The sequence below is a fragment of the Hippocampus zosterae genome, chromosome 1, assembly GCF_025434085.1.
Source record: "Hippocampus zosterae strain Florida chromosome 1, ASM2543408v3, whole genome shotgun sequence".
Lineage (NCBI taxonomy): Eukaryota > Metazoa > Chordata > Actinopteri > Syngnathiformes > Syngnathidae > Hippocampus > Hippocampus zosterae.
The window spans coordinates 2,149,334-2,271,229 of NC_067451.1; the positions used below are offsets into that span (position 1 = coordinate 2,149,334).

Below are 121,896 nucleotides of genomic sequence, written 5' to 3' on the forward strand. Positions count from 1 at the left end.
TTCAGCCAACAAAGAGCAGGTCTCCAATTGGAACAACTACAACCCATCTGATGTCATTGTCCCCAAAAAAAGTCAAGAAATAGCTTCTACCCGCTGCAATCCATCCTCGGCACGCTCCCACGCGATCCCAGCATGCACCCCGCCTACCCAGACAGTCCATCAGTAAGTCAATTACGCCAGCCAGAGTCGGCGTGGGCGGACATGAAGCCCGGCGACGTGACCCGCCGCTGCACCTCGTTAGGGAGGTTAACTGGCACGTGGCGGTGGCCGACGACTTGCGTGGGATGGCAGAGTGGAAGGGCGGGGCCGCCGGGTGAGTGACAGCAGCGTGGGAGTCGGGCGCCAGGTCACCCGGAGGTCTTCCCAGAGTGCGTAGGCGCGCAAGATCCATGTGGGAGGCCAGGCTTCCATTTTGCTTGGACTGAAACCGATACGGGGCCTTGTTTTAATGTATCCGATAGTTGTAGAGACTGCCGATACCATTAATGCAAAATACATCAATCGAACATGGAGTAATTCCTCCTATGCAGTAGTTGGGGTTGTGCTGCGGCAGTTTGACACACCGGAGTATCATCATCTGCTTCAGAAAGAAAGAGTATTAAAGGTACGTGGACGAGTGAATACTTGTACCGGTGTCAATCTGAAAAGAAAGGGTATCGAACATCCCAAGAAGATACATACATTCATTCATTCATTCATTCATTCATCTTCCTAACCGCTTGATCCTCACTAGGGTCGCGGGGGGTGCTGGAGCCTATCCCAGCTGTCTCCGGGCAGTTGGCGGGGGACACCCTGAATCGGTTGTCAGCCAATCGCAGGGCACACATAGACGAACAACCATCCACGCTCACACTCACACCTAGGGACAATTTAGAGCGTTCAATCAGCCTGCCACGCATGTTTTTGGAATGTGGGAGGAAACCGGAGCACCCGGAGAAAACCCACGCAGGCCCGGGGAGAACATGCAAACTCCACACAGGGAGGCCGGAGCTGGAATCGAACCCGGTACCTCCGCACTGTGAAGCCGACGTGCTAACCACTGGACTACCAGGCCGCCATTAATACTATTATTTATTCATTCATTCATTCATTCATTCATCTTCCGTACCGCTTGATCCTCACTAGGGTCGCGGGGGTGCTGGAGCCTATCCCAGCTGTCTCCGGGCAGTTGGCGGGGGACACCCTGAATCGGTTGCCAGCCAATCGCAGGGCACACAGAAACGGACAACCATTCGCACTCACACTCACACCTAGGGACAATTTAGAGTGTTCAATCAGCCTGCCATGCATATTTTTGGAATGTGGGAGGAAACCGGAGCACCCAGAGAAAACCCACGCAGGCCCGGGGAGAACATGCAAACTCCACACAGGGAGGCCGGAGCTGGAATCGAACCCGGTACCTCTGCACTGTGAAGCCGACGTGCTAACCACTGGACTACCGGGCCGCCTTGAAGATACATTTAAAAATCATTTAAAACCGACACTGTAACAATACAGCGCCACCCTGACAACGCCGCGTAACCCGTGGCGACACCTTCCGTGTTCTGAACTTGCGCCCTTAATCGAGTTCACGAGGCGGCGGGCGGTTGCGCGGCGACGGCTCCAATTAGCGCGGCGCGTCGGAACATTCCCGGCTGCAAAGAGCGCTGGCGGCTAACCTCGGTGCGGGACGTCAAAGTGCCCTTGAGCACAGCGGTTAAGCTAATATTCCGACCGTGGGAGGTAGCGCTCACAGTGGGCGGTGACATCATCCCGGCGGCCGCGTGTGCATGTGTGTGACTGATAAGCCAATTAGTTTTTCAACGTAAATGGTGAAAAGATTGATCTATTGACCGCCGGATGATTGACATGAGCCCACCTGCTCATGTTTACATGACAGGAGCTGAGCGGATAATAAAGAACAGGAAGTTATATTTCATCATCTCGCAGACCAGATGGACCATACAGGCTTAAAATATCTCATTTAGACACCCCCCCCCCACCCCCCTCCCACCGAACCAGCCGACGTCCTAAATAGACTGAGCCAGACTGGACTGGACTTGTCCCTGCTTTTTATGATTGACGGCTTGGCCTAAATGAGCTGCGCCACAGTTTGGTGCATTAGTGTTCGTGCGCCAGACACTGCGCGTCTTTGTGTGTTGGCGGTATGGTGGGGGGGGGGGGGGGGGGGTGGCGGAAGGGGGCCACCAAAGTCATTTATTGATCTACGGTGCCCCTCCAGGCCACTAATCAAATGAGGCCGACGCTAAGGGGACATAAGAGGCAGTTGGAAGTTCTTCAACGCACGCACGCACGCATAGCGGGACAATCTGTTGTCCGAGCGCATGTGCGTGTGCGTCTGGGCCATCCATCAGCCCTCACTGACTTGATGGCCCAACTTCATCATGCCCAGCCTCACAGATGGACCCTTCCTCTCCCCCCCCCTACCCCCGAAGCCCAGAAGGAGAGGCCCTCTGTGGGACAGGCCGACCCAAAAGGATGGGTGTGATGATCGATCCTTGAAATATACACTCAACTTGGCCTCTGCTTTGTACATCTTTGACCGCATCCGATTACGATGTAGGTCTCCCTAATGAAGTCCATCCATCCATCCACTTTCTGGACCGCTCAATCCTCACTAGGGTCGCGGGGGGTGCTGGAGCCTATCCCAGCCGTCTTCGGGCAGCAGGCGGGGGACACCCTGGAACAGTTGCCAGCCAATCGCAGGGCACACAGAGACGAACAGCCATCCATGCTCACATTCACACCTAGGGACAATTTAGAGCGTCCAATCAGCCTGCCACGCATGTTTTTGGAATGTGGGAGGAAACCGGAGCACCCGGAGGAAACCCACGCAGGCCCGGGGAGAACATGCAAACTCCACACAGGGAGGCCGGAGCTGGAATCGAACCCGGTACCTCTGCACTGTGAAGCCCACGTGCTAACCACTGGACTACCGGGCCGCCCTCCCTAATGAAGTGACCCTGAAATAGTTTGTGGGACCTTACGATCAATGATGTCAGCAAGGCATCACTCCAAATTGTGAACATTTTTCCAGTAGCGACTTGGCTAGCGTGTTACTTTTTCCAGTCAAGCAGTCAGCTCAAAGAGGCAACCGTGGGAGCCCTCAACTTCACATTCAAGCCTGAAGCTTATGTGACGGCGTGTGTGCCGTGCTGCGTTTTCAGCGCCTTGACGATTCACGCGTCCACGCCACACCACGGAGAGAGACCAGCTGGAAATGCAGTCGTGACAGTTACTATTGAGTTGGTGTCGGTTAAAAACAACAGCGCACTCTGTGCTGTCAATAAAGTTATATAGCTTCAATAACACTATGTCACATTTAAAAATATATATATATACAGCGAGGCGGCCCAGTGGTTAGCACGTGGGCTTCACAGTGCAGAGGTACCGGGTTCGATTCCAGCTTCGGCCTCCCTGTGTGGAGTTTGCATGTTCTCCGTGGGTTTTCTGCGTGGGTTTTCTCCGGGTGCTCCGGTTTCCTCCCACATTCCAAAAACATGCGTGGCAGGCTGATTGAACACTCTAAATTGTCCCTAGGTGTGAGTGTGAGTGCGAATGGTTGTTCGTCTCTGTGTGCCCTGCGATTGGCTGGCAACCGATTCAGGGTGTCCCCCGCCTACTGCCCAAAGACAGCTGGGATAGGCTCCGGCACCCCCCGCGACCCTAGTGAGGATCAAGCGGCTCGGAAGATGAATGAATGAATGAATGAATATAGATACAGCGCAGTTATGTTAAGTGAAAAGTTTTTTTTTTTCAGTAATTGTACCTACGAAAATATTTTTAATCAAATCAAACTTGATTCTAAAATCTCATTGTTGCACTTCCACTAAAGCAGCAAAAGCGGGTGCCATTTTTATGTTAAGTAGAGTTGTTGGTATTTTTTTAATGTAACTATCAAAGTTACTTACAATCTAATGCAGTCGTTTGTAAAATGGAGTAATTAGTCAAGTAACCTTCTCAAAGCAAATGTGGCAACATTGATGTCAGGATGAACTAAAACGAGCAGGGGTGGGCAGCAAATCAAAGACGACGATATTGTACAAACCGAAAAAAAAATGCATGCGACCGGCGGGGCGAGCAACAAACCATCCAAGGATCAAATTCGCCTGCTACGGCAGTTGCCGCCGCCTCCTCCCAATTCCTGAAACTCTTGGGTGAAGAATACTGACTTCCAATGCTTTTCAGAAAAGATGGCAAATTGCAAGCGTTTGCCCGTGCCCCCTCTAAAAAAGTTGGTGGGGGGGGGGGGGGGGGGAATAAAGCGCTACCCGCCTGTCCAACAATGACGCACAATTACCGCTCCCACGCTTTAATCAATGATTATACAGCCACAGCGAATAGACTGCTGATTCCATATGTCCGCTGAAGAATAGGCAATCACGGGCTAATCAGAACTTGATGGAAGCCACACAGTCGAGGGCAGCCGTAATCACATTATATATTATTGATCAGCTCAAGTGAGCACTGAAAGCTTTGATAGCTCCACTGGGAGCCAGCGCGCACTCACAATGGGCAAGGTCACAGACCACCGCTGACACAAAAATGAAAACGCCATCGCCCAAGGCCTTTCCACGTGCGCGCGCGTGTGTGCGTGTAGTAGCCAGGGAGTATCTGCGCCGTGAGAGATATTGACGTCTTAACATTCATTCATTCATTCATTCATTCATCTTCCGAGCCGCTCGATCCCCACTAGGGCCGCGGGGGGTGCTGGAGCCTATCCCAGCTGTCTTCGGGCAGTAGGCGGGGGACACCCTGAATCGGTTGCCAGCCAATCGCAGGGCACACAGAAACGAACAACCATTCGCACTCACACTCACACCTAGGGACCATTTTGAGTGTTCAATCAGCCTGCCACGCATGTTTTTGGAATGTGGGAGGAAACCGGAGCACCCGGAGAAAACCCACGCAGGCCCGGGGAGAACATGCAAACTCCAAACAGGGAGGCCGGAGCTGGAATCGAACCCGGTGCCTCTGCACTGTGAAGCCGAAGCGCTAACCACTGGACTACCGGGCCGCCCACGTCTTAACATAATAATAAAAAATAATAATAATAATAAACATTACCACCCCAATCATTATAATTATCTCCAGCCCAGAGGCGCAAACTGAATTATTCACGAGAGCTTAATTAAATTGGTCGACGCCGTCTTTCGATGGGTGTGCGCGTATAACGCTGCCCGTTGTCTTTTGAACGGCACTCCATATTTCATACATCTGCGCTAACAAGAATGAGCTTGGAAAGAACAACTCTCTGAGAAAAAGAGTCAGACGCACAACGGTCACATTTGGGCGGCGGCGGCGATTACAGTTTCGACCTCAGGCTGGGGCGGGGCCACATCGTGTTTGTATATGCTTGCTGTCTATATACATACTGCATGTGTGTGTGTGTGTGTGTGTGTGTGTGTGTGTGTGTGTGTGTGTGTGTGTGTATCTGAGGCCACGACTGTTCAAACATTTTGACAGTTGCTTTGGCCCATATTGGAGTGAAAAGAGAATGGAAATAAGGGTCGCGGTAACGCTTGGAGTGATGATGTTAGAAAGCAGCCGAACAGCAGGCCGTTGACCCGTTTAGAGACAGTAAAACAAAAAGTTCTGCAAAGAGTAAACCACACAAACTAGTGAAAGTCCATCCATCCATTTTCTGATCCGCTTTATCCTCACAAGGGTCGCGGGGGGGGGGGGGGGGGGGGGGGGTGCTGGAACCTATCTCAGCCGTCTTCAGGCAGTAGGCTGGGGACACCGTGAACCGGTTGCCAGCCAATCGCAGGGCACACGGAGACGAACAACCATCCACGCTCACACTCACACACACAATTTAGAGCAGCAATGTCCAAAGTCCGGCCCGCGGGCCAAATCCGGCCCGCGGTCGAATTTCATCCGGCCCTCGGCCCCTGTCATAAAATCAGTGCCGTCTGGCCCGCAGGTTGGGCGCAATGGAACACGTGTTGCATTGACTGAGGTCCCGTAGACTGGTCAGTGATGTTTCATAGAGTACCGCTTCCCTCTAGTGGCTAAATGAGTAATAGCATTTAGACACTAGGGGGCATCACTCACGAGTTAACAAGACATCACTCCGTGTTTATATTGATTCCGATTCAGGGTGTCCCCCGCCTACTGCCCGAAGACAGCTGGGATAGGCTCCAGCACCCCCCGCGACCCTAGTGAGGATCAAGCGGCTCGGAAGATGAATGAATGAATGAATGTGATATACCTGTTTCAAATGAACCAAAAGAAATTCTTAAGATTGTTGAAATTAAAATAAAAATGGAAATGTGAAACAGACTGGCTTACTAAAATTTGTTGAACAATATTGTTGTTCAATGTAAAGAATGTCAGCCAAGGTCGGCCCCCCGACATTTTACCACATAAAATCTGGCCCCCTTGGCAAAAAGTTTGGACACCCCTGTTTTAGAGTGTTAAATCAGTCTGCCATGCATGTGTTTGGAATGTGGGAGGAAACCGCAGTACCCGGAGAAAACCCACACAGGCACTCAGAACACGCAAACTCCACACAGGAAGGCCGGAGCTGGAATTGAACCTGGTACCTCTGCACTGTGAGGTTGATGCGCTAAACACTCTGGGCCGCCACGAGTGAAAGTTACCGGGGGGAGGGCACAGAAATTTTATTATGCGCTAAGTATGAAATATGTACTTCAAAAATGTATTTCTTGTCATATTAAGGAAAAATATGACATCATGATATATGGTATATATTTTCCAGGATATCCAATTGTATTTATTGGGCTATAAAGTTCTGCCCATATTGCACAGCTTTATGGTGCATGGTCACCATGGGAACTGTGACTCGCTTCTCCTTATGTCCAAATCAAACAGATGCGGTCCCTGTGAAAAGAACAGTTGGGCTTTCTGCTTCTCTTTTGCTACCTCACTCTCCTACCTTCTCTACATGATACGCATGCACTCAAGACCCCTACAACGAGGCTCTCTAAAGCGGACACGCCAGCACGAGGCTCTGTCCACACGCCGTCTGCCAAGGCTCAGGTTTTTTGGCTGTTTTTTTTTTAACCCCGTCTCACCAAACGTCTGCCTTTTTTCTCCATGACATGCGCACACTGACGGCCAACAACGAGGCACTCTAGAATAGCGCGACAATGCACTTTTGGGATGTAAGCACAGCTCGCTTGCCATCTATGTCGCAATTGAGTCAGAGAAGAGTTGAAGGTTCCGAGTGAAGGAGAAGAGACTCACGCAGCACTTTTTAGCGGTATTAACAATTCAACCTGATTAAAGCGACCACGTAGTACAGGAATCGTGATAGAACAACAATGATTCATAAAGCACCTGTAAGTGCCCGAGTGCTGTAAAATATTGATCCCCAACAGTGATACAAATGCTTCAACAGTTGACGCTACCATAATCAACACAGTCATACTGCCACACAGGGACGTGCAAAATTGGCAACCATTTCCGAGGTGTCACGATGGAAGTTTGAGTGAGAGAATTGATCACAAGAAGGACGAAGCTTTTGGAATGTCTTCTGGCTTTCGTCTGCATACTTTGATCGTGTCTACCTGAGGGAATGAGGGAAGATGTGGTGACCAGGATGTGGAGGGTCCAAGAGAATGTCTTTGTTGTATTTATCGACTGTTAGTGAGAATGTAAACATTGGAGACGTCCTTTCCGCTCTTTTCAGGGGTGTTTTATGCACAAGAGGACACAAAGAGACGTACAGTACGCTTAAACCAGGACTGCGACGCCAAGGTGCTGCCAAGCGCCCTGGAGCCGGGCGCCAACTGGCACGGCCCTTGAAACGGAAACGCTCTCCCCACCACATCCATCAAATGTACCCGAACGCTTGCGGAGACATGAAAGCGCACATGCGCGAACTGCACGCATACACAGCAGCGGCCCGCAATTAGGGGTGCGCTCATAGCTGGAGGCCAAGAGGAAATGAGACGTGTTGTAGAAGGATTATGGCTGCAGGAAATATAACGTGCAATGTACTTAGGGTGTGGTAACTACGCCGCGTACCGAGAGACTACCATCCACTTCACTCCCGTCTGTCCCTAATTGCGCTGTCCAAGTCACGGCTAATCAACTTCAGATTCCGACAAATGAATGGAAACGTGTTTCTAATGGAAAATAAGCGGTTGCGCACAATTGCAAAGGCTTGACGGGGGGGTTAGTTTCAAAAACTGCAGGACGTGACACGCTGTGCCAGCTCAACGTATTTCCGGGCGCTATTTTAATTTCAGGCCTTTGTTGAGCACATCAACTCCCATCAGACATCTCTGCAGAAGGCTACTTAAGAATCCGAGCGCAGAAATATGCTAATGGTAATAACAACTCATCTGTCAGACAAAACTGCTTTGTATGTACTTACACGCAGCAGCCGAAGTCTTTTAAGACACAATAAAAGCCCGCGTGCGACGCGGCCACTTTATCAGCGCAACCTGCACAATCTAATGACAACCAACACTAGCGCTTGTATCACAAAAATAAAAAGTCATTGTTTATGCTTGAAAATTTGTAATGAGGTTATTTTATTTCAAATGGCAAACACAATAATACCCAAAAAAATAAAATAAAACGTTACCGCCTAAAAGACTAGCTTCCGCTAAAGGCTGTTTTTTGGGCTGTAAAGGAGAAATAATCTGGACTACATCTTAATTGTATTCAAGTTTGGACTTTGTTTCCCGGGCTCTCATTCATTTGTTGCTTTTTCAAAACTACCTCGAGTAGTTAATTTATTCCGGATTTGGCTCTGGCACAATCAGATGCCGTCAAGCAGCGTGGCCCGAGTGTGGAATGACAGGAATATGGAAATGTATACCCGCCTCGTCGGAGACGGTAGCATCCTTTATGTCCGCGCGTTACAAAACATCATATTTGCATAAAGATGATGAGGCAATTAAACGGCTTTGTTGTCGTTTCTTCCTTTTTTTTTTGTAAACAGCCTTCCCTCCTCAAAGCAGCTCCTTGTCAAACATTTTCTGCGGTGATAGGGCAGGGATTATTAAAGCACGTATTAATCTGCGAGAAATATAGCCGGACGGTAAAACAGAACGGAACAGAGTGTGCAGAGAGTAAAACTTTACGGCAGATTTTACAGCTGTATTTCACACAGCCGTGGTCAGAGAGGAAGTGCCGCCATATTGGCAGTCAACACCACGACGCGAAGAAACAGTGGGGAGAGTAGACAGGAATCGTACTCAAGTAAAAGCAAACAAAAACAAGGAAGAGCAACTGGCGGCCATGTATTTTTATTTTTTATCTTTTACATACAAACAGAGAAAAAAAATGAACTGAAAAAACATTTAATATCTGGGTTCCATGAAAAATGGGGAAAATGGGGAGGGGGGGTGCTAAAAAAGAAAATATTACCCCCCCCCAAAAAAAACATACTGTAAAAGAAAATAAATCTGCGAATATGCATGGACGAAACAGCAAATATGCAAGAGTCACTTGCATTTTTCAGTTGTAATATCACTGATTAGCTCTAGATGGCAGACAGGTGCGGTTACTCCAAGGCTTATATGGCCCTATATGGGAAAACATGAAACGGCCGGGTAATTTTTTGCATTTGGAACGGGATGCAGGACAAACACAATACAAAAAAAGTGACATAAAATACAAAAATAAAAACAGCGAGTGCAATGATGAATATTTGATATCATGCTGGTGTAAAGTGAAAAGCTATCAACAGCTTTGAAATCAGATTCCTCCGGATTCCTTGAGGAGATTGCTGCGCCTTTCTGGTCTTATCATCATCATCATCATCATCCCATTTCCAACCACGCCTCCAAATTTGAAAACCACTCCAAAGTCCGAATCACCAGATGCACACTTTTGACACTCACAAATTCCACTGGAAGCGAACGGCGCTCCCCTGCCACCCCGCGGTGCCCCTGATGTCTTTGTTCGCCCTCCTGCCCCTCATCTGTTCCACATTCAGGACAGTAGGCCGACCGCTTCCATGACTATTGGCTTTATTTACCGTAGCGAGGCCTGAGAGGACGCCGGGTTGAAAAGGAGGCAAGAAGCAATGGAAAGACAAGCCCGGGGGCTGAAAGGCCTCCATGTTCTTCGCTGTCTTTTGTGTGTGTGTGTGTGTGTGTGTGTGCAAGTTATAACCCCCCCACCTCCAAAATGAAGCACATCTGTGCCAGGTCCCGACTCAAAATGCACCGTGAAGACTCATTCTTCTTCTCTTCTTCTATTCTAACTTTTGGTGCAGTGCCCCCCCACCCTCCTGACCCACCATCCTCTGCGGTCCCCGTACCCTCCCCTGTGGCAGATGGGCCTTGTGTATGACAGCAGGGTCATTGGGTCACATCCACATGGGGTCAGGCTCTGCTTTTGTGCGGCAATGAGAGAATGAGTGGGTGCGTGCGTGTAATTTGAACTTTAACAACCATGTGTCTGTGTGTGTGTGTGTGTGTTCTTGTACTCACTACATTGTGAGGACCGGTGTGAGTTTTTAACCAACGGAGTGAGGACATTTTGACGAAGTGAGGACATTTTGGCCGGGTGTGTGTGTGTGTGTGTGTGTGTGTGCGCGCATAAAGGTACGTTTACTCCATAGGTCACTGCATCATTGTCAATGTGCATCTGTGTGTGTGTGTGTGTACAGATATATGAGGACAAGCCCACCTACCGGCAAATTAAGGTGCAAGGCTCGTCTTCCCGTGTTGAGCCTACGCGCACATCAGAACACGCGTGACTGTCTGTGTGGAGCAGTCATGCATGTTTGTCGGCATATGTGTCTGAGTGTGCGTGCGAATGTGTGTGTGAGTATGTGTGTGCGTGTGTGTTCGTAAGACGCAAGCCCGGGGGCCATGCTCATCAGCAGCGACTGCAAATTTGCATAATGAGATTCCCTCTACCGTGGCTGCGCAGAGGACAAAATAAAACGAGGCCTATAAATTCTCACGCACGCACAGGTCGAAATTTCCGCCGCGATTCCCGCGTCGCCGGAGTAAAAGGTGGCAATCCGTGGCTTTTGCTCTCCACGTGTGTCCGGAGCGTGGCTCAACGACGGTGCTCTCTATTGCGGCTTTTTTGTTACCTGTGTGACACCTGCCCACTGTGACATCACACTTCTTTCCAGGGAAGTATTCGCGTCACCTGCTGGCGCCGCCAGTAAACAAACCATCCTATGTCTTATAATTGACCAAGGCAGAGAATTTGTGAAAAAATTGGAAATGGTGCGCGCGCGTGCATGCGTGCGCAGCACGGTGCTATCAGTGGATCTGATAGGCGAGATGATGAAGGCGAGCGGAGGCACCTTCATATGTGCAGCAAGACAGGAAATAACCCATCACCGTCTCATCCTTTCTCGGCTTCACTGTAATGCAATGTGCCGTATGCACTGGAACCAGGAGTGGGGGAGTGGGGGGGGGGGGTCACAAATTCGTGTGTGTGTGTGTGTGTGTGTACTTTGAGGGCAGACAGATTTGTGTACAATGTTGCCGAAAACTAAAGAGAGAAGGCTCACTCGCGCGTGCGCGTGTTAAGCTAACAGTCGCGTCCGCGCGCGTTTCCTGCGAGTGGTGTGAGTGCGCATAATGTGTGATCTCCAGTCCGCCCTCTGTGTGCGAGTGCGTGCTAGTGCACTTGTTTTGTGGCGCGCGTGTTCGAGCATTAACGATGTGCTCGCATCGCAGGGGGCATATGTACAGTGCGCGCGGTCATGCGGTCGTGACTTTGCATAATGGTCGCCATGGTCTCTTTTGAGGCACTTCACGGACTAAGCGCGATGACCAAACACTTTGCACAACTCGCATATTGCTGGAGAAACAAGACTAGTGCACACGGTGCGCGTGTGTGTGTGTGTGTGTGTTAAGTGGTGGTTCAACTGCCATGCAGGCCCTCAGCCGGGCATTTTTGTAACGGATCGCACTCTCAAAAGTGGTTCCCTCGTTACTTTGCTAATACATTGCAAATTTTCATTTGTGACCATAACTTCAGGTATTGCAGTTTTACCTTGCAATTTGGGCATTTTATTTATTGCTAATTTTTTTTTCAATTCAAAGTCGGACCAGTCAAAAAAAAAGTTTTGTTTTGTTTTGGGGTTTTTCAAAATTAAAGGCCGGAAAAACAAGACAGTTTGTCAATGATAATCAACAGCTCGGTATTTATTTCTTCAGTTTTTCAGAAATTGTAAGTCCATTTTACAAGGGGAGTTTTTGAATTTTACTTGAATAATATAAGCAGTTCATTAAATACATATAAATAAATAAGTCACATTTAAAAGAAAAAATAAACGAACACCATGCAAGTAAAATCTTCTCCCCCCCAAAAAAATCTCCTTTCTGAACGTAAAAAACGCCCCCCACCCACCCCAAGTAATTATTGCTCCATTTATTTTTTCTATGTAAAATTTACTCTGAATATTTTACTCGCAATTTTTACTCTACTTAGTATGGGGCAAAATATAGTCTTTTGAGAGGAGAATGTACTGTGTACACAAACGCGCACGGGTTCACATGCGCGCAAACACCTTCGTGCAAACACAAGCACACAGGCAAACACAAATCCCAGAATATGCACGCATACACACACAAAAACAACCTAATGAGGACTGCGTGAATGTAAAGCCGAAGTAATGTCACTGGTCCAGTGTGTAAGGGCACGGGGCCTCTTTTTCTATGCTGAACACACGCACACACATACACACAAATCAACCTAATGAGGACTGTGTGAATGTAAAGCCGAAGTGATGTCACTAGTACAGTGAGTAAGGACACGGGGCCTCTCTTTGTATGCCGACCACACATGGACGCGCGCACGCAGACACACACACACACACACACACACTCACACACACACACACACACATATACTGGGTCTTGTGTTCGGTTTACTTTGGTATTTTGGAGCCAGACAAAACAAATAGCCTCCTGCGTGCCTTTTGCATCCCCTTTTTGCTCCTCTTCCCTTCCTCCTCCTCATCCTCATCTTCCTCATCTTATCCCATTCCTGCTCGCTTTTTTTTTTTAAACGTGTGCCCTTTCTCGGCCCAGTTCGCACACTAACACGGCTCAGTGGCTCTCTGAACACGCACGGTTCTCCATTCTCATTGTTGCGCCCTGACAGCTTTTGTACTCGTCGTCCCTCCTCCATCCCTCCTTTCTCCCTTCGTGGCCGCCATCTCCCAAATTCACTAACTTGCCCCCCCCGCCCCCCCGCATCCCCTACTCCTCACACACACACACACACACACACACACACACACACATTCCACAAGGTCAAAGGGTGCAGCTGCCTCAATAAAGGAATGGAAAGGGGGTTGGAGGGAGCCGGGTGGGGGTGGGGGGGGGGGCATAGGGGGACTCATTCACTTTCTGCCGAGGCGTCACTTTTAGGGGGCGCTCACAGTGAAGACTTTCGGGGTGTGGGGGGGACTACCGGCTGGTGTTTTGCTTTCTTTTCACACTCAGTTTAACGTGTTTGATGACAAACAATGTCAACACAAGCGATTGGCCGCAAAACATTCGGCCGAGAAGATCGTCTGTGACGCCCGTCATTTTCAGGACAGAGCATTTCACATGAATGCTACTCGGTGTAACATTTTTTTTTTTTAAGTTCTCTTATTGAACTGGCACATGCTTCAAATGGGGTGTGTATGTGTGTGTCTATCAATTGTTATGCATATTAATAAATTGCTTTCTTTATCACAGCGACACACCAGCAGCTTTGTTCGGCCAGCTCCGTCATGCACTGGTGAAGAAGCCTTGCCTTGCAAACGGCACAAACTGAGAGCATTTTCAATAAACTGTCCACGCTGGAGAAACCATTTTCAATATTAATTCCATTCTGATTCAATGCCCGTATTTTACAAGCACAAGAAATAAATGAAACTGTTTTAAAATAAACCATATCAGATTGATAAAATATGAATATAAAATCAAATATATAATATATAGGTACTTGAAGGAGGAATGAATAGGAAACTGGGATTAAGAAGAAATGACTGCAACTTTCAAAAGTACGGCAAAAATACGAGCCGTTCTTTGGCGAGGATAAAGAATATATGATTGCCGTTATTTTTTCATGGTCTGTCTGCATCGTGGATGCGGCTTGCGACCACATGCTGAGCGACATCGTGATTAGTTAAAAACATAATGTTAATGAATAAACGCTCAAGAATAATTAATATACAGTACATTTTCACCAAAAAATGGGTGTGAAATATGGAGGATGGGGACAGGAGGGGGGGGGGGGGATCCCACAGCAAAACATCAATCCATTTATTTTCTAGTCCGTTTATCCTTACAAGGGTCTTGGGCGTGCTAGAGCCTATTCCAGCTGTACACCCGGAACTGGTCGCCAGCCAATCGCATGGCACACAAGGGTCAATATAGTTCCATTAATTTGCCATGTATATTTTTGGAATGTGGGGGGAAAGCCGAAGTACCCGGAAAAAAACAACAGCAGGCATAGGGAGAACACGCAAGCTCCAGGGATGCTAACCACTCGCTCACCGTGCCATCATGTAACAAAACAGAAAAACCCAAAATATAAAAATAATATTGGGGGGGGGGGTAAAAAAAAGTAAAATAAAAATGAAAAATGCAAATTTGCAGGTGCCGAACTGCAAATATGCATTGACTATTGTTTTTAAATGTATCATAAACCTTCACCACTAGGGGGCACTTAAAGTAAACTGGGTGTTAGACTGTCCTATCCTACAACATAAGTTGGCTTTTTTTTTTTCTTTTTTAATTTTGCAGATTTGGAATGATATGCAGGGAAAACTACCATCCTTTATTAGAGGTTTTTGGGTCCTTCCACTTAACGTTGGTTTGCTGTTCAGCAGTTTTGTGCCGACCTTGAACAGTAATTTTTTATGCAAGACAGCCCTTTGAACTGAAAAATAAAATGGTAGGTGTTTTTATTTTGTCATTTGTTTCAAACCCGTTGTTGTGGGCTTAGGTTTCGTTGCTCACCGCTCGTCCACCTGTTTGAAATGTTCACACACTGTCCGGTGCCGGCTGGAGATCATTTCTTTGCGAGAGATTGGAAAAGTGTGAAAGATTACACGACTTGCTCACTGTCAGGCTGAAGGAGCAGACCAGTTGAATATTATTCAAATGTCTGCACCGCCGTGACCCGGCTGGTCTAATCGCAAGGCTGCCGCAGCCCAAGCGCTGTGAAATCCTTCTTGATGGTTTGAAAAGTGGTAAAAGCTCACCTGTCTGCGAGCATCGCAAAGGGTGTGGCGCTGCCGCAGATCACACTCGCACTCCTGGGAGCGAAAATTCAATCCGATGCCTTTTGAGCGAGATGCGCTTTGAACTGGTCGTTTCAAGGGAAAGGAAGCCTCTCATGAAACAGTTTGATGGTACAATTGTGCACCCGCCGTCCAACTTTGAAATTCACATGGGAGAGAGGGAAAAAAAAAAAAACACTTCCCGTGCAAGCTCTCATCTTGTTGCGCAATGCTCACGCGTTCAGGGCCTTCAATATATATGACCTGTGTTAAACGGTGAAAAACAATCCTATTGTTGTCCTCTAGTTTAGCTTAAAAACATTGGAAGCACTTTTTTTTTAATCACACGCGCTCAGGTTGTCCCCGCCCCCTCCAACCCTCCGTGTTTGGGGGGGGGGGGGGGGCCGTCGAGGCACATTAGGAATCAGCAAGAGCATCTGATGATGCGATCTGCTCCGCTATGCACTATTAGCAACCGCACGGCCCTGAGAATGCATAAATGAGAATGAGAAGACGGCACCGCTCATCCATGAAGCCTCGGCATCGGCGGCAATCATAATGGCAAACGGCGCGCTTCGACTGCTCTGTCAAAAACGGGCGGCCCGGCGCTTGTAGCGCTCCCTTGGAAAGTGACATTTCGTCATCTTTAAAACCCCATTCCCTTGACCTCAAGGTTAAGATAAATAAATAAACACATCACTGGGTAGGCGCTCGCCCAACCTCAGAGGAGCGTCGAGGAACTCGGCGGCCGTGACGCTTGACGAAGACGCACGGAAGCGCGTACACGTCGCGATCACGATGGAGTGGCATTAATAGTCATGCGCGTGTGCAGCAAGCAGAACAGATTAGCAGCAGTAGTGATGAGCGTGTAATGATAAGGCGACCGCAGCGGTCTAAACAAGACCTGCTTAAAAGGCCCGACGCAAAGAAGCAAGCGAGGACTCATTATGGCTTAACAGCCATTACATTAGCGGGAGTTTCTCTTTGAGGGGAATATTGCAGCGACGGAATCGCTGCGGCAACATCCTGGCCGTTCAAGGATTGTTATTAGCATTGATTTGGTGCTATAGAGCATTAAAGCTAATGGGGGGATGGGGGGGGGCTTTTGTTTTTCTTCCATGCCTGATTGCGTCAAGTGTCTCGACGTTATAAGCAGCGTTAACTTGAAAACGTAACTTGACTTCAAAAGTAGCTTGGTTACTGATGACCGGATCATAAAAGTAACTAAGTCTAAGTAACTTTGAAGTCAAGATGGCACCCGAGTAGGCAGCCGTCAGCAAGTGCTCTCATGAGCCTTGCTTTTTGTTGTTGTTCTTGTGTTTCTTTTGTCACTTTGTGTTTGTTGTTACGTCGTGTGGACTTGATGTGGACCTTTTTCAGCATTTTTTGGCCACGACATTCATCAAGGAGTCTCCTGTGCTTGGTGGTTGCGCCTTCTCGGCAGCATGGGTATACCAGCACTGTTTTTGACTGGAGGAATGTCGGCGCCATTTGACTGTCGTTGCTGGACAGTCCCGGGGCGCTTGTGTCTTGCGCCTGTAATGGGCAGCATTTTTCACAGCCCCGCTTTGTTCAGCGGAGAGATCGGTGCTGTTGAACGGTCTGCGGCTGGATGGATGGAGGTCTTGAGGAGCCGACGATGAGAAGAAAGGAGCGTTGGCGCGGAGTGCCGATGCGGATTTGGAGCTGGGAGTCGCGGCTTGGAGTTTGAAGCGGATTATGTGGGACAGGAGAAGTGAACTAATCTATTTCGTCAATGGACGCTACAGCTTCGTGTTTGCTTTCAAAACTTTGCTTGTAGCAGACGTGTGCACATTTTTCAGCATGATGTCTCTGATCCACTGGTGAAAGGACACTTTGATCCTCTCCTCTTTCATCTATAACTGCTTCAGACAACAAAGTGTATGCAGAAAAGTGGTGAAGATTGCACGACTGTCTCTGTCCTATGTGTTGTCTTGTGTTATTTTTGTTATTTTGTGACTTCAAAATGGCGCCGCGAGAGTGGCTGCCTTTCCAGCAGCTCCTATTTTTTTGTTGTTCTACTTCTTCCTTCCATAACTTTGCTGCTGTGAATCTGGAATTTCTCCATTGCGAGACTAATAAAGGTTTTCTTAAGTAAGATTCTAAGTTACTTTTGTTCATTTCAACAGATGCCGACAACCACGCTGAACACGAGATTGACAAACACTTCATTGGAAGTAACGGTGACATTTTAGAAAAATAACGTTTCTTTTGTCATGAAACGGAAAGTAAAAGCAAACTTTTGGGTTTGACAACATTGTTTTGACTTGTCTTTATGGATTGTTACTTGACATAGAAACGAATTGTGATCTTGCAAAGTGACTGTGGAATTGATTACTTCGGTGAAGCATGACACAAGTTGTTACTGCAAATAAATGGGGAGAATAGAGAAACGTGTTTCTTTCTAATGGGCATCATTGGAGAGCGGGCCACAAACGGCCCCTGGCCCGCTGTTTGGACACCGGTGTATATCGACAACACAATACTGTGTTCTTTGCACTGAACGGATGAGAGACGGCTCAAACAAAAGTGCCTACCTTTGTGTGGATTCGTGGCATCACTCGGGTGAGGGTGACAGGTGAGCGCGATGAGGCCCAGTGAGCTGTGAAAAACAAAGATAGCGCATTAGAAAACGTCAAACAGCAGAGGAGTTGTTTAACCAAGCAGATAAATAGAACAACACTTATTGACTGCATATTCAAGTGTAGAACCTCGAATGATTGACGAAAGATCTGAAAAAGGTGTCACTTTTTAATAAAGTTGCTGACTGTTTGGTGTTTTGGTGAAAAAGAAAAACAGCAGCGTTTTGAGTCAGAGTTGAACTTTTTGTACGTGAACCAAACAGCCCTGTTTTACTTTCTTACCCAATTTGGGAGTGAATTACGAACGAATTTTGAATCGTTGATGGTTCTGCTTAGTTGGTTAACTCACACAGTGTACACTCACAAATGGCTACACACTGCCATTCTAACTACTTATTAGCGATGCGACATATCGGCACCAAGAAAACTGTACCTCGCTATACCTTGACAAACCAATGTGTCGTTATTTCTCAAGTCTTTGCAGCTCCAGTATCTTCAGACCATCTTTCAAATTCGCACTTTGCCAAACATTCTGGAATGGAACGTGTCAATCGATAATTACCACTGCAGCTTGTTGCACAAACGGACACCTACCTCGTTTGATTTGGCTGAAGCTGAGCGTGCCCAAAACAAACAACTTCGGGTCCAGTTCGAACGTCGTACGGCTGAAATAAAATTGCTTCTGTGAGGAAAAATAAACAAGGCATGATGATTTCAAAGTCGAATTTTGGAGCCCATGTCAGACTATCCAGCTGGGTGCTGCCGAGTCAATCGGCCAATCAGGAGCAAAAATCGCGGTCATGTGGTTTGGAGCGGTGCGTTCGGGTTTGTCGGATTGAGAAAAAAAAAAAATTCTAATTACGTTCCAAAAATACAATAAGAGGGTTAGAATTTATCTATATATCTACTGTATTTAAAAAAAAAATCCTACTTACATTTAGGAGGAAATTATCCCAAATCGTGATAGTGTGGATGGACCGCAACCCTCGGCTCGGGGGCCGCATTCGGCTCTTTAGCGCCACTCTAGTGGCTCCCTGGAACTTTATTTAAAAAAAATTGAAAATGGGGAAAGATGGGGGGGGGGGGGTTATTTTTTGTTTTGTTTTAAATATGGTTTCTGGGGCGGCCCAGTAGTCCAGTGGTTAGCACGTCGACTTCACAGTGCAGAGGTTCAATTCCAGCTTCCCTGTGTGGAGTTTGCATGTTCTCCCCAGGCGTGCGTGGGTTTTCTCCGGGTGCTCCGGTTTCCTCCCACGTTCCACTACTATACTAAATTGTTGCGCATGGTTGCTCGTCTCTGTGTGCCCTGCGATTGGCTGGCAACCGGTTTTAAAACGATACACGTGAACTACGATAGTGAACACGCCTCCACGTCAGGTCTCAACGAAGGTAGGTAGGCATGCGTTGGTAAGTGCGTGCAGTGGTTGATCGCGGTAGGATGGTTGGGTTACAGGATGCAGTGCAGGGAGAAAAAAAAACATTTAATCCTGAAGGCTCATTGCGCATCTGGAGCCAATTTAGTCATTTTGATAATAAGCTAATATAGCTCACATAGATGCATACAGTATGTGTTTCCTTTGCTATAGGCCTTTATTTATTTATATTTTGCGGCTCCAGACGGTTTTTGTTTTTGTTTTTTTTGTTGGTCCCATCTTTCAACATTTTGGCTTGCCGACCCCTGTGATGGTGTGAGTCATGTCACAACACACTCCACAAAAATGGCTCGCATGCTTGGATGAAAATGTTCTACCACAAGAATGCTCAACCAAAGTTATGTTTTTTTTGTGGGTTTTTTTTGTTGATTTTGCTTTCAAATAAAACGGCCGCCATCCACCGCACATTTTCCCCCTGTGACCTTTTCCTGCCTCTGGCAGCCTTTGTCTTCTTTGAGGTCGTCAAACTTAGTGCTGAAATCATGGCTGGTCTCTTTGCGCAAAAAAGTTCCCGCAGTTGTCGTCATTCAAATGATGTGACGTGGGATGCCGACACCTGGTTGCCATAGTAACTGGGCATCAGATGTTCACATCCGTTTCCTTGCTTGTAAGTGCCAAAGTGGGACTGATCCTAGGGCTTGTGCATCCGTACACAACAGGGGATGTTTGTGGAGCTGGGAGTCAGCGATTGTGTGTGGGTGCGTGTGTGTGTGTGTGTGTGTTATGAGACAGAGTGAGAGAGAGAGAGAGGACCAGTAATCAACTCTCACACCCACACACACACACACCATCGATCAAAGTGGTCACACTCAAGCCCACCCTGGTGGCATAGGATACATTGAAAGGGACGCCACCTGTTACCACAGCAACGGATAGAAGGGAGTAAAGGAGCGGAAAGGGCGAGACAGAGAATGAAATCAGGTCTGTCAATAGGTTGCCAGGCAACCTTAACGAAGGCAGGTTTGATAAGTTGTTGATAACACTTGTGGGAGAGTTAGCGTGTGTGTGTGTGTGTGTGCAGTGCTATGAAGCAAGGCACTAAAAGGAACCATGCCGTGAGTAGTCTAAAGTAGCGACAAGAGGAGAAAACGACTTCGAAAAGGCCTGTCCAGTGGGCCTCTGATACACATGCCCACGCACGAAATAAAAAGACCCTCAGACAAAAAAAAGAACCTCACATCACAAGCAAAAGTGGTGCTGAAACATTTGTTTGTTTGTTTTTTATTCAACTGATTTTTTTTCCTTCTCCAAAGCAGGAATGTACTCATCTTTTCCTCTCTTCAGAGGTGAGTTGGGGGGGGGGGAGCGGGTTCACTGTGGGGGTCGCTGTGATGAGGAAACAATGCGGGGGCGAGGAGGAGATGACACACACACACACGCACGCACACACACCTCACATGGAGGCGTCCCAAATACAACACGTCACATTTGAGGGGCCGCGGGATACAAACACACACTCTTTTGCTAGCCGATGGTGATGCCCCCCCCCCGCCCCCCAAGCCTTGCAGGCAACACTCTGTTTCACCAGGGAGGTCAAACACAAACGGTGACATGTTTAAATCCACGTTAAAACATGAAAAAAAAAACATGGCAGTCCGAGGAGGATGCTCGAGGGGCCGCAAAAAGTGTCGGGGGGGGGGGGGGGGGCAGTGAGAGTCTTTGTTATTTTGTGTGTAGCCCCCCGCCCCCACTCCTCACCCACACCCCAACCCTCCCCCCGTTGAAGTTGCAACCATTTTTATTTTTTTTTGTACATAACAAGTCACGTTGCACAAGTTGCCAATGCGGCCTCGGAGGGCGTGTGCACTACTCTCTTTGCGGGTTCGGATCGACAAAAAAGACGGAACAGTGTACATAAAAACAACAAAACACAACTTTGTCGTCGTACAAAAGAGTCAAACACACCCCCCCCCCTCCTACCCCCATCCCACCCAAGTTTTCTTTCCCCCACTACTCAGTGTGTCATTTTTTGCAACTCAATTTCAAACCGTCAAATATAGGCCAGAAGCAACCGCGGCGACAAAAATCTCCACCAATGGTCGAATGTGACAATTAAAGCACACCTTAATACATTGTGTAGATGATGTTAGGTACTGATACAAAATACAGTTAAGGAAGGATCACACAAAAAAAAACGCTGACGCCTGTGTGTGCGCGTATATGTGTGTGTGTGTGTGAGACCAGGAACCAGTTTACACAAAAGCCACAAAATGTTTGCGCAACACAAAACAATTTTACTAAAAGCATGTGTGCACCCAACGGGCGCCTCCGAATGCAGAGTTGTGTGTCCGACGTCCGTGTGCGATCCCCCGTTTACATAAAAGCCACAAACATGTCCCAGCAACACAAAACGGACTTTACTGCTAAGTAGGTGAACAAATAGCGCCTCAATTGGCCATCATGTGTCTCGTGGTACTTGCGCCGCGCGACGTACGCACACACGCATTAAAAACGAATTGTCGGGGATGTGTGTGTGTGTTTCAATGCAATCAGTGTTGCAGTCATTAACAGGCGTGTGTGTGTGTGTGTGTGTGTGTGTGTGTCGGTCTGTGTGTACAAATAATGTAACACAACAAGACGGGAACGTTTGAAATGTACCACCTGTGATGTGATTGTGTGTGTGCGCGCGCGTGTGTGTGTGTGTGTGTTGAATGAGTTCAACTCCGGAATACGTTTTAGTGCCGAGGCTGTCGCTCTTCATCACGTCCATCTGGATCCTTCATCGTCCATTTTTTCTTTCGTGTGCAATTTCCTCTCAGTCCTTCCTTTTGCATTGCTTTGTCTTTTTTTTTTTTTTTTTTTGCCCGCAAGCCCCTCCTTGCCACATTAAAAAAAAAAAAACATTTGGAATTAAAAAAAAAAAAAAGCGATCAGAGAAGGCTCTACCTCAACACTTCCACAAACGAGGTCTAAACTTCAACACTACTGCATCAAACAAGAAGCTATAAAAATATACAAACACCTTAAAGGGGGGGGGGGGGGGGGTTAGGGTGGTGGGGTGGGGGCAGACTGGCCGAAAAAAAAAAAACAAAACAGTGGGATTAAATGAATATAAAAGGTCGATTGTACTACTGTAAATGTGAAAAGTAGAAAAAGGGCTAGCAACACAGGTGCGGCTTTAGCTGGTAAAATCGAAGAAAATCATAGAAAATAAAAGCAAATACATCTATTAACTGGATATTTTTTTTTATATATCATCTATAAGTGTTGATAGCCATAGAAAAATCTCACTTTATTGGATTTTTTTTTTTTTTTTGTGATATCTGCTCACTATTTTGTGTTTTGGTATTTTGAAGACAGGTCTAAAGAACACAGTCACAGCCATTACACTCACACACACACACACACACACGCACACACACACACATTTTATTAAAATATACAAGAGTCTGAGTGTCAGGGCGGGCCCGACTGCTCAGAGACATCCTCGGGCCCTCGGGTCAGGTCATGTGACCTGCACTCTTTTCTGATTGGCTGAGTCCAAGAGGCCGCCGCTCTTTTGCTCTGAGAATTCCAAAGGTGTCGGCGGTGTCACCGAGCGGGCCGTCTGATTAGCTGATGGCGCTCTGGGGAGGGTGGTTGGGGGTGGGGGTTAGGGGGGGGGGCAGGCTGCTAAGGTTCTAGGCAGGTATGGTGACTGGGAGTTTCCTCAGCACTCCGTGGGCTTTTAGCAATTTATGTATTTATTTTCTCAAATATAGTCCTTTGATTCTCCTCAGGTCCAAAAGCCACATTCACGCACTTCCAGGTGCATTCTGGGAATTTCCTCTAGGAGTGCTCCCGTGGGCCGGCGAACCCTCGCGGACACACGTTAAGTGTGGTGCTGGGGTTTGGTTATGGTTGGATGGTGGCGGGTAAGAAGGTGAGAGGAGGGTGAGGGGGGGGGGGGGCGTTGGGCCTTGCTCAGGTGGGGCGCGGAGTGATTCTGGGGGGTCTCGGGCCGGAGAGTTCAGTTCTCATACTTTGTAGTAGATGTTGGCCGGGCTCTGCGGTGGCATTTCCTGCACAATGTAGACGGGGTGTCCGTAGTCGCCGCTCACCTTCTCGTAATGCGGGCAGTAGGCGGAGTCCGACGTCCTCAAAGGGATGATGATGTCGCTGGGCTCGGAGCCGTTGTTGTTGGAGCTGCCCATGCCCCCGGCGCCGACGCCTCGCTTGGGGCTGGTGAGCGACGACAGCGACAACGGCGGGTGGTGGGTGTCCGAGTGCTTGGCGTGCCGCCGCCTGTAGCACACCACGCAGATGACGGCGGTGACCAGCAGCAGGAAAGCCGAGCCCCCGGCCGCGCCCGCGATCAGGGCGATGTTGGACGGCTGCAGCGGACCGTTCTCCCCGCCGCCTTCGGCGCCCCCAAAGGTGTTGGGTCCTCTCGAGTGGGTCGAGTTCCCTGCGAGAAAGTAAACATTACATTCGGTTGCAAGCGCGAATGGGCTTTTGTCACGGGGAACCAAAATTAAGCGTTTTGCGACTGCGCCGCTTTCTCAACACGCGGCCCAACATCGCTGTTGACTTAGCATTAGCCATGTGACCGCAACCATTCCGCGATGGGCCTCCACCGCACGTGCGCACAGTAAGACGTCCATTCCGCATCCGTCAAGCTGCCTGTCGCTCGCGCCGAAGCAACCATCAACCTCAGGAAGCGGCAGGTGCGCGCGTGTCGTCGCACTTTAAGCGGCAGGCCGTCGCAGGTGCGAGCGCCGAGCCGGTTAAGGTCGCAACTGCGCGCCGCCGCCTCGTGATTAGCCCAACGATATTCCTGGCACGCCGTCGCCTTTTTTTTTTTTTTCCCCCTCCCCACATCCTTTCCGAGTCTTGGCTTTATTGGAGCAGTAATGACCTAGCTTACCGTGCGCCCCGTTGTGCTGCACCGGGGGCGAGCAAAGCGCTAATGCTTGCTTCAGTCGGCTTTCGTCCTCTCGCCATTAACTGACATCCCTCATTTTCCATCTCCATTATGACTGTCACCTTTCGCTGGCTCTCTGCATTATAAACCCTCTTCCGTCACCTCTACACCCATTTTCTTTTGCGCTCTCTCTCTCTCTCTCTCTTTCTACTCATATCACATCTCACAAAAAAAAAAGACAGTGAGCTCTTTGTGCATGGATCACAGATGGGACCGACTGCCTTTTTCAAAGGGTTCAGATATTTAAGGTCAAGGTGGGAACATAATCATAAATAAGCCTGGAAAATTTATCAAATCAAAAGGACATCACAGTGCAGTGAAAGACATTTTTCTAATTGCCAAGGCTTCAATATGGCGGGAAAAAAAATGCTTCATTTTGGTTGGTTTATATATATATATATATATATATAAATAGGCGGCCCGGTAGTCGAGTGGTTCGCACGTCGGCTTCACAGTACAGAGGTACCGGGTTCGATTCCAGCTTCGGCCTCCCTGTGTGGAGTTTGCATGTTCTCCCCGGGCCTGCGTGGGTTTTCTCCGGGTGCTCCGGTTTCGTCCCACATTCCAAAAACATGCGTGGCAGGCTGATTGAACACTCTAAATTGTCCCTAGGTGTGAGTGTGAGAGCGAATGGTTGTTCGTTTCTGTGTGCCCTGCGATTGGCTGGCAACCGATTCAGGGTGTCCCCCGCCTACTGCCCGAAGACAGCTGGGATAGGCTCCAGCACCCCCCGCGACCCTAGTGAGGATCAAGCGGCTCGGAAAATGAATGAATGAATGAATGAATGAATGAATGAATGTATATAAATATATATATCCATCCTTCCAACCATTCGCACTCACACTCACACCTAGGGACAATTTAGAGTGTTCAATCAGCCTGCCACGCATGTTTTTGGAATGTGGGAGGAAACCAGAGCACCCGGAGAAAATCCACGCAGGCCCGGGGAGAACATGCAAACTCCACACAGGGAGGCCGGAGCTAGAATCAAACCCGGTACCTCTGCACTGTGAAGCCGACGTGCTAACCACTGGACTACCGGGCCGCCCTATATATATATATATATTGTATGAGTTGTTATTGAATTTTGTAAAGTTGTTTTGGATCAACCATTGGAGTGGACCGATCTACAACAATTGACCTGTCAATTTCGGATGTATCAACAATTATTGATAACTCATGGCCAATCAACTCCCCATGACGAATCGACAGAAACTCTGAACAAATCGGCAGGAACTATTGAGGAATCAGTGATGACTTTTGATGACTTCACCACGACGATTGGCAAATCAAAAATTGTTGCTGAACGCGAATGCTGAAAAGACTGCAAGTTAAAGTGTTTGGGTAAGTTGACAACGCTGATCGAAGTCAACAAATGGCATTTGGAGCATTTTGACTGATCTTTGAAGGCTCACAGAAGATAGTTTTATGTGAACATAGAAACCACCAAATGAAAGATTAGACTCTATTCTTTCATCTAAAAAAAAATTATTATTTTTTTTACCTTATTCGATTATTTTGTAATCAGCAGAACATGGGTTGGTTTCCCCCAAAACGCCCATTTTATACCCCCCCAATAAAGGACAAAATAATCTGTTTGTGATTTTTTTTTTATGTGACTTATATGCTCATAAGTGTGGATGGCATTTCTCATTAGGATGCCCAATGATGGCATTTCCCGTCAACGGCGCTCGGAGACTGAATTTATGGGCCATTTGTATTTATTTTAGCAGAAGTATCTATATATATATTGCACGTCGTCCCGCACGCGGTCTGTCCTTCCGTCTGTCCCTTTTCAGAACGTACCTAATTCACCGCGCCGCCACTGCGCCGCTCAGGCAGTGGCTCACTACGATCGCGCGGACATCTTAGCGAAAAAATGTTGTCTACCCACAAGCATTGCAATGAAATTGTTAGTTATTTAGTAGAGCTAAACATCTCTTTATTTTCGCGATAAGCAATGAAGATGAACAAAAAGTTGAACCAAGCAACAACACTTTTGTGGGCCAAAGGCCCACCTTACCAGCCTTCCGCAGGAACTAGCTAGTGACCTATAAGATTAAAACATGTATGTATATATTGTTTATTGTCCTATAGATTGATTTTTTTTTGATTTGTTTCTTAAAAAAAGAACACATTGGATTGAAATCGCAAAATTGAGGACCAAAGAGAAAAAAAACGAATTTATTTTAAGCATGGCCAAACATCCAGCATACATGATAAAATATTGCATTTGCTTCCACTGGCGCAAAATAAGGAGCTCTAATCCGAGACAATAATTCAGAGTTACTTCAAAGTGCGCCGTGTGCGGATGTCCCAGATCGGGTGTCCCCCGAATGCGCACGAAAGGCCATAAAATGTGATCCGAAGGCTCCTCCTCATTGTCTATTGCCCCGCTCCTCTTAGCTTTTCACTTCTTCTGGTCTCACTCCACCTCTTTTGCCTCACACTTCTGTCTGCTCCATCACCCCCCTGATGCCACCCCCCCCCTGCCCCCCTTCCGCCAAGCACGCTCTCGCCCATCCGGGCTGCAGCATCTAATGATAGTAATAACTCTCTCAAATGTTGCCTCTGGTCTCGCCCTGGCTCCTCGGCGCCCCTCCGTTCTTCCTCCCTCTTCCCGTCTCTCTGGCTATCTGTCTTTTTTTTTGTCCTTTGCCCAATGTAGCTATTAGCCATCCACTGCTCGCCCGCGGCACTTCGCTCCGAGGGGACGAGACTAGCGAAGGAGGGTTGGGGGCGAGGAAGGATGGAGAGAAAATATATGGAATTAAATAGAGAGATCCGCAGATGTCAACGCTGCACATCCTCCATCTGTCCCCCACCCCGCTTAAGCACCAACCACCCCTCTCCCGCCCCGCCTCCGCCCGCTGCTTATTGTTGTCTCTCCACACTTCTGCAAGCCTTTTCTGTTTCCCTGCATCCATCTTGTGGATCATCTCCATTTGGTTTGCCGTTTACCTGAGTTCCGGTTGGTGGAGCGTCCCGCTGGCTCCTTCTTGGGAGGCAGCCCGTATGGACCTGTGAGAAGGAGGCGGGGCGGTTGTTGATCAGTATTACGACACCGGACGCTCGATATGACCAAACGAGTAGTTTAATTTGCATAATTGCGTTTCTGTCCTCCGTGGGTGATTTGTTTGGCTTTCTCTTTCTTGATTGGCAGCACAGTGATGTCAAGTGAGAATGAAAGGATTCCAGGGGACAGGATAAGAAGATCGTCATCATGAGTTTTCGCAATAAGGCCGGAACGGCTCGTAATCTGCGCTGGCTAAATCGGCCCATCTGCCTTTGAGTCTGTCACTGTCATGGTGATTAAACGCATACACCATCGAGTGCACTGAGCATGCCTTAAATGAAACAAGAAGAAAACAAAATCGTGAAATCAGGAATACTGCACTTTAGTTAAACAACATTATGTGCCGTCAAGAAATGTACACGGGCTAGCTGAAAAAAAAAACCCCGCTTACAATTAATGTACTGTATTAACAGAAGTGCATCTGTACTGTGAAGCTTCTCAATATACAGGAAACTGTATTGTAACTATCTATCTATCTCTCTCTCTCTATATATTCATTCATTCATTCATCTTCCGTACCGCTTGATCCTCACTAGGGTCGCGGGGGGTGCTGGAGCCTATCCCAGCCGTCTCCGGGCAGTAGGCGGGAGACACCCTGAACCGGTTGCCAGCCAATCGCAGGGCACACAGAGACTAACAACCATTCGCACTCACACTCACACGTAGTGACAATTTAGAGTGTTCAATCAGCCTGCCACGCATGTTTTTGGAATGTGGGAGGAAACCGGAGCACCCGGAGAAAACCCACGCAGGCACTCAGAACACGCAAACTCCACACAGGAAGGCCGGAGCTGGAATCGAACCCGGTACCTCTGCACTGTGAAGCCGACGTGCTCACCACTGGACTACCAGGCCGCCCCTACTATATATATAAAAAATATATATGTATATATATACACACACACACACACACACACACACACACACACACACACACACAGCACACACAAGCGGCTCGATAGCTCAGTTGGTAAGGCATCGGTTTGGCATACGGGAGTCGGTGGTTCGAATTTGGGGCAAAAAAAATGAGCACATAACACCATCCAGTGTGGGTCCTTGGGCAAGATCCTTCACGCTAATGCCTACCTCATACAATGATGAGAGGCAATAAAACGAATGACATGCCGGCTCAGACGTCGCCCGGCCAAACAAGGTCTGCGTCAGGTGCTGGGGAACCAGAGCACCTTGATGAAAAATGGGCTACTGGAACAAAGCGGAGATGGGCGAGAGGCGATAACATGGCTCTGTTGGAATGCTACTACTCAAGCAACCCTAGTAAGACGGGTTACATGCAGAGAATGTGAGCTAAATGGTTACTTCGAAACCCACAGTCACGGTTGATCATGGCGAGAATGAAAGCCGGGCAACCTAGAAACCGATTACTGGTGACCCTGAGAGAGGAGCACAGCAACCTCCCTGAACAGAACCCAATGACCATAACAGTGGCAGACATACAGGAAAGAGTCTCAGATATGAAGAACTGGACAGCACCAGGCCCGGACATGGTCCCCTGGCCTCCCCCCCCCCCCCCCGCCCCCTCCCACCCTCTGCATATAGTGAGAGTTTACCGGACATATAGTGACAAGTACACAGCCCGACAAACACCAGCTGAGAGGTGGAGGCGTGTGCCGGGATCAATAGTGAGGGCGATTGGGAGCAGGCGAGATAGATGTCCGATGAAATAAGTCAATGTGTGGACGCGAGCGTCGAGAGACGACAAACAACACGGTCGTGACCTTTTAGCAACGCATTTGATTGGATGGAAAAAATAAGCAGAGAGCGGAGGGAGGACTTGGGCGAAGAATTGAAACACCAACGACAAGAGGGAACGAAGAAGGGGGAATGAAGAAGGTGAAGGGCGACCAGTTTACAACCCACAGATGAAATATAATGTCAGCATAATGACATTCATCCATGTGAAAAAAACTGAGTAGCGGTTCTTGATATCTCACAATGATTCTCCACAGTTTTTTTTTTTTTCAAGAAATAAGCATTTACATTTCTCCACCATATCAAGAAAATTACAATTTCCAATCGCTGGTCAACTATTTGGGCTGGCATGGCACCTGTGTGGCGGTTGTGTGGATTCTTTTCACAAATTATTTTTTTTTCTCTGCTTTTGGGACAGAAACCAGTGGGTTTTTTTTTTTTTTTTTGGACAAACCAACACATGTTCGACTGCTGAATACTAAAAAAAATGCAAGCAAATTTTTTACACATACTTGTGACATTGTGATTCTATCGCAATCTTACAAAGGTCATGGAAAGGCCAAATCATTTGAATTGTTTTGGTGACAAGCTCAGCAGAATATATTACTCATTTATATGAATTATTGTAAAAACATCTTACGTTTATAAAAACTTACCGATGATCGGAAATATGTCCTCTGTTTTCACTATAGGGGGTCATTTTAAATGTATTTCTTTTGATGAGTAGTAGTAGTTGACTTCTTGTGCGCAATAATTGCTTTTTTCATCTTTCCCTCAACTAAATACATTCATTCATTCATCATCCGAGCCGCTTGATCCTCACTAGGGTCGCGGGGGGTGCTGGAGCCTATCCCAGCCGACTTCGGGCAGTAGGCGGGGGACACCCTGAATCGGTTGCCAGCCAATCACAGGGCACACAGAGACGAACAACCATCCACGCTCACACTCACACCTAGGGACGATTTAGAGTGTTCAATCAGCCTGCCATGCATGTTTTTGGGAATGTGGGAGGAAACCGGAGTACCCGGAGGAAACCCACGCAGGCCCGGGGAGAACATGCAAACTCCACACAGGGAGGCCGGAGCTGGAAGCGAACCCGGTACCTCTGCACTGTGAAGCCGACGTGCTAACCACTGGACTACCGGGCCGCCACCAACTAAATACAGTACTCCATATATATATATTTTTAAAACTACCTAAAACTAATACTTAAACGAACAATGAATGGACTAAAATGTAGCATTAAAAAAAAAACCTCACTGAATTTGAAAAAGAAAATTCAAATTTAACGACTGAAAATTCCCAACCTAATTTTTTCGAACCCCGCTTGGCATGTGAAAGCATCACCATTGAGCCGGCAACGCGTTTCTGTCGACTCTGCTGATGCGACGGCCGATAGCGGCGACACAATACAAGCTCACGTCTATTATGTGCGGGAACGTGCGGCTCAGTGTTTGAAAGCCACTTCCCCCCCCCCCCCCCCCCCCCCCCTTCCAAAGCGAAAGCAGTGGCCAAAATTCATGTCGATATTCACATTTATAACATGTGGAGTGCGAGTGGTTTAAAGCGAGCACAAGTGGGCCTCATTAGAGCTGACTCGTTGCGACACTTTTCCGCCGTTCTCGCCATTTAACAAGCTCTAATATGCTCGCTGAGAGGAGCCACCCACAACAAAGCCGGTGTGTGCTGTACCTACATGCGGGAAAGGCACACGTAGATGAAAATCATCCCTTCATTTTTCGGGTGATCATAGCATTTCAGACTCACTCTGCCCCACTTTCAGGACCACCTTCATGCCCTGCGTGGCACAAACGCCTCCCCTCATGCTGTCCAGACCTTGGCGGGTCCCATCTGATGTAGCTGCAGGGACACAAAGACAAAATGGCATCGTTAGCGACATATACACACACACACATACATAGTATAAAATCCACAGGCACTCAAACGGAACAATGTTCTCTACCGTTTCAAACAATAAATTCGACTCGTATCGTCAAGCATTCCGGGGGAGCCGACAAGTGACATTTGCGGAAGCGGCAATTTAAAAGGCAGACTCGAAACTTTGAAATGTCAAACTAGAAAGCCGACGAGCACTTTAATAAGTCCTCATTTTAAGCTGCTCGCTGCCATCCATTAAGAACCCCGCCGGCGTCGCTTGGACTCGACCACTTTCACTCCGGTTCAGGCCGCACAAGCCGCGCTGGATTAATACGGGGTGTGCGGCTGGCAATTTCGCTTTAAATTGAGATTTAGAACGTGTAATTGGCGGCCATTAAAAAAAAAAAAAAAAAAAACAGGACAGAAATGTCTTGCGAGTGATGAAAAGGCGAGCCGCGGTCGTGATTTTGCTCGTTTTATTTCAGCTCAATCGAATCAGCTATTTCGGGGTTAACGACTTGAGCAATCACCTGATTGTGTAGAACTTAAAAGTCCGTGTGCACACACAATGGAGGTGTGTTGTCAACACCCCCGAAAAATTTGAATGATCAAATAAATAAATAAATAAATAAAGAGAAATCACCCTGCATACAAATGAGGCAATCATTTAAAATGAAGCCGTTCTTTCTCTCCATAATTGAACACTGCAATGAGGCGCTCAAGAGTTAAACACCTGTCCACATCAGAGCGCTTACAATGGACTTTAAAAAAAGAAAAATAAAATGAAAAATACATCTCCTCGCTCATCTGACCTTCTAGACATGACACACGTGCACTCATGGCTGACAATGTGGCACTCTAATGTGGCCATGACATTGCAAAGCCCCGGTCCACATCATACCTGTCACAACGGACTAGAAAAAAAAAAAAGAGTAATCATCCCAAGTTATATCTCATCAGACTTTCTGTGCATGCCGCACGTGCACTCACGGCTGACAACGAGGCACTATAACGTGGTCATGCTAATTCGAAGCTCTCGTCAAACCACGCGCTAGCTATCAAGCCAGACTCCCCTTGACCCCATGATCTCACTTGCCTTCTCTCAGCGACATCCGTAGTCTTACGGCTGACAACGAGGCACTCTAAAAGGCTGTACCAGCAGGTTACCGCATGTCAAAATAAAGCAAACAAAGATCTTTTCGGAAATGACCGATGCTACAATCTATTTAGACACAAATCCACTCGATCGAGTCTTTAAAAGTATTGAATCTTTCATTCATTCATTCATTCATTCATTCATTCATTCATCTTCCGAGCCGCTTGATCCTCACTAGGGTCGCGGGGGGTGCTGGAGCCTATCCCAGCTGTCTCCGGGCAGTAGGCGGGGATACACCCTGAATCGGTTGCCAGCCAATCACAGGGCACACAGAGACGAACAACCACCCACGCTCACACTCACACCTAGGGACAATTTTTAGAGTGTTCAATCAGCCTGCCACGCATGTTTTTGGAATGTGGGAGGAAACCGGAGCACCCGGAGAAAACCCACGCAGGCCCGGGGAGAACATGCAAACTCCACACAGGGAGGCCGGAGCTGGAATTGAACCCGGTACCTCTGCACTGTGAAGCCGACGTGCTAACCACTGGACTACCGGGCCGCCCAGTATTGAATCTAAACTGGTCAAATTCTTTAAAAGCAAGGAGAAAAAAAAATACACGGCTAAAATGTCCTCTAGCCAATTATTCCAATTACACTAAACACGCGTGACACATCCACCATCCATCAAACCGATTTCACACTTGCGCTGAAGCGCGCCTGTTTTCGAACGGACATTCACGAGGCAGATGCACACCTCAACCTCAATCAACCATTCCCAAGTCCACACAGCAGCCAATCAAAAAGCTCTTCCTCCTCCAAGCCGCCGGCCAACCCCCCTGAACGTCTTTCAAAAACGTCATTTCCCCCCCCCTCCCCTCACGAGAGCCATCAGCACGTTTGGAGGAAGAAAAGCGGGTGAGAGAAAAGGAGGTGTGAAGGACATGCAACTTTCCTTGTCACACCTCCTTTCTCTCTCTGCGCATAATGCGGAGTGTGAACGCACACTTCGGAAATGAAGCGAGACGAGGTCAACGCAGAAAAGCATTCTTTCGCAAATAAGGCGACGAGAATGCAATGCCAGTTCCAAATCGATTCGAGGGATAAGGCGCAGTGATGCCGTCCCAACATGTGACAGTGACAACAACATTGGATTTGAACAGAATTGGAGAACGATTAAAATAACTACAAAGGTCCTTAAAAATCCCAAACGGTGATGACCTTGCTCGCGTGCCAACGATTAGACTGAGCCCAGGTGATACTGACAAAATCCTTGGAAGTGAATTGCTGAGCGAGGTGGACTAAATGGAGCCGTCCACTCACCCTCAGCCACTTTGGAGATGAATGTCCTCTGACACACGGAGAGAAGGCAGGAAGGCGGGCGGGCGGGCGGGCACGAGGGAGGCCGCGCGGGGGCCGGCGGGCCGCGAGACGCGATTGGCCGTGACAAGGTGTTGCTGATATGATGGCGGCGAGAGGTCATGTGATGATGTCAAGGCTGGCTAAGCGGCCCACCGAGCATTTGCATCATTAAGAGTCCTGTCATAGTCGATTCATCTCTTGAGCATGTTTTCCCTGAACTTGGACAACTAAAAACGAGGCATTCATTTTTTTTTTTGTGTTTGTTTTGACACATGTATTGAAGTAATTACATAAGATAAGATAAGATAAGAAAACCTTTATTAGTCTCACAATGGAGAAATTCCCAATTCAGAGCAGCAAAGTTATGAAAGGAAGAAGGAGAACAACAAAATATAGGAGCTGCTGGAAAGGCAGCCACTCACGCGGCGCCATTTTGAAGTCAAAATAACAAAGATAACACAAGACAACACATAGGACACAGACAGTCGTTCAATCTTCACCAATTTTCTGCATACACTTTGTTGTCTGAAGCAGTTCTAGATGAAAGAGGAGAGGATCAAAGTGTCCTTTCACCAGTGGATCAGAGACATCATGCTGAAAAATGTGCACACGTCTGCTACAAGCAAAGTTTTGAAAGCAAACACGAAGCTGTAGCATCCATTGACGAAAAGAGATTAGTTCACTTCTCCTGTCCCACATAATCCGCTTCAAACTCCAAGCCGCGACTCCCAGCTCCAAATCCGCATCGGCACTCCGCGCCAACGCTCCTTTCTTCTCATCGTCGGCTCCTCAAGACCTCCATCCATCCAGCCGCAGACCGTTCAACAGCACCGATCTCTCCGCTGAACAAAGCGGGGCTGTGAAAAATGCTGCCCATTACAGGCGCAAATAAACAGTTCATTGATTTCTTGTCATTGGAATGAATGAAATTGTAGGCGGAGTTATTCCCTGGCGACGGGGAGATGAGTGACAAACGCAGCTCGGGGTTGCCTGTTGGAGAATATTGGTTCCACTTAAATATCCGCCGTTTCCACACGGGCCCATCGGACTGACGGACGACTAGAACTTACGGGGAGCGCAGCGGAGCAGAGCTTTTTTGGAATGGTAGTGGCTTGTTTGTAACGTATGGCAGGTTTTCCTTGATGATGTTAACTTGGTCAGTCCGGGCTTGATTTGATGCGTTTGACTAAATTTGGAAGCGTTTCAGACGCAGATGTCCAGTAGTCTCTCTGTGGTAGCGAAAAGAGCCGCGAGGAGCGGTTTTGGTTTCCTTTTCTACTTACTGTGTGCAGGCCAATAAGTGACATTTGCCTTCCCCGCCGCCAAGTGGCAGGAAAGCTCGATTGTAACTGAGTAACTCCTGGACAATTGCAACAGCTCCAATTGATGACAGACACTGCCCCGCGGGCCACAGACTCAAAGCAGGAATTGTGTTGTGCAGCCCGATAGTTGGTGCGCAGCCATTTTGTTCAGAATCACTGATTTTTCCGGGAGGAGGGGAGATATTAGGTCTCAACTTATGGCCACCCCTATTCGTGTTTAGGAGTTCACCCTGCTCACCCCAGTGAAAAATGTCTGGCTATGCCATTGAATGGAAGTGCTGCTAATCTAAAAAAAAGTTTTAAAAAAAGGTGCATATTGACCGAGTTAAACAGAAATAAATACAGTTAAACATCTTTTCTCACACTTTGCTTAAATTTCACCTTATCTCAGCTCCTCCCAGAGGATAAAGAATATATGACTGAAAGGACCGTTATGTGTTAGCATTAGCATTAAACCAGCGGACGAAAGACTACATTTTGCAGTTGTTTTAAGATAAGATAAGATAAGAAAACCCTTTATTAGTCTCACAATGGAGAAATTCCCAATTCACAGCAGCAAAGTTATGAAAGTAAGAAGTAGAACAACAAAATATAGGAGCTGCTGGAAAGGCAGCCACTCTCGCGGCGCCATTTAATTACACAATGTGAAAATAATCAAATTTCATATTTACTTTGAACGTAAACTTCAACTGCGAGTGGCATGAAGAAGCTTAAAGCTCCTTTTGTTGAACAATTGCTCATCTTATTGTGAAGGATTTAAAACACTGTCACGTTTTATATAGTTAATAGTTATAGTTAATGGCCCGGCCCACAATGTGGTCCAAAAATTTGTGGCCATACTTCCAACACCATCTTGAGTTGCTTTTGGCGATCAGTGACAAGTAATGAACTCAAAAGAGGAAAAGATATGGCCGGCCCTGGCTGTGATTTGGTACGAGATTAAACGGGAAAGCGGGGAAGGAAGAAGGCAGACGGGCATGGTTGGGTGGGGGTGAGTAATTGAGACGATGATGAGCAGTGATGGGAGATGGGGTGCGACGCGCCAGAGGATCGACGAGAGAGGAAAGATGTCTCTCTGAGTACAAAACCAAAATCAGTGGAAATCAGGCTTCATCACACCGGGACATCAGGAGAGGAGACAAAAAGATGACGACATTACGACTTCATACATGCCATTAAGACACAGGCACACAGCAACAGACTCTGCACATACATACACATTGACAGCACTTGTGCAAATTGGGGACAGAGACTCTCCACACTTTGCTTTTTAACCACATGCATACATACATGCATACATACATATATATATACATTATATATATATATATATATATATATATATATATATATATATATATATATAGGGCGGCCCGGTAGTCCAGTGGTTAGCACGTCGGCTTCACAGTGCAGAGGTACAGGGTTCGATTCCAGCTCCGGCCTCCCTGTGTGGAGTTTGCATGTTCTCCCCGGGCCTGCGTGGGTTTTCTCCGGGTGCTCCGGTTTCCTCCCACATTCCAAAAACATGCATGGCAGGCTGATTGGACGCTGTAAACTGTCCCTGGGTGTGAGTGTGAGCGTGGATGGTTGTTCGTCTCTGTGTGCCCTGCGATTGGCTGGCAACTGATCCAGGGTGTCCCCCGCCTACTGCCCGAAGACAGCTGGGATAGGCTCCAGCACCCCCCGCGACCATGGTGAGGATCAAGCGGCTCGGAAGATGAATGAATGAAATATACACACACACACACACACACACACACACACACACACACACACACACACACACACACACTCACGTAAACACATATGGCTAAAAAGCAAAGTGTGGAGAGTCTCCGTTTCCAAATTGCACGAGTGCTGTCAATTTATTTCTATTTATTACCTATTATTGATTCAGTTGAGACAATTGAGAACAGATTCTCGATTGTCCTCAATTTGCCTGTCCAAAACTCCAGCCAATTATGCTTATTATGCGATATAATTATTGTCCAGTGCATGTTGCCCCCAATTGCGTCTGCCCTCCTGTTCCCACCCATCGTGCTCGTCTGTCTGCCTCCAATTATCCGTTTTTGTTTTTTCTGCAGGCTCGGGTCTGTTGGGTCCGCTTTGCCTCCCGCGGTGCCGCCCTCCCGGTTCTGCTGCAAAGTTTTGCGAGTTCACGGCGTGCTCGAGTGCGTGTCTGTTCAGAGAGCTGCCGTCTGTGCAGCTTCGCCTTCCGCAAAACCAACTCAACTTCTCAAGTGGATGATGTGCGTGCCCGCGTGCATTCAGCCGAGTAGAATTTACAGTTGCCTTCCTGTTTTAATTTGTTTTGCTCTCTCTCCAGAGTGCCATGTGTGTCACATCCATGATGAAGAGCATACGACCCCTCTCTTTTCCTCTCACGCTTTCTCACCCATGAACCGCCCACACCCACACTTTGCAAAAAAAAAACAGTGTCGAATCCTTTTCATAAATCTGCTGACGCTTTCAAACCAGACTGTGAACATTAATGAAGCCATCATAAGCTATTAGTTTGCGGGGAAACGGAATTCGGGCTGAAACAGACCAGGCACTATTTGGTCTCCACATGGCGGAGAAGAAAAAAAAAAAAAGTATTATATTCTCTTGCATTCCATCTCGGATACACGGCGTACCGTTTTTTGATGTGCAGGGTGAAGTTTCCTCATGTTTTCCTGCAAGGGGTGGGACAGTCCTAAACATGAAATTTGTGTGCACATCTCTACTCATGCCCACTTCGAACCTCAGAAGTTATTTTTATATAACTGTGATTAAGATTCAGTGGGAATCGTCCTCGTGAATGCATGAAATCCAAGTGTAAGATTTCTGACGGGACTTCATGGTCACAGGTTCAAACCCATATGACACGTCACATGCCAACCAAAAACACTCACAGTCACGCAATCCTCCCTAATTTCACACATATACCCTCAACGCGGCAAAAAAAAAAAAGTGAGCGCTAACGCGAGGAGTGCACGGACGGGGCGTGCTGGGATGCGAACGGTGAGTTCAGAGGCGCTACGTCAAACCCACCGCTGAAGCCCCCCCCCCCCCCCCCCGCGCTGCAGGATTCGGTCACGCTGTTGTTTGTCTTGAACAAAATCCGTGTCACAATACGTGTTACGGCCCAGCTTGAGCTCCGTGTGCGAGTGTGTGTGTTAATGTTCCACAGAGGCTGATGTTTCATGTGTGAGCGCAAAAGGTCACAGATGTTTTTAAAATATCTTCCTGAGACCGCATTGTGAAAAATCTCCGGTTCCCGAATCCAGACACAAAATCACTCACACACCCGATGAAAGCTGCTTAAGTCGGGGCTGTCCGACGACAGCGCTACATCATATTGCACTTTATAAAACCGTGTCGTAATAACACAACGAAACAGAATGTAAAGAATTACACAGTCGGAGCCACGAAATAAAATCACTGTGAGTCTTCCTAGGGCGCACGTCTTAGTCACCAGAGAGTTGTGTCCTGTCAGGGAGTTTGTGGAAACACATGTGGACAGATAACATGAACAATAGGCACAGGCATATATTCTTTATCTTCTGCTCTCTCTCTCTCTCTCTCTCTCTCTAATATGCACATGTGGACAGATAAAATTAACAATAGGCACAGGCATATATTCTTTATCTTCTGCTCTCTCTCTCTTTCTCTCTCTCTAATATGGCAGCCCAATGGACCAGTGATTAGTGTGTCAGCCTCACATTGCAGAGGTGCAGGGTTCGATTCTGGCTCCGGGCTTCCTGTGTGGAGTTCACATGTGCTCCCCATGCCTGCGTGGGTTTTCTACGGGTATACCGGTTTCCTCCCACGGTCCGAAAAAATGCACGGCAGGCTGATTGAACACTCTGAATTGTGTGGGTGTGTGAGCGTGGATGGTTGTTTGTCTATGTGTGCCTTGCTATTGGATGGCATCCGGCTCAGGGTGTCCACCGCCTAGCACCCGAAGACAGCTGGGATAGGTTCCAGCATGCCCCGTGACCCGTGGGAGGATAAAGGGGGTCATAAAATGGATGGGGCGAGAGAAAGAGAGAGGGAGAGAGAGATGCACGGTGAGGAGGCCTTGAGTTTGTTCCCTTAATTGCACATGAAAAAAAAAACCAAACAAACCAAAACAAAACGAATAAAACAAAGAATCCAAGTGAGTGGCTGGCTGCATGACGTAACATCACCAAAGTGGCGGCCATGTAGGACAGTCACAAGCAATGTTCTGCACAACTGGGTCAGCCCTCCCAACCCAGGGCAGCGAGGGCATTCTTGAGTGTGTGTGTGTGTGTGTGTGTGTGTGTGTGTGTGTGTGTGTGCGCACCCACCCTGCAATCTACCTTGAGAGTAAAGCAACATGCATTTTAAATGTTTACTTGGGTGACCTCCTACCAAGCGAATGCTGAGTGACGATTGCCCAACCTGGTGGGCTGCTCGTGCGGCAAGTTCATCGCCGTGTTTGTATGTTGTGCATTCCAGAGTACACACACACACACACACACACACACGCACACACACGACCATCCTCCATTCCTTCATCGACTGAAGGCCTGTAAGAAATGGGTCAAGCTCTTCTTCCTCAACATCTCCCGCTTATGTGCGTTTCCTTTTTTTTTTTTCTCTTATTCCCAAGATGCCCCAAGAATCCAGTCGTTCTTACGCGGCAGGATTTAAAACCATCATAATCTACACTCGGCACACTCTGAGGAGTGTGTGTCTTTGTGGACAGACATAATCAAACAAAGACGTGCTGGAAATGTACACAAGATACACTGGCACGTCTTGCTCGGTGTGCGTATGCAAATTTGTGTTTGGAGCGGGGGTTATCAAGTTGTCCGTCAGCAGAAAATGCAACCGAAAGAAGAAAATTGAAGTTATATCCTCGCGGTTCCAAAGTGAATCTGCACTTCTGCACCGAAGCATGACAGAAATCCACAATTCTGGGTTACTCAAATGTATCCACTGGCATCTAACAATTTTTACTTGTTATTTTCTTAAAAAATATATATATATATATTGAGGAGTAAATAAGAATACCGGCACCTAACACAGTACCGGTATAAGCATTTCATCAACATTGACAGTGACATAATGCCGACGGATATAACGGAGGATCCGGTGATTTAAAAAAAAAATAAAACGTCTTTCAGATTCCGAAATATCTTCCGTACCGCTTGATCCTCACTAGGGTCGCGGGGGGTGCTGGAGCCCATCCCAGCCGTCTCTGGGCAGTAGGCGGGGGACACCCTGAATCGGTTGCCAGCCAATCACAGGGCACACAGAAACGAACAACTAGCCACGCCCACACTCACACCTAGGGACAATTTAGAGCGTCCAATCAGCCTGCCACGCATGTTTTTGGAATGTGGGAGGAAACCGGAGCACCCGGAGAAAACCCACGCGGGCCCGGGGAGAACATGCAAACTCCACACAGGGAGGCCGGAGCTGGAATCGAACCCGGTACCTCTGCACTGTGAAGCCGACGTGCTAACCACTGGACTACCGGGCCGCCCTGATTCCGAAATAGTTTATCTTCCATACCGCTTGATCCTCACGAGGGTCGCGGGGGGTGCTGGAGCCCATCCCAGCCGTCTCTGGGCAGTAAGCGGGGGACACCCTGAATCGGTTGCCAGCCAATTGCAGGGCACACAGAAACGAACAACTAGCCACGCCCACACTCACACCTAGGGACAATTTAGAGCGTCCAATCAGCCTGCCACGCATGTTTTTGGAATGTGGGAGGAAAGCGGAGCACCCGGAGAAAACCCACGCAGGCCCGGGGAGAACATGCAAACTCCACACAGGCAGGCCGTAGCTGGAATCGAACCCGGTACCTCTGCACTGTGAAGCCGACGCGCTAACCACTGGACTACCGGGCCGCCCTGATTCCGAAATAGTATTTTATAATATAATGGAGTAATGTAAGTTGTTTCTTCTTTCTGTTGGGAGCCACTGCTGTAGAGTCCAGGCTATATTTGCCCCGTCTATAACTGCGAGTCCTGCTCCCTGGTTATATTTTCGGCATTAATAGACATTTGGTTTTTGTCATCGTCAGCCACCTCTCTCATAAACACAAACATCCCCTCGTGATGTGCTGCGATGTCACTTAAGCGCAGCGAGGGGGAAAACGGGAGACAGTGACACCAAACTACAGGGCTACACCCCCCCCCCTCGTCCCCCCTGTCACTTGTCAGACTGTCATCACCGCATACACACACACGCGCGCTCTGACTCCTCCACTGTGACATTGTCTGTCATTGCTAGCTTACAGCATTGGCGTCAGGCCCACAGAAACGCTCAAGCCGGCGCGGGATGAGGGACCTTTGAGCGAAAAACCCCGCTGATCCGATTTTGCATTTATTTGGCGGGGGAGAAAAAAAACATTCCCAAGCTGTCAGAGTCGACGTGGTAGTCGATGAAGCTCAATAAACAACCCGGATATTCGGAGCAGGATGGCGCAAGAGGGTGAAAATGTATCCAGGTGAAGGACGAAAGTCTGCTTGTTGGGAAGTGGGTCACGTGTCCGAAGGGAGGAACGATCTGTGACATGCATCTGGAGGGAAAAAAGGAAAGCAAGTGGGAAGGGAGTGGGACGGAGGGGGGGGTTGGCGGGCTTCTAAATTAAGACGACGGGATGCAAAAAGGGATTGAGTGTGGAAATGTGACGGAACAAGCGAAATGTCCCACGCTGGCCACTTCATTAGGTACGCTATCTGATGCGATCCAATCACGACGGTCACATTTTGAAACGCGGCAGAATGTGTACTGCTGCGAATATGTTTATAATCGAGGATTCCATCTATTTTGATCAGAGACGGCATTTGTGTGGCGCAACGTATGCGTATGTGACGGTTCCAAAAATCTCTTGATGAACCGAACCCTTCATTCGTAAATGTGTTACACATTGTATGATTATTTTTAGATTCTAAAAACCTGATGTGCCAGAGAAAAAAAAATATATAGAATTTTTTAACCTGCATCTTTGATTGTCTTTGTATTTAAAAAAAAAACGGTTGACCTGCGTTATTAGACTTTGAATACAAATATAATTTTCATTATCAAGCACAACAATGTACACATAAGTGCAAGTATTATTTGTGTAACTCTGTGTTGCCATCCTCATGTTCCACTATAGTCTCAGCGACTTTTGAGTGTGTAAAAGGCAGGGCCTGGTCTGGTAAGTGACGTGGGTGTCATCAAATGAGAGTGAGGAATCGACTGCTTTGAATGTTTGATTTTTTTTTGTTGCTGTTTGTTCAATAAAGTGATATTGTGTATATTTTTGATCGCTTGCATTACAATCCATTCTAACCAGCAAAAGTCGGCTAGATTAAATTAGCTAACGATACATGACCATATCGGAAAAATACGGCTGAGATTTTGGTAAGCCTTAAGTCTAAGTCACACATATGCTGTTGTATCCGCAAATTAATATGGGGGCGTGGCTTAATCAAGAGCATTGACTCAAGCTCCGGTTGCTCATTTATTACAGTTTGTTTCAGTGCTAGCGCCTCTTCCGTGCGAGAAGTGTCATTTTGCATACGTGAGTTTTCATCCATCCATTTTCTGATCCGCTTCATCCTCACCATGGTCGTGGAGGGTGCTGGAGCCTATCCCAGCCGTCTTCGGGCAGTAGGCGGGGGACACCCTGAACCGGTTGCCAGCCAATCGCAGGGCACACAGAGACGAACAACCATCCACGCTCACACTCACACATAGGGACAATTTGGAGTGTTCAATCAGCATGCCATGCATGTTTTTGGAACGTGGGAGAAAACCGGAGCACCCGGAGAAAACCCACGCAGGCCCGGGGAGAACATGCAAACTCCACACAGGGAGGCCGGAGCTGGAATCGAACCCGGTACCTCTGCACTGTGAAGCCCACGTGCTAACCACTGGACTACCGGGCCACCCTGTGAGTTTTCATACCACTTGATAAAAAGCAGAAGGTGCATTTTCATTTTTTCTTTCCCCGGTGGTACAGGGTACAATTCAGATGTTCCAGCTTCCCCCCCACCCAAAAAAAAAAACTTTCAACACCCTGGCTGTAAAACTCACAACCCCCTGCTAAAGCAAAAACGACTTGAGCCACGCTGGACCTCCCCAAAGCAACATCTGCTGTTTACCTTGCGCGTTCCTGCGTTATCCTTTCCTAAAACAGTCCAAATTCGTCCCGAAGTGGAGCAAATTCGCCGCTGCTGCTCATGATCAACAACGTCGCCGATACGGAGCACTTTGGCCGTTGTCCATACTGCTCGCCCTCATTCACACTCACATTCGCACCTATGGACAATTAACAGTATTCAATCTGCGGATTTTGGGAATATGGGAGGATCACACACACATACACACACTACAACCGTGACTGTTACTACTCCGTGTGTGCGCACTTGTGTCCTTGTCGTTGCACATGCGGTACAATTCAGAGATGTTTTGCTAATCTCCAACAGTCCAGTCCGCTTTCGCTCGCAGGCTACCCTCCTCCTCCCACTCTCCCCGCCTGCCGTTATTATTGTTTCCAAGAGGAGGAAAGCACGTGCGCGCGCACACACACACGCACACACACACACAGACACACACATACATGAGAGGCAGCCAGCCGAAATAATGCATCTTGACATGTGTGCCTGCATACCGCTGCAGGGAGAGATTGGAGGGAAGGAAAGTGGAAAGAAGGAGGGCGAAAAATGAAGGGCAGGATGATGGACAGCGGAAGGCATAGTGCAATTATATTATATCTGTGTGTGCGTGTGTGCGCATGTGTGTGTGTGTGTGTGTGTGTGTGTGTAGCAGTAAAAGAATGGGAGTGATGACAGTTGTGTTTGTTTAGCTTCTCTGCGATTAAAGCGGGCCGCTCTAAACCGTGTGTTCAAGCTATATGGCAATCTGTCTGCTTTCCTACCCTCGATGGGTGTGTTGGTGCGCGCGTGCACCTTTCACAAGTATACGCGTGTTTGCTCGGCTAATGCATCAGTCTGCCAGAGTGTGCCGACGCGTCTCCAGGTTTGTCGACTCACTTGACAATCAGCCGCACGCCGGCAAACATTCATTCATTCATTCATTCATTTTCTGAACCGCTTGATCCTCACTAGGGTCGCGGGGGGTGCTGGAGCCTATCCCAGCTGTCTTTGGGCTTTCGGTTGCCAGCCAATCGCAGGGCACACAGAAACGAACAACCATTCGCACTCACACTCACACCTAGGGACAATTTAGAGTGTTCAATCAGCCTGCCATGCATGTTTTTGGAATGTGGGAGGAAACCGGAGCACCCGGAGAAAACCCACGCAGGCCCGGGGAGAACATGCAAACTCCACACAGGGAGGCCGGAGCTGGAATCGAACCCGGTACCTCTGCACTGCGAAGCCGACGTGCTAACCACTGGACTACCGGGCCGCCCTGATTCCGAAATAGTTCATCTTCCGTACCGCTTAATCCTCACGAGGGTCGCGGGGGGTGCTGGAGCCCATCCCAGCTGTCTCCGGGCAGTAAGCGGGGGACACCCTGAATCGGTTGCCAGCCAATCACAGGGCACACAGAAACGAACAACTAGCCACGCCCACACTCACACCTAGGGACAATTTAGAGCGTCCAATCAGCCTGCCACGCATGTTTTTGGAATGTGGGAGGAAACGGGAGCACCCGGAGAAAACCCACGCAGGCCCGGGGAGAACATGCAAACTCCACACAGGCAGGCCGGAGCTGGAATCGAACCCGGTACCTCTGCACTGTGAAGCCGACGCGCTAACCACTGGACTACCGGACCGCCCTGATTCCGAAATAGTAATTTATAATATAATGAAGTAATGTAAGTTGTTGTTTCTTTCTGTTGGGAGCCACTGCTGTAGAGTCCAGGCTATATTTGCCCCGTCTATAACTGCGAGTCTTGCTCCCTGGTTATTTTTTCGGCATTAATAGACATTTGGTTTTTGTCATCGTCAGCCACCTCTCTCATAAACACAAACATCCCCTCGTGATGTGCTGCGATGTCACTTAAGCGCAGCGAGGGGGAAAACGGGAGACAGTGACACCAAACTACAGGGCTTCACCCCCCCAACCCCCCACCCCGTCACTTGTCAGACTGTCATCACCGCATACACACACACGCGCGCTCTGACTCCTCCACTGTGACATTGTCTGTCATTGCTAGCTTACAGCATTGGCGTCAGGCCCACAGAAACGCTCAAGCCGGCGCGGGATGAGGGACCTTTGAGCGAAAAACCCCGCTGATCCGATTTTGCATTTATTTGGCGGGGGAGAAAAAAAACATTCCCAAGCTGTCAGAGTCGACGTGGTAGTCGATGAAGCTCAATAAACAACCCCATATTCGGAGCAGGATGGCGCAAGAGGGTGAAAATGTATCCAGGTGAAGGACGAAAGTCTGCTTGTTGGGAAGTGGGTCACGTGTCCGAAGGGAGGAACGATCTGTGACATGCATCTGGAGGGAAAAAAGGAAAGCAAGTGGGAAGGGAGTGGGATGGAGGGGGGGGGGGTTGGCGGGCTTCTAAATTAAGACGACGGGATGCAAAAAGGGATTGAGTGTGGAAATGTGACGGAACAAGCGAAATGTCCCACGCTGGCCACTTCATTAAGTACGCTATCTGATGCGATCCAATCACGACGGTCACATTTTGAAATATTAACGCGGCAGAATGTGTACTGCTGCGAATATGTTTATAATCGAGGATTCCATCTATTTTGATCAGAGACGGCATTTGTGTGGCGCAACGTATGCGTATGTGACGGTTCCAAAAATCTCTTGATGAACCGAACCCTTCATTCGTAAATGTGTTACACATTGTATGATTATTTTTAGATTCTAAAAACCTGATGTGCCAGAGAAAAAAATATATATAGAATTTTTTAACCTGCATCTTTGATTGTCTTTATATTTAAAAAAAAACAAAAAACGGTTGACCTGCGTTATTAGACTTTGAATACAAATATAATTTTCATTATCAAGCACAACAATGCACACAATAAGTGCAAATATTAGTCGCAGCGACTTTTGAGTGTGTAAAGGGCAGGGCCTGGTCTGGTAAGTGACGTGGGTGTCATCAAATGAGAGTGAGGAATCGACTGCTTTGAATGTTTGATTTTTTTTTGTTGCTGTTTGTTCAATAAAGTGATATTGTGTATATTTTTGATCGCTTGCATTACAATCCATTCTAACCAGCAAAAGTCGGCTAGATTAAATTAGCTAACGATACATGACCATATCGGAAAAATACGGCTGAGATTTTGGTAAGCCTTAAGTCTAAGTCACACATATGCTGTTGTATCCGCAAATTAATATGGGGGCGTGGCTTAATCAAGAGCATTGACTCAAGCTCCGGTTGCTCATTTATTACAGTTTGTTTCAGTGCTAGCGCCTCTTCCGTGCGAGAAGTGTCATTTTGCATACGTGAGTTTTCATCCATCCATTTTCTGATCCGCTTTATCCTCACCATGATCGTGGAGGGTGCTGGAGCCTATCCCAGCCGTCTTCGGGCAGTAGCCGGGGGACACCCTGAACCGGTTGCCAGCCAATAGCAGGGCACACAGAGACGAAAACAACCATCCGTGCTCTCACTCACACGTAGGGACAATTTGGAGTGTTCAATGAGCCTGCCATGCATGTTTTTGGAATGTGGGAGGAAACCGGAGCACCCGGAGAAAACCCACGCAGGCCCGGGGAGAACATGCAAACCCCACACAGGGAGGCCGGAGCTGGAATCGAACCCGGTACCTCTGCACTGTGAAGTCGACGTGCTAACCACTGGACTACCGGGCCACCCTGTGAGTTTTCATACCACTTGATAAAAAGCAGAAGGTGCATTTTCATTTTTTCTTTCCCCGGTGGTACAGGGTACAATTCAGATGTTCCAGCTTTCCCCCCCCCCCACCCAAAAAAAAAACTTTCAACACCCTGGCTGTAAAACTCACAACCCCCTGCTAAAGCAAAGATGACTTGAGCCACGCTGGACCTCCCCAAAGCAACATCTGCTGTTTACCTTGCGCGTTCCTGCACTGACATGAAAGGTTATCCTTTCCTAAAACAGTCCAAATTCATCCCGAAGTGGAGCAAATTCGCCGCTGCTGCTCATGATTAACAACGTCGCCGATACGGAGCACTTTGGCCGTTTTCCATACTGCTCGCCCTCATTCACACTCACATTCGCACCCATGGACAATTAACAGTATTCAATCTGCGGATTTTGGGAATATGGGAGGATCACACACACATACACACACTACAACCGTGACTGTTACTACTCCGTGTGTGCGCACTTGTGTCCTTGTCGTTGCACATGCGGTACAATTCAGAGATGTTTTGCTAATCTCCAACAGTCCAGTCCGCTTTCGCTCGCAGGCTACCCTCCTCCTCCCACTCTCCCCGCCTGCCGTTATTATTGTTTCCAAGAGGAGGAAAGCACGCACACACACACACACACACACATACATGAGAGGCAGCCAGCCGAAATAATGCATCTTGACATGTGTGCCTGCATACCGCTGCAGGGAGAGATTGGAGGGAAGGAAAGTGGAAAGAAGGAGGGCGAAAAATGAAGGGCAGGATGATGGACAGCGGAAGGCATAGTGCAATTATATTCTATCTGTGTGTGCGTGTGTGTGTGTGTGTAGCAGTAAAAGAATGGGAGTGATGACAGTTGTGTTTGTTTAGCTTCTCTGCGATTAAAGCGGGCCGCTCTAAACCGTGTGTTCAAGCTATATGGCAATCTGTCTGCTTTCCTACTCTCAATGGGTGTGTTGGTGCGCGCGTGTACCTTTCGCAAGTATACGCGTGTTTGCTCGGCTAATGCATCAGTCTGCCAGAGTGTGCCGACGCGTCTCCGGGTTTGTCGACTCACTTGACAATCAGCCGCACGCCGGCAAACATTCATTCATTCATTCATTCATTCATTTTCCGAACCGCTTGATCCTCACTAGGGTCGCGGGGGGTGCTGAAGCCTATCCCAGCTGTCTTCGGGCAGTAGGCGGGGGACACCCTGAATCGGTTGCCAGCCAATCGCAGGGCACACAGAAACGAACAACCATTCGCACTAACACTCACACCTAAGGACAATTTAGAGTGTTCAATCAGCCTGCCACGCATGTTTTTGGAACGTGGGAGGAAGCCGGAGCACCCGGAGAAAACCCACGCAGGCCCGGGGAGAACATGCAAACTCCACACAGGGAGGTCGGAGCTGGAATCGAACCCGGTACCTCTGCACTGTGAAGCCCACGTGCTAACCATTGGACTACCGGGCCGCCCCGCCGGCAAACAGTGAGCGGTTATTCAAAATGAAAAGGAAAAAAAAAAAAAAAAAAAACGATTCATTACCCCTCAAAGTTGACTTCTACTGTCAAACTACTTAACGCTAACGCTAAATAGCATCGACGTTGCTGCGCTATCACCCTTTCAACCCTTGAACACTGAAGCAGCACATTCATTCATTCATTCATCTTCCTAACCGCTTGATCCTCACTAGGGTCGTGGGGGGTGCTGGAGCCTATCCCAGCTGTGTCCGGGCAGTAGGCGGGGGACACCCTGAATCGGTTTCCAGCCAATCGCAGGGCACACAGAGACGAACAACCATCCGCACTCACACTCACACCTAGGGACAATTTAGAGCGTTCAATCAGCCTGCCACGCATGTTTTTGGAATGTGGGAGGAAACCGGAGCACCCGGAGAAAACCCACGCAGGCCCGGGGAGAACATGCAAACTCCACACAGGGAGGCCGGAGCTGGAATCGAACCCGGTACCTCTGCACTGTGAAGCCGACGTGCTAACCACTGGACTACCGGGCCGCCTGAAGCAGCACATGTAAATCGATAATTTTAGAGTGGCTACTCACAGTCATATTTTCTTTATCCTCTGCCCAGATGGAGTGATATTAGTGCAGCACCGACGAGCTGAGAAATGCCGAGGGATCTCAATGCACAGGCGGCGATAAACAGCATTTAAAACATTTCAGGAGGCCCAGTTGGGGGACCACTGCACTCTCAAAATCGATGTCAGGAAGCGACTCGGGGTCCTTTGCGAACAAGTCTGACAATTACTGACAGCGAAAATGCGATTTCATCACTTGACCACCTGAGTGAGGCCTCACACAAGGTCAAGTGAGAAACAGCAGACGCGCTCCCGCAGGATCAAACGCCTTGAAAGTTGTTGCCGGCCGCTCTTTTGCAAGCCACGTTTGTGCAGGCTGCCGAGACATGACAGATGGGAGATATCTGCCTTTGACCGGCTGACAAATGCCAGCTCGTTTTTTTTAATGTGCTTGGTCATTTCAAATGAATAAAAAAAAAAAAAGCAGGCGCATTGTATATCCCTGAATAAACAACACGGTAATTGGTCTCCAGGTGGTTTGATTTCATCAAAACGTCTTGAATTCCTCCATCAACTCGTGAGAGGAGCTGCGTGAGCGCTGATCTGCACTTCATCACATGCTTCCTAATTGCGCTCCAAAAATAACAAAGCCTCGCTTGGCCGAGCAGCGAGACGCGCTAGTACACGTGTATCAATCATTGAAGGATAACAAACCGCACTGTTTGGCTTTTTCTTAGATGGTAAAGTGGAATTAAAAACAGGGCTTCAATCTTTATTAAAGCTTCAAATCATCCCCAAATGGACGTGACCGAATGGAAGAGCGACGCTCCGAGCGAGGCGGAACCACGACTGGAGGGAATAAATAAAGGTTGAAGCAATAAAACAGAGCAGCCGTTCTCCATTGTAAATTTAAAAAAAATTAAATAAATAAAGGCGGCCCGGTAGTCCAGAGTGGTTAGCACTTCACAGTGCAGAGGTACCGGGTTCGATTCCAGCTCCGACCTCCGGCAGGCTGATTGAACACTCTAAATTGTCCCTAGGTGTGAGTGTGAGTGCGAATGGTTGTTCGTCTCTGTGTGCCCTGTGATTGGCTGGCAACCGATTCAGGGTGTCCCCCGCCTACTGCCCGAAGACGGCTGGGATAGGCTCCAGCACCCCGCGCGACCCTAGTGAGGATCAAGCGGCTCTGAAGATGAATGAATGAATGAATAAATAAATAAACCGAAAGATGCCACTGGTTACATACAACACTGGTTACTTCTCCGCCACCCCCTCCGCAGCGCCTCCCAGAAAACAGCGGGGGGCGCTGCAGATGAATTAGCGCACTGTTTTCACTCATTAGGCCGCACCCAACGCTTCACTTTTATTTACGCCCTTTTCTTTGGGCCCGACTTCTCTGGCGGCGGACAAAGAATCCGCTCATAATGAGTGTGTGTGTGATTCCATACGTGCATGTGTGTGTGTGTGTGTGTGTGTGAAGGATTATGGCAGCTCCAATGCAGCGAATAGGGGCCGGACTGGGTCCCGGCCCCTACTGAATTAATTACTCTAATTAGCTTGTTAATTGCATATATTAAGCCGCTGGTGAGCTTCCATTTTAGGGTCCAGATTGGCCTATGAACACACACACACACACACACACACACATATATACAGAAAACGCTGTGGGTGGCAGACCTGCTCGCTAGCTCTCCCTCCCTTCAATCCACTTGAGGTACAAGTGGAGAAACGAGACCCCCTCCACGATGGGGCTATTCAATTATCCAGCCGCAACTTCATCAATGTATAATAAGTGCATCGAACAAGAGCAGATGCGCGGTAATGCGGACGATAAGCCTGCCTAAAGTGGAGCCGATGGGGGATTCGCTTGGCATCGAGTGAGAATATTTGAACGCTGGTTGAGAGAGCAGGCCCCCCCAGCGCCCCCCACCCTTGAGGCCTCCAATTTGGATCATAACACAGTAGATACACCTCCTGTATTTTGCCATGAATAATCACGTCATAAAAACAACAAACAATCAGTGCGGACTAGAACGCTAATGAGATATTGCGGCCGGCTCCGGACCCGAGGGGTCGTGACCTTGGCGGCGCGGCTGTTTGGGGCGAAACGTAGCCAACATTCGAGACAACAAGGAAGATTAGTGGAGGACGAGTCAACAGCTAATGAAGCTCTCTTCCATACAAACGCACACAAACACAAACACAAACACACACACACACACACACTGTGATAATGACGTCCTTTGTGCAGTTTGGAAGCAATTAGGACGCTTAAACGGTGACTCAAAAGGATTTGCAGCCGATTGTTTGTCCTTGTGTCTTTGAACGGTGGACCGTGTCCCGCGCCATCGAGTCTCGTGCTTCGTCTCCGTCTTTGTTACGCGTGCTTTTCTCATCAAACTATTTCGGGACGGCCGTTTGCTGCCATGGCCCGAACAACAAGAAGCGTGCATTGCCGCAGCCGAGTAATTGCCGTGGAACGCAAGCACCGGCTCGACGTCGCAAGAGACGCTACTGACGCGACAGCCGCTAGGTGGCTAAGCTACATGTTGTTAGCCTGGTAGCAAAACTGGCCAAGTGCTCTTTAACTCTATGTTACACACATCAATAAAAAAAATACAGGTATGCTAGCGAAAAAAAAATATTTTTTTTTTGCTGTTTTCGAAAAAAATAAATAAAAATGTGCTATTTGGTTAACGATGTAGAAAAAAAAAACACCTTACGAATATGTCGCACTTGCCGAGTTGTTGTAGCATATAAAATGCTGTTTTATCGCCTGATGACATATTACATGAATTCATTTCCACTATTTCATCTTGGGGGCGGCCCGGTAGTCCAGTAGTTAGCACGTCGGCTTCACAGTGCAGAGGTACCGGGTTCGATTCCAGCTCCGGCCTCCCTGTGTGGAGTTTGCATGTTCTCCCCGGGCCTGCGTGGGTTTTCTCCGGGTGCTCCGGTTTCCTCCCACATTTTCAAAAACATGCGTGGCAGGCTGATTGAACACTCTAAATTGTCCCGACGCGTGTGAGTGTGAGTGTGAATGGTTGTTCGTCTATGTGTGCCCTGCGATTGGCTGGCAACCGATTCAGGGTGTCCCCCGCCTACTGCCCGGAGACGGCTGGGATGGGCTCCAGCACCCCCCGCGACCCTGGTGAGGATCAAGCGGTACGGAAGATGAATGAATATTTCATCTTGATAGAATCCGAGCATTAAATGTACTCTAAAAAAGTACTCCATTAATAAAGTTGAGTTTCGTTGAGTTGAGTAAATCGCAGATTTTTTTTTTTTAAACGCATTTCACTGTTCATCACATTGGCGAGGAACAAAAACAGTCGATTGTCATTGTCGGGCGGCATGTCTGACACACCCAATTCCAATCAAGATGGCACACGTTGTGTGAACCGTAAATCGAATCGGAACACAATGACTTGAAAATCATCTTGAACTTGGAATTCTATGGCTGCAACATGTTCCAAAAGTTGAGGAGTGCTCATCAAGCACCTGTTTGGAACCTCCCACCGTTGAACAGGCTAATGGGGAACGGGTGTGTGGAGGGTGTTGCAGCCATACATTTCGAAGTTCATGATTATTTGGTAAAAACAATCGTGTTGATCAGTTTGAACTTGACATATCTCGTCGGAATTGTGGAATTGGGCTTTGTAAATTTTTCGCACTGCCATTCCGTCATTTTTACGCCTCATTGAGTGATTAAAATTGCCAGAAATAGCTTGAAAGCAAATCTGTTAACGCTCTTGAATCGTTTGAGAGGTGTCGTAAAACTCTTGTCTCTTCAATCACTCTGTGGGAGCCGTGCCGGATTCTTTTACCTCAAGGTTGACTGTCATTTTTCTTAAAGACAATAATGAGTGTAAGTAGTTGGGTCATCTACGTTTTGGAACGTATTTACAGCATTTTTCCATAAAGGAGGTTGGAGGAGTGGGAGCGCGGCCGATCTCGTTTCGGTTATCCTGGCCAAGAAATCAAGCGCTATATCAGTGAACTAATACCGTCAACGGATGGCAGAGGTCCGCTGGCGAGGTGCGCTTGTTTAAATACCCCTTTGCCTCCCAACTGCACCGGCACGTTTGACTGCTTTAGCAGAAGGCTGCTTTGCGCACAATCGCGCTATTGTCCGTTTTAGCGGTGAGGAACGTTTTGGGTGAGAGAGCAAGACGGAGAGAGCAACATAGTGTGCGAAGGTTAAATGAATCATACAATGTTAACCCGGCCCTATCCAATTAAGAAGGGATTCTTTAGTGTATCTGTGTGTGTGTGTGTGTGTGTGTGCGCGCGCGCGACCTTTAGCGGGAGAGACGTATTCACACTCCCGCACGCAATCCCCCCCACCTAATACGCACACACAAACACCCAATCTCGCAGCAGACAGTAGCTGGGCTCTGATTGCTGACCTAAATCAGCTCGGCGATCTGTCACTTTCTTTTACTTCCACTCACCCCACATCTTTTTCCTTTATTTCCACAGTTTTTCTCACCCCTTCCTCTTCTCCGACTCCTCCGTCTCCTCTTTTTCTTGTCCAAATAATCCTTCTCCCCCCCCCCCCCCCCCCCCCCGTGTCACTTTTACTTTAACTCACCCCGGGCTGAGCTGCGTTCTCCCAATAAAACGCCTCATTTGTTGGCGCGCGATATTACCATGGCTGTCGACGCAAGCACACTCACCGGCCGCAGCATTGAGTACACCTGCGGAAACTGGAATCAGTCAAGCGCTTGGTTCTGTGATCTAAATCAAGCGGTATGTATATAGTGGCCATTTTTTTTTTCAATTCCGTTCCTCAGTTTGGTCCCTTATTGCAGGCTGCTGCCTTCACACATGAGGATCGAGCATGTTGCCTCAAGAACTGGAAGTGCTCGTTGGAGCGCGAAGAAACGCATTGCATGCTGGGAGCGCCTGGGAAGAACTCCCGATAGCAGAGTTTGGAGGGAGGGGAGGGGTGGGGGGCACTCAATGAAAAAAAAAAAAAGTCAAATAAATTATAGTGAGATTCACTAAAAGGTCCAGGATGGAATGTTCTGCTCTGGCGGGGTAATATTTGTCATTGGCGATGAAGAAACCTCTCCTTGAAATTTCAATAAACATTTTTCCAGACCAGTGAGTCATGTATGGAACGGAGCCATTGGAAGAGAGTGGGATTCATTCTCATGACGAATGACTTTTCAAGCCCAAGAGAGATTGCAAACGTGCTTTTAAGTGAAAAGGACTTTCGGAAAGACACCTGGGGCGAGGCTACTGAAATCAATGAGCTTCCATTTTGGAGCCGAATAGCTTCAAGAGGGTCAACTTCCACCTGAGCTATGAAAAGCTGAACCTGTTTTACATTTGCAACGGATTCTGATGAACTCTTTGAGCACTGTTGGTATGAAATGTCATCAACGGGAAGTGTCAGCGGCGTTAATGGTCGTTAACTATGTTTTATTTTTATTGCCGGGGGAAAAAATCTTGGCCGGCTCCGATTCGATAGTAAAGTTGAGAAAGTAACATTAGTAATCTAAACATTAACTATTGCCCGCAGATAGTAGCATTGGGTATCTTTTGGATGAAATCACCATGTATCAAAGGAACACGGAAATGGCAGAGCTATGGAATTTTGACCGTTACAAGCAGCTTGTGATTGCTCAAAGGAATTAAATCTACAATGAACCGTGTCCCAGAAAAGAAGGCGGAGATTGTTTAAATTTGGATGGAGAAGCGAGGATGTAATTTACATACATACATATATATATATATATACACAAATGCACACACACAACTAAATACTACTACTACTACTACTGCTAATACTAAATAGCATGCAAAAGATTTGCAAATGTAAAATTGTTACACTGCTAATTATTTGTGAATACAATATTTTCCCGTCAAATGCATATTTTTCTTGTAGTTGGTATGTTGTAGAAGAAAAGGATGTTTGAGGCAAAAATTAATTGCATCAATGTAACTGTTGCACACAATTTTTTTTTAAATTTCATTTGAAGTCACACGTTTGACACTGTATTTATGAAAATGTAGATGGATTCACCCCATAAAAGTAAACTAAAAACAGTTTTTCCACACATTTTTTTGCTTCCATTCAATGGACATTGCGCTGCTCTTTCTGAGGAGTGTGCTTTGACCACCCGGGGGCAGTAAAATACAGATCCATATGGACATGGAGCCAGCCTAAAGTTCTCAGTAAACAGCAGCAAAATATGTCATTCTTTTTAGAGGATAAAGAATGCATGACTAACGTGAATATTGTCATGTTCTAATTGCCCACATGTGTTAATTGAGTTTATTTTTTAACAAATTTGTTGCTGAAAGGGCATAGCACGAAGACAACGATGCTATTCATTAGCCGGTCTCAAGGCACCATCTACTTTCCGTGATGTTTTTGTTTGCCGGCGATGGCGAGTCAGGCCGTGTAATTCCAAACGTGTGGATTCAAACCAAAACGTCCTGAAAAGACACAAACAAACTCATAAAAACGCTTCGTTCGTCAAGATTTCACTTCCACGTCGAGGGCAGTTTGTCCTTCCACATTTCTCCTCGCACTCAAGTGTCTACAAATCAAAAGGTTTTCGGCCCGATGAAATATTCAGCAGGTGGAGATTTGTCAGGACCGAGCGACCGCGCACACCCGAGCGTTCTTCGCAGCAAACAGTGAGCGCCGAGCGCAGTTGGTGGCCGCAGCTCATTTAGTGCGCAGTGCAGATTTCCTCCCACCGCATTCATCTGCTCTTTTTGTCTCCGGAGCCGCACTCCCTACCCGTGCACCTCTTCATCTACCGCTCACCTTCACCCTCCTCGTCCCTCCCGACCAGACCGGCGGCTGCCGCTTGTGTCATTTATTTCAGTTTAACCCTGATAAATAAAACACAGCGCGCGCCCCTGCATTATTGAACACTCTGACAACGCTGTCTGCGCGCACCGCAACCTCCAACAATTAGACCCCCCCCTCCCACCACTTACCCCCACTATACACACACGCGCCGCCTGAGCTCACAACCCATCACGTAAAAACACACAGATGCAAACATACAGTTTTCAGAGTCCACTAACTCTTCTATTATTCATTTTAAGGATTTACGTGGATTGGCGTGTGACAGCGACAACCAGGCTCTCCGCAAAGCCCCGGGGGTCCTGCCGCATCAACAGCTCGGCTGGGAGGGGGAATGGGGGGAGAATGGGGGGCTTCCACTTGCTCGTACATGCGCACTCACGGTACACGTCAATAAAAACCCGTGCCTGCACACACACACACACACACACACACACACACGAAGGCATACTCTCACACATACACACTCTCACACACACCATCTGTCTCAGCATGCAACTACAACGCAGTCCCGGACTGGGTGACCTGCTCAACTCCAACAAGTCACCAAACTTTTCGGAGGGGAGTGAAGGAGATCGCGCGCACACACAGACGCACACAAACGCACGCGGGGTCAAATGTAAGTTGACTGTGAGGCGGCCATCATTCACTGCTAGGTGTGTGTTTGCATACGCATGAGCGTGTGACATTTGAATCCATTTGAAGAAGTGATCCATTTTTTCTGGATGGCTTTTTGAACACGAGCCTACAAACGCAGCGCAACTGCTAAATAACTAGAGCCGCGGCGATCGAGTGTTTCTTTATTGCACCGATTGTTGGAGTACTTGGGCAGAAAATAGATTTTGCTACAGCATATTAAACACACACACACACGCACGCATGCGAGGCGCGGGGTAGTGTCATTTTTGTGGCCATCTTCTCATTCAACTGTCGTATTTAAAAGGCCGGTGAGTGACGTGGGCGTCAGATTATTGGTGCTACGTGCAAACGTTCCACAAAGCGTGTGTGACACGTAGCATTTACACGATGAGGGCACCCGCTTACATAAACTCTGACCCCTTGTTATGAATGAAAACATCCATCAGTGAGTATGACTAATCAATTTTGCCGCTCTTTCTCTCCCCTCCCCGGGGGGGTGCAGGAAGAAAAGAATCAGGTTTAATGGGATTGGAGTAATCTGATTACAAAAGCAGTGGCATCTGTAATACATTAGTGACCTTCCAAAACAAAGTCATTAGATGAGAACGCTTCCGCCGCCACAACCACCGATAGATTTGTAAATGAAGCCATTAGTACTTGTCAGCCGCGGACACGCAATAGCATACTCGGGAGTTTAAAGGAGTTCACCCCAACATGCTGTTCATTTTTCATGCGGCAATTTCGAAAGATCCCGACAGTCATTGTCTCTTTCAAATTATGGGCCATACGTCTTTTTCAAAGTGTAATTAATCCTGAATCTGTTTTTCAGTTCCAAAGGGAACGTGTGTCTGATTTGCTATTGAGCAATCGCTTGATTAAAAATCAAATCTCCAGCCAGTTTCGAGTCAACCTTTGACCTTTGTACGGCTTCTGTCCCTTCCGTTGAGTCCGTCTGATCATTCTTAAGAGATTTTACGTCATCGCGTGAAGATTCCCCCGTGACCTTTCAAATGCCAACAGGTGCGCGTTTTCTGCGGCAATCCGAGCAAATTTGGCGGGATCAAACTCCGCTTGTGCCGCTGCGGCAGCCGTCCGTCCCCTCAAGATTTCAAGACTGCGTGATTTTTAGAAAGCGAGTGAGAATTGTTCGATGAGAGACATTGAAGTAAGCCGACTATCCATCCATCCATTCTCTTTTGCTGATCCAGGGTCAGGTTGTGGGGGCAGAAAATTTAGCAGGCAAGCCCATACTTCCCTCCCCCCAGCCACTTCACCTCCCGCGGGATCCCAAGGCCGCGAGACGCAGCCTCTCCAGTGTGTCCTCACCCGTCCCTCGGGCCTCCCGCCGGTGAGGCATGCCTGGAACACCTCACCGGGGAGGCTGTCCAGGAGGCATCCTAATCAAATGCCCAAGCCACTTCATCTGGCTCACTTCAACGTTTAGGAGCAGCGGCTTGACACCGAGTTTCTCACGCTTTCTCAAAGGGAGAGCCTGGACACTCTGCGGAGCTAATTTATTTTAGCAGCTTGTGGCTAGGATCTCGTTATTTCGGTCACGTCTCGTAGCTTGTGACCAGAGGTGAGGGTAGGAACCTAAGATCCGCGGTAAATCCAGAGATTTTTGCCTTTCGGCTCAGCTACTTTTCACCACGACAGACCGATACAAGTTCGCAGTCGGACAGCGTTTTCACCTTTTCCGGAGGCGGGTTAGTAACCCCCCCCTGCCCCCACCCCCCAAGACCTGGAGGTTGGACTCGTTGATGAGCGTCTGGTAGCCGGGCCTCGGCACCCATGGGGCCTGGCCTGAAAAGACAACGTGGGTCCCCCTTCCCATGGGTTCGACACCTCTGGGAGGAGGGTGAGGAGCCTTTTGAGATGGGCAGCGGTCAAAGGCGACCTTGGCCGTCCGATCCCCGGCTACGGAAGCTAGCTAGCTCTTGGGACATGGAATGTCACGTCTCTCTAAAGCAGTGGTTCTTAACCCGTGTTGGATCGAAACCCCAGGGGTTCGGTGAATCAGTCTCAGGGGTTCGACGGAGCCTCTGCCATGGAGGGTAAAACACGCCACCCACTGCTCTAAAGTAAGCCTGTTTTTAAAAAAAAAATTGCTGTACTACTTAGTCAGCATAATCCTTTTTTTTTTGCATCACTCATGACTCCAAGGCCTCTGAAAAATAACTTGAGAAGACTATTCCATGATAGGCGGTGACATTCAAGACACAAGGATTCCTCAAACCCGGAAAATGAAGCCACGCTAGCTGTCAGGATTCACTAATGGCCATCTTGAAAGAAGTGGCTACGGCCCCTAAAAGGGCCATTACATGGGCCGCTTATTAACGATGTGCCAGCTTCATTAAACCAGACACCGTAAGCGCCGTTCTCGGTTAAGAACCATCCCAATTAAAGCTTGCATATCGTTATCAATAAGTTATCAACGCCAGATGCTCTGTGCGTTGAGCTACTCCACTTGTTCCCTCCTTTTCACACCTAAACGCACGTATATGTCAGTGTGTGTGTATGTGTGTGTGTGTGTGTGTGTTTGTGTGAGTGTGTGAGTGACCTCCAGCCTCCATTGATTAGGCAGGAGCTGTCAATCGATGCGTCTGTGTCGGTGATGAAGCTGTCAGATCTGGACTGACCCGCTCAGGGAAAGACCAAATCAAGCTCGAGTTAGGAAAAATTGATTTTCAAATCACACACCTGCTGGATGGGCCAAATTAAGTCTCCGATTCCCCCCCCCCCCACAAAAATCCGATTTCATTTTTCATCGTTCCCCTCGGCTGATGGAAACAAACAAAAGGAAATGACATTATTCAAAGCAAGGCCTGTTTTCGTTTTCCGTCCCCCTTGTGGGATTTGCTTCATTTCTCCTGATACCAAACAAGCTTTGAAACTATTTTTTTTTCTTCCACCAGCGTCAACTTCCACAGACATAAATTGAAATAAATTAAACTCACTTGTTGCCTGTTTGAAAAATAGCCGCTAAATATAGCCACCCAATCGCCGAGTCGGCAAGGCTAACTCTGATTTTGTAAACCGGCCTTGTCTCGATTCACAGCCATGTTGTTAGTGTAAGTCAAAAAAAGAAAAAAAAAAATCATCCAAAAATGAAAAACGGGCCGACTTTTGTCTGCATTGCCGAACCCAATAAGATATTATTTTAGTTTAATTCTTCGGTTTTCAGAATTTTACCCTGCCAAATATTTAACATGCGTAACACCGGCCTCAAGAAAACCGCAACGGTGGAGCGGAGCCCTAACGGTTACATACGACCACTCTATTAAATTCCTTTCCTCCTCTCATTTTTTTTTTTGTCGCCACAGATGAGAGGAAGTGAACAGACATAGCGTGTGCGCACCTGAGCGCATCTCGCCTGCGAGGTGCGTGGGAGCAGAGATCCAAACAACTCCCTCTCACTCCCGAGGTGTTTTTTTGCATTGTGTCTGAAAATGAAAGAGTAAAACAAAGCCCCCCTTCGGCTTCTGCAACGTTTCATCGCAAACGACCGCACCGGGGCCACGACTTGCCTTGATGACCTCATCGCCGGGTCCCCCCACCCCGAACGCCGAAGGCCGCAAACGATCTGCACCGAATCGACAAAAAGCAAATCGCGCTTTTGTCTTTTGTGGTGACTGCGGAGTCAGACGATAACAATAAACGGCGCCGATACAATGCGCACCAAGTGACTTGAGAGGAGTCAGTCATACTCGATGTCGCCACTTTTGGGAATTGAAACTTTCATTTTTGTATTACCGACCGGGGTAATGTGGAATTGTTTTTTAATTTCCTTTTGATTCTTGTTCTTTTTTTTTTTTTTAATTCAGTTCATTTTTAGTACATTTTGGAGCAGGTTGGTTACTTTCATTCATTCATTCATTACTAGGGTCGCGGGGGGTGCTGGAGCCTATCTCAGCTGTCTCCGGGCAGTAGGCGAGGGACACCCTGAACCGATTGCCAGCCAATCGCAGGGCGAACAACCATCCACGCTCACACTCACACCTAGGGACAATTCAGAGTGTTCAATCAGCCTGCCATGCATATTTTTGGAATGTGGGAGGAAACCGGAGCACCCGGAGAAAACCCACGCAGGCCCGGGGAGAACATGCAAACTCCACACAGGGAGGCCGGAGCTGGAATCGAACCCGGTACCTCTGCACTGTGAAGCCGACGTGCTAACCCACTGGACTACCGGGCCGTCCAGGTTGGTTACTTTTTGAGTTTTAATTAATTTTACTTTATAGTATTATTTTTAGATTTTTTTTTAATGTATGAAGTATTTGTGGTGGGAATATAAAAAAAATTATATATTAAAAAAAAATAAAGTATTGTGTAATTAAGTAAATGACAAACCACAAACGCCGAGTTGAGCTTCCTTCTTCTGTACAGACGAATCGCAATAGCGAAACAAATGCATTTAAAACAAACCCCGAAAGCTCATGTATGATCTTGGCAAAGACCAAAACAAAGGCCGTTTTTCACTATATTTTAGTTTTGTAAATGCAAGATGTAGTTTCAGCTAGCTTTCATTTTTTAAGGCATTTTCGTGTTTTTTTTTCATTTCACAAACCAAAACGTTTTTTCAATTTTTGTTTTTGTTATTTTGCTCGTTTTCGTTAACCACAACAACCTTGTTATTGACACAACTTGTCGCGGGCCCGCCGCGCTCTGCATGACATGGCCGAACACGAAAGGGATGGACCATTGCAAAAAAGTCGCTAACTCACCCATGCATATCTAGCGACTTGCGGCAAAAGTATTGCGCTAAATTACATTTGTTGAACCGCAAAAACATGGTGCAATTGTCAATGAAGAAGCAAGTTCTCTCAAAAAGAGGAAGAGGGCGATAACACAAGGCGGAAGATGTTGCGTTGATTTGGTTTTTTTTTTGTCCCCTCAATATCGTGATTGTGAATTAATATGAGTTTAGTCCTCCTCCCATGTATTTCCCAAGTAATTCATCTCTGTTACCCGGTTACCAGACAGTTTATTTCGCTACTTTATCACTTCAACCTTTCGTGAAAGATTGATGCGTAAACATGTGGGCTGCAGTTCTTTAACCGCCAGTCTGATCTCGACAAAAATAAATAAGCTGGACATATACGACCAAAATAAAGCCAACCAAATGCGAGGGTTAAGACTCGCTCCCACCCTTGCCCAACAACACGCCCTGGCAATCTCAACGACCATCAGCATGATAAACAAACACAGTCGGGCTCAATCAGAAACCAAGCGTGCAAGCATAACATCGGGTCACGCACGCACACACGCACACACGCACGCACGCGCTTACCGATGATGTAGTAGTCGTGCATGCTCTTGAACTCGTGGCCCCACAGGTTGGGCGAGAACTCCTGGAACTTGATGGTGAAGCGGCGCTCCCGCACGGGCTCGTCGCACGTCAGCACGATGTTGGGCGGCCCTGTCACCTCGCAGCGGTCCGCCTGCTCCCGCGACGACACCAGGTACAGTTTGTAGAACTCGTACTCCGGCGTGGAACGGGCCGTGTCCAGTGGAGGGCAGATCAGGTCCAGCCGGTCCCCGATCTGAGGGTAGAGGACGTAGCCCTTATCGTCTCGGAACCTGTAGAGGATGAGAAGCGAGTCACGTCAAGGTTTTTTGCACCTTTGCTTTACTGAAAAGAAGATAACAAAGAGGCTTCATTGACGACAGGAAATCAAAATCTTTTGACGACGACACGGTGCAACCGCGGGACTCTCACAGCTTGAGCTAATCTGAAGTGGGAGTTTTTGAGACAAATTCCATGATATGCACTCAGAACGTGTTTGGAAAGTTATTTGTTCAATATGTAACATGCATTTGTATTTGTTGGACTCCCGAGATAGAAAGATAGATAGCTAGATAGCCAGATAGCCGCATAGCTAATCTAACCATCTAGCTAGCTACCTAAATAGCTAGCTAGATGGTTGGACTGAATTGGAATTGGAAAACCCCCCAAAAAATCGATGTCTAGCTATCTATATACATTGTATCTCCATGTCTATCTATCCATCTAGCTAGCTAGCTAAATAGCTAGCTAGCTACCTAAATAGCTAGCTAGATGGACAGATCTATCCATCTAGCTAGCTAGCTAAATAGCTAGCTAGCTACCTAAATAGCTAGCTAGATGGACAGATAGACATGGAGATAAATAGCTAGCTAGCTACCTAAATAGCTAGCTAGATGGATAGATAGACATGGAGATACAATGTATATAGATAGCTAGACATAGATTTTTTTTTGGGGGGGGGGGGGGGGTTCCAATTCCAATTCAGTCCAAACAAAATCCTGAGCCACATTTGAGCTTCCTTTTACTCCGCATCTTGGCTTTTCTTTTTTTCTACCCTCAGCCATCAACAATGGAGCCATTCATGTGGCCACACTTTGAAACGTGGTGTGGTGGGAAAGGTTGGGGGGGGGGGGCAGAGGTGACACTGATGGAGTTTTAGGGAGAGTTAGAAAGGAGGAGGGGCTTGCTTTTCTTCTCCGGGCAGAAAGATCATTTTTTTCACCTAAGCATCGACCTCAAGAACCCTGACTCCGTGAATGGCTCCTTGCACCCCCATCCCATTGCCTCCTGCTTTCCAGATGCCCCCCCTCCCAACCCCACCTATCCACTTGACACTTTTGAGAAGCAAGGTGGACTTGTGTGTCCTCTTTTCTGCATATCATCATGACGGACAGCTTAAACATTTTCAAAATTCCACAGCGGCAATGCGAGCCCATTGTGAATCCCAAGTTGGGCACACAGGTGCCAACAGCTGTGTGTGTCTGTTTGAGGAGAATGTGTGGTGTGTGTGTGTGTGTGGGGGGGGGGGGGCAGGTGGGCCAGAAGAGATGAGAATCCACAAGGCACAATCACAGGGCCCCTATACATTTGAAATGTTTAAATTCTATACTTTTTCCAGGTCCTAATCAGCAGACAGAAGACGCTTTGTAGGTAATATGGCACCTAAATAGTGTCTAAGATCAAATTCCAAACTTTCCACACTTGCATAGGAACCATACAGTGACCTCAAATGCCACGTCAAGTTTCCTCATCCTTGAACGCATCACAGCCGTGCAGGAGGTGGAGCCAACAAAGTAGGATTCTATTAGAGAACAATAAATGACCAGAGTGTTCTTTTCTTGTGGCCTGGTTAGATTTATGGCGTCCCATCCGCATAAAGCTGTCCACTCTAATCTCATGGTGTAATTTCAGACACGTACACAGGCGCACACTTTTAATGTACACACAATGTCAGATGCACAGCAGGGGAGCCGGTGGGGATTGGGGCCAGGGAGGCCATGGGGGAGCTCAGGAAAGCGATCGAATGCTGAAGAAATGAGTAATAACATATAATATGTTCATTTGAAAATAGGAATTTAAATAAATGAGAGAAAATATGGAAAATAAGGCTTTTTTTGTACATTACATTAACAAACAAAACATGAAATAATCATTCACGCTTGTAATTTTTATGGGGGGGGGGGTGTCAAATGTGTAACCGTGAAGCTCATTCGCGAGCGAACCAGCTCACACATCATTTTTAAAGACTGACACAAGCAAACATCCTTAAATTAACTTTCTGACATGTTTCCCCTTCTCTTGGGATAATTATAACAATAATAAAAATGCCCGTGTTAAGGATGAAGAGGGGAAATGTAAAAAAAGAAGGAAAAAAGGGGGGGCAACTTTGAGGAATATTATTCCAGGCCAGAGACCTGGCTTGAATCAGTGGCCGTAGTGGAGAAACGACACGAAGCAAGAAGCAGCTGCTAGCGTTTTCCGATGTTTTGCTGCGGCAATCAGAGAAGTGTAATGGGGAACAGATGCTGCGGAATATGTAATACATAGAAACTCGCGTTCGATTCCTCCCTCTTTGACACGGCAGCCGCTATTCCTTCGCAAATGTTTGTTTTAACCTGACTGCACGATATGCAGCAAGTAGCATTCCATTCAAGCTAGTGTGGCCCACTCCATATACATACCTGTAGTCAAACGAGGACTCACCGATACCAAGTACCGATACCGCTTGTATTTACGCTACAGAAAATTTCAATTAACACCAGAACGACGGGTAAATAAGTTATGATTCATGTTCTTCCATTGTTTTGTCTTCATTTCATTTGATGCGTCTTGGCTTTGTGGGTATTTATTCATTCATTCATTCATCTTCCTAACCGCTTGATCCTCACGAGGGTCGCGGGGGGTGCTGGAGCCTATCCCAGCTGTCTCCGGGCAGTAGGCGGGGATACACCCTGAATCGGTTGCCAGCCAATCGCAGGGCACACAGAGACGAACAACCATCCACGCTCACACTCACACCTAGGGACAATATAGAGTGTTCAATCAGCCTGCCATGCATGTTTTTGGAATGTGGGAGGAAACGGGAGCACCCGGAGAAAACCCACGCAGGCCCGGGGAGAACATGCAAACTCCACACAGGGAGTACCTCTGCACTGTGAAGCCGACGTGCTAACCACTGGACTACCGGGCCGCCCCCCGTGCCGGGAGTAAGAATGGGGCGTCGGGGAGGGCTCCCCGGGCCCCCCGGGGGGGGGGGGGGATATTTTTTCATTTGTTATTATTATTTTTTTGTCTGGGGGGGGGGATATTTTTTCATTTATTATTATTATTTTTTTGTCCAATAAGATTGCATATTATCTTTCCCAGTGCATTCAGAATATCGAGTGCTGGTGTCAACCACACACACACACACACACACACACACACTCCGATTTTAGTTTCACCACTTCACCTTCACCTTCATGAAGGCTCTGAGTGACGAATGAGTTTTTAGCCCTTGGTTGTGATTCAAGGAAATGATTAACAAAGCAGGGAGGATTAAAAATTCATTTGCACGTGTCAAGAAAAATAGAAATTTATGTTGCTAGGTCAATGAAGACCAATGCTGGATGGTTCGTTGAAATTGATTTTTTTGGGTGGGTCACCGGGAGCAGGTGCAGTTAGCTTACGTAGAAGTAGCGAGTGGGCGAGATGCGCCGCATTTGCCTCTCTGGTGAGTGTGATGCAATTCGTTTCAAGTTTTAATCCATGGAAAATCCTCCGTTTAAATAATTCATGATGTTAATGTCCTTCTATTCGGAATGCTCCGCCCGCTGTCCATTAGCACGCAGGTCGGACAGACGGCTTTAAATATCCATAATGGTTATTAGAGTCTTCATTAAAGAAGCATGTACCACGGAGGGGGAAAAAATAGAGCGCAAGTGCTCTTTGAGTGTGATGGACCAACGTTTTGGAGCAGCAACGAGAGACTTGTCATAGAAATTGATGAGAGTTGAGGGCGAGGCTTGGCCCAGATCCACCAGAACGTTTTGCCTTGTAAAATGAGCATGTTTATGAACATCGTCACATTTACACAAGTGACAGAAAGATCAGAGGGGGCGAAAAAAAAAAATCATTCGCGGTGTGTTTGTGGTTTTTGCATTTTGGTTTGTGGATATGACAGTCATGACATTGTTGAATATTTTAGTTTTGTAATTTGCACTGTAGTATCTGTGACTTTGAATGTGTGTGGCTCCAAACCAGCGGTGTCAAACTCATTTTTGTCGCGGGCCGGGCCACATTGTAGTTACGGTTTCCCTTGAAGGGCCGTTATTAATCTTGGGAAACCATATTAATGTTTAATCATTCATTCATTCATTCATTCATTCATTCATCTTCCGAACCGCTTGATCCTCACTAGGGTCGCGGGGTGTGCTGGAGCCTATCCCAGCAGTCTCCGGGCAGTAGGTGGGGGACACCCTGAATCGGTTGCCAGCCAATCGCAGGGCACACAGAGACGAACAACCATTCACACTCACACTCACACTCACACCTAGGGACAATTTAGAGCGTTCAATCAGCCTGCCATGCATATTTTTGGAATGTGGGAGGAAACCGGAGCACCCGGAGAAAACCCACGCAGGCCCGGGGAGGACATGCAAATTCCACACAGGGAGGCCGGAGCTGGAATCGAACCCGGTACCTCCGCACTGTGAAGCCGACGTGCTAACCACTGGACTACCGGTGTTTAATCACCTAGTTTTAAAATCAGAAGTCAAAAATATTGACTGTCATTGTGGATTACGTATGACAATTTTAAAATTTGGTTCAGACTTTAGCAAGCATCATAGAACTTGAATTGCTTGATTTGCTTTCGCGGTCCACATAAAATGATGTGACTGGCCAGATCTGGCCCCCGGGCCATGACTTTGACAGCTGTGCTCACAACCTGGTGAGTGACGTGGGTGTCACAGCATAGAGTTGGCGGGGTACGCTACTCTGCCTTGGTATTCAGCGATATGGACGTGCGTGAGGCAAAATGCACTTTGGTGTTTACTTGTGAAAAGAAAAAAAAAATCTTCTATCCAGCATCAAGTGCGAAAAGTCACATGTCAAGAGGAGCGCTAGCAACACCAGGGCAGCGGCGCGGACAAGCGGAGAGGCGCGAGAGGTTGACGCAAAGTCAGCCAGCGCCGCAAAGGCCACAGGAATGTCGGTGGTGAGCGCGAGCAATGACAGCGCCGTTAACAGCTTCCATGTGGCGGGCAGGCGGACGAGCCAGCGAATGAGAGGAGACAGAGCGACATAGCTAAATAAATTACACATTTTCTCGTTTTTGTTGTTTCGCAGGTTGAGGTGTGAGAAATATTTTTTAAAAACTTGAAAAAATTAGTGTTCTACTTGACATGTTTTTCATTAAAAAAAAGTCTGTTTGTTCAGAAACCGGTGTTTTTGGTGAAACCGACTCATGTCCTACGGCTGTTTCCGAAAGAACAGAAAAAGCTTGACTCCATTTTTTTTCCTTGAAATTTGTCAAACGTTGCCTCAAAAATCAAATTGACTCGGGTTTCTAAAATATTGATATTTTTGATAACGCATTGATTGGCAAGTCGTATGCTTTGGCAGTTTATGAAATGCACTTGGATAGTGACTAAAATTAGTGTTTGTGCTTTTACATCATTTGTTTTTACATTTGTTTATGGCTCATTATTGCCAAATTTTGCTGAATTTTTGTTTGGTTTTCAAAACTGCGCATATGACATCCCATCAAAATTTAAATAACACTGCATGGACATGCTTAAAAAACATAGTCTCATTTAGCATGAAGAGAATATGACTTACGAGTTATTGGCATTTTTTTTTAAACTAAAATATGGAATCTCTTAAAAACTAGAGTCAATCTGGAAAAAAAAAGATTCAGTGACCCAAATCTGTTAAAACTTTCTTGTCACCAAAATGTGACAATTCCCCTCAATATCGCTATTGCAATTTAAGATGTGATTTTTTTTTCAAGGTCCTCTTTCAATTTTTTTTAATACAATACAATACAATACATGCTTTTAAAGAACACAGAAAAGCAAAAAACTAATCTGTTATAAAAGATCAGCTTTATTATAGGCTAAAAATTTCACAACTTGTAGCCTCTTGCACATTCATTCATTCATTCATCTTCCAAGCCGCTTGATCCTCACTAGGGTCGCGGGGGGTGCTGGAGCCTATCCCAGCCGTCTTCGGGCAGTAGGCGGGGGACACCCTGAACTGGTTGCCAGCCAATCGCAGGGCACACAGAAACGAACAACCATTCGCACTCACACTCACACCTAGGGACAATTTAGAGTGTTCAATCAGCCTGCCACGCATGTTTTTGGAATGTGGGAGGAAACCGGAGCACCCGGAGAAAACCCGCGCAGGCCCGGGGAGAACATGCAAACTCCACACAGGGAGGCCGGAGCTGGAATCGAACCCGGTACCTCTGCACTGTGAAGCCGACGTGCTAACCACTGGACTACCGGGCCGCCCCTTCCCCTCAATATCACTATTGCAATTTAAGATGTGATTTTTTTTCAAGTTCCTCTTCCAATTTTTTTTTAAAGAACACAGACAAGAAAAAAAACTAATCTGTAAAAAAAAGATCAGCTTTATTATAGGCTAAAATAATCGCAACTTACAGCCTCTTGCACAATATTTGAAAAATCACCATCGACCACGTTGCGAAGTGCATTGGAATTGGATTAATTGTTCAACCCGAGCTCTCGTCAAGGAAACATGCAACCTAACAGGACAGGTTGAAAATATATATAAAAATAGTGAGATGGCGCCCAGGGACTTTGAAGGTAACTGTGCCCTTGTCATCACACACACACACACACACACACACACACATTTCTCTGACTGGAGGCGGTTGGGAACGCCGCAGCGTCTGTGTCACATCCAGTAAAAATCACAGCACAGTTGCAGGTTGGAGCCATGCAGGATGCCATGGCATTTGCAAAGAGCATGCACACACACACACACACACACACACACACACACACACACGCACACACACACACACACACACACACATATACACACGTTGTTGTGTAGCTGGGGCCCACCAAAACGCACCCTCACGCCCTTCAGCTCCCATGTCGCGGTGCACATGCTGATGGGGGGGCACCCCACGACAGAAACACAATGCAGCAGCAGATGAGTGCATCACATTAAGATGAAGCGGCATCAAGCGAACTACGCAAAGTATGGAGGAGGACGTCTTATGTTTCGTTTTTTTTTTTTTTTTTTTTTTTGGCAGCCATATTCAGGTCAGGAGGAACTTTTTCCTCCCGTCTGCTTTTGTCGTTGCCATTATCATCCTCATTTGCATTCTTCCCCTCCCTGACTTCATTTTTGCCTGTGTGTGTTTTCATGTTCCTGCTGTCGCATCTGCAGCTCAGAACAGTTTTTTTTTTTTTTTTTTTTTTTGTGTGGTTCACAGCTTCTTCACAACTGTCGGCGTTGCAGGCGCTCCGCGCTCGGCACCTCTTCAACACCCCGCACCGCCCCCGACCAACTTTTAAATTCAAGCTTGGAGTGAGGGGGGAGGGGGGGGGGAGACAAGAACAAATCAACGGGGGTGACGAGCAGACTGCTAACATGATGATGGGAGTCGACGTGAAAACTGGAATTGACGGCAAAATGTCAAGATGGGTTATAATAGTGTAATAATAGCTAATTTGTATTTTGTTTTGATTTATTTTTGTTTTTTTAAATTCGTTTTCTAGACTGGGTGTGTTCATTGTCATTAGTTGTTTTTGTTTTTGTTTTAGTATTAATCTTTAATAGTTCAGTATTTGTTGAGTGTTATTTTTTTAAAAAGCTCACAAATGTTTGTGTAATCAAGTCAACTAACCTTGCCGCTAACGTCATCTTAGCTTGTCAAGTCTCAACTAGATTTTGACTTTGTGTTACTGAGCAAGGTTAAGATAGTTTGGGATTATTCAGTCGAGTTAGTTTTTCATTTGTTTTGATTTTTGCTTTTTAAATACAGTTAGTTTCCAGAGCAGTTTTTTTTTCTTTTGTTTTTATTTGTATTTTTTAAATGATTCCTTTTCTTTTTTTGTTGTTGTTTTAGCATTAGCTTTAGTTTTGTTAAAATTTGGATTCTTTGTCAAGTGCCAGATGGAAAAAAAGGTCATGATTGTGGAATAAAGTTGAAAAAAAAAATTATTCAGGCAGATATTCGTTTTTGATTTTTTTTGTGTTACATTTTAATAAAACAGATTTTTTAAATTGTTCTTACAGTACAGTATATTTAAGCACATTCCAGTAACATTGTTCAGTTGTCTTTAACTTTTAAGTACGACATGTTTGAAACGGTTTAAAATATTTAATGAGGTACAACTTCGATGTACAGCACATTTTGATCAAATCATTATTTCAGTGCAGTGAATCCAATAGAGTCAAGTTTTAATTTTTGAACGTGAACATAATTTCTCAGGTTGCTATTTTCAACCCCGGACTACATTTTTTTTTTGTCTATTCGACTGAAGGATGAAAAGTGCCTTTTTTTTCTTATGTTTCAATTTATTTCTGCAAATGGAAAGAATGAAAGACAGTTAACATCTGCAAATGCTTCCTCAGCTATCTAAAATGCGGTGCGGCGCTGCCATAAATTGTCTTTTTTTTTTCCTTTTCCTGCTCCAAACGCTCACATTGGCCACATGTCTGGAGGTGAACTGCACGCGAGTCACCTGGAAGAGTAGCTGCGTCACGTCCCCATAGCGTTCACACAACTGACAACCAAGGAACAGTTTCACTTTACCCACATCTGCTTTTTTTTGTCTTGTTGTGTTTGCCCCTCCCCCACGCCCCCTTCCCGTGGATGATTTATACAAGTCTGGATTGGTCCCATTAAGGGGCTCTAGTAGAGGTGTGTGTTGATGGAGTACTGCAGGTCCTGACATGTGTGCATACGTGAGTGTGTGTGTGTATGTGTGTGTATATATTCACATCCTTAAAAGCCCCACTGAGGTTTTCCCAGTTGAAGTGTGTAGTTTAGGAAGAGAAACGCGCGCACACACACACACACACACACACACACACACACACACGCGCACACACACACACTTAAATGGATGGCGGCAGCTGGCGTGTGAAGAGTCTTTGAGCTTCAGCTCGTTCAGGTCGACCACCCCACTAATTTAATTAGGTCACCCTGTGCTCACCAGTGTAGGGGAGTGCACACACACACACACACACACACACACACACACACACACACGCACACACACACATACACATACACATACAGGAACCGTCCAATAGTCTGTGAGGTGAGATGTTAATTCTGCCAGTATGTATGTGTGTGTGTGTGTGTGTGTGTGTGTATGCCCCTCAGAGGCCACAGGGTGCAAAGAGTTTGAAACTTTAGCTAAGGACGCCTCAACTCAGAGGCTCAGTCGGGGCCAGAATGTCGGGGGAGTGCTGTAATCCATCGGAGGTCCCACGGGACCACCAAATATGCACCAGGCGACTCGTGGGTGGGATGTGGACTTGAACCGAAGTGGGTCGAGTAAACTCGCAAACGAGCACTTTGGACTTGAAAGGTCGTAGCAATAAGAGCAGTTCCCTGACTACGGTTTGTATAAAGTGTAAGGAAGTGGTGTGGCATTCAAACGTGCCTTTAAAGGGGCGGGGCCAAAGTGAGGGACATCATGGTCATTTTTTTGTTCCAAGAAGGCAATATTAATCAATTACAATGTATTATTGAAATAAAAAACTTTGACACTCAAGGCCACTTCATTAGGTCCACCAAACAAGCGCCAACCCCTTGGTGTTTGCATCCTAGCAGGGGGGCACAGCGCTAAATCCGCCATCCCACTTTCTCATGCTAGTCGGCATCTTGAAGCCATTTGGGCCTCAAAGCCTCGGCTGCCTTTACCCCCCCGATTTCAACCCCCCCCCCCCCCACTAACTCCCAAGCGCCTCTTCCCGTCCTGGGTTTGAAGGAAGTTTTAAGCGCTCAGGATGACAGCGGTGTAGCGGCAGTACCTGTTTAGCACATGCCGGACACACAGAGTGGAACTGTTTATCTACAGTAGTACAGATGACGCATCAGGGTATAGGCTCAACTTCATCTGCTTGGTCAAAACTAACTAACCCAACCTTGGTGTAAAAATGACCCAATCTGCTCAAAAATCCACATTGCAGTTGTGAATGTGCATTTGTCATAATCTGAGTTGTGTTCATGCGCTTCTCACCCATCTTTTTATGTGCGGACTCGATTCAGTCGTGCTGTTTGTCATTTAGAGAGAAAATATAAAAGCGAGCGAGTCATGAAAAAAAAAAATACCATCCACTCCTGTTGAGATATTGCGGCGTGCTATCGGTGTCGGATTGTGCGTCTGTGTGTGCGTGTGTGTGTGTGTGTGTGTGTGTGTGTGCGTGTGTGTGTCCGCGCAAAGGGCATTGTGTGGGAGTGTGCTCCAGCCACTTCTCACCCACTTTAGCTCCTCAAGAGCGATGTGAAAAAGTCACCCGTGCTAGTGAGTGATGGGGGCTCTGTCTAATTCCTGGAGCGCTCCCATGGAGGAGGCATCTTTCGGCCAATCCTAAACAATCCCTCCATCCCCCCCAGCGCACACCCACCCACCTGCAAGCCCCGTCTCTCTCTCACCCGCCACCCTTCATCCGCACCTCCCCTCCTGTGCGCCTTCATCCCCTCATCCTCAACGCCTCCCCCACAAAACCTCTCTGCCTCTGTTTGAAGCTGGCTGTTTGTCTCCAGGGCTGGATGATTGACAGCTGAGAGAGAGCCAGGCAGCTCTCTGGTGACAGATAAGGACTTTGGCTCTATTACTCATTGGTTACCCCCCCTTCCCCACCACCACCAACACACACACATACACACACACACACACACACACACCGGCGCGTATGTACACATACCATGAGTCCCGTACTGCGCCCCAGTTCGACAGGGAGTATACAAACCCTATTTGCATTAGGAAGGGCCGTGTAAAATAAATAAAGAATCGGATGAATCGAGGAATAAATAGACGGGCGGCTCGGCTGGGGAGGCGCGCGCAGATGCATGCGTGTTCATTCTCAACCTCTGGGCTGCCGAGCGGGGGAATGTTGCGAAAAGAAAGCCTCAGTTGAGCTTGCACATAAACACGCAGTCAAATATACATGAAAAAGATTCAGAGAGCCCAAATCATTACGGAGATGAAATATGAAAAAGGGCGTCGAAATAAACTCTTCGTCCTGCTTTTGTTTGCCGGGCTGTCCCACGAGGTTGTGTTGCCGTCCCGCTAACGTCTCCAGAGTAGGTTTTTTTTTTTTTTTTTTTTTTTACGTGGCAGGACGGCGTGCCGATCCGTTTTCAATTTGCCGATTGACAGCGGAGAGCGACAACGGGTGCCAGTGACGTAACATTGCGGAGGAGAGAAAAAGGACAGTGAGAATTGCCGCCGGGTTGCAGAATAATGGATGTATAAAATAAATTTTATTAAATTAAATTATTCATTCATTCATTCATTCATTCATTCATCTTCCTAACCGCTTGATCCTCACTAGGGTCGCGGGGGGTGCCGGAGCCCATCCCAGCCGTCTCCGGGCAGTAGGCGGGGCTCCACCCTGAATCGGTTGCCAGCCAATCGCAGGGCACACAGAGACGAACAACCATTCGTACTCACACTCACACCTAGGGACAATTTAGAGTGTTCAATCAGCCTGCTACGCATGTTTTTTTGGGGGGATGTGGGAGGAAACCGGAGCACCCGGAGAAAACCCACGCAGTCCCGGGGAGAACATGCAAACTCCACACAGGGAGGCCGGAGCTGGAATCGAACCCGGTACCTCTGCACTGTGAAGCCGACGTGCTAACCACTGGACTACCGGGCCGCCTAAATTAAATTATTAAATTAAAAATAGTATAAGACTGTCACACACATAATACCCGTCATATATAAAATTCAATTTAGCACTATGACAACACACTTCAAATAAAATCCTTTTTTTTCCTCACACAGCTGATCAAAATTGCTACACCATGTCGCCAACTACTGCCTCGTCGTTACTCGAAGTCTGTCGAAGTTGTTTAGTTTTTTGGCCTTAAATATCGGGGGCTGGTATCGGCAAGCCCCACGAGATACTTTAAAACAAAGGTGTCAAAGACAAGGCCCGGGGGCCAGATCCGGCCCGCCACATCGCTTTATGTGGTCCGCGAAAGCAAATGATGATCACTGCTAAAACCTGTACCGAAATCTTCAATTGTCACGTGTAATAAATAATGTTTGTTAGCCTTGTTCCATTTATCTCAAGAATAATTGAGCAACAACAAATAAATGGTTGACTCGAGGTATTTCAAAACTAGTCATCCATCCATTTGTTGTGTACAAGTAAGAATACCCCGAGAAACATTGATTCGGTTTCACTTTTGGAACGGCTTTCCGAGGGAAGATGGAATTCGAAAGTGTCCCGGGACAAAAAAAATGAGTTTGACACCCCTGCTTTAAAATGAAGCCGGTATCAGCTTGATGCCGATACCCGGTATCGGTGCTTGTCCATTTTTACACGTTTTGGACATGAATAGAATTGATGAAATCCCCCATCAATGCCTTAAACTCTCGAAGGTTTCATTCAAGTTCAAGTTATTAGTTTTAAGGAAAAACTGTTTAATGCAAACTCATGTTCTCCCCGGTCCTGCGTGGGTTTTCTCCGGGTGCTCCGGTTTCCTCCCACATTCCAAAAACATGCATGGCAGGCTGATTGGACGCTCTAAATTGTCCCTAGGTGTGAGTGTGAGCGTGGATGGTTGTTCGCTCTGCGATTAGCTGGCAATCGGTTCAGGGTGTCCCTCGCCTACTGCCCGGAGACAGCTGGGATAGGCTCCAGCACCACCCACGACCCGAGTGAGGATCAAGCGGCTCGGAAGATGAATGAATGAATGAATGTTTAATGCAAACTCTCTTCCACAGAAAAAAAAATCAATAAAAATGCTTGCGATGTTAAAAATGTCTCAGCTGACAAAGAACCAGCATAATCCTGGATATGAAACCTTGACTCCATATTTTTGTCATATGCTTTGACTGGGGCTTTCACTTTTTGCCCCGGGATCAGAATCCGAGAGACTTAACAAAAGTACCTAAGAGTTCATTTTGCCATGGTGCCGACCTGACACAGTGTCTCGGCTTGAACCTTGGTTAGCGGCCTCTCGCCGCTCATCCCCAGCATCGGGCGTGAGAGGTCACGGGTCTCGCTTGAGTCCCGATTGCCGTGTTGGCGGGGATCAAAAAGCAGATTAAAACTCACAAATGGGGGAATGGAGGCAAGGCGGTGGAGGTCAAGACCAGCGCCTCATCTGCCGCCCGATTGGCCGAGATGGCGTCATCTGTTGCTCGCGGCGCCAATGGTAGGCGGAGGCCCCCGACCGTGCTTGCAGTTGGCGACGTCGCAGCCGAGTTAGTATTCATAGTCGGCTAATTGCAGGTTAAGCCTGAGGCGCATTCCTCCGACTTTTGATTTTTTTTTTTTTAGTTGACGCGTCCGTCCTCCTCGTGCACTCTTATCACAGAGTTCAAAGTTCCCCGGGACGTGACACACTCCTTCATCCCCTTTGCCAACTCAATTGAAGACCAAAACTCAATAAGAGACAGAGGAGCATCACCTGGACCGCTAATGTACAAGATAATTCCTGAAAACGTGAAAAGACTGAGGACAATATCAAACTCAGTTGTGAAGAAAAAAATTAACTATTTCCCTGATTTTTGTGGGGCATGGCTAAAACGGTGCCGCGCGATGCACTTTGGAAAAACTTTCTGTCAGCGACGTGCAGTGAGCTAGCCAATCTTGCCGCCACTTTAAAATTAATTTTCCCTTTGGATAGTCGGCTAGCGTGGTGGCTTTAGAGCGCCTCGTTGTCAATCATGAGTGTGTGGCTGTCACGCTGAGAAAGACGGAAGAGTGAGGAGAGCGAATTTGTTTCTTTTTTTTTTTAAGTCCATTGTGACAGCACGTATGTGGATTGGGGCACTGTGGCGACATTCCCGCTTTAGAGCGCCTTGTTGTTTTACCATAGAAAAGCCAACCAGAGGTTTGAAGCAGAAATATTTTCTCGGATGAAACACTTAGTTGTGTCAGGCATAAGCGGGATGCCGGATGAAGCAGTCTCCATTTTTTCCAGGTTGTAGAAGTGGAATTTGATTGACAGATGACATCTGAGTAGGGCGGAGCTTCACACATTCGGCAGACACGCCCACAGGCTTCAAGAGAAGCGAAATGGCTTTTTATATACTCGGTGAATTGTTTTAATCAGTGAAATTTAGCAATCTTTGGGGTGTGTCAAATTTCCAAGGCATTTAATTTCTAATAAATTGACTCTGACGTTAGCTAGGCTGTAAATACAGCGCGTAAGAACATTAAACATAATGCAAATTTGCGACATTTGGTGTGTCTATTATTAGTAGTTCTCTATGTCCGATCTGGGAATTTGTAGGCGGGTTGTTTTATTTGCCCCGTGGGTTTAAGTAGAATCCTGTCGCTCTGGTTCACTTGACACGGAAGATCGGCATTAAGTGGAAGTCGAGCACTTGGACCCGTGTTGTGAATCAACCCAATAGACACAACAGAGTCACACAGTTCAGGTGCCGCTGGCCACTCAACATGGCTTTTGGATGAAAAGCAGAGGTTCATCCTCAATGGCATTTGGCGTTTTTTTAATCTCCCGTGAGGCCTCGAGGTTGAGTGAAAAATGTGCCTGGGGGCAAAACGGAGGCTAATTCACAACATGGAATTATACCATTTCCACGCGTGAAGCCTCTGAATAATTTAAGGCACACAATGGCTGAACATTATTCATTCAGTGCACACCTATATGACGGGAAGCGTCTGGACTGCGGTGCAAATTCGGCCACGGCCTTGCCAGACCTTTAGCGGTGCCTCACTAAACAAGCAAGCGGGTTTGCGCTGCGCTAAGTCAATTAGTTGAGCCCATTGAAATGAAGTGAAATGCCAGTAATCCGGTACAGCCATCCCAAAAGTGGAAATCACTAAATAACTTTTTTTAGGGGGTGGGGGGGCAGTACTTTTGCTCATCAATGACTTGGTTTGAGGAGGAATATTTGAAATGCAAAAAAAAAAGGATCTAATGTTTTGTATGTTATGTGAAAAAAAAAGATCTAAAAAGTATAAAATCAAAACTCAGCACTCTGTTGTGAAAACAATCAAAAAAAGTAGTATTGAGAATATGAATATTTTATATTTCAGTAATATACTTTCATGTTTAGAGGCCACTCCCCCAGGCTGACCTACGGCGTAACATACCGTGATCAAGTTTTCGGTTCTCCTTTTCCATTCCATCTTCCGAGCCGCTTGATCCTCACTAGGGTCGCGGGGGGTGCTGGAGCCCATCCCAGCCGTCTCCGGGCAGTAGGCGGGGGACACCCTGAATCGGTTGCCAGCCAATCGCAGGGCACACAGAGACGAACGACCATTCGCACTCACACCTCGGGACAATTTAGAGTGTTCAATCAGCCTGCCACGCATGTTTTCGGAATGTGGGAGGAAACCGGAGCACCCGGAGAAAACCCACGCAGGCCCGGGGAGAACATGCAAACTCCACACAGGGAGGCCGGAGCTGGAATCGAACCCGGTACCTCTGCACTGTGAAGCCGACGTGCTAACCACTGGACTACCGGGCCACCCCACTACAATACATCTTGATTGATATTGCTGGACTGTTTTCGGTTCTGTTGAGTGTCATTTTTTTCTCTAGGGCACAGGTATCAAACTCAAGGCCCGGGGGCCATATCTGGTCCGCCACATAATTTTATGTGGCCCGCGTAAGCAAATCAAGCAGGTCAACTTGATGCTTGCTAAAATCTGTACCAACATTTCCAATTGTCCGATGTAATAAATAATCATGTGATATCGCAAGCATTTCCTTGTCATGGTATTACAGTAACTTGAACAGCAGTTGAGCAAACTAATGTCCTTCACTTTTGATTTAAAATAGTGTTATCTATTAATTTTGTATTGTATATGCAATAAGGGATGATTAAACATTGATACGGTTTCACAGTCATTATGGTGACTACCATTTGGCCCCTGCGACAAAAATGAGAATCACACCCCTGCTCTCGAGTCCAGACACGGATATTTTCTTCCCGCTATTTTGTTGTTCAACATTTTACATACTCCGCTTTAACGCAGTTCCAGTCAGACTTGTGTGAAAAGTGTACTCAATCAGCTACGCGCTTAATTCCGACGACACGGCAAGTTTAGGTTAGCTTAGCATTTAGCATGGCATCTCTGTCCTTGCTCGTCAATCATCCGTCAGAACAAAACAATTCACAAGTGTATCTTATTTGTGTGCTAGTCCATCTTTGCGATGGGCACTTCGGCTTTTCGCTTTGCGTCTCAACATTTGTTCTCATTTTCCTGAATGTGATAGGGCGGAAGGAGGAGAAGATGGGAGGTGAAATAGGCGCAGTGACATTAACAAGATTGCTTGTTAAGGAAGGTGGAGAGTGTGGGGAGAATGGCGAGGGGCCGTAATTGGCTGTAGTTTTTTTTTTCTCAAAAAGGCGAGGAAAGAATAGACAGAATTGGGTTTCCTCGCCCGCCCGGTGTGTGAAAGTGTATGCGTGTGCAGACCAACCAGATGAAGGGTTAAAGGCCAGACACACCTTTCAATCAAGTTTGTACAATGTGCCGAGCCGTGCCCGGGTTGCCCCCCCCCCCCTCCCCCTTCCTCGCCCTCCACCTTCCAGGACAAAAGACACAGTGTGCAACACACATTTGCTGTTGCAGTGTCAGCAGGGCCGCGACGCAACCCAGTTTCACACGACCGGCACACACGCAAGCTCGCTTCACACCGGTGGTTCTCAAACTGGGCTCCCTTGGGGGTCCACGGAACAAAGCTCGCAATAAATCATGGCAATCATCAATAAAGAAAGAGCATACTTGCATATATAACAATAAACAAAGAAATGACTCGTTGAAAGGCGTAACTGACGAATACATGCTGCAGTATGGATTGCACAAAAATGAATGTCGGTGGCAGTGAGTTGAATGGATCCTTGGACCCCCAAAAAACTGAAAACCTCAAAGCTTCAAAGCTCACACACAAAGCCATATCTTGCGCCCGATGCCAGGAGCTCGTGTGCATAGGCGAAAAAGCGCTAAGCATTTCTTCGAGACGCGCCAACAAGACGAGTGTGTGTATGCATAAGTGTGTGTGTGTGTGTGTGTGTGTGTGTGTGTGCCGGTGTAAATCAGCGTAATCCCTCACCGCGGGACACTCTCCCTTCTTCCCATGCCAGATTGGAGGCAGGTTACAGGGCCAATTTCAACAGGGGAACACGCTGCCAAGCGCAAAGACGGCGTCATGGGCTGCCATGTGATGTCACGCCTGTGGGACACAGCGTGTGCCACGCGTCACTCTGACAAATTCAGAATAAATTTAATGTTTAAATTTAATTTAACGTGGGCTTCAAATGACTGTTCACCGCCAGCTATGAACGGATCTACAAATGGTGAACTTCATTTAATACATGCTTACACGCGAGAACAACAGCTAGCTAACAAGCTAACTAGCATGGCTAAAATCAGTTTGTTTCCACGTTGACGTTGCTTAAAAAAAAAAAACTAGGAAACAAAATTACAAAATGTAATTGGTTAGTTTCTATTTATGTTTACTAACGTATCTACGGCGCAAGTTCAGTGGAGTATGGGTGATATTTTTGTTCACGGTTATGAAACCACAAGAATCTGAATCTTAGCCAAAATACAATATATATAAAACATACTTTTGTCACAAAAAGATATATTTTGCCACGTCAATCACAAATTGTGCTGTCACAAATGTCGTCTGGTTTAGTGGACAACCAATTATATTTTTGGGGTACAGTAAAAGTTGGTTGTCAATTAAATACATATTTTCCGCACTATAAGGCACACCTAAAACCTGTCAGTGCCCCTTATAATCCGATGCGCCCTATATAGGGATCAATATTCAGATTTCTAGGGCGTAGTATTAGAAATGTTCTGTAAAGCGCTTTGTTACAGCTGCAGCGGTGGTGAAAGCGCTCTAGAAATAAAGCTGTATTGTATCGTATTCCCTTTAGTGTAGCTCCATCTAGTGGATGCATAATGCAACCTCAGCCAATATTGTTGCTTGTATTCTGTGCGCCTCATAATACGGTGTGCCTTATATATGAAAACGCTTTTTAAATCGTCCATTCCTGGTAGGTGCGCCTTATACTCCTAAGCGCCTTATAATGCGGAAAATATGGTAGGTGCTAAAAATCTCATTCTGATGTTTTTTGGCCAGGCTACAATTCCCAAACAGGTGAAATGCCAAAACGTGAATACGTATGAGTCTACTTCACATCACTGCTTTCATTACCTGAAAATAATGGCACTTGCATGAAATGAGCGGCTCATTTTGTACAGTTTCCCCCAGTAAATTCACAATAGCGCGGCCGACACACACAGAAGCTAAGCGCAGGTTTATTCCAGCCTGCGGGTCTGGAAGCAATGCTGGCGGATTAGCGGCGAGACCCGCAGAGAGGTGGACGGCGGGAGGTGGGAAGCGAGGCGATGGACAAAGATTAGGGAAAGACGGCGAGGCGCAGACGGAATTCGGAAAGACGGCTATGAAACGGTTAACCCCGCCCGCAGTTGATAGCACGGGATGGATTATCTACCCCTGTGCGCCCCTTCTCCAATCACTCCATTGTGTCCCACTATGGAAGTGAAGGAGCAGGGTGAGAGAACCCCCCCCCCCCCCCCCATTCCCCGTCTCTCTCTCTCAAAGTAAATTAATAATATGAAGTCTCCGGATCCCTCTCAGCTTGCCTTATCCTTTTATTCCCCACTTTGACGCTTTATCTCGGTATTCCCGGCTTCTATTATTCCCCGGGCTATATGCCGGCGTTATGGGAGTGGATGCCTGCCTGCATGTGTGCATTCAAAGAAAGCACGACAGGCTTTGAAAGGGAGGAGGAGGGAGTGAGGGCAGATGAGAGATGGACACAAGTGCGACAAAGAGACCGGTGAGCGGGATGGAGTTGGGGGGGGGGGGGGGGGGGCATCACCGGAGCCCCCGTGGGTGCATCTTTTGGACTCTTTCAAAGCCAAACCCCATTCCCAGCGGCCGTTCCTTGCCTTTAGAAGGTGCCTTGACTGAAAAGTGACGTCATTATATGCATTATACGCCTTTTAAATACACGATGACGTTTCCGTGTGACAAAGCGGTGATTCTCAACCACAGGAAAGCATCTTTTCCCAGCGCAATCGATGGGAATGGCATTAAACTATCAATAAATGACAGTGACAATTTGAGTTTCACTGAGTATCAAGAATATATGCCTGTGTGAATTGTTATATTGTCTGTCCAAGTGTTACTGCGAAGTTCGTGTTGTTTCAAAAGCTATACCTACCGCGACATCAATGCTAGGATCCTTAACCCGTCGATAGCATTTTGCATTGTGCGTTAGCATACAGCTAAGGGACTCGCGCAAGTTATGTGGTGTGATCAAATCCACAAGGCGTAATTCTATTTGTTTTGCGTTTAAAATTCAACTGGGAATGTCAACTAACAGCTCGAAACTGGTTCTTGTGAAATTCCCCACCTCCAACAGTTCGCATCTTGAAAAACTGGTACCCCGGCTCACTCGTAAATCGAGGTACCACTTAATGTGTATTAGTTTAAACAATGCTGGGAAAAGTTGTAGAGTGTGCGCTTCACCCGCCTTGACGACAGCAGAGCTCAACAAAAACTCAGCATCAACCCTCAAGGACAATTTGGAGCATGGATGAAAGCGGCAAGATTATAAACGGTATCGGTGCAGATTAACCCGTTGATGACCGGTCAAACTGGTCAGTTTGAGGCAAATGAGATGCAAGAAGGAAAAAAAAAAAAAACGCCCCAAAAAATAAACAATGAGCATGCTGGCGGGCTAACCGGTTCAGGTTAAACAAGCACTTCAGCACAAACAAGATGGCAAGATAGCCAGGAAAGGAGTAACGATCTCCTAACAGCATAGTTGATGCACGTGATATGCCCCCCCCCCCCCGCACCCCGCCAGGCACCAAAGCATCAGTTTTCCAAGCAGGAAATGCAATAAATAAATTTTAAAAAAGTCCGGGGGGGGGGGGGGGCAAATTAAGAAGAGGTGGAATGAAGGGGTGAAAAGGCAACAGGGGGAGGAGGGTGGGGGGTGGGGGGGTGTATGGACAGTCCAGTGATTCCTAATCCCCTTACAGACAGCTTTGTTGAGTGATTGACAGCCTAGCGCGCCACATTAGAGCACAGGACATGGCGGTTGGTGGGCGGGGGGGTCAAAGAGACCATTACTAGAGGGATTATCTCTCCCCTGGTTTCACAACCTCCCCTCTGGACACCCCTCGCCCCCCCCCCCCCCACCCTCACTCCACATCACCTCATCACTGCTTGATAGGGTCAAGTGGTCCCAGCCACTTTCTGTTGTTTTCACGCCCAACACTGCCTTTGTCTGCCTTGTTTTGCAAATAATGGCAGGAGTAATGACAGTGGGGGCGGGGGGGGGGGGGGGCAGGCATCTGTGCGTGGGTACCCAGTGTACACAAGCAGCCCACGCGGGCTCGTATCCAAGCCCTCACACCTACGCCTGACAAGCACTCAAACTGCCACTCCGAAAAGCTTGGCCCTTGTTTGATTGCCAGGCCACCGCGGCTGCAATCGTGTCTTCCCATCTTCCCATTGTGGGAAAAGTTCTGAAAAGTTCCTTTTTTTTTTTTTTGGTCTCACTTCACACAAATAATCGAAAGATATGGTTTGGAAGATCCAAATAAGAATCGGGCATGCTTGCAGCCCAGCGCAGCACATCAGTCTACTCCACACCAAAGAAGGAGACTTCTGATAACCCCGCCCACTCCGACCCCTTTGTAACCGCATTCTTCTGTGAGGCGGGAGGGGGAGAAAGGGGTGGAATAAAAGAAAGGGCCCAAGCGGAAAGGAAGAAAGATGGTCACCAAAGTGTGGCGGACCGGACCCTATGGGACATGACAGTGAGGACTTTGTAAGCGTTGATGCCTGGGATGCGTTACCAAGTCATGCGCTACTCGATAATGGCTACTCATTCGACTCATCTTAAGTGCACAATTACAACAGTTGACGCTTTACTTTGTGTCAAAATAGTTGGAATAATTCTCAGATGAGGAATAATGATCTACAGTGATGGGGGGTGATCGCAAACAATTTGCCACCAGGGTGCAGAAGTGAGTAACATGAGGCACAAATTCGGCCACGGTCTGCTCAATGTAAAAACGGCACAAACAGAAAAAAAAAAATTGCACAGTATGGAACAAAAATGTAATAAAGAGAAACGATTTTTCTCATGATGGGAGTGACGTCACGCGTACGCCGAGTCAAATCATTTTTCAGCACACTGGTGTGTCGCGTGTTCAGACCGAGGAAGGAAGTCGACACATTTGCATTTTTCGTCTGGAAGTACAGTCCCTATGTTGAGTTTGTGTCGAGATACGGGAGGTTAGCGTATCCTGTGCTGTCGACAAAGTGTTATCTAGCTTAAAAAAAATTTTTTTTTTTTTAAATCGACATCCAATTGTATGAAAAGTTTGTACATTCAAGCAGTTCCAACAGGCGTGAGGCAGAGCTGTGATGAAAGAAGGAGGTCCTTCCCTGATTTTTAAAATTTTTTATTATTTAAAATAAATCAAAAAAAGCCGTCTTCAATTCCTTTTTTTTAATAAAATAAAAATAAAGAGCTGTGATGAAAGCAGGAGGTCCTTCCCTGATTTTAAAAAAAAATATTATTTAAAATAAATCAAAAAAAGCCGTCTTCAATTCCTTTTTTTTAAAATAAAATAAAAATAAAAATAAAGAGCTGTGATGAAAGCAGGAGGTCCTTCCCTGATTTTTAAAATTGTATTATTTAAAATAAAATCAAAAAAAGCCGTCTTCAATTATTATTTTTTTTTAATAAAATAAAAATAAAAATAAAGAGCTGTGATGAAAGCAGGAGGTCCTTCCCTGATTTTTAAAATGTTATTATTTAAAATAAATCAAAAAAAGCCGTCTTCAATTCCTTTTTTTTAATAAAATAAAAATAAAAATAAAGAGCTGTGATGAAAGCAGGAGGTCCTTCCCTGATTTTTAAAAAAATTTATTATTTAAAATAAATCAAAAAAAGCCGTCTTCAATTATTATTTTTTTTAAATAAAATAAAAATAAAAATAAAGAGCTGTGATGAAAGCAGGAGGTCCTTCCCTGATTTGTAAAATTTTATTATTTAAAATAAAATTTTAAAAAGCCGTCTTCAATTCCTTTTTTTAAAATAAAATAAAAATAAAAATAAAGAGCTGTGATGAAAGCAGGAGGTCCTTCCCTGATTTGTAAAATTTTATTATTTAAAATAAAATTTTAAAAAGCCGTCTTCAATTCCTTTTTTTTTTAAATAAAATAAAAATAAAAGTAAAGAGCTGTGATGAAAGCAGGAGATCCTTCCCTGATTTTTAAAATTTTATTATTTAAAATAAAATCAAAAAAAGCCGTCTTCAATTATTATTTTTTTTAAATAAAATACAAATAAAAATAAAGAGCTGTGATGAAAGCAGGAGGTCCTTCCCTGATTTTTAAATTTTTATTATTTAAAATAAATCAAAAAAAGCTGTCTTCAAATCATTTCTTCTTAAAATAAAAACTTTCCAGACAAAAATGCTACTTTTGATGACAAAAGGCAAAACCGGCTGCCGTGTCTTTTGCTAGGCAATGTTGTTACTAGTGAAAGTAGCTCATAAAGTGACACACAATCTAACTCAATGACTTTTAAATTCAAACAGTTACTTTTACAGTCAAGTAATAAGTAATATAACCAACTTAACCTTTTCAAGTTTACACGTGGCGGCGCCTTGAAGCATTTAAAAGTAGCAGAAGTAGAAATGCCCTCGAGGGCACCAAACCTGCATGTTTTTGATGTCTTCCTGCTCCAACACACCTGACTCGAATAATCAGGCTTCTGCAGAGCTTTCTGATGAGCTGATCATTTGAATCGGGCGTGTTGGAGGAAGCGGACGCTTAAAAGATACAGGCTACGGATCCTCGGGGGGGGCCGTAGCTTGACATTGGTAAAGACGAGGATGTTATGTGAAGTCATCAAAGGGTTACGCAACAAAACAGGGGAGGAGGGAAGGGAGACATTGGATGATCTGTAAACTGCCATGTGATTTTGCTTTCCAGCCCCCGCCGCATAAAAACCTCCAAAATGTAATGTCGTATTTATGACACCAGTTCCCATTCAAGTTATATTTAGTACAGCAAATGGAGCGTGAGCTCTCCGAGGTCGCCGTGTTACAACGGCGGGTTAACGCCAAAGCCAGATGGGCCGCGCTCTTTTAAGCGCTAATTACAACTCTGCGCGCGCGCGCTCGCACGCAAGCGCAAGCGTTTGAGGAGAATGAACAAAGGCGGCGGAACTCCTGAAGGCGGAGAAGGGCTGTGAGGTAAACTGGCTGGTGAACACGTTGCCGTGGAGATGCTGCAATTAGCTAACGTTAAATTCGTACAGTCAAACGATTGTCAAGGCGCCGACTCGTTCGCTGCGGGACTGCTTTGTTTGTCTGAGAAGACTTTTCGCGTCGCATCGTGAGAAGACTTCATCGGTTCGTACACAACGTAACTTGGTTAGGACGGTCGAAGCCGAAGTAGTGGAAGCGCGACCGCGAACGACGTCATTCCAATACGATAACACAGGTCAACAAATTTCTGATGGAACAGGAAATTATCCTGAGGTGTGATTGGTTGTTTGTCTATGTGCGCTTTTCGATTGGCTGGCAGGCAGTTCAGGGTGTACCCCGCCTACTGCCCCAAGTCAGTTACGATAGGCTCCGGCACGACCCTCCTAAGGTGCGTCAGAAAATGCATGAAATTTCAGGCACGGCAAAATCGGAATTTTGTGCAACTCTTATATAGGTCAAACACAAACACAAAAAAAATTAAATATCAGGGGAAAAAAAAATCTGATCGCAAGAAATCAAATATTTGAAACAAACGATTCCTCATTCTCAGTCGCTGACACCCACGTCACTCTCCAGACCAGGACACACTTGTCAAAGCTCCACACACTCAAGTCACGGATGCTACAGTGAAAAATAAGCCAAGTCACACAAATAATGTATGCATGTTTTTGTGTTGGATGATGGAAATTACATTTTTATTCTATCTTATAATGCTAGTCCAAAATTCATTCATTCATTCATCTTCCTAACCGCTTGATCCTCACTAGGGTCGCGGGGGTGCTGGAGCCTATCCCAGCTGTCTCCGGGCAGTAGGCGGGGACACCCTGAATCGGTTGCCAGCCAATCGCAGGGCACACAGAGACGAACAACCATTCGCACTCACACTCACACCTAGGGACAATTTAGAGTGTTCAATCAGCCTGCCACGCATGTTTTTTGGAATGTGGGAGGAAACCGGAGCACCCGGAGAAAACCCACGCAGGCCCGGGGAGAACATGCAAACTCCACACAGGGAGGCCGGAGCCGGAATCCAACCCGGTACCTCTGCACTGTGAAGCCGACGTGCTAACCACTGGACTACCGGGCCGCCCTAGTCCAAAATAAAATAATGTTTTTTTAAAAGTCACAGATGGAAATAAACTTTTCTCTAATAATAATAATAATTTTTCTCTTGGACATCCGGTTGACATCAGACATTTACACTCTTTTCTCAGTTACTATGGCTTGGTACGAATAGAAGATATCAAAGTTTAAGCATGTGTGACGTAATGGTGAAAGGGTCCATTACAGACCGCGAACATAAATGATGGGTTGCCGTGGCAACAATTTCCCTTCCTGCTACAAGTCTGAGTACAAGACACGCGGGTTGACGCTTGAAACTTTTTCGTTGCCTTAACTTATTGTAGGAACTACAGAGTTGACAGTTCGCTGAGGGCTTCGTGCCGAGTTGATCAAAGTGCTGCTTCGGCCCCGAAAGTTCCTTTAAAAGCTAAGCGGATTTCACCCGGTTGGACCTCCTGCGGCTGAACGTGGCGGGAGGTGTCAGTGATGAGGGATGGCAAGTTTTACCCAGTCGCATGCGGGCAGGAAGCGGCTCGCTGCGGTTCTGACCCGAAGTCATTTTGTCTGGCTGCTCCATCTGAACCGAGCGCAACTGCCCGACCGCACTTCCTCTCCACTCGATCTTTCCTCCAGCTCACCAGTTCTGTCCCGTGTCTCCACAACACTTCCAAATATTACAGAAGCATTTAGCTTGTGGTTAAATTCAATGCCTTAAAAAAGAAAAAAAATGCTTCAAGCTATTTATTTCCACTTCCAGCAAAAATGTACTGTCAAGTTGTTGTGCATTTTCCTTAGTCTTCTTAGCTTAATGCTAACAAATAGTGGAAAACGCCATTGACATGCTAACAATTAGCATCGATAGTCGCAGTTTTAGAAGCCATGTATATTGGACCAACAACAATGGCATGACACAAGTAGGCAAATAATATAAATACCCACAGGCATATATTCTTTATCCCCCCCCAAAAAATGACCTCTATGCTCAATTAAATTTAATTTATACGGCACTCTTCTTCCATAAAATGCAACAGTAAGTGCTTGGCATGAATTTCAGCCACGCTCTTGCACATCACATCATTTAACCGAGTCACCTCAAGTAATAGAAGTGCTACTCATTCTTCATTTTTTGTGTCTGCATGACTATTATGCTGCCCCCGGTGGCCAGTGGGGGCACACCTGAAGGAGCAACACAATAAATTGGATTGCAGCATTAAATCATGATACACAAACGGTTTTACTTCTTTACCTTCTATTGAATTATGCTAAGATTCGACATTTTTGTCAAGCATATTATTATCAAGTGATATTTTTTTTTGTTACGCGTAAATACAATCACAAATAACTTCTGCCAGGAGGACTGGATGATCCTGCTTAGGTGTGAGCTGTGAACCCTGTGTGTGTGGAAGGGAGGACGGGGGGTGGTGGTGATGGTGGTGGGGCGGGGGGTGTCACAGTGTCCTGTCAAGCCATGAGCCAGTGAAGCTTTACTGGTCCCACTTCAGACATCATTTGCGCACAGACTGACGGCTTCATTAGGTACGCCTATCCTCTTGCAAACAATACAAAAACGAGACAAAGATAACAGTCGGTTTGGATTGAGGTCAGGCCTAAATATTAGGGACATCTCTCCGTATGAAGCAACGCTGAAACCACAAATATCAACGTTAGGAATATGCCAAACGACTTCTTAAAACAGATTTATTTTGAATGCAACCAATGACGTGCTGCAAGTGTTCCTAATGCCTCCTTTCACATGCGTTTCAATTTTATTTTCGCGACATTTTATGACACCTTTGCCACGCCGGCGACAAGATTTCCAGTAAAATCTCATTTTCTTTTTTTTTCCTGCCATTGCTGTTTGTAGTAGAAACACTTAGCCTAGTTAGCTTGTCTTTTATCCGGTGCCAATTAGCAGACGATTAATGAATTATTGAGGACGAGGAAGCAGGAGGGAGGGAGATTAAACGTAATGTCTCGAGGAGGGGGGTTGTTGGATTACAACACGCGTGAAGAGACCACCCCTTAAAAAAATAGCTCCCCTAGTATCCGTTTCAGACCTGGCATGATCCCATCACAGTCACTATTAGGCCCCAAAACAACAATAACCCCGAAAAAAAAACGTTTAAAAAAAACACATATTTATGATGCAAAAATGATTGACACGTCATCAGTCATGCGTTTTCTTTCTGAGTGGTTGTTTTGATATTAACGGTGGCCAATATGGCACTGTCTCGGGCACCTTACGGATGCCAGCCCAATAGGACCAGTACAAAATATCAGACATAAATTCAATGAAATCCACATTCTTGCTTTTTACTACAATTATCCGTTTTATCTACTTAAATCGATCAAGCCAATCTTACTGCACTGTCAACATTTTAAAGATGCTAAATATGAAAATCAGCATCATTGAAATTTATCAAATTATATCATCAGGTAAGGGGGGGAGGGGGGCTTCCAGTTCTGACAGGTCCAGCACGAGTTGATTCACTCAACAAGGCTAAAATCTCTCACACAGTTTCTCAGTAATTAACTGGTTTTGTTCTGCTTCAAAATTCCTTTGATTGAATACTGCGTGATCCAAATTGTGCAATCATATTCAACAATAAAAGAAGACTGGAAGAAAGGTGGTGGGGGGGGGGGGGTGAGCTTCAAAGCGGCGCATCAAGAGGTTTGAAGGTTAACAACGTGACACTCCATTTGATATAAACAGACATGACGCGAGACGCACGTGATGAACTTGGGCAACTGCGTCAACTCGCGTCGAGTTCACAAGTCCGAAGCTCGAAAAACAGAGGAGGCAAAAGTTGTCTGTATATACTTCTGTATAAGTGCAGATACTTGTGTAAATGAAAGGAGACGGATCAAATTATATTTGATTCCTTTACAAAGCAAAATTTGTGACTTTGCACAATTAAAAGGGCTAGCTAGTGTGGGCTCAACTATGAAGCTATCCAAGCGCTAGTTTTGTTAGCAAAACGAGTTTTTTTCTGATGTATCCATCATCTCAAACCGCATATCCTCACAAGAGTGCCGGACAGTAACACACAAAGACGAACAAAAACTTGATAAATGAGCTCATGATAGCAAATGAAAAAAAATATCTGGTTCGGATTTGTGTGATTCTTTTAAAAATTGGGCAGACATTTTTAGGGCTGGAGAGCTTTGCTTCAACTTTCATGCAATCAAAGTGATAGCTTCATTAGTTAAACGATAGCTTTGCTAACATAAACGGAATACCAAAAGAAAAATGAACAGGGAAAAAAAAATCCACCGATTTATAAGTGATTTTTCAGATCAGACAGTTTTTGGATTCCAGAATTTGGGGAATTTCATTGGCTCAACTCTTATGCTATTAAAATGCTAGCTTTGTTAGCCAAATGATCGTTTTGCTAACATTGTGAACGGACAACTGGCAATTTTTGACTTTCCTTCTCTCTATTTAAGAGTTTTCTACATTGTGTCCTTCTCCGCAGAGGTTTAAAAAAAAAGTAACAAGTCTATTTTGACAAGGAATGAGTAGAAAGTTTCGCTCTTTGCATCCAAACGTCATCAGAAAATCAAGACTGTCGGTGCCTGAAAAACAGCATTAGATTCGTCATGAAATATTTGTACTTCCCATCGCCGGTTATAAGCACTGCAAAGCGCATCTGCCTGAACGCTGCAGCTCTAACACACGACAGCATGGAAAAGGGAAAGGCAGAAAGTGCATGGATGTGTGTCGAGAGGAAATAAAGTGAAGGACGGACTAAGCTGATTAAGTATGAATGCTAAGCTTTGTGAAGGCACACAAAGGCGTACAACAGGCTTTGTACTTTGCATATATGAGCAACCCGGTTGCAGATGACTCAGAGCGCGGCGTCGCGGTCCCGCATCCCCCACTAATTGTCATCCGGGCCACTTTACACTAAACTCCGTAAGGGTGCAGAGATACCTGTAAAGGCCGTAAAAGCCTGCTGGCAGTTAGCTGAGCCAGAAATGCAGAAAGGACCCCCCCCCCCCCGCCCTCACCATCACGCCCCCTGCTTGGATCCACATCCAACCCTGTGGGCTGAATCCACCCACTGCTGACAACAAAAACCCTCATTAGAGGCTTCACGCCTGGCTCCACAGTGGGAGGGGAGACTCCCGTACACTGTTGCATCCCGCACGGGAAAGGAGGAGCCAGACTGGCCGTAGCCTCCAGCACACGGACGCAATACTCAAAGACCCCCCCCCCCAAAAAAATGAGAGAGAGCGTCCGAGTGTGAATTTCAGTCTGGAGCACCGCTGGCAATGTTTAAAAATTCAAGCATTGTGATTTGTTCATTGTTCCTGAAGAAATAGACATGAAGTGCACTTGTGTTGCTAACAAATTGCTACATTTTGGTTCTTCTTTGACCCATGACCAATAAGTGCCCTAGAGGAGGTAATGCGGCTCAGTTTTTAGAGGTGCTGGTGGTGCTTTGAGTTGAATCAAAATCTTAAATAATATTTTTCCATTGAAACGAATGAAAATCCCATTCTGCCTTGACCACCTGGGGGTGGTATAAGACAGAAAGAGGGACATTTTGTTCACGGAATTCCTTTCAGCTCGTCAGGAAGACACTTTTGGAAGTCATTCTTCGCAGAGGATAAAGAATGTATGAGTGTGGATCCTGTTATATAGTCTGCCAAGCTGTTCAATCCACTGCTTAACGGGTTGGAACGCCGTGACATAGATGTTTAGCTTTAGCATCAAGTTAGCGGACTGGAAGGTGAAGTATGTGGTCGTTTGAAAGACACGACGTGTAATTCTTTTTTTTTATTTTTTTTTCGCTGTTTGACGGGTTACTTCAACTGGGAGCGACAGTTAACGGTCAAACAAGCGCGGCTGTGGCGGACACCTTAGTGAGAGCCGACGCTGAGGGTCAAATAATTAGAAACACCTCCCACAAAAGCTATTGTGCTGCATGTCATGAGACCGTGCAGGTGTTGTGAGCAGCTGCTGTGCATTTGACCGTCTCAAAGGCAAACAACAACAACAACAAAATATTTTTAGGGCAAGAGGTGTGTGACAAGTTGCTTTTTAAAAAAAAAAAACTTCTGCTGATGACTTGTTGCATTCCAAAAGAATTTCAATTTTCAAAGTGGAGACTTTGCCTTCTCCGTAAATGCAGTCAAACAGCTCTCGGGAATTCAGCAGCCAATCTATTTCTGACCCTCAAAAGCTTCCGTCTGTGGATGGCTTTTTAAAGGATCTTAAACATGACATTTTGGACTCACTGACATGACAGAAAAGGACTTTTGATTTCACCTCTTGTCACCACGGGTGGCAAAGGCGAGGCGAAAGAACAACAATTTCAGCCTGAAATGTACAGTCGAATCGTTCACGGATCATTGTTGGATCTCCAATTCAACACAGTCGGTTTCCTTACCTCTCGTTGAGAGAATTCCAATAGATGGGCTCCATGTTGCTGGCCGTGGTTCCCAGTAAATCCAGTAGAAATGCCAGCAGGAACCACAATCCATTCACACTCCACGGACGCGCCATCTCCAAATTCGGTCCACAAGTGGTGGTGTCAAAAGAAAGAAAAAAAAAATCCCAAAAAAAAACGACTTCCCAAATTGGAGGGGAGTCAGAACCTCATGGGCCCAGGATGCGTTGAATTAAATGGATATATTAAAAGTATATTATAATCATTAAAAAAACTAAACTTTCTGGACTATTTCTGCACCAACCCCATGACTTTCACACTACTGTGCCCTTAGCGCGCACATATATAAAAATGGCTTTGAGTCCAGGACGTACATCAAACTCGAGCGAATCCACTGTTGTCAAATGAATCACAAGCCAGCCGTGATTCTGTTCTCGTTCCTTAATTGTCTCAGTTTCGAACAACGCTCCCTTGTTGCGTGTGCACCCTCTCCCATTACCTTTCCCCGACGCCTCATGCAACACACGATAGAACTAAAATACACATTCAGGATGGTGTTTTTTTTTTTTTTTTTGCGGGGGGTCAAAAAACAAAAATGCAAGCCGCTTTATAGGCTAAAAATATGCCGCCGGACTCCTCATCTTGACGCTCATAAACGTTTCTCAAGTCCAGTCGGTGCACATCACAATCCTTGCAGACGGTTTGTAAATCCACCAATGCTTCAATTCTCAATTTGAGAATTCAAAGAGGTACGGAAGGGGGGGAAAAAAAGAAATCCAAATGTGTGTGGTAAGGTAAAAGCGTCTATTTCAAGAGTTTGGAGGGGGGGGGGGACATCCACGCTTTGCTTGAAAGAAAACTTGCCGAGTGCTTTAATTTATAAAAGAGAAGAGCCTGGGTCCCCCCAAAAAAGTGTGCGTGAGCTCCGCTCCGACCAACAACACGACTACGTCACAATCCCGACACTGGTCCGACCTGCACGGAGGTTCGCCTCGTACTGGCAGAACTGCCAGGACCGTGGCCGGAACACCAGAATCGAGAAGGGAGGAGGGAGGGAGGGGGAGGGGGGGTGGAGACGAATACATTTTGTAATATCCCCGTTCGAAGACTGCTAGGCAGGACGCACCGACAGACCATAATACATTAGGAGAAAAAAAAAAAAACACAAGGGCGGGTGTCGTAAAATACCTTTACGGCTTGCTCGCAACACCTCCTGATTCGGACCTGGGCTCGGAAGCGCGTTATTTTGGTTTTAAAAAAATAAAATAAAAACACCCAAGAAGCATTTATCCTCGACGGAAGTGCAAGAGCGCCCCCCAACTACACATCATAAAAAGACACTCCAATGTTATTTTTTTTTCCTCCCAGAAAAGTGAATTAAAAGAAACGTGAGGTTAACTAATCCTGGCTTATTGTTTCATAAGCGAAACATGCAAATAAGGCTACGAGCCAGAAGACGAGGGCGATGCACACTCATGATAAAACACAAAAGACGCTGGTTGATTTTGAGGGGCCTGCGAGGTCGCCATTTCACTAGAATGAACCCGCGCGAGGTTAAAGTTGCAACGTCTCTCAAAATGTGGGTTATACTGTCACCATGCGGACAAATTGAGTACTGCCGCACTTTTTTTGCCCAACATGAAACGACAGGCCCTTGGACAGCGGTGCAAAGGTGTTTTTTTTAAATTCGACTTTTGGTGTCATACATTTTGATTGCATCATTAAAGTTGAAATGAATCCACTCTGACCCTCTGGGTTTCTTTTTTGTTTGTTTGTTTTTATCAGCGTTACGTTCGCCGCATTTCTGCCTGTTGGCCTCCTTTTGTGCTCCGACCTTCAACTCTCCTCCATGACTCCATCGCCTCCCTGGTGACCGTGGCTTCGGGGCCTTGTACCTGATACGCAAAAACAACGTCGGGAACCCCTCCTGCTGACTCTCATCCACGGCAAGACGCATCCAGCAACACAAAGAGCTCAAACGGGAACACACACACATGATGGCAATGAAACTCACACTGAGCTTGATGCACGAACGTGTGTGTGCGCATGAGTCAGTGTCAGCGCACAGCATCCTCACTCGCCTCGTAGCTGATAGATCTCAGCTGCACGTCTTTATCCTTCGGCATCAGTCTGTTCCTGTGCGCGGGTGAGGTGAAGCTCACACACACACGTACAAGCGCGTGCACGCGCACGCCCGCAACAACAGAATCAACACAAAAGCTACCGACAAAAGTTTCCATTTCATATTTCCGGAGGGCAATTTGAACATTTTTTTTAAACATGAGCCGCTACCAAATGGTTGGGTAGGTGTGCGTCATTTTGCGGCCAGCCAGTGCGCCACCTCGCCAACTAGGAATTCATCCTTGATGACGCCTCAGTTCATTTTTCTTGTCCTCCCTTGTTGTCTTCGTACAGACTATCCTCCCCTGAGGCGGTGACGGTTGCTAAGCGACAGCCACCACAGAGCAGCGCAGCACAGTTACCCCCCTCCCCACCCACTCACCCCCCCCCCCCCCCCCCCAGCTCCAACTCCAAACCCCACTCCCCATTCGAAGGGCCTCGACTAATCACGTGCCGGGCAAAAGGTGAAACCATCGAGTTGGTGGGTTAACATTTCCAAAGCAAAAGGTCGACAGACGCCTCGGATACGAACCGCTCAGAGTTCGTTGAAGTGCTGTTCTTGACTTGCTTTCGAGCTCAGGGGAGAGCAAACGGTGGGTTTGCTGGCAGTATCGCAATAGTCGTATTGAAGTTTCATTTTTGAGAGCCGAGTCACAATAGAACGAAAAAGTCAGATATTTCAGAAAAACGTATCATGTCAAACTGAAAGTTTTATTACAAGAATAGTGATGAATTTGTCATGTTTTATAATTTTTAGATTATACTCATATTTTAATGCAAAAAAAAGTATATTTGAGATTAAATTTGTACATTAAGGGCGGCCCGGTAGTCCAGTGGTTAGCACGTCGGCTTCACAGTGCAGAGGTACCGGGTTCGATTCCAGCTCCGGCCTCCCTGTGTGGAGTTTGCATGTTCTCCCCGGGCCTGCGTGGGTTTTCTCCGGGTGCTCCGGTTTCCTCCCACATTCCAAAAACATGCGTGGCAGGCTGATTGAACACTCTAAATTGTCCCTAGCTGTGAGTCTGAGTGCGAATGAATGGTTGTCCGTTTCTGTGTGCCCTGCGATTGGCTGGCAACCGATTCAGGGTGTCCCCCGCCTACTGCCCGAAGACAGCTGGGATAGGCTCCAGCACCCCCCGCAACCCTAGTGAGGATCAAGCGGCTCAGAAAATGAAGATTTGTACATTACAGTTGCATATTTTTATGACTAAAATTGTGTATTTGAGATTTATGTTGTCGTACAAGAAAAACAAAATCACATTCCTGAGAAATACAACCCTCAGAAATATGCTACTATTTTTCTTGCCAGGATAGGTTTAAATATTACTTTGTAGATGCGAACCCATGTATGTTTTTCTTTATTTGTCTGCATTTTGCCCCTTGGTCTAACGGTTTGCGCAACCGCCTTGCAAGTGGATGAAAATGTTCCAACTTTGAAGGGGTAGCAGCGCCCCCTGGTGCCTCGATGTGCTCTTGACAGCCTGTGGATGCCAATTTGTCAGGGGATTCAGATTGTATTTGTTTGAAAAATGTGTTGGATATGTATAACCAGCAGTTTAAAAAAAGCAAAGCGCATTATCAGATGCACACTTGTGGCACCACGTACAAAAAAAAAAAGTCAAAATAACAAAAATAGAAAGCTTCTTGCACAATTGTCTTCATTTGCATCCTTGTAAAAAAGGTTTTGCAGTGGGCACAGTCTCGCCTCGTGAAATTGACATTCGAGTTCAACTGTGCATGTTTGAAACCTCCTCACTCTGCTCCTCGGCAGGGGGTCCGCACGGTCCGGCCCACCATATGCTCAACCCGTTGTCGGCGCGGTTGGCGGCCTGGTCGCTTCCCTCGCCGTCCGAGCACGAGGAGGACGAGTCGCCCTCGCCGTCGCTGGGCCACAGGAACTGCCGCTGGCCGCTGGATGTGGCCACCAGCGGCATGAACGGATGGATGCTGCGCGCACAAAATCACAATCAATCACTTCAAAAATCTACTGGCAAATTGGGTATTTATATCCATTGTGAGACAAATAAAAGGTTCAGATGTTCATGTGGGCCTCATCGGTCTGATTTAGTGAATTGCAATTTTAGAGAATAAAGTTGCATATTGTAGAGAAAAGGTCATTTGGTATTATGTCACATTTTAAAAAGTATTTTTAAAAGGCAGTTGAAAACACCACCATCACGCTACTAAAATAAAGTGACATTAAAAAAATATTTTTTTGAACAAATTCATAATTTTACAAGAACAAAGCTGCATATTTTCTGGAAAAAAAAATGAGATTCAATTTGTAAATTTAGTAGAATGCATATTTTTGAGGAATAGGCATTTCAGGTTACCGTCATAATTCTACAAAAACAAAGTAAAGTATTTTTGAGGAAAAGTCCTTGGCGAGATCACCATTGAAATTCTCCAAGAATAAAGTTGCATTTCATGAAAAAAGTTCTTTCCATACTTTTGAGACAATGATTCTTGTTTCAATTCATCATTTTAAAAAACAACGTTGCATTAAAGGCAGTAAAATGTTCAGATTCCAAAGTTGTCACATTAGAAATATATTTGCATGATTTTAAAAAAGGCTATTTTCGAGTTTAAAGTTGTAATGTGACAAAAATGCAGTTGGACATTTTCGAGAAAAAGCCGTTTTGATTCGGGGTGGAACTTTTTTCCTCCGAATGCCGTTTCCCCTCTTCCGTCTGCTTTAAATCATGCCCGTGATTTTTGGCCACACCGTGCCAGTGAGCCGGTACCTGATCCCATTGGTGCAGTCCCAATGGGCCTGGAATCTGAGCTGAGGCTGCAGTAGCTCCTCGCCACCTGGGGGGTTCTGGGTGTCCCACACTGACACCTCTCCCTCTGTGCCCCCACTCAGCAGGTACCTGCCCGACCTGGCAGAGCACAAACGCACATGGGAGGGACTTTTGCCGGGCGGAGAGCGACGGCGGACGGATGTCCACTTACGGGTCCAGGTCGAAGTAGATGCGCTGATTGGTCGCCACGTTCCTTTTGAGCGAGAACACGACCTGACCGGGCTCTCGAAGGTCCCAGCACAGGATCTCGGGATCCTGCGCATACATCACATGCGAGTTACTGTGCGAAAATCTGCTCGGCTTTCCCCAATGAATAACATATTGTTAAAAATATATGATAATCATTGAAGTGATGACACTGTTCACAATTTTTTTTTATAATTGGCAAACAGATAAATATCAGTAATCGACATTTAATTAAAAAAAAAATCTGACATGATCGCTTCTATAACATTCTTAGAAAAATCACAATGTCGAGTGACTGGTGAGATATCCCCCCCCCCCCCAAACGGGCCCGCGGGCTTCTCACGTGGTCCTCGAGGGCGACCATGTTGGTGACCAATGTTGGCGTTTGGAACAATATTATTTCAATTCACCCACATACCTTGCGGCCCCCCGTGTACAGGTAGTAGCCGTCGGGTGAGAAGAGCAGGTGGGTGAGACCCCCGCGGTGGCGGGTGGGCAGCAGTGCCAGCAGGGTGCCGTCCTGACACGAGTAGAGGCCGGCGCAGCGCGCGTACGAGCCGCAGGCGTACAGCGACTGGCACGGGCTGAAGGCCAAGCAGGAGATGATGCCGCTCTGGCCGCTTTGCTTCTTTGCTGCGGTTGGGAGACCAAAAGGGAACGCTTTGGGAAAGGGACATTCGCCTCATCGAGCGCACACACATTCCCTCTCAGGAAAATAGACCAAAAGCTCACATTCTCTCTCACACTTTTTGTCACACACATACTGTATTTTTTCCCTCACACTTTTTTTTTGTCTTGTCCAAATTTCATTGGAATTAACACTCTCTCTCTCTCATTAATTTCCACAACATGACTCAGAGCTAATCTCTGTAATAGCATATGCTAAAATAAAATGACTTAAAGGAAGCCTTTTTCTAAGAGTCCTTATTTTCAATGTAAAGAGAAAGAAAAAAAACACGATATTAAGATTAAGATTAAGAAAACCTTTATTAGTCTCGCAATGGAGAAATTCCAGATTCACAGCAGCAAAGTTATATCATAACGATATATCAATAAACCAATATAAAATAGTTATATGCAGTTATAGCGGACCGGTAGACCAGTGGTTAGCACATCGGCTTCACATAACAGAGGTATCGGGTTCGATTCCAGCTCTGGCCTCCCTGTGTGGAGTTTGCACGTTTTCCCCGGGCCTGCGTGGGTTTTCTCCGGGTGCTCCGGTTTCCTCCCACATTCCAAAAACATGCATGGCAGGCTGATTGAACACTCTAAATTGTCCCTAGGTGTGAGTGTGAGTGCGAATGGTTGTTCGTTTCTGTGTGCCCTGCGATTGCCTGGAGACCAGTTCAGGGTGTCCCCCGCCTACTGCCCGAAGACAGCTGGGATAGGCTCCAGCACCCCCCGCGACCCTAGTGAGGATCAAGCGGCTCGGAAGATGAATGAATGAATATATGCAGTTATAGTTTTTAGTCCTACTTTAAGGTAAACTGTAAAGTTTCCACTGCAATGCAATTTATGCTAACTATTGTTTCAGAGTTACATAAATAGGCCGATCGAGTGTTTTGGCCAAAACGCATCATCAGTCAAGAAGAGTGCTCGCAACTGCCGCCGCTATCAAAAACAAATGGCCAGTAAACAAAAGAGCTACGCATCGTTCGAGGAGAGATGAACGGAAAGGTTGTTTGAAGTGCATAAGTGGGCATTTGAATGCAGCCGCGGCATTTTGTCGCGTTGTTCTTCTCGGCCCGCTCAAGGAGACGAGACTCGAGACGTGCCGAGCGGCGGGCTAAACGATCCTTGTCGCGGCCGTCTGTGCCCCTTTTTTTAAAAAGCTTGTTTTTCTTCCAACGCTTCTCTTACAGAGTCAGCAAACTGCATCGAGCTAATGTTGTTTATCTGATGTTGTTTTGAGCGAGGACAATTTGCTACAGCCACAACATTCTTTCAACTACAGGGTTACGGATAATTTACCCCCCCCCTCCACACACACCTTTAATAACCAACCTCACATTTCGGTTTACGGCTGACCTGTGGTGGGCCGCTCCTCGCAGTCTCTGCCGGGCCGCTCGGTGTAGAAGACCTTGACGGTTTTGTCGAAGCCGCAGTAGAGCTGCGAGCCGTCGGGGGAGAAGCAGAGCGAGTGGGCCGCCGTCAGCTCGTCCAGGTGGTTGTAAGGACGGAAGCTGCAGCGCACCTCCCCGTAGAAGGCGTCCCAGATGTGGACTGGGTTGTCGCGGCTACTGCTGGCAAAACTGAGAGAATGAAAACACTTTGGCTGCGTTCACTCGTTCCCTAATCACTACATTTTACTCCAGTGGATTATATAATCAGTCAAATAAAGAATATTTCTGGACAGCCTGGAAATAAAATTGTGTTTCCGAAGGTCGGACTGATGCCTGAATGTAATCATGCAAAGCCCAAAATAACATCACCGCCGCTTAATTAGCGCAAGGCTAATTAGCCGCGACGGCATTGCCGCTTTGTTTCAGCGCCGGGAGTGGCTAATTATCATCGCTCCACCGCTGCTCGCCTGGAGCGATGGCCAATACGTTCAATCATAACGGGAGGCCCGAGCCCCGCTGATTAGGAGCAAAGGATAGAATAGTTTGGGATTTTTATGGTCGTTAGTTTTTATTTCCGGGTGGCCCGGTAGTCGAGCGGTTAGCGCATCAACCTCACAGTGCGGAGGTTCGATTCCAGCTCCGGCCTCCCTGTGTGGAGTTTGCATGTTCTCCCGGTGCCTGAGTGGGTTTCCTCCTGGTACTGCGGTTTCCTCCCACAGTCCAAAAACATGCATGGCAGGCTGATTAAGCACTCGACATTGTCCCTAGGTGCGAGTGTGAACACGGATTGTTGTTCGTATCTGTGTGCCCTGCGATTGGCTGGCAACCGGTTCAGGGTGTCCCTTGCCTACTGCCCGAAGACAGCTGGGATAGGCGCCAGCACTCCCCGCGACCGTCGTGAGAATAAAACGGTTCAGAAGATGGATGGATAGTTTTTATTTGTTTCAATTCAACTGAATTTGTTTTTCAAGCAGTTTTTTTTTTTGGGGGGGGGGGGTCTTCCTCCGTTTTAGTTTAGTTTTCAGACCTGGGCAAAGTTGGGTCATATCCTGTCTGTCGGGAGTCTCTGACCAGCCCTCAAAGTGACCATGAGCTGTGCTTTTATGTTATGGGCACACGTGTAGATGCTCGCAAGCTGGCGACCAAGAGCTCCGACTGCAGTGATGCCGAAAGTGCTGAAAGCACTTTGCATTTTGATTTTATTATGAAAAAGCTTTTTTTCCATTTTAGTTTTAGTGATTTCATTAATCAATACTAACTATAATAACCTCATTGGAGTAAAGCTATCAGAAAAGGTGCAAGTTTCACAACGATGGTCAAAGATTAAACCGGGCGAGGACTTACAAGCAGGTGTGAGGCTCCAGAGAGTTCATTTTGGGGTACCAGCAGTAGTCATACACAGTGTCTCCCTCAGCCATTTTCAGCACCGGACTCTAGCAATACAACAATGAAGATGTCGGTGTCCACTTCAATGTCTAAAATCAAACTATATGATCAATTCTGCCTTTGCAAAGATGAAAATGTTCACCCAATGTACACAAAGGAGGGTTTCTTGAAGTTGCAATATCAACACTGACCTGATGGGGGCACCAGAGGAATTCGAATGAGCTTGCTATAAAGTGCATGGTTTTGTGCTCAAATCTTATTTATTCATTCATTTGTTTTTATTTTGCACGAAGTACCACGTGTCACTTAAAAGACACTTTGTTCCAAGTACCACCGTTGTGGCCAACATTATAATTAGGCCAGAATGTCCAGAAAAACCGAGGAAGATGGTAACATTGTGAAAAAACGAAAACTAAATACCTAATCAAACGTATAAAACAAACACTTCCAGATGTCATGCATATGTATTGAATTTAAAGGTAAAAATATAATGCAACTGTACGTTGGCATTTATTTTATTTTTTTTTTGGGGGGGGGGGCATATTTATTTGTCATGTCCTTGTTTATGGTGATACTAATGACAAATTCCCTGTGTTCTACATACTTGGCCAAAAAAGATGATTCTGATTCTGATGAGGGAGCCTGCGTACCACATGAACAAACTTTGAGAACCTATGTAACGCTCACCATCTCCGGCAGCACATCCCAGTTGTAGGTATAAACCTCCGGAGGAAGGTTGTAGACGCGGAGCACATTGTCTGCACTGTTGGTCAGGATACAGGAACCATCCGGAGCCCTGACAGGGCAGCAGAAAAGTCAATCTGATTTCATCCAACACACAAATTGATTGATAAAGCAGTATGTTGATTTGTATCTTGGTGTATTTTAATTACCATTTGCAACCTTTGAGGTAATTCTCTGGGAAATTGGAGTATTCGTTCCAGGAGCTCGTCAGTACCTGTGGGGTCTGGGAAAAGTCTAAGGGGAGGCTTCTGGGATGAAAAGAAAGAAAGGGGGAAAAAAAAGTCAAAGCGAGTCATGTTAATGCAATACCATATTAAAGTTGGTTCAACTTACTGCTGTCCTTCATTGGGACTGTCAGCAGATTCATTAGGCTTCTCCTCCAATGGTTGCATCCCTCCATCATGGCAGCCATCGTCATTCTGCTGGCAATGCCCCTCCTCCTCGGTGCCTCCACCCAAAGTCATCCCCTCTTCATCTTCATCTCCACCGACTTCGGCATGCAAGGTGGCTTCTGTTGCCAAGTCCAGAAAACAACATTCCATGTACATATGACACAATTGCTATGATGTCAAAACAATGAGAAGAAAAAAAATTCTCTACTTTGCTCATCCTGCTCCATGTCTGCTTGTGCTGGCTGGAGATCCCCATGCAGCCCCTGTCCCTCGTCACCAAGCTGGGGACATTTGGCAAGAGTGAGGCTTCCTTCATCCCAATCCTCCTGGACTGTTGCATCCTCTTGAGGTGGTTCACGATCCGACTCTATGTCCTGCCCCTCTAACACTGCACTTTCAGGGCTCAGACCCACGTCAGTCATGACTTAGTTCCTCCCTGGTGGTGGGCTGTCAAAAATGCGAAACTGTGGTCTGCTTTCTTCCTGCAGGGTGGCTTTCCAAATATGCTGGCAGACGAGGACATTACAGCACCCACAGGCCTGCACACAAAGAGGACACACACTCATCAGAACACAGATGGAATTTAACTGTTTTGTTGGAAGTCATTTCTTGTAGCATTCGGGGTTGGTGGTAACATGTAACAGTTACCTGAGTAACTTTTTAGAAGAAATAATGTACTCGTGGCAGTGTCCTTATTATTCATACCCACATATTTTTATAAGGAAGGAATGCTACTCTTAATTCATTATTTTTGAGCATACATTGTACTTGCTACTTACTCTCTGTTGCATTGCAGTAATGTTGATTCATGTAAAGTTTTGGGAAAGGAGCAACAAAAAATCTGTGTTAGACATCACTGTTGAGCTAAATGTTGATGTCTTATTTGTGTAATGAAATGAACGCTTAATTTACCGTAATTTGTTATTTTAACTTAAATGTATTGTTTTTACAAAAATGATATTGTTGGGAAACGGAAGTTGCACGTTCATATTTTGTATGTATTTTTCCATTCGATGGCCATGATTTACAAATAAAAAGTTACTCATCAATTATTCTGTACTTATTTACTCAACCCCAAATTAGTTATTTGGGGGCATTTAACATTGTAGTTCATTCTTATATTTAAAAAAAAAACAAACAGTACGACCCAGTACAATTTTTCGCTACTTTACCTCCCTATGTAAAATTTACTCTGCTAAAAAATATGCACATACCTTTAAAAAAAGGAGTGTAATTTATTTGTTCAATGTTTATTACGGAAGACAAAACAACCAGGTTTACGTGTTAATTATGCGACAGCAATAACGTAAATAACCGGGCGTCTGAGTAGTTTTCCAAAGCTATTTTCCACTCGACTTAATACATATACATACGTTATTTGCCGGAAAATCTAGCACGCTTTGTCTCAAGCAAGCTGTACACTCAGTCTAGCAAAATAAAAAAAGAAGCTGTCTCGCTTCCATTTGTTTTAAACGTTGGCGCAAATAATAGTGTACGTCACGTTAGCATTAGCATGCTAACACTCTCCGACTCACCCGATTTGTGGCTCTTCCCAGCCTCTAGTCTCGTAAAATTCAGTTTAAATTCTCCTTCGCGGTTGAGGCGAAGGTTCCACCGGAGTGTATTGAAGCGTGTGTGGCGTCTACTTGAGCGAGGTATCTGGAGTTGTTCTATATTGGGGCTTCTGTTTTCTCTGAGCAGGAAGAGGCATTTATGGCGTGAAGCCATGTGTTCAGCAAGTCTCGCGCGATTACGTTAGTGTGCGTGATTTGGGGAGCAAATTAATTACGCAAGGGTCAGTTGCTAACTGCTAATATTTATTTTGTTCTTCAAACATAACAATCCAAATTATTTACATATCTTTCAGGTGCTCTTTTTCCACCAAAAGAACATAAGCCCTTTGAAGCGTGAAGTCAAGTTGAAAATGTCCTTTGCCATCATGTTCTACCCTCTCCGCCTAGTCTGAACACGTTATCATGTATTACCCTTATTTAACAAATGAAAAATTAACACCGATGTCTAGAGTAGTCTAAACACGGTATCACGAGTGTGGGTGGATTAGTCTTATTTCACACAAAAAAATAACGTTTGTTCAGACTAGTCTAGGCACCTAGGACAAATCGTCCCCTCGAAAATTTGAACTTGACTTCTGCTTCAACTCTCCTAGACTAAAAACAAAAGGAGCTGAGCTGATTGGGTTATGCACCTTAATGTTCGTGTCAGTGTTTTGTTTGAGAAATGCCAAACACAACCAGATGATCATGTGCGCATATGCCTCGTACAATTTTCCTGTTTATCTTGTCATAAAATCAGCAGTGCAGCAAATCTAGCTGCAACAATTCACTAAAGACCAACAAGAATCGCTGTATTTCATCTTAAAAATAAGTCTTTTTTTCTGACAGATTTACATGGACTTTAGTCTATAGTTCATACCTTTTAGCTCAGTCAAAATGACACGAATCTGCTCCAGTACAAGTCAAAGTAACGTGCATCGCTCTTAATTGAAAGAAAATCTGTAATCACCGGAAACGGTAGCATCAATCTATGATATCTGACGATACGGTCATGCGTCAAAAACAGGATACATACGGCAAGCATCTAAGAGTGAGAAATGTACAACTTCAGTAAAACTATAAACCGGTAAACTCTAAATTGAACGATGATCTGGTTTAATTTGGCTTCAAGGTTTACATGGTGCCTATTGATATTTGGTCACGCAGCAACAAATCAGATTTAACTTCTGTCCTTTCAGCTCAGCTCCAAACACCACCAGACACTTTTAGTCAGTGTGCAGTGCCCCAGCCACGCATCTAAACACTATTTTTCAATGGGAAAAAAAAACAAGGGGGAAGGGGGGGGGGGCAAACACCAGTTCCAAAAATATATACATACATAGTCAAGAAAAGCTTGCTGCTCTGTTCGTGAGATAACCAGAAAGGCCGGTACATAGCGCAGGTTGTTATGCAGTTGTGTCCGACTCAAAATTCTCTCGTCAGTGAAGCCATTCCGGACTCGGCTGTAGTTTTAAGGCATGTTGAACTGGAAAATTAAAGCAAAATTCGAGTGTGGGGGAGGAGGGGGGAGGGGACTCAAAAACACCAACATACAAATGTACAGTATTTACAAAGCCCCAAATTTAACTGGTGTGTGCGTGTGTGTGACTGGAGAATCTATGTGACGTGGAGCAAAGTTAACTTGTGTCAAAAGTCTTAAGGGTTGTTTTTTTTTTTGTCTTTTTGTACAAGTTTTCAGTCCAGCCTAATCCACGGCTGCAGAGCCTCGTGGCGGTTCGTTATCCACTCGAAGCCAAACCGGCCTTTTGTCCTTGTCATCCAAACAGGGCCTGCTGGTAGGTTAGGACCCACTTCGGAGCAGCCCGTCCGAGGTGGGTGACGATGGTGTCATGGCTCACAGACTGAATCCGTTGTCCTCACGTTAGCCCGCTTTTTTTTTTTTTTCCAGGAAGCTGCAAAAGGCTAGAGTTCGCTGGGTCGGGTCTAATCTGGTTGACTGACGATTGCAGGCAAAGTGGCACGCAGGCAAACTACTTGCAAGAAGACAAGAATGGGACATGAGTACATGGAGCAAAAAGCAACACAAGTGGTCGGGTTTCATCGGTCTTACCAGTGCCACGGGTTCGGACCTTGTGTGGTCGTGTCAAAGCAATCTCATAGCCACAGCAACATCCATTTGCTAAGAGTCCCGCTTAAGTGATCTAACTCCAGGGGGGCGAAGGTAAAAAAAAAAAAAAGGATTTCTTAAAAAATAAAAGTCACTGACATAAATGGCGCGTCATGAGTTTTCCTTCATCTGTCCGCAAGCCGTCTTGTAGTCTACTCTGAAAGGTGATAGAAAAATATGGTTATGTACAGGAGGCTCCAGTCTCTCAGTTCATTTTCGGAAATTTCTTTTCAGTGACGCCATCATCCTCCCGTTGTGCTCCCGTCCCCCCCAAAAAATGGTACCTCACAGCTTGAATTCAAACAAAAGTGCATAGGTGAGTTGGTTAGGGCAGGGTGAGTGCTGGCGAGGACTGAGCCCGGGACTCGTATTGCCTCTCAGTTCCTTTTCCGACTGGTGTCTCCCTGCACTCCGTTCCACGCACCAGGAGAGAAAAAACAAAAAACAAAAAAAAAAACAAGACAACAGAGGCCAATCCTTGGATATCCTCACTCCGCATCGCAGTCCCAAAAAGCTCCAGTTAGGCAGCAACGTTGTCCATCTTGCCTCAAGAACATCACTCAGTGTCCACAATGGCAGAAGCGCACTTGCAAACTCTGCCCATTGAACATGGGAAACAAAAACAAAAAGACGTTGATGGGGGACGCGCCCACTGATATCCGTGTGGTTTTGTAAACAACCAAAGCTCCAGTATGGAATAGAAATCGTCCTTTCTTTTAATTCTTAGTCACCATTTGTACGATCAGGATTGTAGAGGCAGTGTGTTCAACGGTATCTATCCACAGTTCTTTTTTTTTCCCTCCTCCACTGTGTACTTAGAAAAAAAATCCTCTATGAAGCTTTCTTGTGTTTTGTTTCCATTTTTTAAATCTTCTGAGGAAAAAAAAAATATCAGCACGGGTTTCTTGTCATTTTTTGGAATACATTCAATATTTTCTTAAGAAAGAAATACACTTCACATGGCGAGAATGAAACAAAACCAAAAAAAAGTATCACAACAAAAATAGCAGCCCCAAGTGCTCATTATCTTAGTCCAAATACTTTTTAAACTTTGTATATAATGTATATATTTGTATATATTTCTCATAAAAAAAGGAAAACTCGTCATTATCAAATTGCAACAACGAACAAGTAACAATGCTAACCTTACATGCACCGTTAGGATGCTGCAATTTTTCTTTTCTTTTTTTCCCTCAACCTTTCATTCACAAGTTCGAGCTAACAAAAGGCAACGTGATCGCACCCCACCAATGGATCACCCCCAGAACGAACCAGAAACACCAACGATATATTTATATATATATATTCATATATATATAAAAACACACACACACACACTTGACATACACTGTGCTGAGCACCGACACACGTCACACTCACTCTGAAAAAGAGCTAATGTCTCAATGGCCATGCACCCGATCCAAGTTCTTAGGCACAAATGTGCATTCACACACCCAGGCACGCACACGCACACACAAAAGCACAATTGAAAATGAGTACCTGTCGTCTCAACTCATTTCTTTCAACAGCAAATGAACTCACAAGCCCGCGATCATCTTCTCCGGTGATCTCCCCAAGTCATTCAAACGTGACAGTTTTATCACAAAAGCGGAGAGAGACAGAGAGACAGAGCTGCAAAGAGAAAGGATGTGTTGTGCAATTGCCCTCTCTCTTACTCAATGCGCACGCACACAAACATCAAAGTACAAAATAAACATTAGACCAAAACAACTCAAGAATGGCCACTTTCGTCTCACACTAATGGTAAGCAACTTATAAAAAAAAAAGACATTGTGCACACTGGTATATTACGGACAAAAAAAAAATCAATCACACATCAGTCATTCGGACACATTCACAAAAATATCCACTTCTATCACTAACTCTTTTTTTTCCGATTTTTGTTTTGTTTTTTTTTAGGCAAGTGCAAATCTTCAAGTTTTTATAATCCACTTTTCAATAGCTTTACTTTTTTCATATAAACGTAAAAAAATGCAAAACAGAAATATCAACAGTGTTTGTCTTTCGAGAAAAAGGATTTGCTCTCAACTTAAAGGTCCCCGACTTTGAAACGCTCGACACCCGACCCCCCCACCCCCCAAGACCCCCGCCCGTGTTAACACTTCCAGTTGTGATGCACACATACCGCGTGCACACCGATTCTGAGCGCGCACGCACACACACGCAGTCACAAATCACACACAGACGAAAAAGAAATATTCAAATCCCATCTCAATAAAGTGCATTAGTTCAGTATAAGGTGCTTAAAATGTTGAGTGCCAGAGGATACCCATGTTTCTTTGAAACCCATGCCCCCACCCCGCCCCCGTTGCCCCTGCTCAACTGGTGCAGCAAGGAGCCCCCTTTTTGTCACAACCCCAAGAGGAGTGGCGCAGACAAGCCTCGCCCCTCCCCCCCAAACCGCCTCGTACCTCCTCTTAGTCCTGCTCCCTTCCCCCAGCACCTCCCCACCCCCCCCGGGTTCCCCTAGCAGTGCACATTCGTCATCAGGTTTGTCTGATTAAAAGACAAAAAAGGCCTCAGGTAGCTATTGCTGCTGCGCTGCGTCACATCAGTAATCCTCCACCATCTCCATCTCATTTAGGCTCAGACACTCGGCCGTACTGTGGAATGAGTAGCCTGCAGGCAGGAGAAGGCACAGGGGAAGCAGGAGTTGCGTCAGTAGCAGGACGCGTCAATAACGCTAATTCGATGAAGTGCAAAAAAAAAAAAATGTTTCGTGGGCGATGAAAGACGCCAACCCGAGTGGCAAATCTATACACATTTTTAAAATAAAGGGGGAGAAGGTTGTTTTTAAAGAAACCAACGCACGCATGGGCGAATGATCTATCAGAGACAGATGATCAGGGTTCAATTTTGGGCCCCCTGCAGTTTCATTGTGTTTGCTCCCCCTGGGTTCCACCTTAAGAAAGCGTGGGAGTAACTTTGACTGCTATGTGGATGATGGGCAGATCTACAGCATGTCCCACTAAGCAAGACGGAGGCTTTCTCCTTAAGGTAATTTTTGCCCTGTTTGGAGGATATCAAAGCCCAGATGGCACTAAACGTGTTGAACTTCAGTGAAAAGAAAACAAGCGGTGTGTTGTTTGGGCCGTTGTACATCTCACCCTGTTGACTTCCGAGTCTCATTAAAAGGCAACATTTTGGAATTTGGGTTTTAAATTGGACGGTGATTTTAAGTTGGACCAGAAAACGGGTGCTGTTGTTAAATCCGGTTATTATCATTTTTTTTAATCTTAGGCAGCTGGCTCAGGGTAAACTTTGCCTTTCACAAAAGCACTTCTTTTCATCTCGACCAGATTACTGAAATGGACTTTATTTTGGTGTCAGCCAGTCCTCCATCAAGTGTCTCCAGTTGTTCCAAAATTCTGCTGCTCGCCTCCAAACCTCCTAACTGGAGCTCGTAGGATAACTTTGTGGCCTCCCTTTACATTTTAGAATTGATTTTGCGATTCTTTTGTCTTTCAATCTTTAATTGGTCTCGTCCCACTTTACAGGTACGGATGCTACTAGAGGTACCATGGACTCAGCGGAGACTCAAAGCGAATTAAGCTTTGGTCCCTCCCTTTAGAATGGCTTTAAAAGTGAGGCAAGCCCCCCGTCTGTCCATTTTTAAAACTTGTCCTAAATCACATTTTTATTCTTTGACTTTCGACTCAGCATGAAAATCTGCATTGCTTTAGCGTTTGATTGTGTTTACTGTTTTTATGTTTAGTTATTTTTATGTTCAGTGATTGTCTTTGTTTTGATATGCCAGATTTTTACTTTACGTACATTACTTCCGTATTCAGCCGTGATTGTTATAAATAAAAGTTGATACGGCGTGGCTATAAATATGCGGGGGGGTTTTGTGAGCTGACATACCTAAGATGCTGGGATCCGAGTGCAGCATCATGGGCTGTTTTTTTTTCATCTTCCCTCCTTGGTTGTCATAGAGACCAGCCTTGCCCATGTGATTGGCCTGGAACATTGACTGCAGGGCGCTAGCGTTCATACCTCGCATCGTGTCCTGTGAAAGAGACGTCAATAAAAGTCAACTAATGCAACGTGAGCCACGCGACGGCTTGCAACTGGCTTTCGGCATTCGTATTTACCTGCAGAGGGAAGTTCATGTTCAGGCCAGCCACTTCCTTTGACAGCTGAGACCATTCAGAACAAAAAGCATTTCACGTGTGGGACCAAGACAGCAAAGTCAAATGTGTCTTATGTCATCTCAGCTGCAGTTTACCTGCTGCTGCTGTCTCTGTTGGTTGCCCTTCTGTTTGGCACGTCGCTCCAGAAACTGTTTGGTGAACTCTTTGGCTTCCACTGTGTCCCCCAGGTAGGACTGGATGAAGTCCAACACTGCCAAGGGAGACTCCACCCCCTTCAGGTAGGCCACAATCGTAGCAACTGTGACACAAGGACCAAAGCGTCGCAATCACACTGCCCTCTCCTTCTGTCCAAAGAGTGACGGCAGCAAAGTTACCATCCAGAGAAGAGGAGTTGCTGGCAGACGTGTTGAGGGTGTGCAGCATCTGCTCACACCAGGTGGTGAAGCCGTCCTGAGGCTTCATGCCCTGCAACAGCTTCAGCAGATTCTCCTCATCATCTGTGCGCTTACGACGCATCATGTACTGCTCACTGGAGGGGCCCACACACACACAAGGGCTGGAGTCAACGCGATGCAAGCGGAACGGTACGGAAATTAAAGCACCACAAGGGCAACATGCAGACCTGAGTGAAGGGCTGCTGCGACTGTTCTTTAAGCCCAAGCTACTGTTGCTGTTACCGCGCAGGCTGGCCTGGTTCTTCACAGCCTCTTCCCACATGCCGATGCTGCCACTTTTGCCCTCCATGCCTCCAGGCCCACCCCAGATGCCAACGCCGTCCCCCCACTGGCCTCCAATAGAGGAACTGCCCATTGACATGCCCGAGTGCTGCAAATTGGAAACAAAAATCGCATTAACATTTCACACGCAGTTGTATTTTTTTTTTTGGGCCACTGGATTTCACCCCGCCCCTATTTGATTTCTGTTCATATTCTTCATGTTATTATCTGGATAATTTGGTGAAATTGTATAACGCAACGTCCCAAACCAATTGGAATTGGCTTTTTAATCACTCTCTCGCTCCCTCCAAAATTAAAAGAAAGATCAAAACTAACTGAATTCAAGAAACTATAGTCGGACCAAACATTTTTTGGGGGGGTACCAAAATAAAAATGAAAAATGAAAAAACTACCAAACTACCACAAACCTGATGCAGACAAAATACAAGAAATGTATAATGGTTAAGAGGCGGCCCGGTAGTCCAGTGGTTAGCACGTCGGCTTCACAGTGCAGAGGTACCGTGTTCGATTCCAGCTCCGGCCTCCCTGTGTGGAGTTTGCATGTTCTCCCTGGGCCTGCGTGGGTTTTCTCCGGGTACTCCGGTTTCCTCCCACATTCCAAAAAACATGTGTGGCAGGCTGATTGAACACTCTAAATTGTCCCTAGGTGTGAGTGTGAGCGTGGTTGGTTGTTCGTCTCTGTGTGCCCTGCGATTGGCTGGCAACCGATTCAGGGTGTCCCCCGCCTACTGCCCGGAGACCCCCCGCGACCCTTGTGAGGATCAAGCGGTTCGGAAGATGAATGAATGAATATAATTGGTTAATAGCGAGGCCTACCCGCTCCCTCTGCTGCTGGACTCTCTGCTGCTGATGCTGCTGCTGCTTCAGGAGTCTTTCCGTCTCCTGCTGCATCTCCAGCAAAGAGAGGGGCTTCCCCGTTTTCGAGAGCCCAGAGGAAGATGCCCCGCTCCAGCTGACGCTGCCTCCCACTGGCCCCTGCTGCTGTGGGGCCTGCTGCAGCAACTTCAGAATCAGCTCCTGTTGCCGACGACACCGAAGCTCGTTACGGCCGTCAACCGAGGCAAAACGGATTGAGGGAGAAATGTGGGGGGTGGGACGGGGGGGGGGGGGGGGGGGGACACTTCACCTGCTTGCGCCTGAAGAGCTCTTCATCCTCCCTTCTCTTTTGCTCCTCCTGTTGCCTCCTCTTCTCCTCCCTCCTCTTGCGTTGCTGCTCCTCTTCCTCCCGCTTCGCCCTGAGTTCAGCGTCTCGCCTCTCCTGCTGGAGCTGGATGGAGTATTTTAAACCGCAACATTAACTCAAGAGAGAGACAAAAAAAAAAAAAAAAACTCGGCGAGCAGTGAAGCAATCATTTGAACGGCAAACATCAAACCTTTTGAAGCTGTTCCAGAGTTGGACCCTGAGTAGAACGATTCATTATGTCCCAAAGACTGGCTTCACCACCTATGGTACGTGCAAAAAAGGGCATTTTAAGCATGGCACCACTGCCATTTATGTGTATGCTTTGCTCACCCCCCCCCCCCCCCACCCACCCACCCACTCGTCGAAAACAGCGCACCTGACGGCTGTGAAGCTGAGGTATACATGTCCCACATGGACCCTGTATCTGGCACTGACATTGACCTATTCATCGAAGGCATCATACCCTGCTCACTGCACCTGCGGTGTGCAAAGCAAAGACCGACTGAAAACGCCGTTTTTGTCTCCCGAGCTCATGCTCACAGAGGGCCGCCGGCACTCACCTGTTAATGAGCTGGAATAACTGCTGCTGTTGGAGCTGCTGATAAAGAGCTGCCGCCGCCAGCTCCTGCTGTTTTTTCAGACGCTCCTGGTCCAGGTTTCCCTGAGGGGTGTGGGGGGAAAGAGGGGCGGTTCGTCAGCGGCACGCCTTGGCAAACAAGACACCCAGCATCTCGAACCACAAACGCGGATCAAAAGTGTCTTTTCTGCATGCACGGGATGTCCGTTAATCCTGAGAAGATGAAAATCTATTACCGTGGCCTGTCTATCCATCTTCCCTCCCTTGTGCATCCACCCCTTCCCATCGTCTATGTTGGCTGAGCTCTGACTCACAGTCCCGGCGGGCCCCCTGCTGGGCTGCGGGCGCTGCGTCGGTGGTGGCTGTCTCACCAGCAGGGGCGGCGGGGAGGGCCCCGGGGCGAAGGGCACGCGGCCCCACATCTTGATGACGTCGCCCAGGGGTTGGAAGCCCTCGTCGCAGCCCCGCTTGACCAAAAGGGTCATGGTGAAGTAGCCTGCTTGGAACCACTCGCACATCTCCACGGTGGTGAACGGCCCTGGGCAGAGAGCCGGATTCTTTTGGTTCTCGTCGTCACCCGCGACCGAATAAAACGCTGCGCTGATCCACGTCGAGAGGAATTACCCTGAATCTCTCCCTGCGGGTCCTTGTAGAACCACTTCATGGCGGCCTCGTGCGACAGAGGCAGAGCGGCTGCGGTGTTCCTGCTCTCCTGCTGCTGCTGCTGCTGTAGAGCTTGCGTGAAACACTCCTCTTCTAAAGATGTATCCTGCAACGATGCCACCATCTTTTCCGCCTCCTAAACACGGACAAAAAAGATAATTTGGCGGAAGCATGAAGCTATTTGCTATTTGAATGAGAAGCCATTTTCATCACTTTCAGTGCGCCGCCATTTTGTCCTATAGTGCCCTCTGCTGTTGACTGAAAGTGACATCATAGTGCCATCACAACTCACCCATTTGCTGGGTTTAGTCATGTTCAGGACTGCATGAACCCCGTCATGTTTTTTTTTTTTTTGCTTTTGCCCTTTCCTTTCATAATGACATGCGTATTCGGTTGCATCTCTCCTTTTTGAACAAACCCATTAATAAAAATTTTTAAAAACTAGCCAAAGACCCTATTTGCAAATGAACTCATTCACTCCCAAAGACGTTTTTAAACGTCTTTTCAGACTTGGTCTAGAATTGGCTGGTACTGACCGAGATAAGCTCTCGGATTGCCGTTTGACTGCATACAAGGAGGAACGATCCATACCTGTTGCAGGTGTTTCATGCCCTCGTCGTCCTCAGTGTCTCCTACCCCGGACGTAGGGAGGAGTGGAGCAGCAGAAGATGGCGGTGGTGGAGGCAGCACTGAGGGGGTGGCAGTATTTGGGCTCACCTGGCTTTTGGATCCTACAACCAGAGTCACATTTGACATACAAATAAAAGCAATCAAACCTCAGATTTCCCCCCGCACCCTCTCAATTTTAGGTCAAGGTGAACAACACGTCAGCTGTCTGGGGCGGTGCAGCCACGTGACCAAATGAGAGCAGCTGTTTCAGTAAACGAGATACGCAATCGCTGCAGATAAACATATTGGATATCAAACCAAAATATCAACATGAGCCACTCTTGACTGCTCTCGGGTTCGATGAGTTGAGAAGAGCGTTCACAAAAGGCTGCCGCGCCCCTCGAAGAAAGCGCCGCGTACCTTCACTTGGTGGGCTACTCTCCTTTAAAGGGTGGCTGCTGCTCAGCTGAGCCGTGTCCGCTGTTGGGCCGCTGTTGCTGGGCTGGGGCTCCAGGGATGGAGGGGCACAATGGGCAGGGGGGGAGGAGGAAGGCGCCGCTGGCTTTGCCTCCCCGTCGACTGCAGCTGATGGGGATTCCTTACTCTCTGAAGGAAGGAAAGAAAAGTGATTAACGGACAATCAGAATAGCTCCATTGTATTGTAATGGACACGGCGCAACGAAAAACAATGACCAACAGGGATGTACAAAACGGGAGTACGCCAGGTCGCCTTTTATACTGGCTTGTTTTCACAGATGAAAAGATAAAAAAAAAAAAAAAAAGCTAGTGTAAGGATAGCGAAAAAAAAATGGATTTGGGGAAAGAAAACCAAAATTGTAATGAATCAAAACAGGCACACATTAGTACACGACACACAGAATATGAACATATGCGAAGGTGGGGCAGGGAACCCGACAGCCCAGATGCAGTGTGCAGGCAACCAGCTGCAGCTGCACTGAATAAACTACCAAGCAACAAGGTGCAGGTAATATGTGCCGCAGATCAGCGGAAGCAATCTACTGACCTTTATCTTTGTCTCCATCACCGCCGTTTCTCTCCGTGTCGGGAGGACTCTCCTCTTCCTCTTCCTCCTCAGTGCCCTTGAACTCCAACTCTTCCTCCAGGATTGTCTCCTTGCCACCCTTCTGAGAAACGTCCACCAGAAGAAATGGGGAACTTTTAAAAAAAAAAAAGGTATGCTCGCAGAGATCAAGACCAAAACAAACCCGTAAATGGCCTTTTGAAAATATCTTGAAATGCACACGGCCCATCAAAACGTCACCTTCATGGGCATGAACGCGCCAGAGGAGTCAAACGTTCCCATTCCTCCGTCCTCCTCATCCATACACCACTCAGGCAGGCCGTCCCTGTCGTCCTCCGGCCCGTCGCTGCCGGCGCGCCGGCGACTACCGCCCAGGTTCTCGGGACCCCCGAAGTCAAAATCGAATTTGCGGCGGCGACTGTCACCTGGACCGCCGTGATCCCGCCAGCCTGCTGAGCGGGGACCGCCATCTGACAAGAGAAGCCACGGTTGTGAGCGCTAACTGGAGCTCGAGTCTCATGAAGCTGTACGTCAGAACCTCTTTGAACAAAAGGGAGGGCGGGGGAGCGGGGGAGAGGAGTACAGCTCAATGTGGAAAGTGTTTGTGTTGATCATACCGTCCCTGCGGGGTCCAGCAACTCTCCAACTGCTTGCCGGCTCGCCCTCCTCCCCCTCCTGCTCCTCCCGGAGGGTGCGCCAGTTATCGCTGTCAGCCCTTGTGTACTCCTTCCTCCCGGAACCCCCGGGACCTGCAGACTCCTCAAAGCCAGGGCGGCCCACCTCCCGTCGAAGCGGCTTCTCAAATCGACGCTCACCTCTGAAAATTGCAATTGAACAATCGGGGGGGTGTGGGGGGGGGGCAAAGAAATGATCAGGTTACGAAGGGGACTTTCTTGGAATTTAATCTCCTTAAAGATGTGGTAAGACAAGGAAGGGAAACGAGAACCGTAATTTCCTGTGAATACCACGCACATATTTTTGAAAAAATGTATCCCCCCCCTCCTCCAAATCACATTTTATGGATGTTTGAGGGACTGGCGAGGCTCCATAGTTGGAACCTAGATTACATTGCCAACGGTTGCCAACTTGAGGTCACATTCAATCGTTAATTCAGGGCGCTAAAAAAACAAGCTTCTCGCAGATTGAACGCCAAGAAAGTTTCAGCGGTTTGGGGCTAATTTGATGTCAGCGACTCTGAAAATGACATTGATTCTTCTGAATTGGCTCGCGTTTTTGAGACACTCCACATTATGGCTTCACAAATGAGCTAAAAATAGAGATTTTGACCTTGTTTTTTTTTTCATGTATGCCCTAACAGTATTCTTTCGTTTTTTTTTTTTTTAAATGCAATATCGTGAGACATGCAAGTCATGTTCATTCATTCATCTTCCTAACCGCTTGATCCTCACTAGGGTCGCGGGAGATGCTGGAGCCGATCCCAGCTTTCTTCGGGCAGTAGGCGGGGGACACCCTGAATCGGTTGCCAGCCAATCGCAGGGCACACAGAGACGAACAACCATTCGCACTCACACTCACACCTTGGGACAATTTAGAGTGTTCAATCAGCCTGCCATGCATGTTTTTGGAATGTGGGAGGAAACCGGAGCACCCGGAGAAAACCCACGCAGGCCCGGCGAGAACATGCAAACTCCACACAGGGAGGCCGGAGCTGGAATCGAACCCGGTACCTCTGCACTGTGAAGCCCACGTGCTAACCACTGGACTAGCGGGCCCATGCAAGTCATGTTTCAGGCGAAAATCAACCATGAATTTAGAACATTTGACAATATCCGCAGTAAAAAAAAGTGTATCTAGCAAAGGTGTTAATCTGTGGAATAATCTCGAAACGGACCTAAAAATGAGTAAATCGCTTGCCGAGTTCAAAAACAAATTAAAAAAAATAGTACAAACAACCTACATCAATCAGAGTTAAAATGATAAATTCTAAACATGAAATATAATGATAAATCAGAACTAAGTTGATAAATAGAGAAAGGTATTGAAATAACCATTATGAATACAAGAGAAAATTGACACAAGAGTGCCAGGGTGAGGATGTATATAATCCCGATACAAACCAAAAGTTGTAAAAATATCACGGTTAAGGGTAAAGTATGAGCCTTAATGGAGACTTCTTCTTACTTTTTCTTTTCTGATTAATATAAAAATGATTTAGTAGATATAAACACATAACGGGGTAGGACTCGATACGTTTTTTACTTCATCCTACTCCCTTGAACATAATAACTGTGTTGAATGAAGACTGATTTCTTTCTTTTTACTTTTTCATCTACCTTATTTTCTGTCAAATTATTACTGTATACGTTTTATGTTCAATAAACAAACAAACAAACAAGCTTATTTCACTCTTACTGGGGAATAAACGACGGGCATTTAACGGAAATTAACTGCAGTGTAATAAAGGATGCCAGCAAATCGGCGGACCACACATATGTGTGTATATGTATTCAGAGAGAGAGAATAAAAAAAACTTTTTAAGGCCGTTTTGGAGGAGCGTATTATACTGTGTTGGGCGGCTTATTCACGGGAGAATTCCAATCTGTGCCGACTTCCTTACCGGTCATCCCAGCTCTGGCTACGGTGCATCTCTCTGGAGCTCCGACCAAAACCAACCTCGGCATCTTCAATACTTCTTTGGTAGAATCCACCTTCGCCGCGTGCCCGGCCTGTTAGCGCAGACGAATACTCAAGCATGTGTGGCTGCACAAAGCCAGGTCAATAGGAAGTGAGCTCCACCAAGATGGTGGAAATCAACACTTGGGCAATTCCCGAAAGAGCTGCCCATGCCGCCACTGGAGTTACAGCCGGAGCACATTTCTTTATTTTGGCCGTGCCATATTTGAAATCTCGTTCATTTTTTTTTTCCCCCCAAAGGAGCAATCGTACCTCTGCTGCCTCTTGCGGCGCCCCGTCCTCGCACCGCTCCGGCCGGGGCAGCTCCGCTCGCCCCCTTTCCCATGAGCCGCAGAACAGCCACACTATTCACAGACATGGAGAAGTTCCTCTGCGAGGGGGGGTGGGGTGGGGGGGTGGGAGAATGTGAGGAATGTCAGCCAATGCAGAGACTCACCTTGACGTTGTCACTGCGGTGTGTGTTGCGAGGCTGACCTGCTCCTCCTCAGTGAGAGGCACCAGTGCCAGCGGCTGCATGGGCTCATCTTGCAGAATAGCAGCAAATTCCTTATCCTGCATGTCCTCCGGGACCTAAGACACACAACAGCGGAGCCTTCAGAGAACACGGCGTCATCGGCCAAACGGCGGAAAACCAACTTCGGTACTCGAAAGATGGCAAGCACATCGCCACTACGCCACGCGGGAGCAAAGGAATGGCGCGACCTACCTTGTTGTCTTTGATATAAAGTGCTAACATCTCCTCTCGGCCGTAGCGGTAGTCGGCCAGCTTGTACTTTGGCATGGCGGGGGAGGGAGGGGGGGACGTCACACTCCCCCCACTGGACAGTGCACGGAGCCTGCGGTTGGGACGGGCACGGAGAAAGCGCTGAGCATCAATTTGTCATTCGCGCGAGACGAGAGAAAGCGAGCTAATTAGACTGAAAGCTCACCCCGATGGGTTTTGCTCAATACAGTGATCCCTCGGTATTTCATGGTTCGTTTATTGCGGCTTCGGTGCATGGCGGATTTTTTCAAACATATTCATTAAAAAAAAATATCTATATATATACCGGGTTCGATTCCAGCCCTCCCTGTGTGGAGTTTGCATGTTCTCTCCGGGCCTGCGTGGGTTTTCTCCGGGTGCTCCGGTTTCCTCCCACATTCCAAAAATATGCGTGGCAGGCTGATTGAACACTCTAAATTGTCCCTAGGTGTGAGTGTGAGCGTGGATGGTTGTTGGTCTCTGTGTGCCCTGCGATTGGCTGGCAACCAATTCAGGGGGTCCCCCGCCTACTGCCCGGAGACGGCTGGGATAGGCTCCAGCACCCCCCGCGACCCTAGTGAGGATCAAGCGGTACGGAAGATGAATGAATGACTGAATATATTTTTTTTTTTTAAGTTTTTTTTTTAAGTCCGTGAGGAGCAGCGAAAGTCAGCAAAACAACAGTGAGTCACATAGAGCAACATATACAGTTGCAGCCTGTGGGGTGAAGGGGGGGGCGAGAAGATGCAAAGCTATGTTGATTGGCTGTGCATCTTCTTTCTGTCTTATCACGGTGGGTTACTCTTTGATCTTTAATCTGTGTCCAAGTGTTTTTTACAATGCTGCTAGCGTGTGAGAGTGTCTGTATGTGTATGTGTGTCTGAGAGAGAGAGAGAGAGAAAGAGGAGGCTTATAAGAACAAAAGCAGGTCTGTCCAGCCTTAATTGTCTCATCATCCTTAATTGACTAATCATAAACAGTCTGCTGCACGCCTGGGATCGCTGGCCTGTGTGTGTGTATGTGCGTGTGTGTTAGTGCCGCTATACTCAAGCAAAGGCCAACGTGGGGCAATTTTTTTATGTATGTTAATTGGTCGCTACTTCGCGGATTTCCGTTTATTGCGGGTGGTGTTGGTATCCATTAACCGCGATAAATGAGGGATTAGTAGCAGGGGTGCCCAAACTTTTTGGATCAAAGATCTACTTTTCGATCAATTAACCTCACGGGATCTACCCTTACCGGCGCGCACGCACACACACACAAATTTAAGATTTACCTGCTTTATTTTATTTTTTAAATATACATATTTTTGTGAAAATTAGACTGATTAGTGTGCAGTGTATATTAACACAAAAAATATATTACTAACATGTACAAAGACACACAAATGGTTGTTTGTTTTTTTTTCTTCTCGACACTCCTCGGATCTACCGGTAGATCAGGATCTACCTAATGGGCCCCCTTGGATTAGTGTATTGCAATTGCGATTTAATGGACCATCATGTTTTTCCCGAGGTCCTCATCCCATGTACTCGTTTTTTTAACAAACACAAGCAATCTGTGCTACAATAAACAATGACAGATTAAATCTGAGGCAGGAAAGGAGTGATTGTGTGACTGTGAAATTGCCATCGGAATTAGGAAAACACACCAAACAAGAAACCTTGCTGACTTTGCATTCCGTAGCAAGTCAACTGTCGCCCCCACGCCGAATGAATGCACTCTGCTTCGTAATATATTAGCTTTCCAATTTGAGCTGGGGAAAAAAAAAAAAGCTGTTACAAGAAGGAGCAGCTTCCAAGGCCAGCAGCTGAACAATGGCTCCATTCACTTGCCTCTCAGAGGAGCGTTATTGACTCACGGGCCCACATCTAAACCATATGTACCTTTGAGAGGAGGTGGGTGTCGGGTGCTAGCGGCAGCACGGCCGAGTCAGAGAAAAGCGAGAGAGCGCAAAGCCAATTGGGTGAAAACATCATTTGTGTGCATAGGGCGCGCTGAGGTAACTGCAATTTTTTTCTTACCAATTTATTCAAATCATGACGCCCTCTGCACCCTTTTTTTTCTCCTTAAGAATAGCGAAATAAGGACCAAAGTCAGCCGCAAGCAAGCGGCTGCAGATGTGCCGAGGCGAAAGAGAGAAATATTCTCCCCGTCTGGCCGCGTACCGGGGAACGTTCACAACTAGTTCGTAATGGCGTGTGACCAAACGGCAGGCGACACCCCCCCACCTCCATTTATCGCCGCGCAAACACCCACTGGCAAGGCGGAAATGGAGGTGACGATGCCTCAGTGGCGACTTGAAATCAATCACTGATACAACTTGAATCGTCTTTGGGATTAATAAAAGGAACCATTGGAACCACAAAAGCCGAAGTAACAATACTCTTAACTCATTCAGTACCAGCCAATCCTGGACCAAGTCTGAAAAGACTTTTAAAAACGTGAGTTAAACAGGGCTGCACAATAGATTGGGAGTGGGAAAGGGGGCGGGGGGGGTCATTGCAATAACGGTGCGTGCAATATATGCATCGCAAAAACGTGTGACTAAAAAAAAAAATAATTACATAAAGATATGATATGATAGGGGCGGCCCGGTAGTCCAGTGGTTAGCACGTCGGCTTCCCAGTGCAGAGGTACCGGGTTCGATTCCAGCTCCGGCCTCCCTGTGTGGAGTTTGCATGTTCTCCCCGGGCCTGCGTGGGTTTTCTCCGGGTGCTCCGGTTTCCTCCCACATTCCAAAAACATGCGTGGTAGGCTGATTGAACACTCTAAATTGTCCCTAGGTGTGAGTGTGAGTGCGAATGGTTGTTCGTCTCTGTGTGCCCTGCGATGGGCTGGCAACCGATTCAGGGTGTCCCCCGCCTACTGCCCGAAGACAGCTGGGATAGGCTCCAGCACCCCCCGCGACCCTAGTGAGGATCAAGCGGCTCGGAAGATGAATGAATGAATGAATGATTTGATAGATTTATGAAAGAGAGCAAGAGACAGAGACATACGTGTGTGTGAATATATAAACATGTATGACTAAATAAAAATTGGTATATACGTATACACACAAACTGCATGTCATGATAACAAGTAGTGAGATAAGAATACATTAAAATTGCAGATTTTGCCGTGTGGAAAAAAAAGTATTTTTCATTCAATGTCATCCTCTTTAGGTGCATGTGAAATATTGCAATAATCTTGATATCGCACTATTCAACACCCACATCACATCTGGCATGTTCTCCCAAATAGCGTGCAATCCAACTCTGAAGCATATTGTTTGCCACGTAGGATGCTCACACTCCTTTTGTATCGAGAAACTTTTTTTTTTTTTTTTGTGCAGAGAGTGTCAAAACTGCGCTGTCTGTCGCTCACCATTCTGGGCCGAAGTTGAGAGTCTCAGCAGTCATATTCCTCACGTCCACACAGATGTGAGTACCTGGGAAGCAAACGCATTCTTTAGCGTGATACGTCGTTATTGTTGACAGATTTTTAAGCCGCGTGTAGAAGTGGGCGTACCCCGTTCCAGAGATATAGGAGCAGGCCGGACTGAGCTGGACCAGGCTGGAGCTGGCTGGGTTTAGTTAGGCTTGGGTGACTAGAAGGCTGAGTGGTGCTTAAGCTGTGGTCACACGGTGTCCCCTCCCCCCCCAACACACCTCAAAAAATACACATCCACAAGAATAGCTGCCAGTTGTATGTGTTTGAGGGGTACCAGGTTATCAGTCCGTGCTCGCTTCGGGAGGGCTTTGACGACAGATTGGAGAATGGAAGCTCCTGCTACTCAGAGACCGCGAAGGTTGCACAACATTGAAAGAAAAAGGAACTTTGGAAATTATCAATGGAACAAAAAAAAGAGGAATTGCAAGTATCTCACTTGCTCCCTTGCGCTCGCTCGATCTTTTTTGTTTTGTTTTTACAGCAGTTAGATCTCACATTTAAACTCAGAACCTGAACCACTTCATCCAAAAAAAAAAAAAAAGTTAAAAAGTCACAGCCGCCTCAAAAAAAAAAAAAAAAGGAAAAAAAGGGCTGCCGGAACAGCTGCTGAGAGCAGACGCGACCCTCACTCCTCTTCTCCGTGCTCGCCCTCCTTTCCTTTCCCTTTGCTTGGCGTCTTTCTCGCTCGCTCCGACTAAAATGTGGATTGGCGGAGACGACCGTCCAGGTAACGCCTTGACTTCCTGTCCTCCTTTCCTCTGTGCCACTGGAATAGACATCAAAGAAAACAAATAACTGATGAACACACCCTGATGCATCACTTTTTTTTTTTAATGTACAGCAGCGGTGTCCAATTTTTAAAACGGCAAAGTGGAAGCCAGCAGTTAATGCATCACATCACACAGGTTGGGGGAAAATACACACGAACATTTCCTTTCAAAAAAAAAAAAAAAAAAAGAATGGGACAGCAAACTATTTCCAGGCAAGCGCCAAGAATCAGAAACCTCAGACTTCTCTTTCAAGGTTGAGAGAAACCCGCTGCGGCGCAGCTACTTCTCTTAAAAACAACGTCACAGTAACAAAACAAACATCGAGTCGGCTCCATTGTCTTTAATTCTTGACACGTTTTTGCACACAACTACTTTAAATCATCCAATCATGTGGCGTGGTTACACAATTGTACGAGAGTTGCAGATTCAATTTCAATTCAATTGCGGAGCAGTCCTGTTTTATTATCGTTGTTGACATTGAGAACACACTTCACAGGACTATGCCCCCTTGAAGTGATTTATTATTGTGGTTGTATAATGTGACTGGAGTATCCCCAAACGCATTTTATGAATTTATTCAACACTGTATGGGGTAAGTTCCCTAGTTACACTTTGGATTAGATAATAATTGGACAGAACGAATGACCCAAAGACTGACTATCAGTTTGTGAAAAATATCAAATTGATTCTAAATTGAAATATGTCCGTTCATCAAACTTTCAGTGCAGTGGCATTACAAGAGAATGCATTGGGGACCTACTGTAAAATCCTGTGAATAATATTCTTTAAAAAAAAACACTGAAGCGGGTATATAACGATGGCATAATTTTAAAAAAGGAAATGTTAACTGTGATTGTTTACATCAGGGGTCACCAACGTGGTTCTCATGGGCACCACACATGATCAGCCCCCTTGGCTCTGTTCCAAAAATAGCTCTAA

At 46.6% G+C, this 121,896-nt stretch overlaps 3 protein-coding genes across 6 annotated transcripts; all 3 read right to left on the reverse strand.

Moving 5' to 3' along the window:
- Positions 1 to 20,406: 20,406 nt before the first annotated feature.
- On the reverse strand, positions 20,407 to 92,078 carry efnb3b (ephrin-B3b). Of its 2 annotated transcripts, XM_052068325.1 has the most exons (5): positions 91,056 to 92,077; positions 61,120 to 61,409; positions 30,671 to 30,763; positions 27,079 to 27,138; positions 20,407 to 23,601 (listed from the first exon to the last, which is right to left on the reverse strand). In XM_052068325.1, the coding sequence occupies exons 1-5, from the start codon at positions 91,169 to 91,171 to the stop codon at positions 23,171 to 23,173; spliced, it is 990 nt and encodes a 329-aa protein (XP_051924285.1). In that variant the 5' UTR covers positions 91,172 to 92,077; the 3' UTR covers positions 20,407 to 23,170. The 2 variants fall into 2 exon arrangements, with proteins under 2 accessions (XP_051924285.1, XP_051924295.1); XM_052068335.1 differs by lacking the exon at positions 27,079 to 27,138 and having other exon boundaries at positions 91,056 to 92,078.
- A 2,739-nt stretch (positions 92,079 to 94,817) lies between these two features.
- Positions 94,818 to 102,491, reverse strand: wrap53 (WD repeat containing, antisense to TP53). The gene is made up of 11 exons (XM_052067994.1): positions 102,287 to 102,491; positions 100,960 to 101,290; positions 100,693 to 100,870; positions 100,509 to 100,607; positions 100,303 to 100,411; positions 99,574 to 99,662; positions 98,195 to 98,418; positions 96,585 to 96,799; positions 96,132 to 96,235; positions 95,921 to 96,058; positions 94,818 to 95,123 (listed from the first exon to the last, which is right to left on the reverse strand). The coding sequence occupies exons 2-11, from the start codon at positions 101,171 to 101,173 to the stop codon at positions 94,904 to 94,906; spliced, it is 1,590 nt and encodes a 529-aa protein (XP_051923954.1). The 5' UTR covers positions 101,174 to 101,290; positions 102,287 to 102,491; the 3' UTR covers positions 94,818 to 94,903.
- Positions 102,492 to 103,967: 1,476 nt separating this feature from the next.
- On the reverse strand, positions 103,968 to 120,185 carry gigyf1a (GRB10 interacting GYF protein 1a). 3 transcript variants are annotated; one of them, XM_052067881.1, is made up of 24 exons: positions 120,122 to 120,185; positions 116,720 to 116,849; positions 116,488 to 116,583; positions 116,266 to 116,383; positions 115,937 to 116,045; positions 113,976 to 114,175; positions 113,599 to 113,828; positions 113,341 to 113,461; positions 112,737 to 112,922; positions 112,299 to 112,438; positions 111,669 to 111,843; positions 111,359 to 111,582; positions 111,028 to 111,128; positions 110,844 to 110,944; positions 110,658 to 110,728; positions 110,411 to 110,551; positions 110,101 to 110,301; positions 109,170 to 109,372; positions 108,922 to 109,076; positions 108,682 to 108,845; positions 108,548 to 108,592; positions 108,318 to 108,462; positions 104,376 to 107,072; positions 103,968 to 104,295 (listed from the first exon to the last, which is right to left on the reverse strand). In XM_052067881.1, the coding sequence occupies exons 1-23, from the start codon at positions 120,154 to 120,156 to the stop codon at positions 107,005 to 107,007; spliced, it is 3,159 nt and encodes a 1,052-aa protein (XP_051923841.1). In that variant the 5' UTR covers positions 120,157 to 120,185; the 3' UTR covers positions 103,968 to 104,295; positions 104,376 to 107,004. The 3 variants fall into 3 exon arrangements, with proteins under 3 accessions (XP_051923841.1, XP_051923823.1, XP_051923832.1); XM_052067863.1 differs by having other exon boundaries at positions 111,281 to 111,582; XM_052067872.1 differs by having other exon boundaries at positions 103,968 to 104,298; positions 111,281 to 111,582.
- Positions 120,186 to 121,896: the final 1,711 nt, after the last annotated feature.

Bases quoted from the DNA above. Each gene is read 5' to 3' on its own strand.
- wrap53 (XM_052067994.1), bottom strand. From the start codon at position 101,173: ATGACTGACGTGGGTCTGAGCCCTGAAAGTGCAGTGTTAGAGGGGCAG. The intron at 100,608-100,692 runs GTAAGTTGAACC...TTTTCATCCCAG, and splicing joins AGTCCCAATGAAGGACAGCA to AAGCCTCCCCTTAGACTTTT. The intron at 95,124-95,920 runs GTACCGGCTCAC...TTGTGCGCGCAG, and splicing joins GACTGCACCAATGGGATCAG to CATCCATCCGTTCATGCCGC.
- gigyf1a (XM_052067863.1), bottom strand. From the start codon at position 120,156: ATGACTGCTGAGACTCTCAACTTCGGCCCAGAATG. The intron at 113,462-113,598 runs GTGACGTTTTGA...GACGTTTCTCAG, and splicing joins GCGCGTTCATGCCCATGAAG to AAGGGTGGCAAGGAGACAAT. The intron at 111,844-112,298 runs GTATGGATCGTT...GTCCGTGTTTAG, and splicing joins GCATGAAACACCTGCAACAG to GAGGCGGAAAAGATGGTGGC.
- efnb3b (XM_052068325.1), bottom strand. From the start codon at position 91,171: ATGGCGCGTCCGTGGAGTGTGAATGGATTGTGGTTCCTGCTGGCATTT. The intron at 27,139-30,670 runs GTGAGTCTGAAA...TCCTTCTCACAG, and splicing joins GGTCCTGAAAGTGGGGCAGA to GTCCATACGGGCTGCCTCCC. The intron at 23,602-27,078 runs GTAAACGGCAAA...ACTTTCTCGCAG, and splicing joins CTCCACCAACCGGAACTCAG to GGAACTCGACCCACTCGAGA.